This window comes from Lytechinus pictus, chromosome 1, assembly GCF_037042905.1.
Source record: "Lytechinus pictus isolate F3 Inbred chromosome 1, Lp3.0, whole genome shotgun sequence".
NCBI classification, from domain to species: Eukaryota; Metazoa; Echinodermata; class Echinoidea; order Temnopleuroida; family Toxopneustidae; genus Lytechinus; species Lytechinus pictus.
In genome coordinates, this window is record NC_087245.1 from 9895020 (window position 1) to 10024238 (window position 129219).

Genomic DNA, 129219 nt, shown 5'->3' on the forward strand with positions numbered 1-129219 from the left:
GGGTTTATATTACTGATACTTTGATATTTAATTTTAAAGCTTAAAAAACAGTACTTGGTAATTAATGTATCCTCCAAGAAATGCCATCAAACAGACATTCATAGACAAATTTACTTTTCATGTACTAACATCTCCACACACGTAACAACAATTGAGGATTTTTTTAAAGGCAGGATTTCCACCTGGGTTCAAAGTCTAAGTTGACACAAATATCCAATTGCCTTGGTACTGGATCTTTCTCAAATAGAGACTTTTTTGATGAATTAAAAAATGTAAATGTCAACCTGTTAAAGGTTACCCTAGAAAAAGTTGGTTTTGATAAAAAGCAGAAAAAAAGTGCTGGAAGTTTTTGCAGAAATCCAGAAAGAGTGTTAAGTTGTGGTAATTTGTAAAGTTTGATTTTGATACAAACATATGCAAGCAGCTACAGTATACTATATTGTGAAATATTACTTCCATAAATCTATTTTTTTCAATGGTTCATGAAAATATTTTTCTCGTAGCAGCATGTATGAATTGTGTCTGGCAATATATTGAACAGGTAAAACTATTTTTAGTTTTCTAAGAAAATGGCATTTTACAGAATTTATGTCATACGACATGGAGAAACTGTCCGTATATGACTTCATATAATATAAACTTAAAAGATCCATAACTCTAATTGTCTCTTCATTTGAGACAGTTACATACAACAGCTCTATCCCACTTTTCTTTCTTCATGTTTTTTACTCAGCGTATAGAAATGCCTCGGCAGTGATATGCGCTATACAAGCACAGTCGTATTATATAAAAACGACTTCACAGGTGGGTGAAGTTCCCCTTTAATGTACTGTCTGCTCTACCTTTGATTACATTGTACTAGACACTATAGTGTGGTAACAAAACAATTTTCAATGGTTTGAAATCATCCTGGTTCTTTTCCTCGTTTTCGAGGGATATAGAATGTATACAGGAACAACTGGATGTTAGCATATATAAGCTTCATGTGTTGAAGTGTTTTGTCTGTTGGAAAATGAATTTGATATTGCAAAAACAAAAGACCACTTATGTGATTTCCTATTACTCCTATTGATTGATGGTACTTGGCCAGGTTACGAACCAAGCAGTGAGTCTGTCATGTGAACAATGAAAAACAGTTTATCATTTGATGTATTAACATTAAAGGCAAAGCTCAAGCTTAGCACCACTGTTCAATCCCTCTTTTGAAATGATTACCGGTTAATGAATTTTGTCACTGAATTTATGGCGTTTACAATCCTTAATCAAGATTAATTTCAGAAGTAAGCAAATTTAGCATGGATTCAATGCAACATGTCAGCTAAACATTATAAGAGAAATGTATGATACCTGGGGAGGTATTCAGGGATAACTATCATAAATTTTGTCATGAATTTTGTCATTTCTTTTCGAGATGAGTGATCGCTATGATTGTCACAAATCGGTATTCTAAAGATTGTCTCTTCTCTGTCATATCTCTTAAAGTTCCCGCCCATCTTCCCACTGACAAAGGATTTCTAAGAGAGAAAAGAAAAGGAAAGTGTGTATGGCCTCACTACTTGTGGTATGAAAATTATTTTTGAAAATAGTCATGGAGGATGAGTGAAACATATACAATAATCTGATCTAAACAATAGCATTGTGTGCTCAACATATAGTCATCATGGCATCAGGATATTATCATACTTAAAGAAATCACAAAATTTATGACTGCTAGATCCTGTCATCAATTTTATCATGTCTTTTGCCTGAAATAAATTATGCGATTTTATGAATTCACATATTTTTGTGTGCGCTGTGGAGAAGAGACAAAATTTATGACAATTTTGATGACAAAAGTTATGACATCCACCAGAATACCAATCTGTCTTATCTCTAAAAAAAAGATCAAATATTGAGAAAAGTCAACGTTCAGAATACCGCTCCCATATATGAATATATTAGGCATAAGCCAGGTAAAAAGCAAATTATTGTTTTTAATTCATTGCGGTGACTAGCATGTAGCCCCACGGAGGGAGGTGATGTATTTTTTTTCATGAGGTGATCATGGAGCCACACTGAACATTATGAACTATCAAAATCTTAAATCCAAACAAAACAATGAGAGACTGTAATAATTTAATCATATAATTTTGGATTTTTTCAGGGGGGGATACTTTGCATGGATATATTCAAACATAATTCTAATTTTAGAAAATATATATATTGCAACTTCAGTTCACTGCAATTTGAAATGGCTAATAATATTCAATTTATTTGTTACTTATGAGCAGCTCTGTGAAATACAGCTAACTCAAGTCAAATCTTTTGAGACCACAAACATTTGTTTTGACTATTATTATGAGAAGAGGACAAAACATGTTGTTAAATTATGCCCTGTTGCATAAAAGTTTAATTATGGTAATTTTGCTATCCAATGGTAACTACCATGTGGAGCGTTGTGGCCCAGTGGATTAGTCTTCTGACTTTGAAACAGAGGGTCATGGGTTCGATTCCCAGCCATGGCATAATTTCCTTCAGCAAGAAATTTATCCACATTGTGCTGCACTCAACCCAGGTGAGGTGAATGGGTACCCGGCAGGATTAATTCCTTGAATGCATGAGCGCTGAAAGGCAGCTCGAGCTAAAGCCGGGGTAATAATAATAATAATGCGCCTCGGAATAGAATATTTCTAGATAGATGGCACTATATAGATGCCTATTATTATTATTACCATGGTAACGCTGACCACCAACCAATCAAAATCAAGGATTTCATACAAATTGCCATTGGATGGCAAAGTTACCATAATGGTAACTTTTATGCAACAAGACCCTGGTGGGTGTTTCATAAAACTGTTCATAAGTTACATGTACGAGCAACTTTAGAAACGACTGGTGATCATTTCTTGTGATAAATGATATACACCAAATTTTCAATCATCTTAATTTGGCACCCAAGAAGAGATCACCAGTTGTTCGTAAAGACCCTCGTAACTTACAGCCATCTTTATGAAACACCCACCTGGGGACCGTAACACAAATATTTGCAATCAAATGCTTAATACCAATGACCCATCAAGATCATTGTTGCATGCACACTCTGTTTAAAATACTGACTGGGAGCCAATCAGTGCGGTTCTTTCATATTTGCAATTCATCACAAACCTTTGTGTTATAAGACCCTGGTTTAAAAATTGCTTTGACTTATGGAAGGTCGACTTGGGCAAGATTATCTGTAGTGTACATCTGGGTCTTGAAATCAATTCATACAGCTGATTTGATCTTTCAACAGAAGAATACAGTAAAATGAATATACTAACCTATTTTTTTACAACTATTCCTGATTAAAATATTTTCATACCATTCAATTTGGATTTTGTTTACTCATGTGAATCTGATTTATGAAAGATAGTCTATGATCTATAGAATTCATTAGAATACAGTCAAATGTTCACTACACAAAAGACAAATTAAAACAAGATGAAATAATAGAGAGACACTTAACATATTTATTAGTAGTCATATAGTGTGAAATTAATTCCTGGAGTATAAATGACCAAATAGTTAAAGAAAATATGTCGCATCTGACATTTTTAAAGGGATAGTATGCCCTCCTGATATATATATAATTTGTATTTTTGTATAAAAGTATGATATATAAATCTGAAGAAAATAGATCACATCATTTTGTGAGAATATATAAAATTTGTTTTTGAGTGATACGTTGTGCAAATTTACCAACTGTTCGATGTTTATTTCAACCCAGACATGTACATCAATTTGGTCAAAATATAACAAGAGATAGGGAAGTGAGGTTCACAGCATTACCTTCAAACATAATACATCTTACTATAAAAAAGAAAGACATCTTAGTGACCAAATAAATTCCTTGATTATAACACTTCACTTCAATGACAAAAGGGGTCTTTCACATTGGTAAACTGATGTACTTCATATATTCAAATTTCTTCTGGGAAATACATTTTGTATGAGTCTTGGACACTGTTGGAGAAACCATGAAATTAAAGTTTTAAATGCATTCTTCAAAAACACATCTTTCTGGACAACACTGACTGAGTTGAAAATGAAATGAAAAATGCACTGCCAGGAAACAAACCAGCTTTTGACAGAATTACAATCACGATCATATACCGTACATACGACCAGCTACTGCTTTAATACTCAATGCACACATTACAAACAGGTCTACAAATGACTTTCTTTCAATGCACATATTTAGTAATCTACCAATTTCTTTGAAATTCTCTGGTCATCGTGATCAAAACAGTGCAGAAAAGGAAACAAGTGTGTTCAGTTGCACTTCAAGACTACAGATAGTTTCACTGTCCTCAATATATATTTCCACATTACAGTACTTGTACATTCTATCCACATCACTTTACACGTACATGTATGCAATACACCAACTAATTATGACTAACACTGTAGTTTTGATACGACTTACCATTCACAGAAAATTAACAAAGTTTAGAAACTTCAATAACAGAAGTTGGCATAGAATGAGTTGACTTGTACTAGTAGATGGGAAGTATTATGTAAATTGAAGATAGCATTGCTAATGTACATGTAGATCGTAATGGCACGATGGCATTTGAAAATGTTTACTGAATGATGTATACATGTAAAATATAAAGAATATCACTGGTTTTGGAGTCTATTTGCATTAATTACTGAAGTAAATTGAATGTACATGGAAACAGTGTAAATTACCTATTTAAAGCTAATATATTAATAAATGATGCAATATTTACTGTAGCAGGTACTATGCTAACGTTACGTTTTAAGGATTAATGAACGATGTGGTTTTGTGAAACAGCACGAAATGATGCTAAATATATGCTGGTATAGAAGGGTGATGTCTCATTTCACAGAAAAGTGCAAAGTACATGTACATCCACGTACAAGATATAAACCTTTCTTATATGCATGCACATATATTCTTTATTGATTGTGATGACTTGAACATGTTTATGATGCTGTATTCCTGTTACAATATTAATCTTAAGTTATCAATATAATACCCCAGACACTGCAGTATACAATGATGAATGATGAATTTGAAACCGATTGAAACCAGGTGCTACTTTCAATGTATCAACTGTCATATCACACTTGGAGATTGCAACAGATGGTGTACCAACATGGTGTGTATGTATTTGTATACCAGCAGAATATATCCGTCTATGGTCATAAGATGTATGCATGTAGTTTATACTTCAAAGTACTGTGAGTTTAGTACACATCAGAGAATATTAATTTACATTTAACAATGTTTAAAGAAGTACTGACGTGAAGAGTACTATACTCTCTTGTTGATTGAGATAATGTGAGACTTTTATAACAAAATTGATATTTCCATGACATTCATGGAAACTAAATTTGTAACATGCATGCTTCAAGCACAAATGACAAATTCCATGTATTTTACACAATTCTACCAGATTTACAAATGCACAATTATGAAGCTTATCCACTAGAAGAATCACATAGCTTTGTAATGTCTAATACATGACATTATTCCCCTTTGATCTTCACAAACATTGGAAAGGGCCTTGTTCATATATCACAAAAAGAAACAATTAACTTTTACCGCTGATTTGTAATGTTTAGTGCATGATTTCACATAGACTTACAATTACTATTCATGGTATAGTCAATTGTATCTTACATGTACAGAGCCAAGATTACTACAAGTTATCTAATAGAAATATCTCTCTAGCATCATATGTAACATACATACTGTACAAGACATGACAAACTTGATATCTAGAAGTATTTTATAGACATAAAGTGTACAAGAATAAAGAAAAATATGGACCTCGTTGAGATTCTATCAGACATGAAAAATAATTGAATTATAACTTGATTTAAAAAACTAGAATGTACATAAAGATTTAACTAATTTCAAACTCGTTTATAAACCTTCTCTTATGAATTACTAAGCATAAACCTTTTCCCCACAGTCCCACACATCCTTGGAAACTTCTTTTCCTACATTTCTAACACAATTTACTTTATGTCCAATTTACATAGAATAGTCTTGTAGTGTTCTCTTCCCTTCATTTATTTCACCCAATTATAAATCAACATTATAAACAAAAATAATCTGAAAATATGTCATTTATACTTTACACTTTCAAAATTCTTAAGTTATTTTCCTTTAAATTATTAGCATAATACATACAGTAAACGATGTTCAAGAAAAAAAATCTATCATATCTCTTAACTTATACAAAATGAAAATGATAAAGTTTAATAAATAGATGACAGATCAGGAATAAACATTCTAAGCCTTTTTGAGCAGTACTGTATACTTTATAAGCCTTCTTATATGATTAAAAAAAAAATGTTATAGCATGTTAATAATAAGACCAATAAGTTTTTATGCTAATCTCTCTAAACATCTTAAATTTCTCCCTCTGTTCGACTCAATAATGTAATTTTTATAAGATTGAAGGTTGAGGATGAGATCAAGGAACAAAGCCCAAAATAAATCTTTTACGATGCACATCTAACCCTAGGTACCTTGATTGGAGCTTTGAACAACCACCACATAGGGACCACTAACATACCTCATCAAACAACATGCAAATGCAATTCCAAAGATCTGAAACAAAATGATAGATATCATCATTACTTTGCTAGTATTAATTATATACACCAATAATCCCAGATCATTCTTATTTTGTATTTCTTAATGTTTATGACTTATAAAATACTATTAACATGTGAGTTTTCAAAACCAAATGAGATACAAGATTAAGTTATAAAGGTGGAGGATGAGATGAATGATTAGCCATCTTAAACCGTCTCATATTCGCCTTTAACAACCCTCATCAAACAGCAAGCAAATGCGATTCCAAAGATCTGTATTAAAATAGAATGATAGAAACCAAAATATATATAATGATGAATCAGGAAATAAACCATGATTAGTAGTACTATTCCCGTAGTCAACAAGGACCCTTCCCGAACCACTTGTATTAGTCCATATATATTGTAATGTTCAATATGAGCCCACACTAAAGTTTTCATCACTGGCAGGTTTTTATTCATTATAGCAACAGTGCTTTTCATCTTAGCAAAACAAAGGATATCATAAATATCATCTGTGGGTAATTTGTTACATCCTTCAGAAAATGGAAGCACGGAGGGTTCTTTCACAGACAACACCTAAAATCTATTAAGAGAGATCACATAAATTTCAAGAGATTCGATTGGTCTACCTCTTATTCATATTGATATAAAATATGTTAGTGAATAATACAAGGGTCCAATAGAATGAAGAAAAATATGACAGATTAAGTATGAAATAATACTTTTTACAAATACAAGTCTGTAAAAAATCCACATCTCAAAACGTATTGCACATACCGGTAATCATACTGCAAGGGTAATACTTGAAACTTGGTAACACATCCCCAAAATTAGTTAAATAAATATCACATAATCAATCAAGTGTTTCATTGCCTTTGTCAATGCTAAGCTGAACATTATACAAACCAACTTTAACATTTAAATTGAACAATGATAATAGAATGGCATATTTTCAAAACAGGATATGTACCCACCTCAATGACAGCAATGGCAATGGCTACTCCAGCTATAATTCCAATATTGCCAATCAGAAGATCTTTGAGTGCGGGGTAGCAAGCCTGAAATATCAAATAACACATCAGAAAATAAATTTCCACATCAAATGGATAATCATCCAATAGATGTGTCAGAAAAAAAAAACTTTCAACACTTTCTTGGGGAAAAATACCAAATCAGCAATAATAGAAAAATAAAAGTACATCTTATCAGCATTTGAATGCTACCTTGATGATATTTCTATGATTTAGCACTACTGAACACCATTGTTTTGAAAATATTTAGCAAAATTGCATTTGGTTCATTTGCAAAACCAACACAATGGAATTGAATTTAAACAGAAAATTGATTGTATACTAAAGGTTTTCTCAATAAGATTTTTTGTTGTTCCACATCTGCCCTTTTCAATAGCCTTTATATTCAAATTTGAAATTCTCGACTGATTTTCACATTCAGGTTCTTAATGAATTCATGCACAAATTTATGAAAACCAGTTTTTTAAGCATGATAAAAAAATTGATGCCATACATGTAGGAATCAAATAACGATTTCTCTCAAAACAAAGAATTCTCACAAAGGTCCCAAGGACCATGTTACAATTTCCTAAACCTACTCTAGACGAATTATTAAGACAATACCTAATCCATTCCATAATTAGCTACCCAGACAAAAGCCAAGGACTGAATTTCAAAATTAAATGTTACATGTAATATCTACAATGAAATAGACACGTATCACATCCACTATATTCATTATTCAACACTTGATAATCTCTTTATCTTGTTGACAACTAAATTCTCTGAATTCCTTTTGCTTACAACAGAGACCACTAGGTTCACAAAGAAAACAGGTTAATACTAGACCATATAAAGCTTACTTCTGTGTAGATATCAAAGTTAGTTGATCCTGGTACGTTGCAGTTTGAAACAGAAGGTGACTTGCAGCATGATTGGGGAACCATGTTGGGATTCGAAGCGTTATACCCCAACCAGTCAGTGTAGTTATCCGATCCACAGCATTCCAACTAATACACATACAACCATCGACACAGGGGGGAAAACAAACCATTCAAATACAAAATGAAGGAGCTGAAAGGTTTTTATTAGACTTACGTAGACATGTATTTTACGTTCTGCCACAAACGGATCGCGCGACACATCACTGTTACAGCCTTCTAGCATTGTAATACAGCATGACATAGGTACCACGTTGTAGCCAGCTGTGTCGTTAAAGCCAAACCATGAAGTATAGTTGAGTGTTCCACAGCACTCCAACTGATGGGTTAGTGAAAGCAGGTATTTGCAGAGTAGGATGGATGCGAGTATGAGGAGAGTAAATGAGATGCGAGATGTATTATGGGTTAAGAGTGAAAAGCATGAGACTATATGAGAAAATGTTAGAATTCTGGTTAATTTTCAAGGTTGCAAACCAGACCTTGACACACTATCCTGCACTATCACTGGATCATTAAAAGCTCCAGACATGCGTGTACATTCAATATTTTTTGTTTTGAAAATTTACCCTCCCTATCAATAAATGCTTTTTTTTTCTTCGCTTGTTTATTTTGTGTCTGATGCTGCATGGTCTTTCCCAAAAAGTAATTGATGAAAATGCTCAAACATGTATAAATAATGAACATACTGATAAATGTCAAGAAAATCTGTACTCTGATCCCATTCAATGTGTCAAGCTCTGTATATTCTAAATTATGCAAAATCACACAACAACAATTAGAAAATACATACAAATATTTGGTGATATAAATGAATTACGGAGAGTTTTAGAGAAAAAAGAGACATGTAGAAAGAAATATACATGATGTGGAGCAAATTTGAAATGTAATTTCTTGAATTTAGAGTAACAAGGGGCAAACTTCTGTATATTATCATCTCTGAAGATGTGTAAAAAAATGACATGTACATGTAGTCCAGGAAAAATAACTGATTTTGGGGGTCAACCGCAAACAAATTGCAATATAATTTCTTTTACCACAATGCATTTTCCTGAAGTCCCCAAAATGACATACTAAAAGTCCAGAAAAATCCCAGTAGTGGAAAGACGTCTAATTTGCATAAATCCAAAATGGCCGCCAAATTTTCAGAAAATTTGAATTTTCGTACATACATTTTGACATGAACATTTAATTGCCACAAAATTAGTGTCATATGAAAGAAAAAAAAATTCCTATAATTTGGTACTATTTATAGGGGATAAATAGATAATTTGGCTGAGATTTTTTAGTAGAAAACTGCATTTTTGTCATTTTCCCCAAAAATTGAAAATTTTGGAAATACATTATTTTATATAAATCTAAGAAAAATGGAGCAATTACCTTGAAATGTTCCAGAAAACTTTAATAATATACTATTATCATGAGGATGCAATTCTAAATTGGTGTCATTCTTTTAAACAAATTTATAAGGTATCAAAGTTGACTATTCAAATTTCACAAATGTCGCGTTTTGTATGCATTTTCGTACACTAATATGTATAACGTATCTAGTGTATACAGTACAGTAGTTAAAGATTGTATGCATTTATATACGCTTTTTAACCACTTAGTTAAGATTAGGCTTTTCTTTATCAGCTACATAAAAAGGGCTGGCACATTGACGTCTACCCCTCTCAGGCATGTCAGGGGGCTGTCAAAGTCACGCCCTCTGGCTATATCATGTTGTACAGTGTGTATCAAAATTAACGCAACCACATTACGTTCCAAATTTGTGAAAAATTTGTTAGCTTTATAGTCCAGGAAAAATGACTGATTTAGGGGGTCAACCTCAAACAAATTGCACAAGAATTTTTTTAATGCAATGCATTTCCTTGAAGTCCCCCAAATTTCATACTAAAAGTGTTTTTAAAATCCATGTAGTGGAAAGACGTCTTATTTGCATAAATCCAAAATGGCGGCCATCGCAAGAATTTTCAGTAATGATTACAAATAATAGTGCAAACACTTGTCTGATCTAGCACTTTAAAAAAATTATGATTAAAGCATTTACCTTTCACCAGTGTTATATCTTACCATAGGCTTCGTCTTAAAATTGGGATGCAAGTCAGATTTGGCCTCTGCTGACCTCTAGAGGTCAATGACCTTAAGGTCAACGACCTCAAAATATCAGAAAATTGATGTTTTGCATCATTAGCTCATGATAAATATAATAATAATGCAAACAAAATTATCATTCAATATTGACTTTCAAGGTAACCTGATATTCTAGAAAGAATTTTGTGTATTATAAATGTTGACCTTTGACCCTGGACCACTGGAAAAGGTCAATAACATTAACATATTACAATATTGATACTTAGCATCAGTGGTTTATGATAAACAGGCCTCTCGTGAAAAAATTGCAATATAATTTATTTCAGCACAATGCATTTCCATGAAGTCTCAAAAATTACATACTAAAAGTCCAAAAAAATCCATGTAGTGGAAAGACATCTAGTTTGTATAAATTCAAAATGGAGGCCATCGTGAGAATTTTTATTTTTACAAATAATAGTAAAAACACTGGTCTGATCATAGCACTTAAAAAAATAATGATAAAAGCATTTAACTTTCACCAGTGTTATATCTTACCATAGGCTTCATTTAAAAATTCCAATGCAATTCAGATTTGACCTCTCCTGACCTCTTGAGGACAATGACCTTAAGGCCAATGACTTAAAAGTATTGATGTTTTGCATCCAGAGTTCTTGATTAGCATCATGTTATATCAACTTGTGTTTGAAATTTGAGGATCTCTAAAGAAATTTGACCTTAAAATGTAAAAATATTGGTACTCGGCATCACTGGTTGATATGATAATGTTTTGAGGTAATTGACCTTTCACTTTCCTCAGCAGTCAAATGTTGAGATCTGCAAACTTTACTCAAATAATCAGTTAAAAATACCAAAACCATATCATCTGTATAGTTGTAAGTTTGTAACGCTAGGGGCACGTTTCATAAAGAGTAACTTTGCCATTATGGCAACTACCATGGCATTAGGGTTCAGCAGCCAATCAAAATCAAGGTTACCATGGTAGTTGTCATAATGACAACGTTACAACCTTTGTAACTCTTTATGAAACGGGTCCCATGTCTGTTTTGGCTAGTACATTCCTGACTGAGGTTAGAGCATTGGGAGGTTTTGAAATGATATCTGAAATGCCTCAATTATTTTTTTGCAGTTATCATCTATGTACACTACCCGAGAGACTTGCAAGTTTTCCCATCTAGATTGTAACCTGGTGTAGTTGCTCTTTAGAAGGGAGATGCAGCTTACCACGATGCTGGTTGGCACTGCACTTCTCTTCCCGTAACTTGCATAATGGTGACTCTGTCAGAGGTTGGGCAGAATTAAAAATATGTTTCCTAGATTTTAGGCTTTTTCAACTAGTTTGGCATCATAGATTTGATGGACGCTATGTCTTCGCTGAGAGCTCTGTGGTATAGCTACTGATCTGCGTATATCAGATGGGAAATACCTGACAGGACATACAGACTCTTCACATTCTTTGGCTTTAGATAGCCTGTGATAGTCCCACAAGTGTTGTCTAGAGGTAGACGTGTCCAAGACAGCACATGCATACTCTGTAGCAGAGTATTGGTGGAGGAGTTTGTCAGTTCCGGAGAAGGTTATTATGGATCCTCACTTTCCACCTTCACTCTTAATGTGACTGATAAAGGTTGACACCAAGATATATTGCATGGTCGCAGTGCTGGAATGGAATTCAAACCATAGGTTTTTTTTAGTTTCCTCATAGCATGATGATTGTGGGGATGAAACAAGCTAACCTTGGTCTTTAGGTTTGAAGACTGGACTCAAGCAAGAACACTACCCTGAGAGAGTCGGTTCTTTTGAATTCTTTACCTGCTGGTCTTCCTGTTGAGCTCCATAAAGAGATGTCTGTTTTATAGTAGAAGTTTGATAAGTTTGGTCAGATGATTATCATCAATGATTTGTATAGTTGTACGAGTAGACCACAGTATCAGATGCAGCTGCTAATTCAACAAAAATTTTCTACACCCGTTAGTTAGTTACCGGATTAAGTCGGAAGTCCTCAGTGAACTGAGTCTGGTTGAGAACCTAGCTTGTATATTATTTCCAAAGTTAAAAACCAGCCTGGTTAGGAATATGATATGTTGTTCTATAATGGGACCATTTATTTTTTAGATGAGATGCTCAAGTAGCTTGTAGAGATATCAGAAAAGGGCGATTGGCCTGTAGCTTCTAGGCACATTTGGATCTTTCCAAGGTTTGAGGAATTACTTTAGCCTTCCTCAAAATTTCTGGGAGATGGGACTGTGTAGCACATTGTTAAACAGGCTGCCATTCTTAAGTATGGAAGCTTAAGATGTTCATATAATCATCTCGTCATGTCTACATCTCTTAAGGAAAAAAGATAAGATGACGAAATCTCGGATCTCGTCTTGTCTACATCCTGCGGGAGAGATGATCATGTGACAAGATCTTGGATCTCGTCATGTATACATCCTGTAAGAGAGATGATCGATGACAAGATCTGGGATCTCGTCATGTCTACAACTCTTAGGGAAAAGGATAAGATGACAATATCTTAGATCTGATCATCTCTCCCACAGGATGTAAAAATTGCGAGATCCAAGATCTTGCCATCTGATCATCTCTCACACAGGATGTAGACATGACGAGATCTAAGATATTGTCATCTTATCCTTTTCCGTATGTAGACATGACGAGATGATTAAATGAACATCTGGGTGGCAGATCAAAATGTTTCATTTACTCAGAGTGGTGTCACCGAAGCGTGCTGCCTTTCCCTTCTTTGTTCCTTCAGTTTCAATATCCAGGTGAAGTCTCCATTGGACTGGTCCCACGGAAGATATCCACTTTGGTGTATCTTGTACTGGGTTGTTCTATTCAGCAGAAGCTGGATAGTAAACTAGTTAAGATCAATATTCTAAATAAATTGATCTTTGAAAGTTTCAGGGTTAAAGGTCACAACTTATAATACTCGCAAATTTTCTCATGTATCAAGGGACCTTATAAGTTAACAAATTATTATGATGCAAAACATAAATTTTTATGATATTCCGACGTCAATAATCCTTTAGGTCATTGCCTCTAGAGTTCAGCACAGGTCAATTCTAAATTGCATCCGATTTTTAAAATGAAACCTATGATAAAATTTAACAGTGATGAAAGTTTAACGCTTTAATCATATTCTTAGTGTTATCATCAGACCAGTGTTTGTACTACTACGATTAATCATTTTGGATTTATGCAAATTAGATGTCTTTCCACTACATGGATTTTCTGGACTTTTAGTATGTCATTTTGGTGACTTCATGGAAATGCATAGTGCTCAAATTAATTGTATTGCAACGTTTACACTAGAAGCCTGTTCATAAATCAGAGATGCTACGTGTCAATATTCTAAAATGTTAAGGTCATTGACCTTTTCCAGCTCTCCAAGGTCAAAGGTCAAGACTTATAACCCACCAAATTCTTTATAAAATATCAAGATACCTTGAAAGTCAATATTGAATCATTTTGTTTTCATTATAACCATATTTATTATGTACTAATGATGCAAAACATCAATTTTCTGATATTTAGAGGTCATTGACCTCTAGAGGTCAACGGAGGTCAAATTTGACTTGCATCTTGCTTTCAAAATGAAGTCTATGGTAAGATATAACACTGGTGAAAGTTTCATGCTTTTATCATAATTTTTGAAAGTGCTATGATCAGAACAATGTTTGTACTACTATCAATAATCATCAAAAATTCTTACGGTAGCCGCCATTTTGGATTTATGCAAATTAGACATCTTTCCACTAAATGGATTTTTCTGGACTTTTAGTATGTCATTTTGGGGACTTCATGGAAATGCATTGCGTTGAAAAAAATTCTATTGCAATTTGTTTGCGGTCAAACCTTATTTTTCCTGGACTAATGTACACTAGTGCAACATTACAAATATACAACTAGCATGTATGGCTGAAACTTCAATGATAGTTATACAGAAATTAATCTCAGGCATCAACATCCACACAAATAATGTACGTACAGTATGGGCAGTACGAAACGTATGTACATGCACGTACATGTACATATATAATTCAGAATGCTATATCATTTGGCAAATTGATTTAATGAAAAGAAAGAATACATTATCCAAAAGTTCTGTGAAAATCAATTACAAAAGCATGAAAAGTCTATTTGTTATTAGAATTATCAGATTTTCTACATGTACACACTGCCCATTTTTTTGTTTCTGAAGCACCCTTTGTACGTTGCATGTTCAGGCAAAATTTGGTGTAGAAACGATCGTTCTAAGGAAAGATATTGAAGAAAATATGCTGTTAAATTCCATTGACGCCTATGTACAAGTAAATGACAAACACACATTACTCATTTACAACAAATTATACTTTTGTAACTTGCTTCCTTTTGCCAAAGTATGGCAGTACTGTACACATATCTTTCAAAGTGCAGCATGTCTAACTCTAACCGAAAAATGATCATGGGATATGTTTATATTGCTCTCTTCCAAAAGAGTCAAATAGCTTCTTAAATGTCAAGTCCACCCAAGGAAAATGTTGATTTTAATCAATAGAGAGAAATCAAAAGAGCATAACACTGAAAATTTCATCATAATTCAATGTAAAATAAGTTATGACATTTTAAAGTTTCATTTATTTTTTAACAAAACCATTAGATGCACAACTCGGTGATATTCAAATGAGAGAGTCACTGGTGTTCCTCACTATTTCTTTTACTCTTGATTATTTGCATTGAATAATATTTCTATTTTTACAGATTAGACATAAAGATCAACTTGACTGAGCCAAAAAATGTTAAAACAATGATTATTCCACATTTCCAGGGAGGTATAAAACTTTTGTTTCACATGACAATGAGAACAAAATTACATAGACTGTATTTCATATAATACAATACAAAAGAAATACCGGTAGTGAGCAGGTGATGTCATCAGTCCCCTCATTTTCATACTGACCAGGATGTGAATATACTGTACAATGTACATGTAACTGTTTTGTGAATTTTCAGTGTTATACCCGTTTAATTTGTCTATTTTTATTCAAAATAATTTTTTGTTAAGGTGGAGTAATCCTCTTATATAACATTAACATGCAGAAAATCTGAAAATTGTAATATAGAACAAATAGTTCATTATAGCCTGGTTGCCATCTTGAAAAAAAGTGCCAATCGGTGATGATCACTTTTACTACATGTACATTACACTCTAGAAATTCAAATGAGACTTACAAAATCATAACTTTCTCATTTAAACCAATGTTGATGGAAGAACCTTTTTTTTTCTTTGCTTCTCTCTATCCCCTAATTTCATGCCCATTTGATTTATAGTGAGTTAACATGTACATAAATATTTTGTTAAAATGCATTAACAATACATGCAGTACAATGGAGCGCAGTGCATACAATTGCAGGGTGATTGTATGAACACTATTAGCAGACAGCAAAAGTACAAGGCGACTTTGAATAGGAAATATTGCACAACAATGGGGGGGGTTGTATGGTTTTGGATATTGGATAATAAGATAATTAGTTCAAATTGCCATTCCCCATTTCAGACACAACTCTGATCAGATTCCTTACATGTACCACCACCAAAAAAATATATATAAGTAATGGAACAGATGCTGAAAATATAGTAATTACAAATCACATGTACTGAATGAAAGCCTATAATGGGATTTTAAAAAATCAACAGATAATCAGGTATAAGTACATGTATGCATGCATTCATAAAGTACATGTACAGTACATGATGTGCAGTGTAAAACATATATATATTTTTTCTCTCTCTCTCTCTTTTGGGGGGAGGGGGGGGGGCTAAAATTAGTACAAATAAGTGAAAAAGCACAACAGCTTATCAAAGTGCATTACATGTATATGAAAAGGGGATAAAGGATGGCAGAAAATTAGCATGCATGGTATTAAGGTGACAGAAAAGACAGTTAGCATGATTTAATAGAGAACTTTGAGTAAAATTCGAATAAAATGGCACTTGATTAAATGAAATCATACACAATACAGGTGATAATTAGCTATTTAGAGTTTTGGGGATAGTTAAAATGGCCTATTTTATATGAATAGGTGTACTACATGTAGCTGATTGAAAGTAAAAATGATTTTAAAATAATTTTCCTCTGCTGATGTCCTGGGGCAATGTAAACCAAGATACGAAAAACAAATTATGAACAGGAACAGAATTAGAATAAAGAAATGATGTACAATGATACCAAATATTCCAGCTGTAACAGAGTGTGTACATGTACCTCCTATTGCACTTAACTAGGAATGGCATCTGAAATCATAATTTACAGTGTATACAAAATAAAATATCCAATAAAATGTCAAAAAGGAAAATGTTCAGTAACTTTTGGAGGCATGATTAACCAAATTGAGAGAGCAATAAAATAAATATACAAATTAAAATTAAATTGAAAAATAAGGAGAAAATCAAGTAAAATATATACGTATAGAGATACTGTATAAATCAAGAAAACGAATGGAGGATAAAAATACATGTAGAAAATTCAAGTTCATATCCAGAACTGTGTCACATGCATGTACATGTACATGTAGTCTATTAAATGTCTGTACTGTATTAAATACATACTGTACATGAAGGTCCATACAGTCACTGAATCCATGATATGATAGAGTACATGCATACATGTAATATGGAATTCATCTAGACTTTATGTATGGTATGTTTTGAACAAAGAAGAACTGGGTTGGTTTGTTGTCACAGAACCTCTGAGCACTTTGGTAAATAAACTCATTTCTATGTGTGACTCTTCTATTTAGATATAGCATATTGCAAGCCTCTAAAGCAAGGGCACAATGTAGAGATCAGGGAGTGGTGACAATCACAATATATGAATAGAAAATACAAAAATACAACTTGTCAAAGACCGTATTTGAGGACCGATGAGCATCTGAATTTCTTAATACAAAACATAAACATTTGGCTAAATGAAAAATGCTCTGCTTGCATTTGTGACTAGCACAGTGAATTAATTTTTAATAAAGCACTTACTGTATGCCCATGACAGGCAAATCAATATAGCAAGGTTTATAGCTAAATTTAATCCCACACAACTACAATTTCTCTTTTTCCCTTTTTATTGATTTATTTGCATCAATTGCTTTGATATCTGACTCATTCACTTTGGCGTTAATAAAGTATAGACATGGATAGTATCAATTAGAGTTGGTATGGCGAGTAGGGTGAATTGAGAAAAGACATGTTTTTTTCTGAAGCAATCTCATAAATTATGTCATAAAATATTATGAATATATTTTCATCTATCAATAATTTAAATATACATTTCCGAAAAGAAGGTACACCTTGATAAAAGGACCTTGTTAGGGTCTAGTAGAATCCTTTCAATTCCTCATATCCTGGCTTCACTCCTGACCTTTTCTACCAAGGTCATATTGTGGTCTTGTATATATCTGGGTAGATACCAAACTCTTCTATAATGGAACAAATTCATATCAGAAGTGAGAGGAAAACTTTGGACTGAGAAATGATCTGTGATGACATCCATTCATTTGTTAAATGGGCTTTTAGACTTCAATAGAGGCTTAGAAATCTACATCATCTCAATTACCGAAGGATAAGATCATTTTTAAAGTGCAAGTAAACAATGGTATCGGGTGAAAATATCAAAGAAATGGGCCTTCCTAGTTCCCACATCATGCACTAGAAAAAAAAACATGCACAGGTTTCCTTTAAGTGTCACAGACTGGTCAAATGAGTTCAGTAGTAAATATCACTAGGTCGGGTACTTACGTTTTTCTGCATGTTATCAAAGAGATCTTTCGTTGATTCACTTTCGTTATAAGTCTGTTGGAGTTCAGACATGTTGTCGTCGATCAGGTTATCAATGTCATCACGTTTAACATAGCCAGAGATACCAGCCGCCAGTTCCAAGATCAGGAGAAGAACCATGATGAATGCAAACTACAGTGTGAAATAATAAAAATAACAGTGTATCAAATTACAGCCATCATACACACGCAAGCTATCACAGTACATGTGACTAGCTGGGATCGGCTGTCATATGATATCCATACACGTACAGAATTATTGGCCAATAGATGTGTAAATCTAGGATTTTTTTTTCCTGAAAGACACAGGTACCCAAATAAATATGGATGATTCCATGGTCAGTCACATTATGCTACTGCATGTCTTTTCTATTACTTGATGCTGTCAGTTTTACAGGGGTGAGATTTCCTGTCAAGTTTATTATTTATAAGTTGTAAAATTGTGCAGAGACTCATGCTAATATTTTTTTTCATTCAGTTGGCATAATTCAATAACGGAAGGACGCAAACAAGTAAATATTTCATTAATAATCGCTAAAACTATAATAAAGGTCGAATTGAGTAATTTTTCAGTAAAGCAAGAAATCATATTTGCTATGTTTTTAAACAACCAGGGGGAGTTGCATAGAGAGTTTAACAGCAAGTCAAAAATATCAAGCACAAGTCCAGAAAGCATGCCTTTGATTGCTTAAAAATCATGTTGCTTGTGATTTTTAGAGTTGCGTTTGGTAAAATTCTTTCTGCAATGGGCTACAGGACCTTCACGCATTATACTGTACATGAGGGTAATGATGAAAACATGATTACAGTATTGAAGTCCAAGAGAAGAAATTTGATAAAATCAGGATAGTTTCCTTTGAAACAAATTTTATTAGAAGCACCAATTCGAAAAAAAAAACAATGTAATTATAACAATCAAACAACATGTGTACTAACCGTTGCCAGCATGCAGTAGTTCTCCTTGACTGCTCCGCAACATCCAAAGAATCCAGTAAGGAATATGAAGACACCAATACAGATGAGTGCTATAGGGATAGCTGTTCCTGTATTACCGGTGAAGTCTACATACTCACTGTACAAGGTCAATGTCAAACTTCCTCCGATTATGATACCAAGACCGAAGATCTGCAAAAAAAAAGTATGAGAAGAATGTTATGGTATTAAAGGGAAGTTACATGTATAATCACAACCTTCCTATTTTCACTGCAGTCACTTTCAGGATAATGCAACGATTATTATGATTAAAATTTAAAATGAGGGAAAATATACATGTACATGTAGACAGCGAGTTGCATGAAACATCTTCAGTATTTGATGCTTTATAAAAAGGGATGACAATAAAACAAAACAAAACATGGCTGACAGGCACTAAATTTCTCCATATTTTAGGTTAAGGTCATTTTTCCGCAGGCACAAGTACAGGAAGTCAAGAAGACAAGAAAATTCTGGAATAAAGGGCAAAAATGACCAATGAAGTACATGTCTGTACATGTAGGCAAGGTCAATCAAAAGGATACTTGTGGCCTTGAATGTATCTAAGCCATGATGCTGAAAATAATCAATTAGCCAAATTGGAAGAAAGTGCGGCACTACACATGCAATATACAGTACATGTCAAAAATGAGGATAGTGAAAACAAATAGTATTCACATGAGGATGATTACGACAATGATAGGCATTTCATTATATACTGCCATCTACAGTACATGTATCAAGAAATATTCTATTCCAATGAGCACAGGAAAAATGGACAAAAATAAAAGTTTGGATGAGTGTCATAGTGCCAAAAATTGATAACATAAAATATAATACTCCAGTTTACATTTAATGATTTGATATTTCTATTTTAATAGTAAATTTATTCCAAAGAAAAGGTGCTGGGGAAAAGGAAGCTAATTCAGGCTACTCATGTAGGGGTCTTTAGAAGCTCTTGTGATGATCTCAGGCTACGAGCTGGTACATATATATACAAACTAACTACACATTGTCGGGTTCAAGAAGGCTGAACTCTGTATCACCAGACTTCAAAGGGTTCATGAATATCACATGACATTGGCAGTTGGTACAAACACAGGCTTTTAACAAAAACACATGTACATATTCTACAGTATTGTATGTGAAAATCCTCTTATTATCCTTGGCAAAGATAATCTGAATGTTCTGGGTCATGCTGCATGCATGTTTATACAATTTTAAATCTATTTGCAAAAACAACAATGAAGGATTCCTTCTCTCTTTTTTTCCTTCCATTGTTTGTATTTTCAGGAAATCAATAAAGTCTGTTATCCGTTATCCATGAACAAACAACATTATCAGATGGTCAGCAGACATCAGATTGACCTTAAACAATGGTCAAGGCCTTTGAATACATGTAATGCATACAGTAAAATAACATGAGATTCCTTAAAATATTTATCAATAAAGATACCTATTTTCTGTGACTTCTAATGAGCACCTTTACTGCTTTTTTTAGAAATAGGTTATAATAATTATTATACATATTCAATTATACAGCAATCTTTATCACATACATTGATATCACTTGTACATTTTAGCTTAATAATGTCATTGAAAAATCACTGACAAAAAGCTTCATGAGATGCTCCTCTGACTGGGCAAAATATCTTCAGGTTTGATGAACAGTATACATTCGTTGTAGCAAATATGTTCATGTAGCAAACATAATTAAAAAGTAACCTTCCCAAGTCATGCTTGAATACTTGCATGCATTGTAGCACAATAAGCAGTCATGGATGGTGTACTTTTTGCTAATTACATTGCAAATTACATGTATGAATATGGGTATGGGTGTGTTGATGTGATAGCAGCCTGTTATGCACTTGAGGTCTCATATTTTATGCTAGTCACCGAACCAAACCTAAGTACCAGCACTTAAATTTAGCAGCCATATCATTTTATAGGGATTCGTCCTTGATTCCAACTGCAAAACATCTCTCATGATCATATCCATGCTACTTTACAGTACTGGTACATGTATCGATGTACATGACCTGCATAAAATCATGCGTAGTGGCTCTAAATGCAATGCTTTCTGCATGCGTTAATGCATGTACACCAATTATAAAGGCCATGAAATTTATAAACTGTCAATGGATAGGTGGACTTGCGCAAAATGGTATGGGAAATGTAGGTACTGTTGTACTGCATCCAACACCCAAGATCCAACATGTATGCACTTCACATTTTCTTCAATGTTTCGACATCCTTCTTCCCAGGAATTTGACAATTTAATATAAACCACAGTAAATGCAATCATTAAAAAATATATTCTTGGCCAGTAATCCTTGGTTCCCCTGATCATTAATACATTGTAAACAGATCATATTCATATTACACACTATTGTATACAAGATGTACAGTATGTTACAAATGAGGCCGCCATCAATTCAAGCCTAACCGCTCACGATGGTGGTCTCCTGCGTTCATTTATTACATTATATATATATGTTTACATTTATAAAAGATTAATTTATACTCACACTCTTATTTGTATTTATCATGTAATATGACTACATTGTTTATATTGTGAATTATTTTGTATATTGTAATTGTAAATATTTTTGTATTGTGTTTTTGAACGCAGAAATAAATGCAAGCAAACAAACAAACAAATCAAAATGGAATCCAGCCCAAATTGCAAGATTTGTCCCAAAAGCAAATTACTCAGTGGACATGCTATCCATAATTGGAAAAGCATGATTGGAAAGCATCCCATTTTTTTTAATTCCCAAGTCAGGAAATTTAAGAAAATGTGGCATTGATCACTGTCTTGTAATGATAAACAAGTGGAATGCCTCTGGCCGTCTCACCTGCATCACGCGATTCAATATAGCAGCAGTGCTGATTTTGAAAACTACTATAACTCGCACAAGATGTTCAGTGATACTTGGTTACTCTTATTTCCACGTTTTATGAACTAGACCAATACACTTATAGAGATATGATGGCAATTCAACAAATACCCCCAACGTGGCCAAAGTTCTTTGACCTTGATCATGTGACCTGAAACTCGCACAGGATGTTCAGTGATACTTGATTACTATTATGTCCAAGTTTTATGAACTAGACCAACACACTTTCAAATTTATGGCTGTAATTCAACAAATACCCCAATTTGGCCAAAGTTCATTGACCCTAAATGACCTTTGACCTTGATCATGTGACCTGAAACTTGCACAGGATGTTCAGTAATACTTGATTACTATTATGTCCAAGTTTCATGAATCAGATCCATAAACTTTCAAAGTTATGATGGTAATTCAACAGATACCCCCAATTCGGCCAAAGTTCATTGACCCTAAATGACCTTTGACCTTGGTCATGTGACGTGAAACTCATGCAGGATGTTCAGTGATACTTGATTAACCTTATGTATAAGTTTCATGAACTAGGTCCATATATTTTCTAAGTTATGATGACATTTCAAAAACTTAACCTTAGGTTAAGATTTTGATGTTGATTCCCCCAACATGGTCTAAGTTCATTGACCCTAAATGACCTTTGACCTTGGTCATGTGACATGAAACTCAGGCAGGATGTTCAGTAATACTTGATTAACCTTATGGCCAAGTTTCATGAACTAGGTCCATATACTTTCTAAGTTATGCTGTCATTTCAAAAACTTAACCTCAGGTTAAGATTTGGTGTTGACGCCGCCGCCGCCGTCGCCGCCGCCGCCGCCGTCGGAAAAGCGGCGCCTATAGTCTCACTCTGCTATGCAGGTGAGACAAAAAGTAATTTGGTGATTAAATAAATTCTCTATAATTATGATTCTATGATTAAGCACCTATTTTACTCTATGCATATTTAATGATCATACATGTATATCACAATATGAGCAAATGCAGCGAGGAGTAATTACTTATAAAGAAATGTGCATCTTCATCAGCCAATGTACAATCTTTTAAAATGCATGTAAACAATGGTAGGGTGAAAATGTCAAATAATTGGGGTCTTCCTACATCATATCAATCTTTTTTTTATCACCTACAATTTTCATACATGTAGCTTGATAGAATAATATGCTTTCAAGCAAGTCCAAGAACTCACATATGTTATACATGGGACATTTCAGAGGCTGCATGCAAAATAGTGTTAAAGCTGTCTTTATCTTTGGTATTAAAGGGTTAGTAATGTGAATCTTTTTTTTTGTACCTCCAAACAAGGAACTTATCCAGACATATAATTCATCACACGTGTCAAACTGAACATCACAATATATTTAACATTTTCTCTTCTTCAATTCTTTGTTTGTAATTATTCTATTTTCTATTTCTCTTACAAATGGTATAGGGGAAAGTGGGGTAAATAAGGCCACCTGTTAGTTTTTAGCTCGCGGCTCGAGAATGGTAGGGTCAAATGTATAACTGTTTTTTGTATAGTATTTGAGAGGTCCTTAGCACAGATTTTGAGCATTCAGTGTAGTAAGTCTCACAGCCCAGTGCACATGGCCAGGAGCAAAAACCCAGGAGCAAATTACGCATGCGCGGAAATTGCGTGATGATAGGACTAGATCTATAGCCCTATCACAAATTTTGCCAAATATTCATAAATTTCCGCGCATGCGTTATTTGCGTTTGCAATGTTTTAGAATCGGCAGTGAATAAATACGTGTGAGGAACCCGATACTGGCTCTAAATCACCAATTTTTAGACTAACCGTAGGATTGATATGGATTGAAATTAGAATGAAAAGTAGGAAGATTAGTGTTATATTCTTTTTAAAATCGTGTTGGTGCACGAGTTTTATATTTTTCCCCCCATAAAATCCCACCTTTGTCACTCGGAGTACCAGAGTTCACGACCTTGATGTTCGCGTAGGTGTAGCGTAGATCTAGTGTAGCGGTAGTGAAGTGGAGCCTACACGAACATCACTTGAGGTAGGATAAACGGTATGATGGGGGGCCTAAAGCTACGCACTTTGTTTACAAACGATAACTATGCCAATTTTAATATTCTAACAAATCATCTTTCACAAATTTGTGTTAAATATTGTAAAGATTCATAACCAAAAAGAAAATATCACAAAACTCACTAATACGAAAATCCCACCGTGTTTTCCGAACACCTCTTGATTTCGCCGCCCGATATACTATAGAAGGGGTCCTAAAGCTACGCACTCAATTTATCATGCAAAGAAAAAGTATTTCCTGTGCCTAAACTTCTAAATAATGTTCATATTCTTATAGGAAAATATGGAATCAAAGTGAATATAACTCCAAAATTCCAAACAGTTGCTGGTTTTCTCTGTAGCTGTATTTAGCGATTTATTGGCTTTTATAAAATAGGTGTATTATTTCAAGCATCGCGATTGGCCAATACGCGTCACATGACATCCAACTTTTTGGGTGCACTGCACTACAATACAGTGCGCAACGAAAATTGACATTGCACGCTCAAGCAAACCAATGCGGTAGAAGTCCCGGGAGAAGTCCAACAATTAGATATGAGAAGTCAATTTTCACCAACTTGCCCCACTGCCTCCTTAAACTTTTTGAAGCATGAATGAAGCAGACAAAATTAGAAGATGGACCTGGAAGCTCGACTGCTAATTCAGCATTCTTCCAGTATTTGCGGTAAGGTACATGTAAGGTAAGACTGAACTGTAACTTTTTAAGAATTTGTTTCTGTGTTGCTATTTTATAAAACAAGTAATGCACTTGCTCTGTCGTGCGTAAAAGTAAATGCAGAGAAAGCTCGGTTTCTTCAGATGGTGCACACTTGGCACTCGCCGCCAGCGGCTCGTGCACAGTGCGGCACCTATCTAAAGAAACCCCGCATACCTTTCGAGGTATGATTTGAAGGACTGTGTGGAATTGAGGTTTTTTATTCCTGGTGGGAGATTGTTCCAGTCTTTTTATTGGTAAAAAAAAAACTCCTCAAAAACAGACGGCTGCAAGCTGTCTACGACTGGTACTGGTAGTGGTATACCCAGTGGTACTTTAGTCATGGTTGTGTGTCCGGACGGGTTGTGTGTACGGACGGGTTGGGTGTCCGGACACATGATTTTTACTCTCAATTTTAAAAAGTTTACAAGCAATGTCTTTAATTCTTTTTAGCACAGAATCTAAGAAAATATTATAAAGAACAAATATTGATGGTGAAAAAAAACTATTCAACCTATATTTTTGGTTTATTCCTGAGATAAAAACAAGGCTTCATTTCTGTTAACTTTAACGTTAGTGTTACGTGTCCGGACACCCAACCCCCCACCCTAGCCAGGCGGCTTCTAGAGAGTAAAAATCATTTACTAACGTAAGGTCACTCTCATGAAGCCAGGGCTTCCGTCATATACTTTTGTGTGTACCACCAAAAAACCTGAAACTTTCGCCCCCGAGATTTCTACTTTCTTTCTAAAAGATCTAGCCCTAAATCATGTACATGGGATAAAACTTCATTTCCGACATTTCTACGCTCTCGTTGTTATTTTTGAACAAGAATTCATCAAAAAAATGAGAGAAATATTGTGTAAAGACGGAAGAGACTTGCCCGATGTTTACGCCGCCATCTTGTTTTCTATTGTTCTTCCCCAACGTTACCCGACGCACGCGTCTGTAACGTTAGCGAAGAACAATAGGAAACAAGATGGCGGCGTAAACATCGGGCAAGTCTCTTCCGTCTTTACACAATATTTCTCTCATTTTTTTGATGAATTCTTGTTCAAAAATAACAACGAGAGCGTAGAAATGTCGGAAATGAAGTTTTATCCCATGTACATGATTTAGGGCTAGATCTTTTAGAAAGAAAGTAGAAATCTCGGGGGCGAAAGTTTCAGGTTTTTTGGTGGTACACACAAAAGTATATGACGGAAGCCCTGGCTTCATGAGAGTGACCTTACGTTAGTAAATGATTTTTACTCTCTAGAACTTAGAAGCCGCCTGGCTACCCCACCCTACGTTACTTATAAACGTTAGATCTAACGTTACTTACGAAAAATATGAAGTTAAAGAAGAACATCAAATATTTGATGCATTTTGCCGATCCTTCCATTTTGACTGTTTTTCTTTTATCACTCCTTTGGCTTTAGAAGAAGAGATGGACGTCAAACTCAAACTAAGCAAAGGTGGTGCTGTACAATTCCTCAGCACAGCTCAGATGTGTATGTAGCGCCGGTGTACGTGTCGCCTGATCCTGCAGCCTATACGTCTTCCTGATCCTCTGCACGCAGATTACCTCGATACAATGCACACAGTACAATACACGTCACATCTCAGTCAACATGCACAAAATACTGTAAACAAATGATGAGGTGCCTGTTTCCTGCAAATTTAGCGCTCGAAAATCATACGCGGTTTAAAAAGATAGGTCTTTTTTTTTTATAGTGTTAATAAAAATCAGGTAATTAATTCTCCAAAGCAATATCAGAACAACTATAGATATTAATTATGAATTAAAACTGATAAAAAAAGATAGATCATTTTTGCAAGAAAATAGCAAATAAATGAAATGGCATGACGAATCACCTTATTTCTTGAACTTATTATAATTACGCATCCTGATTACCGAAACGTCATTAAACTTTTTTAGAGGATTAGCTCACAAGTTCATTCATCATCACATGGAATACTATAGTAATCACGTGCAGTTTGAGATGAATAGTCCCAATAACAATGTTTATGGGGGCCTGTTCCGGGGGTTCCGGGGTCTGTTTAAAACAATAACCAAAAATGCACTACCCGGGGTACTATTCCCTTTTTCTTCAAAAGTTGAAACAAAATATTTTTATATTTAATTATAATAGCCTTTGCGGTAGATAAAATGAGTTAGAAATGAATATTAACAATAATTTCGTTTTCATTGAAAAATATTCATGAAAATTGAATGCCCCTTGCCGATTTGTAGGCCTACTAAATTCTTCTTTTGCGGGGAGGGTGAAATCAAAAATAGGGGCCTACATATAAATCTTGAGAAAAATAATTAACAAATAATAGAAAATTTATGAGCATTTGAATTGAGATATCTAATGGTGCACATAATACGGTATTATACACAGGATGTATTACTTACTGCCACTTTTTAATTATCAAGTACGTCTATCAATAGCTAGGGTTTTTTAATGGGGTGACATATAATTCAGGGCCAGCTATAGAATATATCGAGTGGACTCCGGAGTGGACTATGGGCCTCAATCCACACGTGAATCTTGAATCATCATTGTAATTGATGATTGATATTATCGTTCAAGTGACTGTGCATGATTAACGTTCGTAATTCTAATCTAAATTAGTTCACACGTGCCTCATTATAGCCTTATTTTTCACTTGAATCATCATTCAAATTACGATTTTTTTTTTTTTTTTTACCATGTGAAAAATGTACTAGTCAAATTAGATAATGGACAAAATTGATGTTTTAGACTTTTGGTGTACGGGAGCACTGGCGGATCCAGGGAGCACAGCAGCCGGTCCGTATTTTTTTCATGGATGAAATGCACAATTTGGGCATGGGCGGAAATCCCAGGGGGGACAGGGGGGACGTGTCCCCCCTACTCAAAATAGTAGGGGGGACATAATATCAAATGTCCCCCCTACTATTTTTGGTCTTTAATGATGGTAAGAAATACATCATTCTAAATCGAAATAAAACATTTATTTTGGGACGAGACGACCTTACTTTGGCGATGATAACCTTTTTTTTGCTTGTCAAATTTCCCCGCCCCTTGACCCCATAGGCGGATCCAGGAAGCCGAAAGCCCCCCCCCCCCCTTGGCGGAGCAAAAAAAGGGAAAGAAAGAAGGAAAAAAGGAGGGAAAAGAGAGGAGAAAAGGAAGAGAAGAACGACGAGTGCATAAGATAAGGTGAGGGGAAGACTTGGAAAATAAAAAGAATCTTTCGTGCCACTATAAAAAAATTTCGCTCGATCTTCGCGCTCGCATTGCCTGTTGGGTGATTTACATATCTTGTTCAATATGGAGTTGGAATATCAAGTTTGGAACTCCAATATACAAAACGTATTTCACCTCGGAAATCGAACTTTCACTATTTTGTATAATTTACAAATTGGTTTTTAAAAAGTGCTCTGTAAAAATTTCAGTTTTATGGTCTAAATGTTAACATTTGCTGCTCGCGCTGCGCGCTCGCAAATTTTGATTGATCAGGTACCTATTATTTTCGTGTATTCCATAAAGTTTTCAAAATATCCCTTTTCAGGTCTGATTGTCAAGACGTATCAGCTAGTGCGCTGCACGCTCGCATTTTGATTGGCGAGTTATATAAATGTTTCAGTATTGATTATACAACAAACTACTTAAAATCCCCTTTTCATGACAGTTTATCAAAAAAAATTAGCTCGCGATTTGCGCTCGCATTAATGGTTAAAAATATATTAACTGATGCATCCTATTCATATAATCACAAAAGTGAAATGTTCAATTTTTATGCCATGATATCATCAGATTTCGCGCCCTCATTATATAGGCATTAATAACTATGATATTAATTTAATAATTAAATTGTCCCTTTTGTTTCATCTCGCGCTTAGCAGGAGGAATAGGAAGATAGTCATCATTTTTATATGATGACATGTCGGAGGGATGTCCCGATCCTATGTCAAAACTCAAAGTAATAATATTTTTAAGTGCGATCCATATCCACCTTACAATTTTTCTACAAAGTGCTTGAAATATAAAGCTGAAATTGACTCTTTTTTCAAATCGGAATATCAAAGTTTCATGATTTTCATGATTAAAAATGTATTTAGAATGCCTAGATTATAGGTATAAATATGAAACACGTTCGCGCATGTTTATCCAGATACTCAACTTGTTCTCTAATTTAAATCATTATCCAGTTTCAGATTACAATATCAAAATTTTTCTGCTCACGCTTTGTGCTCGCATTTTTAATGTAGGAAGACCCCATATCACTCATCCTTTTCATGATTTACAAAACATGAACAGAGTGGCCCGTTTTTAGGTCTAACTCTCGAATTTTGTTCTGCTCGCGCTTCGCGCTCGCATCATAAATCGTTTAATTATATAGCTATCCTGTTCACGATTATAAAACAGTGATTAAAAATTTCCATTCTTTCTTTAGAAAGTTAAAAAAAATTCAGCTCGCGCTTGCATTTTTTTATTGTTGAAATATGTAACGCCTTCATGGCTAAGTGCAAGCAGTACTTAACAGGTACATTTTCAACAGGTACCAGTTCAAAACGTACATAAAAATTTTCTGCTCGCGCTTTGCGCTCGCATTATTAATACTCATCCTTTTCAGGATTTACAAAAGATGAATAGAGGGTCTCGTTCAGTAAATATTATGGGACTAAATCTCGAAATTTTCCGCTCGCGCTCCGCGCTCGCATTAATTGTTTACTTATATACCTATTCTGCTTGAGTTACAAAAAGTGCTTAGAATTTCCATTCTTTAGGTGAAAATTTCAAAAAAATTCAGCTCGCGCTTCGCGCTCGCATTATTTGATTGTTAAATGCTACTTTAACAGGTATCTTTTCCATCAGTTCAATTATGCTCGCGCTTTGCGTTCGTGGTAATTATTAAGTTTGATACACATCTTTTTTAGGATAACAAACAATGCCCAGAAACAGTTCAAATTTTAGGGGAAAATACATAAAATTTCCAAAAAAAATTAGCTCGCGCTTTGCGCTCGCATCATATAAATAAGGATTATGATATTATATATCAATTAAGAATAAAGCTAAGAAATGACTAATGAGGACTACCCCGTCAAAGAAACAAACAAAAAACATCTTCGAGCTGCCGATCGGGGAAAATAGGGGGGGGCGGAAATTTGTTTCAGCCCCCCCCCCCCCCCCCCCTATTGGCGAAGGCTGGATCCGCCCCTGTGTCCCCCCTACCTTTTGGGAGAGATTTCCGCCCCTGAATTTGGGGGTAAAAACCTAATGTTTTTTTGCTTGTCAAATTTTCCTCGGGAAATCCTGGATCCGCCCCAGATTGGAATGTAGAAGATCTAGCTTTAGTAACTAACCGCCCTTTCACGCGGTAAAAAAAATCGTAATTTCAATGATGATTCCAGTGAAAAATAAGGCTAATGACGAATATTTAGCACGTGTGAAACCAAACTAGTACATGATTATAAAGATCACAAACACAAATCACAGTCACGATTACATTACAATGATGATTCAAGATTCATGAGTGAAAAGGCTCATAGTTTCATTCCGGACTCAACCCTGGCTGGCATTGAGTCCGCATGATATGATCGGCTCTATTGAGTTCGCTGATCATTGTGAGATCGCTCTGACCTGCTAGCTGTAATCAGTGGATCGAGCTATTACTGAAAAGCGTGAAAAAAAAAATATTGGCTCTAAACCATCGCGTACCGTGGGCATAGGCGGCGGAAGCGGGGGGGGGGGGGGGCAGGGGGACATGTTCCCCTTAAGTTCAGGAGGGGACGCCCCCCCCCCTAAAAAGGGGGGAAATGAAGGAAGGAAGAAAAAAGGGGGAAGAAAAGAAAGAAAGAAGAAAGAAAGAAATAGAAAAGAAGAAAGGAAGAGGAAAAAGATAACCGTGAGTAAACTGAACTGCTGAAACAAAGAAATATTAAAACGTATACAAAATGCCCCCTGGAGATATCACAATTCTGAAGCTGCCAGGGGCTTTGCTTCCTAGACCCCACCCGACCGCGGGCTTCGCGCTACACGAAAAAGAATATATCGGCATTTTCACGGTAACTGACGTTACACGGCACAATGTATACACTTTTCACTGTGTGTATGATTATCTCTAAAACAACAAATGATGGGAGTAAACTCCCATCATTTGTTGTTTTTTCTAATCATAATTTATACACAATGAAAAGTGTATAAATTGTGCCGTGTAACGTCAGTTACCATGAAAAAGCCCATATGTAAAAAAATAGATAAAATAAATAAAGGAGAAGAGAGCAAGATGCGAAGAAAAAGAAACGTGAATAAAATAAGGGGAGGGGATAATTGGAAAATGAAAAAATATCGGGTTATTACATAAAAATGAAAATTTCGCTCACACTTCGCGCTCGCGTTCGCTGTTAAGGGTCAAGTCCATCCCAGAAAATGTTGATTTGAATAATTAGATGCTGAAAATTCCATCAAAATCGGATGTAAAATAGGAAAGTTATGCCATTTTAAAGTTTCGCTTATATTTCCCATAAAGTGCATGCACAACTAAGTGACATGCAAATATCTCTTTTGTTTTTTTATTGTTTGAATTATACAAATTTTTTAAACAGATTTGGCAATAAGGACCAACTTGACTGCACCATATAGTATAAAACAATGCTATTTCCATATTTTCAAGGAAAAATTAATCGTTGTTTCACTTGACAATGAGGAGAAAATTAAAATATTTCATATGATAAAATACAAAAGAAATAGTGAGTGGATGACGACATCAGTCTTCTCATTTGTTTGCATACCGATCAGTTTTGTGAAATTAAACGAAACTTTAAAATGTCATAACTTTCTTATTTTACATCCGAATTGATGGAATTTACAATGTTATACTTGTTGAATTTTTCTCTTTTTATTAAAATCAACTATTTGTTCGGGTGGGCTTGAGATAATCTGCTCACTAGGATACCATGGAGCTTTGAATAGGCCCTATCCAATTTTAAAGTCAATATGCACAAATTGTTTTGCTCGCGATTCGAGTTTCCATTAAATTCTGTTCATGCAATACAAAAAGTACTGAATATAAAAAAAAATCTGCTTGCGCTACGCGCTGGCATTATTTGACAGGCAAATTAATGATACGGTCGTATTCTGTTCATGTATTACAGAAATCAGTAATTCAAGGGTTATCGTTTCAAGTCAGTAAATCACTTATACCTCGGTCACATTTGCTCTACGGCGAGTCGAAAACTGCCGTTTTATTCATTTTTATGCAAACCACCTATGTATAGCTGGTACAAAAAATGTTAAAACGGTTGTTTTCGACTCGCCGTACGGCCACCGTAGAGCAAATGTGACCGAAGTATTACTTTCATCTCTCTCCTCGCATCGATTGTACATGACCGTCATGTTCATCGTTCAAAAAGTGCTTAGAATCTGAGGTTAATTTGGGTCAGATTTTTTTTTAGCTCGCGCTTCGCGCTCGCATCAATTGTTTAGATAGATACATATCCTGTTCATGGTCATAATAAGTGTATTAGAATTTTAAGGTTTGGGTCGGAATATAAAAAATGTTCAGCTCGCGCTTCGCTCTCGCATAAAATATTTAGTTAGATAGCCATTCTGTTCATGATTACCAAAAGTGCTCAGAATCTCAAAATTTTAGGTCAGATTACAAAAAAAATTCAGTTCGCGCTTCGCGCTCGCATCAATTGCTTAGATAGATATCCATCCTGTTCATGGTCATAAAAGTGCTTAGAATGTCCAGTTTGGGGTTGGAATAACAACAATTTTGAGCTCGCGCTACGCGTTCGCATAAACTGTTTAGTTAGATGCTCAATCCTACTCATGATAACCAAAAGTGCTTAGAATGTAAAAAGACATAGGTCAGAGAATCAATCTTTTTTAGCTCGGGCTTCGCGCTTGCATCAGTTGTTTAGATAGATACAAATCCCGTTCACGGTAACAAAAAGTGCTTTAGAATATGAAAAACAAAATGTTCAGCTCGCGCTACGCGCTCGCATAAAATGTTTAGTTTAGATACCCATTCTGTTCATGATTATCAAAGTGCTTAGAATGTCTACATTGTAGGTCGGAATATTAAATATTTTCACATCAATTGTTTAGATAGATATACCCATCCTGTTCATGGTCACAATAGTGCTTTAATAGAATGTCCAGTTTTGTGTTGGAATATAAAAAAAAAATCCAGCTTGCGCTATGCGTTCGCATAAATGTTAGTTAGATACCCATCCTGCTTGATGACCCAAAGTGCTTAGAATGTCAAAATTTTAGGTCAGGTTATCAAAAATTTTCAGCTCGCGTTTCGCGCTCGCATAAAAGGTTTATTTTACTATCCTGTTCATCATTCATGTTCATGAGGGGGTGCATATTTTTATCGAAAAGTACATAATGGCCAACGGGGTGCAAAATCATGTAAATGCGCCAGTCTTGTTAGATATCTCATCATGTTTGTAAGAAAATTTAAGATGTACTTAAAACTACAGACCTTACACCTTAAAGGAGAATGAAACCCTTGAAACCAGCTGAATCCATATCAAAGAGAAAAATCAAAGAAACATATTGTTGAAAGTTTGAGGAAGATTGAATGAATAATAAGAAAGTTATGAGCATTTGAATATTGAGATCACTAATGCCATGTAGATCCTCCCATTGGCAATGCGACCAAGATATGTGATGTCACACACGTACAACTCCCTCATTACTTAAGTACTTATTTCACATATATTCTCACTTTTATAGAGTCTATCACAAGGTGAGGTGTTCTCTTTATGAGAGGACAAGTACAGAGGTTTCACAACATTATATCATGGATGAATCGTTTGTCATATGATTAGAATGAGCAAAAAGAGATGTTTTGGGGTATATTTTCAGTGTCCAAAAGGGGAGAGTTGTTCATCTGTGACATCATAGATCTTGGTCGCATTGCCAATGGGAGGATCCCCATAGCATTAGTGATCTCGACATTCAAATGCTCATAACTCTTCTATTGCTAGTCCTATTTGACTCAAACTTTTGTTGACCTTATTCTTTGATTTTTCTGCTTTCACAAAAGCTAACTTGCTCCAAGAGTTTCATTCTCCTTTAAACAAAAATATTATATAAAAAAACAGCTTTTAGCAGCCAACTGGGAAAATACGGGTGAAAATAATTTTTTCCGTCCCCCCCCCCTAAATTGTTATGCTTCCGCCGCCAATGACCGTGGGTCGACGGCATTGGCAGACACCATCAAAATTTTGAGTAACTAATTAAGTGGGCACGCGATGACGCGAAGCGCGCTCAATTGCTAGGTAGGCCGATACTGACCTAATTAAACGGATATGATGTATCTCACTGATCAAATAATGCGAGCGCGAAATTTAGGAAAAATTCAGACCTGAAGAAGGGGCATTCTAAAGCTCGGAAATGTTTTATAATTAGACCTTAAAGCGGGAAATCACTTTAAATAGTCCTGAAAAAGAAGCATATGTCACTACATAAAACAATAATAACTCGCGCGCAGCGCGAGCAGAACATGTCGTTCAGACCATAAAACTGACATTTTTACAGAGCACTTTAAAAAAATCAATTTGTAAATCACACGAAATAATGAAAGTTCGATTTCCGAGGTGAAATAGGTTTTGTATAATGACTTCCAAACTTGATATTTAAACTCCATATTGAACGAAATATGAAAATCACCTAACAGGCAATGCGAGCGCGAGCAAAAATTTTATATAGTGACATGAAAGACTTCCCCTCATCTTAATTTATTCACTCGTCTTCCTCCTCTTCTTTTTTCTCGTCTCTTTTCCCTCCTTTTCCCTTTTTTATTTCTTTCCCTTTTCCCTCTTTTTTGCTCCGCTCGGGGGGGGGGGGGTGGCCGGGCCCGCTCGGGCCCCCCTGGATCCGCCTATGGGTATATCTTCTTACATTAATTACATTAATAATGTGAGCTCGAAAATTTTTGATATTCTGATCTGAAACTTTATAATAATATTAAAGCACGTTTTGAATAAAAAACAAGCTGCGTATCTGAATAAACATGCGTGAGCGTGTTTAGATTTAGACCTAGAAAAGGGCATTCTAAATACATTTTTTAATGAAAGTCAATAATGCGAGCTCCAGATGAAAATATTTGATATTCCACATTATCCACAAGGTCGATGATATATTTTGAAGTTAATTCATTTAAAGGGGAAGTTTACCCTGACAAAAAGTTGACCGTGTAAAAATACCAGAAAAAAATATTGCCGAAGGTTTGAGAAAATTCCATCAAAGAAAAGAATGTTATTTGAATTTCAATTATTTGATTTGTGACGTCATATGCGAGCAGGTTTCCTACTGCTGCGACGCGTCGTATCGTAAATACAGCAATGAAATATAATTTTCTCAGAAACTTGAAAATGGTTCGATTTTATTTCATTTTGATTTGATTTAATGTTCTCTTCTGCATACATTCATATAATTAATAATAATAATATTAATAGACATTTATATTGCGCCATCTATCTAGAAATAATCTATTCCGAGGCGCATCGTTATTATTATCATTACCCCGGCTTTTGCTCGAGCTGCCTCTCACTGCTCAGTGCATTCAAGGAATTAATCCTGCCGGGCACTGGCGGCATTTTTACATTACACATTTTAACTGTGCCTCTCACGGGCCGGCTGTGCCCCCCCCCCCTTTGAGAGGCACAATTAAAATTTTTAATGTAAAAATGCCGTTAAAACACAAGTGTGCCCCCCTCCCCCTTGAAAGTGAAGAACTTTTGGCATGAATCATAGAATAAATACTAAAAATATCATTAAAAAATGACCAACTACATGTAATTATTACTGCACCATTAGAATGTCAATAGACAAATCATTTCACATTCGTTCCTAAAAAGAAAACAAAAATATGTCATTACGAATTCGTCCTCCACTGGCAGTACATCATAACAAATGAAAGACATGAATAAACACTAATGACGTTTAAATTTACAATTATTTAAAATTGAAGGAATATAAAATAATGAACATGTATTGCAATACAATAAAAATGAATTAGCTAAATAATTACTCATACGACAGAATGGAAAACTTCCCCTTTCAGTCTCACAATGGATTTTATCTTGGAAAACAACAACAAGCATTTTCACACATTTCGGCACGTAGTCAATTTTTTTCAAATTTTACTGAATAACATGAATAAGGAAAGACCTCTAGAAGCAGGCGCGTATCCCAGGGGTGGTATTCTGGAACACTGTCATAACTTTTGTCATAAATATTGTCATTTCTCTCCAAGATGTGACACCGCTATGATTGTCACAAATCGGTATTCTGAAATTGTCTTTTCCCTGTCATATCTCTCAAAGTTACCGCCCATCTTTTCAGAATACGGCCCCAGGATTTTGCAACCCGGGGGGGGGGGGGGGCGACCTTATTTTGGCGCCCCTGTGAGCTTGTGAGCCTTTGGAAAATGGCGCCCTCTCCCGTCAGGTAGTGGCCTACCGTGGGTCACGGCATGGGGGAGGGGCACCAGAAAAAAATTTGAGTTCATGAAAACATGAATTAAAGGTGGTCTTCAATTGCCCTTTTCACGTGATTATGAAATACGATTATTCAACATGCATTTAAGGCACCTTTGTTTGCCTGGCAGCAGTGGCGTAACTACATCGGCTTGCCAAGTAACAAAACAAACAAACAAAAACGGAGGAAAGGAGAAAAAGAGGAAGAAGGAAATAGAAACGTAATGGGGGAGAAGAATACATAAGAAATATGTAATATGAAATATTATTATCATATATTTAAATATATGAATTTGGCGCCTCAGGACAAACATCAAATAGGTGCTCCTGTGTCGAACATCAATTCGGCGCCCCTAAGTAAAACATAAATTCGGCGCCCCCCCCCCCCCCCAATGTCGAACATAATTCGGTGCCCCCCCCCCCCTATGTCGAACATCGATTCGGCGACCCTAGGTCGAACATCAATTCGGCGCCCCCTATATCAAACTAAAATTCGGCGCCCCCAGGTAGAACATAAAGTTTGCATAGGGGCGCCGAATTTATCTTCAACCTAGGGAGGCGACATGATAATAGTTCCACATACGCCATGTACTTAAAAGTTCATAAGGCGTCGACAGGCATATATTTTATACGACGGTTGTCTTGAGATTATTGAACAAAATGGATGTTGCATTAAACTGCGTAGTCGGGGATGTTAAGCTTCGTATTCCCTACCGCACAAATTCCTAAGATGACACCACAGATCTGAAACAAAACAAAACAATATTAATATAATGACACCTTTTTTATTATCATTATCAAATTAGACGAAGTCTTTTATTAGCTTTCCGTATCACCATGATCATTAAGCTCTTTGGTCTATTTTGGCGACAAATAAATTTATATACCCCCGACATCACCATAAACAAACGGAAATTCAATAAAGATAATCAAAAAATTAAGATTGATTTAACGAAACGAAATGAATATGCGGCGAATGTGTACACCAGTGGTCTTATTTCAAATCACATCAATGTGTAAAATACTCTTCGGCACACATTTTGTGGGTTATGATTGAAAATAGTCAAACATCGAGAAAAAAAAACTTCATAAATTAATATTTGCCTTCACATTCCGGCCATCTGTAATAATAATTACAACATCCAAATATTGAAAATTGTTTAATAAGTTGAAGCTGGGATACAATATCAGGTACTGGGCCAATAAACAAATAAACCAAATAGATATTACGTAAACAGGACGAAATACATGTGGATAAATCTTCATATTGAATTTGATCCGGGTAGAACCACTTTTGAAAGCATGACCATGATCCAAATTTGTCAGCCAGCGATTACTTACGTTAACAAAAGCAACGCCAATCGCGAGTCCTGCAATAATTTGAATTTGATCTCTCAGTAAATCTTGGACTGCGGAGTCGCAGGGCTGAAAAGGAACAAAACAGCGGTCAAATCAATCGGAAAAGTTTATTATTTTGTTTATATGATACAAAAAATTCCCATGATGGTGATATCATTGATGATAGTGATGATAAATTGTTAATGATACAGTAGTACAGTACTATAATGATAAACGTAGTAGTAGTGGTAATACTAATACTACTACTACTAATAATAATATTAATAATAATAATGACAATATAAAGAAGATTTTATTAAATTTACAACGTATAGGACTTAATTAAAATGTTTCTAATAACAAGGACCCTTGGTCGAGCAGTTCTTGTAACTGAAAGGGCTACCCTGTTAAAATAAGACCACAAATAAACAAATCAATTGCTTATTTAGTTAATCAGATTGAATTCTTACGTTTGTATGTATGTCGAAAGTAGCTGAGCCAATGATGTTACAGCCAGGAGTTTTTAATTTACAGCATGAATAAGGTACAAGTTCTGGTTGATCCTTAACCCAGCCCATCCAATCAGTGTAGTTATGAACTCCGCAACACTTTAGCTTTAATGGAAAAACACAATGAGACATTGAACAAACGATTGAACAATGATATATCAACAGAAGTTTTATGTAATAGTTTCTTCTTAGCTTTATATTCTTCTAAACAAAATAAGTACAACCTTTTCAGCATTCTATGATGGCAACATCAGGCCCAAAGAACAATCTCTACAATTTTTTTTTTATCTCATTAGCCCTTATTTTAGCGCGAGCTCATTTTTTTTTGGTAAACATAATGGAAAAGATTTATTACAGGCTGATACACCACAACAGTTTTTGAGTGAAAGATGTAAAAGTATGCAATAAAAACAACCACAAAGGGCACAGCAATCTAGCACAATGAATTAATTTGATGAAGATTGATTTATCTTGATATTAAGATGGAATGTTTTAACAAAAATAATGGGAGAGCGTCTGTATAGCATGATGAAGTCTATCAATGTTTCCATCCATAGCAACAAAGGCCCAGTCATCAACAGCTTTCATGAGAACCAATTGATTTCACACAGGATGCAGCCAAGGATGTCTTCATGGGTGAGACAAGACCTCGCGGTGATAGGAGTATTGATGCACAAAAGTATAGGCTCTGGGATGGTGAGGAAGTAAGGTTGTGAAGAATGAGAATTATCTTAATAAGTCCCTATTCAACAGCAAAAGTGCGATGCCCGGAAGAGTGGCCTTTCCTGGTGGCAGTCTACTTGGACCTGGCACGCATCTTTCTCCTCTTACGCTTCAGGCGTCGCATACGTTTCTTGCGCCACTTATCCCTCATCCTCTAATTCTAAGTATTAAAACTTCTTTTTAAGGTACTGGAAGTTTGAGGTGCTGATTATCCTTCAAAAGAAGGATCTAAACAGATTTGGGAAGCAACAACGAGCGATGCCTTGGTAAAGAGAAAGCTGATTGCTTGTCGTCGCGAGTTCAATTGTTCTTTTAATTCCAAGTACTTTATCCTGAAAGTTTAACATTTTGAGCTATATTTGTGATCAAGAAAATGATCCTGTTCTAACTAAACATACACACAAGAGCTTTAATTTTTAATTCACTGACCAGAAAAAAGGACCTGTTAAGGAGTGTTTACAATCATGAAGACGATACGTATCTAAACATCAAATAATGCGAGCGCGAAGCGTGAGCTGAAAACGTTTGATATTTCGACCTGAAAAATTGAGAATTCTAAGCGCTTTTTGTAATCATGCACATATAGGTATGTAACTAAACGAATGAAGCAAGCGCGAGCTGAATTTTTATAAGATTGAGCTAAAAACGGAGTTCTCTCAATGGACACTTCCGTCTTTTGTAACGACCGCTTCAATATCTCAGTAAGATGTTATAGGTTACTTTTGCAAAGACATGAGTTTCAGAAGTTTCAAATCGTAATATTCATAGAAATTATTTTGAAATTAACAAAAGAATTTGGGTCAATATATTTCGATGAAAAAGATATCTACCAATTTATTTTTCTACAGAAGCCGGGTCACTTGCATATACCAAGGATTCACAATAAATCCAGATCTGGCGGCGGTGAATATGCCTAGCAACCAGCTGAATATTAGATTTAGCATTAAACCTTGTAGATTTAAATATATAAAGCTAAAAGATTTAAATTTAAGTCTTCTGTGATTTTAAAGTTATTCCCTAAGATAAAAAGTAAACGAATTTTTTTACTGAAAAGTATGCACAGCCGATCTGAATTCATTTCAAATCCTTGAGATTTAGAATGTATTCTTTATGTTTCTCGTTGTGTAACCATATATATTTTCTCTGTTGGATTTGAATTCGAATTGAGAAATTTAATATACCTCCTGTTGCAAGCTATCGAAGATTTCTTGGGCCGATTCAGTTGTATTGTATTTGATCTGTATCTCATCCATGTTATCTTCGATCACTTGATCAATTTTATCACGAAGGAGATACCCAGAGATACCAGCAGCTAACTCCAGAATTAGAAGAATAACCAGAATGGAGACAAACTAGGATATCAAGCAAAATTATGATTTTCATGAAGACACGATAGAGTAACAAAAAAACAAACATATCGATTCCAATATCATTTGATTATGTAAATGAATTATTATTAAAATTAGAAAAATATTATCGACATCCAGCTATATTATCACCACTCGAAGGAGATTGGTGGTATCAACATCAAAAACTCTGAAGTCATAAGTCCGCTTTTCCTGTCTACAAAATTGGACATAACGGACATGGGTTATCAGTTATCATGTGATCTGAATTTCAGGTCATTTGATTATGGTCAAAACTATAAAGACATCTGTATAAAAAGAATTGATGAAACATATTTCTTCTTTCAAACCTAGGCCTATATAAATCCAATCATTTTCTTATTCCTTGATGCTTGATAGAAAATGGGTGAGGGATGCTCATAACCATTTTTAAGTATGTTTTACATGAAACATTGACAAAATATCATATTTGAATATTGAAATATTTTATATTCAAAATTATATGGCAGCGCAGTGGAATATGGTAGACTACCTAGATATTTCGTCATTTAAAAAGTAGGGGTTATGGTCATTACAATAGTTGCACGGCCGATGCCTATGTTTTGTCTCATTTCTTCCCTATTTTTTATCTTGCCCCTTTATTCTTTTTTTACGCTTGAGAATCATAGGGGTGTCACCCCCTGCCCCCTTCCTGGTAGAGATGCACAGCAATCTTTCGTTATTACATTTCAATGTGCATTTTTATACAGATGTTATTTCTTACAAAATATCGTGGTCCATATACATGATTAAATTCATAAATCGATAGAATCTCACCGGTTTGAGCATGCGTCGACTTTCCCTGCAATTTCCACAGAACCCTAAAATTGAGACAAGACTCGATATAATCCCAACCGTGATTAAAATCACAGGTATAGCGGTACCAGAATCATAAGTGAAGTCAATATATCCACGGTAGACATTCAAGGTGAGAATACCTACTATCAAAATACTGATGCCCAAGAGCTGTGGAAAAACAAACAAAATAAAAGAACAATATCCAACTAATTTCATGTAGAGTTTCCACTCTACTGAATAATTAATAAGTCAAGAAAGATGTCTTATTTGACAAAACAACCTAATTCATGTTCATTATCTCGTTACTTCAATAGCTAAAAAAATCATTTATTTTTTATCAATGAATTTTTATTTGCATTTCAAATAAATGTCTATCATCACAAATATTTCCAATGTCTACGACTGTTGACATTTTCACATTGAACTAGAAATCAATGAATAAGAAATAATAAACATGATGCTTATTTGTCATGTGTGTTAAAAATGTATACATTAATTTTTAGCAACAATCATTACCGTTTAGCACCCTGAAATATTAGGGGAAATGAAAGAAAAAAATAGATTCCACATTTTTAATCAAAGTTTGTACTTTTCTGAGGGAAATAAGCTGTTACCATGGCAACGGGCCAATTGGAACTATTTTGATGACCTTAAATATTTTTTAATTTCATTTATATTTGATTTAAGATGAAAATTAATATTGGGTAATCTATAATCATGTTTATCTACCATTTACAGGGGAAAACATGTATCAATCCGTTTCTATGGCGACGGTCAAAGACAACAATCAGATTCGTATTCAGTACCCTAAAAACAGGGGAATAGGGAACAAACACGCAAAATATGATTCTATAGATTTTGGGGGAATTCCCTACTTGCCGCCTGTGATATTATGCGTTGGATGATAATCGCATAATGTCATTTCCTGCGACAGTATTATGCGTCGCTATACGACATTCTTGGTTGTAACAATGCCTACAACACGTACAAAGCCATGTAGCACCAAGGGAGCACCACCAGTTTAGGCTCGCTGTCCAGCATTACTTACTAAAAATACCACATTGTAGAAACACATCAAATACTGACACGCCCTACTCCTGAACGATTTCATTTTTGAAAGCCCGATCCAAAAGGCTAGATCCTTTTTCACAATTCCTGTTGCGGATAGAATGCTTTCTCTCAAGCAGACTGCCTTGAGCTTGCTCATGTCTTTCAGCTCATCAGTCGCGATGTGAATCATGTTTGCTTTCTCTCTTTATAGGCTTGGGTCGAGATATCGAAATACATATTTTCCTATGCAAATACGAAGCATCGTTCTTTTTTTTTTCTTATTTCAATGGGTGTTCTGTGCATTCTCGTACCATGCATGGTCGCTTTCATAAACCCACATTTCTTGATCATCAGATCAATCTACCATTCCCTCTTTGTCGGTCACCATTCCAGGGTCCACCATTGCAAACGGGTCGCTGAACGGTTTTGAAAGCAGGGGAGGCTGATCGAGGCACCCCCCCCCCCCCATAGTTGCGTACGAGAGAGAAAGGGGTAGAAACGTTTTGTCTTCAAGAATCTAAATTTAGAAATTACGCCAAACATGTATAAATATTGATTTTCGTGGCTTGATAAAGGGGCGCTGATTTTACTCAGATTTTCCCTTTTCGACGGGAAAAGTTTTGTTTTTTTACTATGATCTTTAATATTGACGCTTATTGCGTGAACACCACCATAAAATTGTTGGACCACTTCCGCTGATCGGCAAATTTTATTTTCATCAAATTTGGTTCTTGCCTGTGCCGGGATATTCAACAACAAAAAAGAATAGAAAAGAGAAAGGTTCCATTTTCTTTCTTTCTTTCTTCTATGGAACATGAAGTTCGCGAAATTGAAAGCCAAGATATTTGGGCCTAAGTTACCCCCCCCCCTGAAATTCCTCTTGATTTCTCCATTAAAATTCATGTAGATTTCATTGACTTTTTTCGTTTGACGCCGCTGATAATGGGATTATGGGTCTACTGTCGAAAATTGAACATTTTCTGATTGTTCTGTTCTATATGATTTTTCATTTGTTGTCATGATATTGAGATTTGAGAACCATTAATTTCATTGATTTTGAAACAAAAAAAGAAGCAAATTTGCAACATGAGCTCGAGATTGCATCTGTTGGATTTATTAATGTTTTGTTTTATTTATTCACCATCGTCTTGTGATATAATTATAGTCAGGATGAAGATTTGTATTTAGGGGAATACTGCTAGTTTCTCATACATACACCGTTTTCATGTATCTTGTTGCTCTATTGCGGGCTCTATTGTTCGTTCTTGAGACCAGATCATTTTGAACACGATATCGCCACACAAAAACCCGAACACGAATTAATGGTATTATGACAGTCGGGATTCAAAGAATGACATCCTAACCTTGATATACTACTTTTTTTTGCCTGGTGATTGTGGTCGAATCAGTGAATTGGTCATTTTGTGTTTCTGCACGTATCAGGGTATCCTCTTTTGATCACAATTATTCTTGACCTCGTCACTTTATATTCTGTGGGGTATCATCATCAACATCAAAAATGAAAAAAAAAAAAAACCGACAAAATTACATACAAAGGTGTCAAGATGCTGAATAAGCACATGTTTCGCTATATTTCTTTATTCTTGACCAGCTCTCACTTCCTTTTTGATATTGTTGTTGCATGCACGTTAATCCCATCCGTTATTCATCTTCAATTACTCCTCCCATTCCCGACACTATCTTTCTCCCCCACCCTCTCTTTCTCACATCCTCAATACAAGCGCACGCATTTACCTCATCTCCTCCTAACTCCAACTCTCTCCTTCATATTTCACCCCCCCCCCCCAAAAAAAAAAAAAGAAGAGAGAGAAAAAAATGAATTTCCTTAATGTATTTCATCATTTCCTTCCTTTATTATTCATTAGCCAGGAATATCCTGCTAAGACCACAAGACAATGCAACCAAACAACTCATGATTTAATTTCATCAAATTATTGCACTGACTAATATGGTTTATATGAGGTATTGTACAGCCTATTTATTTTTTAAGCCTCAATTGACATTGATAACTTTAAGCATAAGTGATGTATTTGTCCAGAAATTACTGTTGATATTTATTATCTCTGCATGTGAATGGTTGATAGTTGAAATTATCATCTGCATTCATAGAAATAACAATTTGTATTTTGCCCCCATCAGGTCTTCAAAAAGTTTGACAGTCTGTTACAGGATATGATAATGTTAGTTTACACACAAAAGAGAAAATCAAGATGCAACTTTGAGAAGTGAAATACACTTCATTGTATAGCATGACTCATTCAATTACATATTTTCACATACATGTACTTTATATTTTATTGATGAATACAATATCCTCAGTTGTTGAAGCATAAAAGTAATAAAGATAGGATTGGAATTAGTACATATACATCTTTATTTCAGAGTAATTATTTGAGCAATCAAAAGTCTAAATATAGCATATGAATCTTCCAATAAAAATATTCACATTAAATATTTTCTGTTTGATTTATACACATTGATATTCAATATTATATATGATCAAAGGAATTTTAGAAATAAAAACCACATGTTTAAGGAGTAAGAGATATCCCGAATTACCCCCTCCCTTACACATCTAATTTTTGGAATGCAGACAGTTCTTTGCCCCTCCCCCATTTCTTGAGTCTGAATTATTGACACAGACCATACTATAACAATACATGAATCAAGCATACACGCCAAATTGTTAATAGAGAATTTGGGGGAAATATGTGTACTATTATATGGGACTGATCACAAATAAAAGAGGTATATATTTATTTAGCAAGACTGAAAAGGGATATCATTCAGAAGTGATAAGAAAATCTGTTTTTAAGTTAATATATTCAGGGGCATCATCAGGGTATTTTTATTGTTTGGGGGGGGGGGGGAGGCAAGATGAACAAGGTAACATCCCCCATCTGGGCATTACTGAGTAACATAACCTAGCCATATCTTTCTTCACTCTTCCACTTTTCTTTGTTTTGCTACTTCAAAACCCACGTAACACTACCATGAATATAATTGGGTGTTCTGCTGAACTAAATTGGCTACACTCACTATGTCTGGGGATGATAGTAAAATGTCAGAAATTGTTAAATAAACCCCCCCCCCAAAAAAAAAAAAAGACGGTTATTCATGTATCTCAGATTACCTAGTTAAAGGGATTAAATTGACAGTGCTTAGCTATAACAATTATAATCCAAAGTCACTTCTAAAAAAAAGGAGTACATTCACTTATCTGATCTTAATGTTCATATTTAATGAGAAATTCAACCTTGGTAGAGAGGTTAACTTGTAAAATTTTGAATGAAATAAAACCTTACATAACCTTACATAAGAAAGACAAAAAGTAATACATTTGTATAAATGATAATAATCAAACTAATTGACACTAAATTGAATCACCGGGTATTAATTGCCCGTATTTTATTACACCAAAATATGGTTTAAATCTGTAGCTTAATGGTTGGCTAACAAATGTGACGATTCTGTCAATCCTGATGTAAATTATCTTGGTCTCATGCTTTCATTCTAGGACAGTTGTTTCTTAGTTCAACAATGATTAGGGGGTTGTTTCTTCAAAAACATTATTGAGTACTGGATAAACCATGGACAATGCCTTCTAATAAAATATGTAGATATGTGTTGTACATTAAACTTACAGAGAATTTACTGCCTTTTCAAATGATATCATATGTGCTCTGGTATTTATCCTACCTTCATCAATTTCATGTATTAAAATTAATGTGAAACAGTCCCGAGTGCCCCTTTTGACATTCAATTTCAGTTACAAATGATTTTTCTTTTTCAAATTGCTTCATGCTGAAGTAAGCACAGACCTTTTACAACATCAACAATTTTCCTTTCATATTCCTTCAATGACCCATAGCTATTATAGACATAAGATTTATAACAATCTTGTATAGCGCATATCATCGAACATCTCTACGTGCTTCCAAACAGGCCTTGGATATTGCTATGCTTAATAATAAATATCATGAAGTGATGAATACAACTTTGCCTTAATTTAAGGATAAAAAATATGGATAAACATTTTGGGGGAAAAAATATCACCTTTTGACTAATCCCTTTAAGTTTTCTTGTAATCTGGCAATATCATCATCAAGCTTTGATAAGCCTACCTGAAACTGAGCCTCATACTGTGATGCTATTGATGATATAGTTGACTCGGATACAACTGACCCTACCTCAGCGGCATTGAATATTCTACCAAGGTCTCTCTCCGAGTGTTCATTTCTCCTATTCAACCTTGAATCACTTCTCAATGTAGATGGTGAGGATTGCTTATCATACCCTGTCCTCCCTAAGCTATCAGAAATATGTGCATTTCCACCATGTGGTACATGCTGTCTCGCTGACTTTGTTGCTGGCGACACCTCCTTTTCTACCCAGTCAGGTATGCCGCCACCACTACTAGTTCTATGGCGCGAGGTGTGGAATAGATAGGGCTTCCGATTGCCAATTCGGGGATCAGCAATGCTCATATACGCTGTCCCATCACGGTCTAATGTGTCATCCACAAGGGTAGAGTCTAAATCATCATATCTCCCATCCGCTCCAAATTTATCATCCATTTGAGATGGATTAAGTTTTTCTGAACCTCCAGTGAAGACAAAATTATGATCCAAAGAGCCTTGATGATCAGGGACCTGCCAATCTCCTGTGGGTAAAGCATGAGGAGAAGAGCGTTGATGATCAGAGATCCTCCAATCTGACATGTGTAATGCATTAGGAGAAGAATGCTTGGTGGTATGATCTTCTTGCGATGATGACGACAAGGAATAAGATGACAAAGAATCATGCGGTGACCTTTGACATTGTCTCAATGCTGTTTGGAGACCATCAAGTGAACCATTTCTAAATTGAAATAGAAATTATGGGAAAAGGAATGGCAATTATTTAGAATTACACATAGAAGAGATGAAAAGAGAGACACACAATACAGTAAAATGCATTAAAAAATTATATAGATTACTCAGTATATATTACTGTATCAAATCCATGTACATTCCAAATCAAATGGCATGGACTATATTTTTCAATACAGTGAGTGTGCTACAAATTGGAAAGAGGAGTATAAATTCCTTAATGACCTTCTTTTAGTCCAAGGCTTGAAGCCTTAAACATAGTTCAGCAAATATACTTTTACTAATTTTGTTTGAGAGTACAAAGTACACTGAGTTTGTAGACACTAAGACACTATAAAGGTTCATAAACACAATTTTTTCAACCCCTTTGTGTGATGACTATTAGACATAAGAAAATGTTTATTAGACTACAATTAATTATGGTGATGTTATCAACTTTCTACATGAGTTCTTGTAACTTCATTTATTTACAAGAATGTCACCCATGTATTCAATCTGCTTGTACCTTAAAACGATTTGATAGGATTTGATCAGGATATCATTTTACAATTTCTCTGAGACTTAGCTAAAGGCTGAATCCACCAAGATTCCAATAGGAAGAAGTACAGTAGATTGTTCAAATGATCAAATAACACCAATTACATAACAGCTGCATTACAAATAATGAAATTACAACACTTTCAAGTCTGATTTTGATATTACTGTGCACAAGCACGTATTCAAGTTTTGAGGGTCATGAGCTGACTGCATGCAACATCATTAACAAATATTACAAAAACCCAATATAGTTTTTTTTTACTTTAATTACTTCTTTTTTTTTTAATGTTTTTATTGAAGAAATCAAAACAAATCACAAACAATCACAAGCAATCAAAACATTTACAAAATATTGTATCATTAAACAAAACAAAACAAAAAAGGAGGAAATAAAAGAAATAAAAAGGCAGCCTTTTTATATCCAATCTTACATCAGCTCTAATCACTTATGATTAACATGTAGGATTTTATAGATAAAAGAAATCAAAATGGAGCAGTCACACCTGTCCCAATATCAAAAGTGTCATTGTAGAGAAGCTCGATATAATATAAAATAAATTAATCTGTGATATAACCTCTGCAAACGAGGGCAAAAGTTGCATGATAATAAGACAAAACCATACACTCTTCAAATGTTGAGTAAAAGAGAGAGACAAAAAAAAATTATATTAAAAAAAAAAAAACATTAGCGGGTAAAAGGGAGGCATGCAAGTCTGCTGGGAAAAATTTAACACAAAACTTAAATTTCACATAAAAATATGCACATTCCAAACCCAATAAAACATGCACAGCTCTAGTGCTGTAAGGCAAAGCTGTGAAAGGTCCGGACGATCGCCGAAACGGCGATCGTCCGATCCGATCACAGCCTCCCCGTCGATCCATTCTCTCGTTATGATTGCGTAGTGATCTTTACTTTACTTCTTTAGAAAAGGATACCTTTTAGTTCTCTATGATATATTGGAAAGCATTATTAAAGAGGTATTCAACCCCAAAGGAACAAGAGAAATGAGACAAGTAGAAAGGTGAACATTTTAATAATATTCGACTAACAATAAGAAAGTTACACAATTTGAAAAGTTGTCAAAATTTGTATTACCTATGGAGATAAAATGTCACTTTTTTATAGTTTTACTTCAAATCATTTTTTTAATTAGGACATAAGGCAATATGCTACCTGTATAATATTCTGATTACTGCCTATAAAGAGGAATTGGTACTTAAGAGTAAACCACAAATGCCTGTCAACTAAGTACATGCATGGCCTATGGGAAAGTCATCCATACCAGTTACCCAGTTTCCAATTTGGAATTAAGTTTGTCTTACGGATCTTAAAGTCCCACTGCACCTACGGATGCAGAGAGGATGTCAAACGGATAAGAATCTTGCCATCCATTGGGAACGTTATGTGTTTTTTGTGTACTCTTTGCATACGTGTTTCATACGCTCTATATCCATCAAGCATCCATCCACTATAATTTCATTGTTTGCCCATTTTGTCCATTGTCTGGAGCGGATGGAGCCACCCCAAAATTTTGCTTGTCCGCTGTATCCGTTATGAATATGTTTTGTGTCCGTCGGCCAGTGGGACCAGGGGCCCGTTTCATAAAGGACTTGCAACTGTTGTAACTTTGCCATTATGGCAACTACCATGGTAACCTTGATTTTGAATGACTGCTGAGCCTGTTACCATGGTAGTTGCTATAATGGCAAAGTTATAACAGTTGCTAGTCCTTTATAAAAAGGGCCCCAGGCCTTTACTGGTTATCTGATTTCTTTCAAACTTTCTTCATTCTGTTTTACTAATTTTTCTCCTCTTCCACAAAATGTTATAACCAAAGTTGGTAATACAAGTTATACACCTATGTACCATGATAAGGAGATCTAGAAAATTTGTACAACCTATACATTGAAAATCAAACAATGAAATCAATACTTGCAAAATACTTGAGGTAGATAAAATTAAATCATAACTAAGATGACTAAAACTTTATTTTGGCAAGCTACTTGATTTGACAATAAAAATGAAGCATGTGATTGTAATGCCTTTGGTCTATGTTTCACTTTCCTTTCAGAAATCTTTCTTTCTCTCTCTCCCCATCATTCCGCCTTTCTCTCTCCCCCTCTTTCTCTCCCTCCCCACACCTCTCTTTAATAATCAATACATAGGGGAAGGCGGGGTAAGTTGAGCATAGGGGCAAGTTGAGCCACCACCCCCAGGCTAAGAATGAATGAGTCAGACATTGTGGTGGTGTCATGCATTGATGACCCATTACATAACCCTTGACCCCACCACATTGTTTTCAACTTTGAAACAAAAAGTACTTTTTTAGAGGGAAAAATACAAATTTCAGCCAAAAAAGTAAAAAAGGGTGTGAAATTGATCAGTGCTTTTTACCCACACACGTTTTAAAATATAATAAAGAAATAAGAACAATATTGTTAGTCCAGGTATGGATTCTCATTCTTGTCATAAGTCTTTTACATGATGGATGCATAAGAAATGTGTGGATGTGAAAATATCGCATTAAGTTTGGACTGGGGTAATTTGTGCCAGCCAACATGGGGCAAGTTGAGCCATGGTAATTCTTATGTTAATGTATAATAAAAAAAAAAAACCTTAAAAAAGCCATTGATATGCAGGCAGAACAGAGCAAATTCACATGACAGTTCTTTTACTTTTAGAGGATGTAATAATTATAGAGAATTAGCAAAAAGACTTTAAATAAAAATTGACATGCCGGTTCTTCCCGCATACATTTATTTACATAGTTTTTGTGGCTCAACTTACCCCAGAAGGTGGCACAACTTACCCCACAGATGGGGTAAGTTGAGCCATTTGACATCGTTTTTTTCAAAGGTCACAAAGACTTTCAGTGTGGGGGTAGAAAATTATATACAGTGCGTCCCAGAAAAAACGAAACCGAGATTTAGCGATGATTTATCATAACTTAATCACAAATAAAATAGACAAATGACCTACCAATGTAAAGCTTAGAATCTCCTCTTTCATCTGATATTAATTAGATTATTTCTCCTTCACGCATGAGTGAGCAAAAACAATTTGAAGAGGGGATACCAAAAAGTCATTTGGCGGGTTGTATCTAGCTTTCAAAAGGAAAACCACATTTTTAAAAAGTTCAATATCTGCTCTTTAATTTGATACCTCAATTACAGAAAATGGTCAAGAAATAACAAAGTTCTGGTTATTTGAAATAAGGCTTGAATTTTAATAATTTCATAAAATGAAGAGGTTTTACAGGCTAGCGTTCAAACTCACTCGACACTCCGTTTTGTTTGCGATCAGCCATGCATTAAGTCTTTTGTTAACCATGCGATAGCTTCTGTGGGAAACCGGTGAAAACAGTTTATTTAATGAAATTATGGAAATTCAAGCCTTATTTCAAATAACCAGAACTTTGTTATTTCTTGACCATTTTCTGTAATTGAGGTATCAAATTAAAGAGCAGATATTGAACTTTTAAGACATGTGATTTTCTTTTTGAAATTCATATACACCCCGCCAAATGAGTTTTTGGTATCCTTCCTTCAAATTGTTTTTGCTCACTCATGCGTGAATGAGGAATAATCTAAGTAATATCAGATGAAAGAGGAGATTCTAAGCTTTACATTGGTAGGTCATTTGTCTATTTTATTTTTCATTAAGTTATGATAAATCATCGCTAAATCTCGGTTTCGTTTTTTCTGGGACTCACTGTATAGGTGAAAAATATTTCTGAAGAATCAAACTTAAAGGCAAGGTACTTAATTCTTCAATATTATTAGTCATATCAATTCTAACATGCAAAATGCAAAAAGTGTCACAACTTACCCCGCCTTCCCCTACTCATCCACAAGAAATTATGACATAAATATAAAAGAAAATAATTATGCTTATGATTCTCTGCATACTATCAGAACAGCTGAATGTTTCAGGGTCATATGCAGAAAAAAAATCACTCAAAATATGCTAAAATCTCCCCCCCCCCTTTGCATGTAAAAACCCTCTCTTTTCATCAAGAGGTAGTAAAGATAGAAATCTATTCATTAATCTGATTATGTTAGAGTGTACTTGAAAGTCTATTCCTTAACCTTCAATTGTAATGCGATAAGTGTTTGCTCGGGCTTGGACCAATTATCTACCAGTATCAAATCCACCTGAAATCTATGGTTGAGCAAACACAATTAAACATGAAATGAGAGTGCAGTATAGGGCTATTGGCGTGTATACTGGACTCCAGTTTGACTGACACCATGGTCTACTGGGCTACAATTAATATATGGGTAACTATTAGTGTCAAATGTTTGTTTATATACTGAATGTGTCTTGCGAAAGTACTGGGATCATCCCCATGTCTCTATGGTGAAGAAAACTATTTCATATATAATTTCCGGATGGTTTTTAATGCTTAGAGTGCCAAATAGGATTATTTACCACTCGTCAGATGGAACACCCTATCGAAAAATGCTGTTTTTCATTGGGGTCCATACACACAAATATACAATCATGGACTTACTATTAGGTCCATGATACAATCAAACATGATGATAACAAAAGCACAAAATCATGAATAATAAAATATTGGTAAAACAAACACAAACAACAGATATGGACGTTTGTGTCACATTTGACCATAGAGCCAGTAAACCACAACTTTAAACATTGGTTTAAGTTTAACCGGAGTTAAGAATACAGGCCTTTATAATGAAGATGACAGAACTGCAAAAATTTGCAGTTTCATGGTATCATATGTACACATACATGTTCAGTCATTCTAAATGTATCTGAAAGTATAACTCTTTAAAGAGCGATCACTTGACTAGATATCACTATCATGGGGAGAGGGATAATACCAGCATAATAATATATTTCATTTATCATTGAAGATTTCCCTACAGGATATACACATATACTACATCTTTCAGCTGGTAGAAATGCAACCCATATGGCCAAGAAGCTCAATGCAAGAGGGATGTTTTCAATACCCTCCACAGCTTTCAAGCACATATAATCACATGGTACTTTATCAATGCTTAACTTACAGGCACTTATAGGAGATAATAAGAAAAACATTGGAAAAATATTATTATTAAGTCCATCCTGACATAAAAACATCTACTAGTTTCACTATACTTTCCCCATAGTCTGGTATATCTGTATACTCTTGTCGATTTTAATACACAACTGCAGCTGGCAAACATGTCATTGACCATATGAAAAATACTATGTAAACAATAAAGAAGCAGACATACAATAACCTTTATAGAATTTCCATAGACTGGAAAAAAAATCAGTATAATTTAACACTGATATGATAGGTAATGCACATCCTTTTGGCAAGATTTAACCAATGCGGTGATGTCTTTTATACAGATCAAAACTGGGAATTTGAGTGCAAATTTAAGTCTCACTTAATTTTTTGTGAAACACCCCTCCCCCTGCATCAATGAGAGCTTATAAGATTAAACATAAAAATGATTTATGGCTACACATATCAAGTAATACATTTAAAGCATGTGATACATCACACAATATTTAGTAATTGTGCAATAAGTTATCCCGTGCATTTCAGATTTATTGAGAAACATTTTACTTCCTTTTGAAAAAAAAAAAAAATCAAAGACTCCATTGGTATCAAAATGTTATAAACTACAAAGCAAGACAATGCAAATTTTATGCATTTTCACAAGTTGCCAAAAAAAAAAGGAAAAGGAAGTACCAGTAACCAGCATTGCTCTCATTGTATTACATACAATGAATTTATTCAGGCCTATATGTATAAAAGCACATTATTTTCTAAGCCCATTAATTTGATTTTTTTTAAAGCAAAATTTCACTTTCACTTGATGGAATCTATGCGTTATAAAAAGCATACCTGTTTGAAGTGATGGATGACTGATGATTCTCCAACCAATTCTCAAGTCTAGATTCCTTGCTCTCACCAGGAAGAGATGATTTCAATGATTTACCAGGTGCCACACTCGATATAATACCTTGCATATTCCTGAAAGAAATAATTATCATCTTTACAGAGTAATTGAGCAGTGCATGATTTTGCCTGCACAGTATCAGAACATACTGCACAATTATGAATAATGATCCTTAAAAGATGGTAATAATCATAATGGATGTCTTTATTTCATGGGTTAAAGGAATATTCCACTTGTAAGGGCCATTATTGCCCTCATCTATGCTTCATGCAATATGCGCCCGAACTAGCTGAATATTTCTGGTATTCAGTTCTGAGCCAGCCAATTTGATATGTATATATATTTAAGGACGTTCCACAGTTATGTTTGTGCGCATTATGATCTGCGCATAGTTTACACTCTGCGCGCTGACGTCACAATGGATGAACAGGTGATTAATTAGCTGCGGGTATGAGCTGATTTTTCTCATCTTCTGCACTTTAACTGCAGATCCGATACCTTATTTCATGAAGCTAAAAAATTGAATTATTCCATGGACCATTAAAAAAAAAATTCTCTACAATTTCAAAATACTTTACTCTGCAGTGCTGCCAAGAATCACGAATATTACCCCGAGTTTGAATAAATGGTAGAGTGGTTTTGATTTTTTCTTCACATAGATACAAGGGATTCGGCGCATTTTTGGTGTTTTAAAAAGCACATTTGCTCTAATAAAAATGCTGATAGTTTAAAAACAAGCACATGAACCCCTATTTTTTAATGTTTGTACCTCTTAGGTATACCCTCCTCTACAACTCTGCAAATTTTGGTGAAAATGACATGGATTTTAAATAAAGTGCAGCATTTGTTGTACGTTTGTAGTTTGTGGCTGAAATTTTACATTTTTTAGATTGGGATTTTGTTATCTTTTACGCCATTTTAAAGAACTGACAGTGCTGTTAAACTTAAAATTGCAAACAAATAGCACTTTAAATAGATTCTCTATTCTAACGATACAATTACTAACTCTCTCGCGAAATTTGATGACTTTTTCATGTATTTTGACTGAGTAATACAGGTTTAAACTCATTGTAGTAAACTTGGGCGGTCTAAAAATGCCAAATTCTTTTGAATGCGCAATTCTAAAGAACATTCATTTAGGTGAACTTTGAAGCTCTATAGCAAAAAATCAAGCACATGGACCTATGTTAATTTTTGCATATTTCGAATATTAAGGTTCTTAATTATCTATGTGCAAAGTTTGGTGAAAATGACATGGATTTCACTTTAACTGTGGAACGTCCTTAAATACTTGATATTACATGCTAATTATATAATGCTGAAAATTATTATTTGCATCAATGGGAAGTTAAACATTTAAAATAAATACAATATATCTCACTCTGACATGGCCTTTAATTAAATGCATTCTGAAACTAAAGGTTGGGTTACTGTTACAGGAAATGGGCATGTAAGAAAGTAGTGGAACCACTTGACACTAATAACAGGAAAAAGAAAGTATCTATAAGCAAGGAAAATGATTGTAAATACACATTTTGCAAAAGGGCAAAAACAATTTTTTTTCATTTTATTGTACAGGAACAAACTTTCAGCCCAAATACCAGTAGCTGTCATATTCCTGTCTCAGATGACTATAAAAAATACAGAAAATATTTGAAATATTTTTTTTTCCTTTTTTGTGTGTGGGGGGGGGGGGGGCAGCATTTTATCTCAACATAAGAAACATTTATATCATATTGGATGGCTTAGAATGGAATACCTGAAATATTCCAAGAGTTTGGGCAAATATTCCACGAATCGCAGATGAGTGGAATATTGGCCCTAACGAGTGGAATATTTCTGGTATTCCATGAAAGAAAGCCATCCAATATAATTATAATCATCTATCCCACCCCTAGCACTCAAAAAGAGGGATAAATTTGATTAAACAAGTCATATCACTTATGGCATCGTCACTTCATAAGTTCAAATTTGGTTGTTACATGCGACTTGCATGTAGTTCATTATAACGTCATTGAGTGTTGTTGTTGTGCTGTGCACCGCATTGATTTCATCGTACGCGTTGCATATTACACGCATTCGCGCATGCGCCCTATAATACTGTTGAATATGCTCTCACATTCATTAGCAAATTTTGTACAGGAGCCTACGGGATAATCTTTGGATTTTGGTTATTCTAGGGATACGCTCTGATACTGCACAGGCAATTAATGCAGACCAAAATACATGTTTTTAATGTATGGCTAAAACACTCTATATAGATAATAGATTTTATCATATTGTATAAAACATGTCATTCTCACATTTTTATCTATAAACAGGGGGGGGGGGGTTTCACAGAGCTGTCTTTTTTTAAACTTATGCATGACTTTAAGAATGACAGAAATCCAGAAAGTTGGATTGGGTATTGTGCTTGCATGACCTCATGTTGGAATATTCAGATATTTCCTGTCAACCACAATTTCTAGCAATATTTTTTCCATCTATTAAGGTATGTCGCAATCCCCGCATCGCGGCAGCGAAATTTCTGTCACTGTGTGTGCGAGATGGACGGGGAATCCCCTGTAAATGGAGCTTTCTCAGTGGTTAAATGTACTTCTAATACATCGGATACTAGTTTTTGAGAATGTTGAAAACTTCCTCTTCAATTTGGTATCTGATTTATATTGAGACAATTTATGCTTGCGATAAGTCGACGAAGACAAAGTGAAGTGAAAGTTCAACCCGTTCAAATTCCATGACCGGGGTATTGGACCGAGATAAAAGGTATATAGGATGATTATTTATCTTTTAATTAGTGCTCATGTGAAATCTTATCGAAATTTGACGATTCCAACTATCATTTTTTGAAGCGACATTGGTGCATGTCATGGATTGGCAGTAACTCTTGTATGGTCACTACGGCTACGCTGTACCCGAATGCTACGTACTAATACATGAACTTGCACTATGCTGTGAGTGGCGATCGAACGATCTTGTTATGTCATTAATTATGTATCAACAGTCTTTCCCAAAATAATCTATAAAGACAGACAAATGTATTTGGTAGCAGATATTTCACTCTACTTATGGTAAAAATTTCAGATGGATTTCTTTATCCTGAAGAAAGTTATGACCATTTTCATTCTTCAATAGCGTGTTCTTGATCACAGTTTTTGGTCGTCTACATAGGAAATGAATACGGTGTCAAATATGCAAATTTTTTAGTATAAAATTAGCATAACTTCCTTAATCTAAAACATTTAGGGATGAGTAAGGTATCAAATTAAAGGTTTTTGCAAGCTCTATTCAATGAGATAAGTTTCAAGATGTTTCCATGATTTTTATTTTTTTTGTAACATACCTACATCTATACTCTTCTAACAAAAATGGGGCACAATTTACATTCAATCAAATACTTAACAAAAGTAAATAAATATTTTGAACTCTGACACTGACAAGTCATATCCTAAGCCCAGATACGAGAGTTTGGCGTTGAAACTTGAATTGTCAGGAGCATAGGAAAAGACACATTGTGCCTGTTTCATTGTAACTGTTATCACGTTGCCATTATTACAGCTATTCCACTATTATGACTGCCATGGATTGCCATTGGCTGCTGAGCCCTGTTACCATGGTAGTTGCCATAATGGCAAAGTTAAAATAGTTTAACTCTTTATGGAACAGGCCCCTTGTCTATGGGAGATATTGTATTCTCTTTGACTTCAAAATGGCTCATCTTGGACATATCCTGGGCATAGCATAATAATCATCATGGATCCTATTATAATGTAGATATATAGCTTCCTATGGGCAATGACATGATATAAAGAGCAAACTCATACTTGACACACTACACAGATCTTCAACCCAAAGATGCTGTACCTTGTCATCTGTTGCAGTCTCTTGATCTCTGAATCTCTCTGCTTCACACTCTGTCTTAAAATATCTTTCTCTTTCTCAACAGCCTCAGCCCTAAGATTCTCAGATTCCAGTTGAGATTTTAGCTTAGTGATCTCTTGACGCACTGTGCTTGTTTCCAGAGTCCAACTTTTTCTCTTCTCCTTTAGATCATTGTCCTAAATATGGAAAAAATAATTTTAATCTCATTTTTATCTTTTACTTTGAGCAAGCAAACATGTCATCAGGATTGGAAACTGCAGAAAGAGTTATAATCACACTGCAACATTTTCCACTGTCTGATTGAATAAAAAGTATATATTTCTAAGATGCTAGCATTAATGAGCTCCTACCCCAAAAGTATCATACTGCCCTCTCTTGGCAATTTGTGGATAGTCAAGGGTAACTGGTACCATTCTCTTTACATCATAACAAATAGTCTCAGTCTTCATGTTTTAATCTTTAAAAGATATCAATTTTATCAAGTTTTTAATTAGATGGTATAACATTTATCAAAAATACTACTGGTAATTGATTTTTTTCTTCAATTAAGTGTTCAACATACTATTATCAATCAATTAATCACATGTTCAGTGACCTTAATTAAAGTCTACTTTAATTGCCTCTTGAACAATCCTGAATTTTCCATATCAGTATTTCATATAATTTCTCACATTTTGAATGTACTCTTTTTTTTAATCAAGACTGATATAAATGCACACTGAAATATAAATTTAAATTGAAATAATATTCAGTTGCTACACATTCTGCAACAAACAATACACATCTACAGTCATTTAATGCACACATTTATAATGAAATAACCAAGGGAAAATTGGAGAGTTGTAGTATTTTACCATTTTCTTGAAGACATCTTGCATATTGTGTTTATCAGTAGTGAGAGTATCCACAGAAGCTCTTAACTCAGTAATATCTCTAGCCTGTCTCTCTGTCTCACTTTGCAGTTCTTCTACTTGCTTCTGAAGGTTTACATTCAAAGACTGCAGAGTTAATGCTGTCAATGAAAAAAAATCAGAACTTATAATACAATTTAATGTCACTATAATAATAATAACAATTAATAGCTGGATTTATATAGTGCTTTTTGCCTGAGGATACAAAGCTCTTGCTATTTATCATCCCGGCTTTAGCTCGAGCTACCATCACCTGCGCTCAGTGCATGCAAGGAATTAATCCTGGCAGGTACCCATTCACCTCACCTAGGTCAAGTGCAGCACAGAATGGATAAATTTCTTGCTGAAGGAAAACACGCCATGGCTAGGATTCGAGAGAAGACCTTTTATCTATCATATTTACAGGAAAATCACTTTCTTGTTTTCATATTAAGATAATCTTCCAAGGTGTATCCTCTATAAATACCATCTCTTTATCCCAGAAAGTAACACCAATTCATCATGTCATAGGGGAGACTTTCCTTTCGGAATAAGAGTTATATCAGCCATGAGTGTTAGTGCTACTTTCAAACTAGATGGGGACCAAGCGAGATGTGAATATGAATATAATGAGCTTAGCAACTCCCTGAGGAGTAGAGATGGTACATACATTGTATTAGGGTAAACTAGAGTCCAAAGATTGGGGCGATAGTCAGTAGCGCTAAGATTATCATCATTGCTGTAAATTTAACTTGTTTGAGATACAATGATTCATTATCCTATCAGCATCAAAGGACTCCATAAAAGATTAGTAGTATTTTGTTAATACCGCTGTAATGGACCATCCTCCATATTTCATATGATTTATATAATTTGTTAAATTTGATCATGTATATATTTTATTCTTTTTATATGTAAATAAATACAAACATACAAAGAAACATTTAATTTTCTTGTTATCACAGGGATTAATTGACTATGGGAACAGAGTGGTCCCTGTACAAGATCAATGAGAATTAGAAAATTCTGTATTCAATGGTTAATTAAAATCTTGATAATACCATTTTTTGCCTTGACTCATCGCAGACACTATTTTTATACTTTGTGAGAGAGCACACAGTGAAACCCATCTATAAACATCACAATAATGGGAAAGAAAAGTGACCATTATAAGCAGGTGCTAGATATTATTAAAAAGAAAAAAGACATTGGTTCTTTTGGGGCAAATGATCTTTACAAAAAAGGTGGTCATTAAGCAGATTTGAATGTACAAGAGGTTAAGACAATGAATTAAAATTTAAATTTTTACAATATGCATGTATTTGATTGACAATACAAGAAGCAACATTGCTAACCTTCTAAACTGACTCCTGATTGGCTGCTTTCCTTTGTTTGTACTTGAAGTTGGATCTGTCTAAGTTGCTGATTGGCTATTCTAAGTCTTCTCCTAAGCTGACTATTCTCACTTCTGATTGGTTGAAGGGCAAGACTAATCTCTGTTTGTAGATCTCTATTAAGACTGGTGAATGGTAACGTCTCAATCACTTCCTCAAGCTCTGATAGAAGCTCTTGAGTTTGTACATCACCTACAGAGATGACAACAAAATGAAAGAAAGATTTACACTTACAAGTACAAATTATAACTACTTCAGCTTTATTCAATCTCTATTTCAATAACAATAATATAATGTAAAGACTGATGGAACATCAATTTGGTACCATTCTACACATGCTTATAAATACGATTTTAATTTTACAGAGTACCGGGAAGGAGAATGTAATGTATAAACAAGTGTCCTGCCTAGGGTCAAAACTAGAGCAATGTTTTGGTATTTACAGTCAAAGTTTGAATGCAGTCCATTATTAAAGATATTAGACCATTCTACACATTCCAGTCAATATTGAATCTTTTAAATCCATTGCTCAACACTTTATAAAATCTCCATTTGAAAAAAAAAAAGGATGGCGAGTCTGTGATCATTCACAGATATCAACAAATGTTACTTTATAAATTGCATCGGTATCAGGTTATCTTCTACCTGAAAACTCCCTTGCGTATGGCTTCCCGAAGAGACAGCTTCTTTCTAGAAAACTCTCTTGAAAGGACCTTTTTCCAAATGTTAACTCCCCTGAGGGACTTTGTTTTTTTATTTTAGTGTTATTGTTGAATGATGAGAATGAATCTAATGAAATTATATTAAAAGCTACAAAGTATTAACCTACACCAGAGAGAATGAAATACACATTATCTCACCAATTTTCATGTTTGCACAATGAAGCTCCTTAGTAATGTACCTCAGTGTTCGTACCTGATCCCATAATGCATTGCTACCTTTAGAACCTGTCAGAACAGCAGGAGGTCGAGTGCTCAAGGGCGGAGTCTGTACACCAACATCACCTTTTGCTTGAGGACTTTTACGAGATGCATGACGAGGCTTGAAGTTACCTTAGAATAAATGAAATAATCCAACAGATATTCCATTTATCTTAGCTTATGAGCAGCTAGTAATAGGCTGTTGCAAGAAATTTATGCTCAATTCCACACCAAGGGTAAGTCCCAAAACGAGTATAAGTCATTGATTAAAAGTGCAGTTAACTTTGCAGTTGATTTGCGTTCAATTGCAACTCACTTTTTTTGCACAGCCCAATTACACTTGATTTGCATTTGAATGCAAGACTCTTGAAATGCCCCTTAAGAGTATGAATAGAAATGAAAGAAATACTTTTATTCCAGTTTAAAAGTGCACCCATCTTGTGATGTATATGTTTTAGGATAAGTATTTTATGCACAGCCCAATTACACTTGATTTGCAATTAAATGCAAGACTTTTAAAATGCCCCTAAAGAGTATGAATAGAAATGAAAGAAATACTTTTATTCCAGTTTAAAAATGCACCCATCTTTTGATGTATATGTTTTAGGATAAGTATTTTTACAGATAATTGGTGCTATACAAATGCTGTTCATCATCAAGTATATATTGGCCTATCTTTGTGAAAAGGAATTCTAAGGTTAAGAAATAATGTTATTCCATCTCACAATTACTATCGATTCCTGACTAGCTGCCTTCAAGAAAAAAAAACACAAATTGATGTTAGAGGAAAATGCATTCAGAGGAGCATTTCATGAACTATTTTGCTATATGAATATCTTATATAGATATCTTTTGTTTCCTTTTAATTTTAAGTTAACATGATGATATGAACCATGTACAGTTCCATTTCATAAAGACTTGTTATAGTAACAAATGCATAATTTCTAAAACAAATTTACAATCAGCCAATCAGATAGAAGGATTTCAGTAGCTTTTAACTGTTATTGTGAATTTATTTTTGTAACAAGTTTTATGAAACGGGTCCCAGATTTTTGTATGAATTTATGTTTAAGAAGTAGAAATGTGTGAAATGGAAGAAATTAAATATTTGAATAAATGAATGAATAAGCTACTGAAATTCTTGTATTTGATTGGCTCTGAGCAAATTTGTCAGTAAAAGCCACTAACATGGTGCTTCATAAAACACTCGCTGGTCTTTTTGAAATCCATGATAAAACCATTCATACCATACCTGTCTTCCTGTCCACCACAGTATCCATTGGATCTTCAGCAGTCTCAGGTGAAATTCTTTGCATCTGTGTCACAACAGATCCAGGGCTCTGATTAGTGGCCTGCTGATCACATGACTGGCCAGAATCCCTGACTGGCTCAAGCTGCTCGGCTCCATTTAGAAGATCTGTATCATGCATTCCTACATCACTATCTTCTAGATGAGTCCCATGGTTTGCGGACCTTGATGTATGATAGACTTGACTATGCTTGGGAAAGTTCTTGTTCATTGATATAGTATCTTGAATCTTCCTCTCTTGGTCTCTTGCATCATAATCCACACCCCTCCTGTGAAAATCCTTTGATTCTTGCCCCGCTTGTTGCTGTGTATGGCTGGTATCATTCTGGGTCATTGCATTTCCTGAGGGGTGTGAAAGCTGAGCTTGTGGGGTTTGGATCTGGCTTTCATTCATTCTCTGGAGTTTGCCCACCAAGTCTCGCAAGATAGATTGAGTTGTCTGCACTGTTCCAAGCCCATGGCTGACTGGACCATGCCACACTCCATGATCAAGCTTTGAGTCAAGACTTCTGGAAGATTGTGTGCCTGGAGCCATTCTAGAGTTATTCCATGTACATGTAGATGCACCTGGCTGACCAGTTGTAACATAACCTTGATTATGCTGATCTTGTGTATTTGGATGCTGCTGATGCTGCTGTTGGTGGATCAGGTGTTGATGATGAACAACCTGTGTTTCTAGATTGTCTTCATTCCCAGGAGTACTTTCTGCACGGTCTATATCTATACAACTCACCCATGGTTGAGCATTAGGGTCTAGGTAATTCCCAGTACTCATGTCACCAGTTTGTCCATTAGTTTCTTCAGGAAACTGCTGTTCTTGTCTTACTTGCCTAGGCTGCAAAGTACTTTCAGTCTTTGGAGCTCCTGCATAACGATGTGGTCTCTCATCCAACGTGGCTTCCATAGGTCTTTCCTTTTGTCCAGGATGCTGTTTTATAGGGTTTCTGATTGCTTCTGCCTTTACTCTTGTCTTTCTGATAACATTTTCATTCAGTACCTTGGGTGTTACATCATATGTTTCAATGAATCTTCCTTGGCCGTCCATTCCCTGTAAGCGTTGCTTTGATAACGGAAAGTTCTCCTTTCCTGGAGAAACCCTTGCAGGGATCCTTAAATGAAATTTATCTACTACCTCTGTCTTTTCTTGGTGTATATCTTTAGATTGCATTCTATCTCTATATGGCTTCTTTCTTTCTCCATTGCTCAATTTTGTCTGTTTATGATTTGGTGTTGAAGAGATAAGCTTCTGATTGAAGGACCTCCTTCCTGTCTGTTTCTTGTCTTTGAGAGAACCTGCACAAGAAAAAAATACACACAGTCAATACTTTGTAGGCTGAAGGTGGAGCGTCGTGGCCCAGTGGATTAGTCTCCAGGCTTTGAAACAGAGGGTCGTGGGTTCGAATTCCAGCCATGGCGTAATTTGCTTCAGCAAGAAATTCATCCACAGTGAGCTGCACTCGACCCAGGTGAGATAAATGGGTACCTACCGGCAGGAAGAAATCCCTCAAAAAGCTGTGTGCACCTGAATAGGTAGCCTAGCTTAGCCGGTGTAATAAAAATAGCAGGGCCCGCTGGGAAAACAGTTTCATAACTGAAGTGGCTACCCTGGGTAAATATACCCCGTTATTATTATTAAAGGACACTTCTTTTTCATTACTTTTTTTTTTTTTTTTGTCTTCAAGTTGAATTGTCAATGTCGAAGCTTTTTATAATTAATTCTAGCAGATTTATCACATAGCAGAAATAAGTTCACAAACATCTGCAGTGTCTCTACAGTCTACTTTGCATGTACATGTAGCAAGTAAATATAGTCAAAATAATATTTTGGTTAATATGTAATACATTTAAAAAATATGTACCTGTTATATATGGTGTTGTAACAATTAAAACCATGAAGGTCTTTTCCTGTATTTCTTAATTCATTTTTATTCCCTTACTTCATCATAACCTCCTGTATGCAAGAGGGCAACAGTTATTAAATACACTTTCAAAAGTTTTCAAAAAGTCTGTTAGTTATACCATATTACATAATGAACTACAATTTTTTTTTTCAAATAGGAAAAAAAAACAAAGTTCCACAAACCTCAAACAAAATAAATTTGATTTTACAAGATAAACCAAATTTAAAGGTAAATTCCAGTTCTGGGAACGATCTCAAAATGACTTTTTACAGAATCTAATATAATGACCACCCAAGTGTCTGTTTGTATGAATAAAAAATATGTGCCAAAGGATTCTGGAAGAAATTGTGTAATTGCTGAGAAATAAGCAAAATAAGCGCGGATTCGGTCACTTCCGTCGGGTCTTTATTCCAGCAATAATAATACACTGTCCCACGTGCGCCTATCTGTGTTGGCAATCTTCAGTGTGATCGTATTTCAGCTTAGATTTTATGATTTCACAAAGTTCAGTTTATGTAACTGTACCAGATCTAGATCCACAATGATAAAGTCATACTTAACCTTGGTTTTACAGACTTTCTCACGAAATTAGTGTTTTACTGCAAATACTGTAATTTAGCTTTAACCCTTTTTTCAAACATTATTTAGTCTTATCATTAATTCTCACCAGACTGAGTAGATTTCTTCTGGGTGGAAGGTGCCTTTGATTTAGTCTTTGCAACAGGACCTTTCTGCTTTGTTGTCAATTTATCATGCTGATTTCTGTGTGACATGCCTCCTTGCTTGACCTTTACACCTCTTTCTAGTTTTGTAGGGATGCTTTCTGGAATAAGAAATGACCATTCTAACATTAGTACAAAAATGTTGACAGAATGATTGTTTTATGCACATTAATTGATTCCCATTTCATAATGAATTCAAGTTTGATATTTGCAATATGTGTACATAAATCATAACCTCCCTATTCTGATAATATATAGAAGAAGTGTTATTTCATGTAGTAATCACAAATAAACTTTGAAAATAAAGAGAAACATATGAGAAAAGAAACTTAATCTTATCCCCATTATTCATGTCATCATTTTTATTCATCATCATCATTAGCATAATAATAATCCTTCTTGATCTTGACCTTGTTCATCTTTTCATCTTCCTAATGGCCTTGAGCATTTTTATCAAATGAAATTGGTGCTTCACAAATATGACAATTATTATCTGTCATGGAAATTTATTATCAATACTGTTACTATCAATCTTATTATAACTTTTATTACTTTTATCATAATCATTGATTATTATCAGCAAAGTTTTTATATCATTATCTTTCCTCAGCTAAGCTTCTGAAAGATAGGTGAGAGCGATCTCCAAATTGCCTGTAAGATATGAATAATCTGTCCCATCAGCATGTGTAGTAATTTGTTTCTATCCATACATTATTCATCATCCAATCATAGCTTCCTGTACAAGCTGCCAAAGGGATTACTACATAAAGTGTCAATAGCCTTCACAAAACTTAAAATATGTTTTTAAATACATTTTTTTTTTTTTTTTATAGTTAAACAAACAATCCAAATACATAACTGAATCAAACCAGTTCTATATACATGAAAACATTCCTCCTTAGATCTACTGTATAAGAATCCCTCATCCTAACATACCTGATCCGTCACTCTCCATCATATTAGCAAGGAGAGCAGCACACCTATCTAACCCTCTATGAGTACTCATCACTTGATCATCAGTATCAGTTGAGTATAAAGAATAGCCTGACTGGATTGATGATGGGCTCACAGGTCTCTGGGATTTAATCCTAAGAAAGAAAAAATATAGAAACACTTTATTTGATAAATGGTATTTACTATAAGATTCAATTTGCAGCCAAAGGCTGAATTACATGAATTTGTACAAAGTAAAAGTTTCAATATACATATACAAAAAGATAATTGAAAATGTATATTAATAATGTATAATATAGGGAAGGGGAATTCAGAGAGAAATGTATACAAAAGTAGTAATGTCCGAAAGAATGGGAGATTAGGAGTAGACTGAAGTTATATACAGTATAATAACATTTTTAAATAGTGAACATTTTATCCTAAACAGTGGTGCTAAAAACTTAGTGAACCCAACCAGAAAATGAACATATTTCAAGTGTTCAAGTTCTGCCATGTTATAGATATTTAATTGTGAAGTCAGGTGATAAAACATTACATTCAATAAAATTGATTTCTCTGGGCTCGCCGAACATAGTGTTGTTGTCTCCATTCAACACTCAGGATGAAGGAATGCATATTCTGGTGGGGTTCACTAACATTTTAGCACAGAGATGGGTTAGTGGCTACTGGCTAGGGCGAACCCAATCTGATTAGCAGTCAGATAAACAGATTTTCCACCCCACCAATTACATTCCTTGGTTGAGTCAAGATGAGTTTTGAACAATAAGCCGCCATGCCTCAACTGGATCAAAGCAAATGCTTAGATACAGTACATGTATGGAAAAATTATACAAATGTGAGAAATTATACATGTACAACAGCTTTGTCAACTTTTAATATTTAAATAAGAAATGAATGAAGAGAACAATGGTAGGCGTAGCTTAAATCAAGGTTCCCCAGAGCTACTTAGCCTCTGGAAACTTTGGTGAGGCAAAAAAAATCAGAGCAGGTTTTCCCTAGCCTCTTACCCGTCTCTGTTGTCTAGTGGTTAAGGCACCAGCGTTGTAAGCTGGGGGCCCAGGTTCGGTTCCAGGCAGAGACATTGTTTCGGCCTCACCAATTGACCAATATAAGTAATGATACCGTATAAGGAAATAAAAATATATTGTATGGATAAGTTTACCTAGTTTTCTCTGCACTGCATTTTTTATTCAGCTGCTTCATTTGCATTTCCTGTTGATTAAAAATAAAAAAATAAAAGGTATACATACATGTTTGATTATTATCATTTTCTTCGACAATTCTCTTTATAAGAGACTCAAAGCCTAAAATCAATAATTTTGTGATGCAATGAACATATTATATACATGATTTAATTGCTTGCTTCACCTTCTTTGCAAAGTTTTATAGTAATAATAATAGAACAGTTCTTGTAAAAGCACATTATAATATCGCGTCTGTAAAGTTGTGTAATATCGCGTCTGTAACGTTGGCGAAGAACAATAAGAAACAATATGGCGGCGTAAACATCAAGCAAGTTTCCCCCGTCTTTTCATATTTTTCTCGTTTTTTTAATGAATTCTTGTTTAAAAATGAAATCAATATCGTAGAGATGTCAGAAATGAAGTTTTATCCCATTTACATGATTTAGGGCTAGATCTTTTAAGGAAAGTAGAAATCTCGGGAGGGGGGGTGGGGCAAAAGTTTCAGTTGTTATCGCGGTACATGCACATGAATGAGATGCAATCCCTGGCTCCGTGGAGAGTACCGGTAAGCCTACACTAGATTTTAATTCGTCATTAGGACGAATTAGGTGATCTGTCTCTGATCTCATGATCACGAATACAATCACCATGTTTATTGAGATCAATATGATCATCACGATGAAAACTGAACTTTTCTTACGACAAAAGAAGATGTCAAACTCTTGAAGAGGGAAATAAGAAGATTTGTGAAATAGGTGTAGGCGATACACATGGTACATGTTATATTTAAAGGGATTTTAATATCTGTTATTGCGCAATATTTCATTTTATATACCTTGTAATGGTCATAAAGGACCATTTGTGAAATGTTGAAAAGAAACAAAAAAGGAAAAAAAATGTCATGTTCACCCTTGGGCTCGAACCGTCTGATGCCTTACCAATTGAGCTACACTATTCCCCATAGAGATTACACGTAAGCAAATTTGAGAATTACAATTCCAATTTTGCAAGTGAAATACGGGCATGATCTGATCAAAAAATTGAGGGAACACTTCCGAAAGCTTAGAATCTCAGCTACGACATACTAAAAGCTCAGGGAAAACTGACAAGAAAAAATGGAGATATGGCTCACGAAATAGAGGAATGTCGAATCTAGTTTTGAGAAAAAGTCATGTCCCATAGAGATTACACGCAAAATGAGTAAAAATGACATGCCTTTATTATTTGCATTTTTTCAGGATGATCTGTTTATTAAAATGAAAAATAAAGGCAATAACTCAGAAAGAGTAAGACCTAAGCTACATCATATCGAAAATTGGGCGAAAATTGACCAATATTCACGGAGTTAAATCCTAATTTGCATAATTATTATGACGTCATAACAAGGAAAATATATATTTTGACTTCCGACGCAATTTTGATGACGTTATGATATAATTGAGGGACAATGCTGACATGAAATCAAATCTACAACTCATATTCTATCGATATATAGGAAACAAAATTGGGGCTCAACGGACTATTTAAAGAGCTACAGTGAATTTTCAATAGGCATGTTTTTGCCCATATATGGCCTATAGTGAGAGCTCGCGCGCGCACGTGCTGCAAACTTTAACAGGTGTTAATTTCGTTGTTAATGATTGTAGAAGGTTGATCAAGGTATCAAATTGCTCAAAATTATATTATCAATGCAATGATATAAAGAAAACAGTGTTTCTGCGTTGCGTTGAAGGCGTTACGCGCACGCAAAGTTTTGAAATGCTTTAAATGACCTGAAACGTACCCCACTTTGGTCTAAAAGTGATTTTGAGCATTTTAAAATTTTGACGCGCACGTACGCGCGCGTCTTGACCTTCAGGTGACCTTTGATGACATGACCTGATGACCCTTGACCTGAAGTTAATGTGATAAAAATATTGTTAATTTTTTATAATTGATAATGGAGATATGATTGATAATGTGATTTTACAAAATGGCGTCTAGATGACGTCATCATGACCTGATGACCTTGAAAAGCTTATTTTGGCGTTTCCATGACAGATGCTATTGATGACATGAAATGCAATGAAATTGACATTGTCAAATTTGAGATATCTTGGCGACAAATATGTAGCCATTAAAAATAAAGAAAATTAAAGAAAAATTTTGACGAAATTAATAGGTGATCTGTCAAAGACAGACCACCTAAAAAGAAAATTCATACGAAATCAATAGTTGATCCGTCGATTGACAGATCACCTAATTAGTAGAATGATTTTTACTCTCCAGGAGCCTCCTGGCTAGGCACTCTTATATTGCCCCCCCCCCACAAAAAAAAAAAAAAAAAAAAACAGTACACACTACACACAACATTAATTCACGAGAGCCATTTCTCAATTTTGGATAGCCATTTTTTAAGATACCATCTGGAGCCATTTTCATAATTTACAAAATAGAAAATATCACCTATATCAGTTAGATATAAATCTGGCCATTTCTGAAAAGTTACTGGCCCGACAGCAATTTTTACTGGTCTGGGACCGTCGGACCAGTGCCAGTGTCGCGCGTAGACCAAAAGCTTCGGTCTCTGTTATGTTGGTTGTTCAGCTGAACTCCGTTGGCTTCACTCACCAAATACAGAGACCGAAGTTCTAGCGCGATCTGTACAGGGGACTCAATGGCCATATGTTTATGTGTATTAAGTTCGGATAAAACAGGGCAGTGAAGTTGCGCGACAGCCGAGGTAAGTCACTGTTTTTGTTCCTTTTTACTTGATTTTCCCCGTTTTTTGGCAATTAATGCCAAGAGGGAATATTAATTTGCATTTTGGTCGCATTAATTTTCAAATGTTTGATTCATTAAAGACAAAAATTGAAGAGCCCAGACGGGGGGATTTTGCATTGCAAGTCCCCTAATGGTGGCTGCACGATAGCGAGCCGTCTGTGTATGAGGAGAAATTAAAAAAAAATTAAAATGTTAAAAAACTCCTCGAAACAGACGGCTGTCAGCTGGCTATGTCGCGCGCTGCCATTGACCTATTGACCTTGAAATCAATAGGCTTCCTGTGATTCATGCTAGTATCATACACACCAAATTATATGAGCCTAGGTTAAGTTAAACTAAAGTTATTGTATTTACAAGGACCACTAGGCCACTCACACGTATTGCGAGGTATTAAGATGAAAACATGTCAGTGTGACCAGTACTAACCTCGCATGTTGTGTGAGTGAGTGTGACCTTGACCTTTGAATCTCAAAATCGATAGGCTTCCTGGGATCCATGCTAGTATCATACACACCAAATTATATGAGCCTAGGTTAAGTTAAACTGTAGTTATCGTGTTTACAAGGACTACAGAAGGTATTGCGACCCCATATTCTACCCCATTTTGGAGAGTACCCTCTGCCTAGAGTCCTGGGCTCCGGCCCGCTTCGCGGGCCGGAGCTCGTTGGGTTAAGTGGAAGTGGAACACCCAAGTTTTTCAATCATGTATTTAGCCTACTTCTACTTTTTTTTATAGAGACAATTTTTACAGTAACAGAGAATTCAGATTAATTAATTGGTCTGTTGATAAACCAAAAAAAATAAATATTTCTGTATAAATTTTAATACCTACTTTATTTTGGCTTGACTTTGATTTTGCTGTTTGTCTTTGATCGCTTGAATTGGATTTGCCGGTAAATATTATTCTGTTAATGTTTATAGAGGGCGCAGTATAAATATGAAGACGTGACGTGTGTATGATGAAGGAGGTGGAGGACTGGTGCCGTGGCCGAGTAGCTCGCCTGGCTATACGCATGGGCAGAAATCCCAGGGGGGACAGGGGTGACGTGTCCCCCCTACCATTTTGGAAAGGGGGGACATAATATCAAATGTCCCCCTTACTATTTGTGTCTTTTATTATGGAAAAAAAATACATTTTTCAAAATCGAAATTATGCACACGTATCCTCGAATTTCGAAATATATATAAACAGATAGTTTTTGTTAAGAACTTGTATAGGAAAAGAAAAGGCATACCGGCCCGACTATTCTCGAAGTCGCATCTAGTCCTATATGCCAGACAAAGAGTGATGACATCGATGGCCATTGTCAATTTCATAACTAATAAAAATGACGAAAAAAGAAAATCGCCTCTGGATACTTATAAGCGCATAGATGGTAGACGTGAATGTCCCATACCCCGTAAAAACATTCCTTTGTTAAACCAATTCATTTCCCCTTTATTCCAAATTTACTTGGAATTTAAGAATATTTTCATTGTTCGCGTACTCAGTAAAAAGAATGGTTTTCATGAGTTATGATTAATCATTCGCAGTGAATTTTTAACTATGTTTAATCCCTCAAAATTTGTTTTTAAATACTCTATTAACGAGACTTGGGGACTTTTATATTCCATTTTTACACAAAATTCCTGCCGTGGGAGGGGTCATCATAGGTAGGTCAAGGGGGCGAAGCGGCGGCCCACCCCCTATTGGAGGCGCAAAATAGGAAGGTGAGGAGAAAAATAAGAAGAAAGATAGGACGAGGAAGAAAATTAAATGATGGAAGGAGAGGGGAATAATTGGAAAAAAAGAAAACTTTCAGGTCATTGTATAAAAATTAAACAAAATCGATCGCACTTTGCATTAATACACAGCCATCTATTTATTTCAAAACGTGCTTAAAACCTTTTCACTTTTTAGATCGAAATATATAAAATCAAATCATTTATTTAGGAAGATATCCATCTTTTTCATGATATGTAGGTTTAAATCTAAATAAAATTTAATTCGCGCTTTGCGCTCGCATTGTTTGAGATAAAATGCTTGTTCTTTAATTCAAAAGTGCTTGAAAGATCCAGTTTTCAGATCTGAGCGCTTCGCGCTCGCATCAGCAATACGGTTGAGTCAGATACTATCCTCTTTATTGCTATAAAGTGAAAAGAAGATTACTTTTTTGGTCAGAAAAAAAATGAGGACACGCTTCGCGCTCACATTAATTAAAATTTAGTTAGATTGCTAACCTGTCCTTGATTTTAAAATATGCTAATAATACCAATTTTAAAATGACAATATCTTCAGCACACACTTCGCGCTCGAATCTAATATTGTTTAGTAAGATTCCTATCCTGTTCATGATTTGAAAAAATGTTACGATCGATTGTCCAGTTTTTAGGTTGGAAAATACAAAATTTTCAGCTCGCGCTTCGCGCCCACATTAATTGTTTAGATTCCTATCCTGTTCATAATGTTTTTTTTAAGTACTAACAATGTCCAGTATTTAGGTTGTAAAATAAAAAAACTTTCACCTCTTGCTTCGCGCTCGCATTAATTGTTGAGATTCCTATTCTGTTCATAATTTTTATTAAAGTACTAAGAATGCCTATATAGTATTTAGGTTGGAAAATCAAAAACTTTCAGCTCGCGCTTCGCGCTCACATTAATTGATTAGATTCCTATCCTGTTCATATTCTTTTTAAGGTGCTATGAATGTCCAGTTTTTAGGTTAGAAAATAAAAAAACTTTCAGCTCGCGCTCCGCGCTCGCATTTATTGTTTAGATTCCTATTCTGTTCATTATTAAGTGCTAAGAATGTCCGAATGTCCAGTCTTTAGGTTGGAAAATTAAAAAGTTTCAGCTCGCGCTTCACACTCGCATTAATTGTTTAGATTCCTATTCTGTTCATGATTTGAAATTTTTTTACGAATGTCTATTTTTTAGGTAATTCCTATCCTGTTCATGATTTGTAAAAGTGTTACGAATGTCTAGTTTTTAGGTTGGAAAATAAAAAACTTTCAGCTCGCGCTTCGCGCTGACATTAATGGTTTAGGTAGGTTCGAATCTAGTTCATGATCACAAAAAAAATGTTCAGAATGTTCAATTTCCAGGTCACAATTTATGAAATATCAACATATTTGGGCTCGCGCTTCGCGCTGGCATTATTTATTGAGGCCTTTCATCTTTAGTTAGGAATACCTCCCCTCTTTGAAATATGTATATATATATATAATGTGTGTGTGAGGGTGTACGTGTGTGTGTTTGAGTTAGTAATTCTGTAGAACGTACCTAAAAACGGAAAACTCAATTATGTCCCCCCCTACCTTCAAGGAGAGATTTCCGCCCATGGCTATACGTACATGAAAAAGTCTGGGGTTCGATCCCCGGCCGCGGCAGCTATGCCCGTGAGCAAGGCATTTCATCTACAATGCTCTTTTATCCTGCTTTCAAATAAATTGAAATGCTATATGCATTATTGGTAACTAGGTGTGAACTTGTTTTAATAAAATATGAAGACTCGTCTACCCAGGCCAGCACTGATGGGGGGGGGGGATAGAAAATCATCCACATTTTCCCCCTAAAAACTAAAAAACTATTCAAAAAAATATATATCTAAAAAAAAAATTTCCTTTAAGGGTAGTCCTAAGTACTGGGGTACAGATTTTAAAAAAATTGTCGACCACGAAAAAAAGAAAGAAATGGAAAGGAAACCGTGACGGTGTATTTTTCTAGATGTCGAAATCTATCCCAACTCCGAGCACGAAAAGCGCGAGCTGAATTTTCATACATATACTGACCAGACAGAGAAACTTTTCAAGCACATCATGCATCTATTCTACCTAAATAAATGCGAACGCGAAGTGTGACCCCATTATTTTCTTATAAAATAGTGTGACCTGGGGGGCGTTTCATCAATATTTTCGTCCGACAAGTTGTCAGATCTGACAACTTTCCTGGATTCTGATTGGTTGAGAAGCACTGTTACTATAGTAACTGTCGGATAAAACAGGACTTGGATAAAACGTCCGACACGTCCTTTCATGAAACACTCAGTGGCGTAACAGGCGGGGGGGGGGGGGCAGGGGGGGGCAAGCTGCCCCCCCTGGCGGATTTCACCGGGAAAATAAAAAAAAAACGGGAAAAAGAAAAAAAAGGGAGGGAGAAAGAAAGGGAAAGGGGGAGGAAAGGGGAAAAGGAAAGGAGGAAAGGGAAAGGGGAAAAGAAAACGAAGATTTTTTTTTTTAAATGGAAAAGGAAAAAAAGCGGGAAAATGTACGAAAGAAGAACATTTGACAAAGAACAAATCATTCCGTAATAGGCTTATGTAATGCAGTAGCTTGATGGGAAATAAATTAAAATATAACAAAATGACAAACAATAGCGGGAAACGAAGGAAGAATGGAATTAGTCAAAAGCTAAATTAGAAAACAAACAAAAGGGACAAGAAAAAAAAAATAATAACACGACCGGGCTGCCGAAGATTGAAAATAAAGAGCGGGAAGAAAGATGAACTGCACGCAACATTGTGCTATAAGCTTGCTAAATTTTATGCAAAGCAGTAGGGGCTCTTCATCTATAACCATCAAATGGCTCTATAACGCCCCCGTTCAATCACGGGCGTACAGGCGCGGGGAGGGGGGGGGGTCTTGGTTCCACACCCAAGAGGAAATAGAATAAATTATACAGGAGACAACGTGTAATAAAATGAATGGAAACAATGAAATGTGTTATTTGCTGTCAGCATTGCTGAATATAATGGAAAAATCTATCACATAATTAGAATTCAATTTCAATAGGCAATGTTCGAGCTCGCTTTGCACGCTGGCGACTTTTAACAAATTCAATTCAATTTACTCACATCCATTAAAAAGGTACAATATACAATATTATATGAACAATAAAAAACAATACATAAAAAATCAATATAATGACAAATAGAAAGAGTAGAACCAACATGCAGTGGATGTAGGATGTAAACTTTCCCACAATGCTATGTTTTACCACCTCAAATATTTGGTTCATTACGCAACTGGGTTGAATAAATGTGTTGTGTAAAAGCTATATTCTGTATATATTCGCGATTTGATTAAAATAGCGGCAATCTGCGAGGTTTGAGTGGCTTTGATATCAAAAAGTTCCGGGGGGCTCCGCCCCGGACCCCAACCGCACAGCACTGCCAGATATGAGTATGGAAGGGTTAAGCCATTGGCCCCTAAAAGTTCTACAAACAAGAACAAAAAAGAAGGAGGAAAGAAAAGCAAAGGAAAAGTGTAGGATATCATTTTATTTACTGAATATAATTTCAAAAATATCTCAAAGGTAGATTCTCATGAAAAAGGTGATTTTTTCTCGCTCGCTTCGCTCGCTCGGGACTTATATTAAGCAGCTTTTTAGCACATGTGTCATACTGCACCCCTCGTTTTTTTACTCTTCACGCTACTGCCGCAAAGAATCCTGTTCACAGTGGCGTTCAGACCACAAAAAAAGGAATGGAAGAGAGAAGAGTGAAATATATTATTTTCTGGATATCGATCATTTCAAAATCTATCACAAAAATTGGATTTTTATGTATCAAAAAGGTAAAAAAATTTGCTCGCTCGCTCGCAACTTAAAAAAAAAAAATTCTGCCCTATACGCAATATCTGGCCCTCTCAAAATAGTCGCCTCATTACACCATTACGCCTGTTCATACCATGATATGACCGGGACATTTTTGGCTCTTGCCCCCCTGTTACGCCGCTGGAAACGCTCCCCTGATCTCTCGCCTGAATCCTCACACCACCCTAAATCAGGGGCCGCGGAAGTGGGGGGGGGGGCGGCCCCTGCTAATTTATCAAAATAGTGCAGGTGATTTTTTTTTTAATCTTCATTTTACTTCATTTTCTATGAATTTTCGTTAATTTCTCTTTTTTTCTCTTGCTCTAAAATGAAATACTTCACGAGAATAAGGAAGTGTTTTGGCCACTCGTTCCTTTCCTTTCTCATGTAAGTATTCTACCAAATAATATCATTTTTTTCCTTCAAATTAGACTAAATAAAGATACTGTTTTTCTACATAATAGACATATGAGAGAGTGTATGGCCAGCGCGTGCCGTATAAGAAGTTGTATGATTGATTGATTGATTGATTGATTTTATTTGTCAGGTAACTATTAACAAGTACAAGAAAATATGAACAGAAGTGTATACCTTGACATGATTGCCCATGAAAGCCGAGATGGCTTATTTCCAATGGGGTCCTTACATCTGTAATTGAAGACAATGTACATCTATGAAAAAAACACCTATAGAAATCTACAAACTACATCAATTAAGTCTAGACCACTAAATTAACACGATGAATTGTAAAACTTAATATATAAAAAGACAAAAACAAATAAATTTGTCATGAAAAACATTTACGCAGTCAACAAAATATGATTAAAATAATTGTAAAACAGGTTGAGTTAACGATCATTATTTCTAAGTTACATATGAAAATTATACTACTAATCAGTTTTTAAGTAGCGCTAAATGCATCGTAACTAATACAAGATTCATGAATCGTAAAACCTAAGATATGAAAAGGTACGAATAAGTTAGACATCAAACTTTCACGCAAACAACAAAAGATGATAAACAATGTAAAACAAGTTGATTAAATAAATCATAACTAAATAGATTATATATAAGACTACACGATACACATGAAATTAGAAAGAATATTTAACATTACAGAGTGGGGACATTTTTTAAGTGTTGTTTCAATACTCTTTTAAATTGTGTAAAAGTCTTGACCGATTTAACATGATTAGGGAGGGAATTCCAAAAAGGTATACCTTTATAATAAAATGTGTTGCCAATTTAACCTTTTCTCATAGGTACCACAAAGTTAAACAGGCTATTTCTTGTTTCGTGCCCGTGAATATTAGATGACCGTGTAAATTTTTTTGATATGTAATGATATTCGTTTGAATAGAAAATGTTATGAACATGGTGAAGTATAAGTTGTTGCGACCTCAAGTCTATGCGAAGAAGGCCAGCTTTTTCGATTTCATTCTTCCCAACATGTGTTCTTGGGTGTAAGCAAGTAATAAATCTAACAATCTTATTTTGAATAATTATAAACTTTTTTTGATCAACCTTTCCAAGACTGCAGTACCATGCTGCATTAGCATAATCAAATAAACACTGTATTAATGAAAAGCTTAAAATGCGTCTGGATTTCGTATTCATGCAATTTTGGTACCGGGCATTAGCTTTTTTGACAATAGAGTCAACCATAGATGTACATGAGAGATCACTATTTAATATCTGGCCTAAATACTTCACGGAATTCTGTCTCTTAATTAATTGATTGTTATAGTATATATTGAAATCATCTGTATGCTTATAGACTTACCCCGCGAACAAAACAAAATACTTTCAGTCTTACCAACATGTAAGCTAAGCTTATTATCTGTCATCCATTTAACACAATTTGATAATTCTAAGCTAAGTTTTTCACCGATCAGCTTAGGACTTGTATCAGAATAGAGTAAAACGCTGTCGTCTGCATATAAAAGTAATTTACTTTCATTAACACAAATACACATATCATTGATATATAGCACATAAAAAGAATGGGACCTAATATGCTCCCCTGTGGAACTCCACACTTTATAGGCATAGAATATGAAAGTACATTTTGCATGGATACCACTTGACGGCGATTGGTCAAGTAAGACCTAAACCAATTTAAGCATGCTGAATTCAAACCCATCACTTCTAATTTCTTTAAGAGTATTTCATTATTAACCGTATCGAATGCTTTTCGTAAGTCAAGAAGAACCATCCCAACATAACGGCCTTCGGAAATTTCATTCCTAACAAAATCCAACAAGTGAATTAAACATGTTTCAGTAGAATAACCATTCCTAAAACCAGACTGAAATTCATAAATGATTTTGTATTCTTTAAAGTATTTCTCAATTTGAGAATACACGCATTTCTCCAAAATTTTCGACACTATGGTTAACACACTAATAATATGTCTATAATTCCCAACATGGGTTTTGTCTTTCTTTTTGTGTAGTGGTGTGACTTTAGCGATTTTCATTTCATCGGGGAAGGTACAAGTTGAAATAGATAGGTTATAGTTAAAGGCATAAAGACGTTTTTTGCACCATCCTTTAAAAATCTAGCAGGAACCAAGTCAAGTCCGGTACTTTTTGATATTTTCAACTTGGATAATTCATCAAATACAAACTTTTCTGTGACAGGAGAAAAATTAAAACAGCCTCTTTGTATACCTTTATTGTCGTATAGTTTTTTTTAATTAGGACTGTCGGCCCCAAACTCACTTCTGTCCGTAATGGGGAGCTCACAAGCTAATTTATCGGCCACTGTTGTGAAATAATTGTTAAATTCGTTGGCTATCTTCAGATTATCATAATTCCCCTTTAATATTAATAACACTTTTCTGAATATTTTTTTTTCTTTCTTTCTAATCATGGTTATTGTGTTAATACTTTGCAAGATCGTATTATTAGAAAGTCAAAAAGGGGCCTAAGCTTTCGATCCTAGCAGAATCTTTGTCGGAGGCAAAATGACAAACATATAAAGTGGAAAAACCATAATATAGACCACAAACAAGCTACAGCAACACTAGAAACAAGGAGACAAAAGGGGCATTAGTGAGTAGAGAAGACCAATCAGGTTAGTGAAGGGGATGAAAGATTGTATTATCTCACAAACGTTAATTCGAGATTTTCTTTTTAGACCATTTTAATGTATGAAGGCTATCGGCGTTTTAAATTTAAATTTCACATATTTGTCAGTAAATGGAAGACCCCCAACCCCCTAAAAAACAGCGTGGATGAAGCTGTTATTTTGGTCCATTATTGTACTCATTTTTATAGGCATCGTCTCCCCCATCCCCCCCCCCCCTTCTCTTTCTCCCCCTCTCTCTCTCTCCCCCTCCCTCTCTCTCTCTCTCTCTCCCTCACTCTTTCATTATCTGACAATACACTCTCTTTTCTATCCCCTTTTCCTTCCCCTAATGACTTTCTCTCTCCCTAGTATTTCCAATTCTCTCCAACTTCATCTCACCTAGCTCCCTGTTCCACCACATCCAGGTTAATCGTCTCGCCTAGCGTAATAACCAAGTAACCATTGTCTCTCGAGACGAAAATGATCATTAACCCAATTTCCATTTACTTCTCATAAAACAGCTTAATTTCTTCATTTTCACGCACGTGATTGAAATAGGTTCAGACAGTGATATATGCAATAAAATCACTTTTGGTGTTATTGGCTCAGTTATTTCATTTTTGTACCCGTTCTCCTATCTTTGGAAAGCAAAATTAAAAAAGTTGAGTGATATCTATTTCATACACAACTGTCTGATTTTTTTTGGTCTTTTCAAATCTCGTATATAGATTTTTAAGGTGATTTTATTTTCGAGCACAATTCAATGTTTTACTGTTTAAATACATATTTCCGTACTATTGAATTCACCTGACATGTATAAAATAATGTAGCTATTTGAGGTTTGTAGTTATTTTTGTGGTATTTACGACTTAGAGGTGATTCGGCACGGATGTTACAAAAAAAGTGTACTAATTTTCCAAACTGAATATTCCCTCTAATTATCGATTTGCATTATATTCTAGAAACGTACTTTATTTAAGTGAAAACATTGTTTGTAGGCCTACATACAACACACAATTTTACGTAAAATCTTGTTTAGTCATTTTTTTTTGTACAGATGTCAGGTTAACCAACTTCTTTTGGGGATATTATTTTCAAGTTTATCTTCAAATCTCCCTGTTTCGGATATTGCAGTTAATGTTTTTTTTTTCTAACAACGAAATTGTCTTTAAATCAAATTGTCTTTAAATCAAGTGGCGATATATATTTTTTTCTAACAACGAAATTGTCTTTAAATCAAATTGTCTTTAAATCAAGTGGCGATATATTTTCACGAGCGCGAGGAAGGGATTCTGTGTTCCACACCCCAAAGAAGATTCAATGAATATTCGATGCGAGGGCCTTACAGACGGCGTAAGCAGAAAAAATGAAATAAAACTACCGCAATCGCTTTGGACGATAAGGTATAGTACACTCTCCGAGGTCGAACAAATTCTCTGAAATTACTTAAATTATTCATCATTCACGCATGAGTAAGCAAAAACAATTTGAAGAAAGGATACCAAAACTCATTTGGCGGGGGGTATCCGAATTTCTAAAAGAAAATCACATGCCTAAAAAGTTCAATATCTGCTATTTCATTTGATACCTTAATCACAGAAAATGGTCAAGAAGTAAAAAAGTTCTGTTCCCTCGAAACAATGCTTGTATTTCCATAATTTCATTGAATAAAAGCGTTTTCATCGGTTTCCCACAGAAGCTACGGCTGATCGTCAACTATAAACGGAGTGTCGAGTGAGTTTGGACGCTAGCCTGTAAAACCTCTTCATTTTATGAAATTGTTGAAATTCAAGCCTTATTTCACATAACCAGAACTTTGTTATATCTTGACCATTTTCTGTAATTGAGGTATCAAAATAAGGAGCAGATATTGAACATTTAAAAACTGTGGTTTTCTTTTTGAAACCCAGATACAGCCCGCCAAGTGACTTTTCGGTATCCACTCTTAAAATTGTTTTTGCTCACTGATGCGTGAATGAGAAATAATCTAAGTAATTTAACATGAAAGAGGAGATTCTAAGCTATAAAATGCTAGGTCATTTGTCTATTGTATTTGTGATTAAGTTATGATAAATCATCGATAAATCTCGGTTTCGTTTTTTGTGGGACACACTGTATAATGCACTTTTTGTAAAGATGAACAGAAAGCGTACCTCTCTAGTACCAAATAATGAAAACTTGAATCGCGAGAAGATGTTAAAATCTCCGTTTTCATCTTGAGCAGATTGTTTCACTGAACAGGTAATACGAGCGGGAAGTGCAAGCGAATTTTCTATTTTGTGTATTTAATGACCTATTCTTTTTATTTATAAATTTCCTCTCTTTTTTTCTTTCTTTCTCCTACGTATTCAGGTGCATTTGGCACTCTTTCACATTATTCATAATAACACGATATTACCGTGATTGCATAAGAAGGGATTTAATTGCATAAATTCCAATGGCTTCGTCGTCGGCGATTGAGATTTTGAAAACAAAAATGACAACAACAAAAACATTTAAAAAGGTTCTCGACCAAACATGAAGGTCATATTGGTTAAATTTCTAGTTTTTATCATAATTATGATTTCCAGGGATGCCAGCCCGCCTAGACAATAGTCTTGGGGTGCTGCAGGAGCCCCCAGCACCAGCCCCCCCTATGGGTTGGTTTATTTTTAATTCGTCTAATGCAAATTCGTCCAATTGCCAACTCGTCTACTACCATTTGGTCTATCAGTTCGTCTACTCACCACGCGGTCTACTTTCATTCAGTCTTATGCCATTCCGTCTAATAACCAGTTGGTCCAATAGCCATTTAGTCCATGTACCATTTGGTCTAATTAAAGTAAAGTGTTAATTGTGCAAAATGAATGAAAAGAAAATGGGAACTAGACCAACCGGTCATTAGACGAAATGGTGATTAGACGAAGTAATGACTAGAACAAATGGTTATTGGACCAAATGGTTGTTAGACGAAATGTTGATGGACGGAATGGCATCAGACTAAATGAAGGTAGACCATGTGGTGAGTGGACGAGTTGGCAGTGGACAAATTGGCAATTTACCTATGGTTTAATGGGAAACCACCGATTAGAAATTAGAAATTTTGAAATTTGGCGAGACACTTTTTTATCTCGCAAAGTCGACATAAGGTTAGGTCAAATAGCGAGATAAGTTATCGTCCAGCTAGTCGACAGGCGATTAAACGTATGCCGGCATTTATAAAGTTTCTTGTGTCGACTTGTCGAGATAACTTATCTCGCCAAGTTGACATACATCTTTTCCGTATGTCGACTCGGCGAGATATTGTCTTGCCATCTATTATGTCTATACAAGTCGGTGGCACTTTTTAGGCTTCTGCATGGTATGGATAAACTTGATGAAAGTAGAAATTTGAGTAAAAAAATGTACAGAGAAGTAATTGGAGAGTTATACAACAGTGACATAACACATGTTGGTCACATTACAAATGGGAGGATGTCCACATCATTAGTGACGTTATCATAAATTATGCTCATAAATTATTTATTAAATTTACCCTCAAATTTTGATTATTTCTTTGATTTCTCCGTTTTTCTTTTTTAATAAAGTTACTATTTCACTTTCTCTTTTAGTTTCAATTTAGTTTATTTATGATTTGAATAAGCAACATAACGAAATTAGTGTTCTCTTTCATTTCAAATATTGTTCCTTAGTTTAGACGTACAAATACTGCAAACCCCTGAAAGGAAAATATTCTGGTGCATTTTACTTATGTATTGTCTAGATTTTGATATTTCTTCATTGAACCCTTTCCCTTTCTCTTGTATTAGGTTTTGTGAGTATAGTTCCGTATAAGAATTTCATAAACCTAAAAGGGAGCGAAATTATGCGATTCTGAGAGGCACTCGTTCAAATCGACCAAGCTCTTCATTTTGTTGCCTCTAAAAAAATAACATTCAAAGATACTTTCACTTCCCAATTGGGAGATCCTCTGAATTTATTATTTTTTCTATATTACATCACTTTTCTTCCCTCAAATTGTCTTTATTGCAGGTTCCCCCGCCCCTGTTACTATATGCAGCTGGGTATTACGACTTGCGACAGAAACAAAATTTATCGGTCAGATACAAAAGAAAATGTGAACCTCTTTGATCTTTACTTGTAAAGACTCCCCTTTTCTTTTGGCATTTTGAATAATATCTATGTTTCACGGGCGTAAATCCGTGGGGGGGGGGGGGGTGAGGGATACACCCCCCACACACGCACTTTTCGGAGAGAGGGGATGGCATGTACGGTTACACTTCGTAATCCCGAAGATTCCTTATTCCGAAGGTTCGTGATTCCGAAACACGTAAATTGTCTATACCTCGATGTTTGTTAATCCGAAAACGAAATAAGGTTCGTTGTTCCGAAAACGAGAAAAGGTTCGTTGTTCCGAAGGTTCGTTAATCCGAAAACGAAATAAGGTTCTTTATTCCGAAGGTTCGTTAATCCAAACACGAAATAAGGTTCTTTATTCCGAAAGTTCGTTAATCCGAAAAATGAAATAATCGGTGGCGAAGCCGGGAAACCCGGAAGGGTAAGCGTGGTGGAGGGGGGGGGGGGGGACCATTGCTATTCAATTGTCATGAGGATGGGGAGGCAAAAGGAAGGTCGGCGGAGCAAAGTAGAGTAAAGTAGAGCAAAGCCTTCTTACGTTTACCTTACTAAAAATAAATGATAACAATAACGAATAAATAGGATTTTCTAGTCTAACATGTATACTTTAAAAAGGGTATTTTATTTCGAATAACGGCACATTTCATTTTGGAAAAAAAACAAGGGAATTTCCCATTTTGCAAAAAAAAAAAGTATTTCGTTCCTACGGGGATTTTTTTTTGTTTGGGGTGCAAGTGCCCCCCTGTCCCCCCCCCCCCCCCGCGCTTTCACCACTCCTATGGGATGGGGCTGATCTATCGTTACCAGGGGAATTTACGTGCGCAGAATTCTCTCAAAGGGATGATCACACACTCTTAAAACAAATCAGTCAAATTGACTAGACCAGTAGTCAGCTGGGTGCAACTGATATGTCTTGTCACATATCTGACATATATTCTAGTCAGAAATATATGTTCTAGGAAAATACGACTAGAAAATAGACAAAAATAACTATGTTCTAGTAAAATACGACTAGAAAATAGTCAAATATGACTAGAATTACAGTTGCACCCAGCTGACCCTATTAACTAGTCATTTTTGACTGATTTGTTTTTAGAGTGCAGGCTTATGATGCTAGTTCATGTTTTTCTCTCATTGCTAGACCTGCAAATATTTATTTTATTATTCATTTTATTTATCCGGTTTAAACATATACATAAATGTAGCATGATGCAAAGGTACAAGAACCAAACTGAACATGTTTACAGTATAATTTCATCTTACAAAAAAGACTATACTGAATATCAAACAAATGAAATATAAATGCATTCAAAGAGAAAAGTACAATTAACAAAAAAAAAGTATAAGAGCAGAATAATTAATATCATAGAAATAATCAAATAAAATATCGCTAAGGGCGTGTTGATGTATTTTGAAATTGTTTTGTCAAAGTTCAAAATGTCCACTAAACTAAAAGATCCATTCTTAAATGTTTACCACTTATAAGCCTTTAAAAAATCGCTTTGGGCGGGGGGTGTGATTGTTTGGACCAGAATAGGGGTGATTAAGACCTCAAACACCCCTTTTTGACTGGGGCGGGACAAAAAAGTCATCCGCAGCCAAGGCGGAGCCATGCTCTTCGGAATGAGGAGAAGGGGCACACTTATTTCACATTAAATGTGTATGCATATAATATACACATTTAATTATACAGATGTGGATCGAGCTTTTGCCAATAAGGGGGAGGGGTTCATTCACATTTTCCCCAAACGGCTGCTCAAAGCTGATTTTCATTTTTTTTTTCTTTGAAGGGGTAGTCCGAACAGTGACTTCTTAGCTTTATTCTTATAAACAAGATAATTGTATCTCATAATCCCTGATTGAATATTGCGATCACGAGAAGCGAGCTAAATTTTATAGAAATTTGGGTATTTTGTCCTAAAAATTGAACATTCTGAGCAATGTTTGTGATTATGAACAAGACGCGTATATGGAACTAATTAATACTTCGAGCGCGAAGTGCGAGCTGAAATTTTGGATTTGGATTAACTGTCATAAAGAGGGATTTTCAATAGTTTGTTAGAATTCATATAGAAGTAGGCCTATACATACTAATGAAAATGCGAGCACGCAGTGCCAGCTGATAAGATTTTAAGATCAGACCTGATAAGGAATATTTTGAGAACTTAATGGAATACATGAATAGAAATAAGTACTTCAAACGAACCTTATTTCATTTTCGGATTAACAAACCTTCGGATAAATGAACCTCATTTCGTTTTCGGACTAACGAACCTTCGGATTAACGAACCTCATTTCGTTTTCGGACTACTAACCTTCGGAATTACAAATCTTATTTCGTTTTCGGACTAACGAACCTCCGGAATTACGAGCCTTATTTCGTTTTCGGACTAACGAACCTTCGGAATTACGAACCTTATTTTGTTTTCGGACTAACGAACCTTCGAAATTACTAACCTTCGGAATAACGAACCTTCGGAATATTCGAACCTTCGTAATAACGAAGCGTCGGAATTACGAATGTATGCGGGCATGTACAATCATCCCCCACAACTTTTCAAGATAGAAAAAAAAAGTTTAATCATCAAATGTTTAATACTACTGTTAGTGTGTGGATTTAGCTTTAGATGCTTTCAAAGTGCTTAAATTGGCCTAATTTTGCATTCTAAACTTTCAAAATTTCTCGCACGGTCGCTCTGCTCCCGCGCTCAATCGATTCTTATACAAGAATTTGGCCGTGACAAATCTCTGCGTTATGGCAAAAACAAAGGTTATAATTTATCCACTGTATCATGGGAGTTTAGTTATAATAAGTCCATTATAAATATGTGATTCCAATGACCCTTAAATATGATTATAACTTATTATAACGAATAAAAATATCATTTAAATACACTCTCGTGAATATGGGGCGGGGGTCATATGGTATCTTTCTTGAAGCGGGGAATTTCGTTTTAAAAATATTTGGCCTACCGTATTCTTCAAAATTAATTAAGTGTACGATGAGTCACTGATACCATTGATAAAATCAATGCCGTTAACAATCTTTGCTCAAAATATCGAATGTTGCATCATCTCCCAATATAATCTTAAAGATTATTCAAAATCTTTCCTTTTCATATACAATTTCATTGTGATATTACCAGTTGTTTTTTTAAGTTTATATTGTGGCCTGTGATGGCCTATGATAATTTCATATGGCAATCTTATTCCCGATAATCATGATCCTATTTTTCAAGTTCATTCTCATCTCACTCTAACCAGTGAGCAATTAAGTTTTCGTTGAACAAAACTCGACTATTTAATCCCTATTTGCTCTTTTTTTAATATTTCTTGTTCACATTCTTCTAAAGTTTACGTTGACGGATAATACCCTTATCATCGTCATTTTAAACGACTGAAGCAACGTTTTTTTATAAGGCTCGCTAACTACGCTCACCCAGGCGCGTAGCCAGGGGGGGGGGGGGTGGGGGCGGTCGCCCCCCCCAAAACGTCCCCAAAAAGAAAAAAAAAAGGGGGAAAAAAGAGAGGAGAAAAGGAAAAGGGAAGGGAGGAAAGGGAAGAAAGGTAGCTTTGTGTTTTTTTTTTTTTTATTCTTAATTTTTTTTCTCAAAATAGAAACTCCTTCACTCTTGCTCTAAATTTATATATGAATTTTGCTTCCGTGCTGTGCGCGGTTAAATGACGATACTGAAGTTCTCCATTGTTTCCCAACCCTGTTTTCCCACCTCAGCTATATGTGTTTCTTGCCAGTTAAAGTTCAAATGTATACATTAGGGCATATGGAATTAGAGTAAGGTTAGGCCGAAGTATATGAAATTATCTTTTTTTTTTAATTGATCGCGCAACTTCTGGTCGGGTCGGCTCCGGGCGGATAAAATCTTTATATCAATTTCTGCCGTCACCTCCATAAAGTCAACTTCTCCCGCTTTTCAGCTCATAATTTTGGGGCAAACAGGTTCCTAATTTTAAAAGAGGAAGGTATAAAATTCGTGTCGTATTAAATAAAAAAGTACAATATTTTTATCAAAGTCTATTAAACTTCATGTCAATTCCCTGCACATTCATCTCCTGTCCTGTTTTGCGCCCTCAGTTTGAAATTTTGAATGACACTTAAGTTTCTTTATAATTCAAAATGAAGCGCTTCAGGATAAGTCAAAGAAATTAGGCATCCTGTTTTATATAATTTAAATAAATCACAGAAGTTTCAACCCTTTTCGCACTATTTTCCTTGTAATGAAGTTCAATAATCTTAGAAAATCAATTGAATTAGAGCCGATGAGGTATGAGAGATATCTGCATTTGATGAAACGTCCGCTCTTTAAAATTCCAGAGTTTCATTGCTCTGCGCGGGGAGGAATATCTTCCTCCCGGCATATACACTTCTTCTCCTCTGTTTTGCGACTTAAAGATATGCACTGTCGCTAAATTGTTTGTAATCAAATCTGATCTTTCCAAGGGAAGTATTCAATATATCATTGAGAATACCCTTTCTCTGGACCCTTTTCATGGCAAAAAAAAATGATAAAACGCTTCAGCTTCCGCGCTTTGCGCGGGGTTATTATTATATTACTTTTCTCCATTGTATTCCTTTTTTGTGCGTTCACAATCACTTTTGAAAACAAGGTTCATGAAAAAACAAGGTTCATAATCACAATATAGTCAACTGAATTGGAGCTGATATAGGTACTAGAATCAAGAGAGACGGCTCCTTTTCATTTTAATTTATGAAACACCAAAAGCTTCGCGAGGGAGGGGGAAACTCCCCCTCCCTGCACCCACCCCCTAGGGAGCGCGCTTCGCGCGCTCTGTAAGTGTTGGCACGCTTCGTGTGCATTTACCGCCCCCTCCAAAATGAAATCCTGGCTACGCGGTTGCGCTCACCGCCGCATCTCCCACATCTCCCATATTGAAAGACAATTTGGTTACCATTCTGTCTTCCAACTACGGAAAATTTGCTCGCTCGCTCGCATTGAGTCCAGTAGTTTGCGCCACAACACATCCATAACACCTCATTAAAGGACAGGTCCACCCCAACAAACAATTATTAATTTGAATAAGATGAGTAACATCCAACAAGCGTAACACTGAAAATTTCATCAAAATCAGATGTAAAATAAGAAAGTTATGACATTTTAAATTTTCGCTTTAATTTCACAAAACAGTTATTATGCACATCCTGATCGGTATGCAAATGAGGAGACTGATGACGTCATCCACTCACTATTTCTTTTGTTTTTTATTACATGAAATATTCTAATTTTCTCCTCATTGTCAAGTGAAACAACGATTAATTCCTCCCTGAGCATGTGGAATTAGCATCGTTTAATCAGTACTATATGGTTCAGTCAAGTTGGTCCTTATTATCAAATCTGTAAAAAATGAAATATTGTATATTTCAAACAATAAAAAACAAAAGAAATCGTGAGTGAGGGACATCATCGACTGTCTCATTTGCATGCCACTGAAACGTGCTTATCATTGTTTTGTGAAAAATAAGCGAAACTTTAAAATGTCACAACTTTCTTATTTTACATCCTATTTTGATGAAATTTTCAGTGTTATGCTAGTTTGATTTTTCTCTATCTATTTAAATCAACATTTTCTGGGGTGGACTTGACCTTTAAAGACGATTTTGGTCATTATGTCTTTCAACAATTGAAAATGCTCGCTCGCATTTGGATATTAAGTGTATTTTAATCACACAACAAATTCATTACAATTATAACCATTGGGAAAAAAATAGTGAGAGATCTTTAACTAAAAGATTAAAGGATTATGTACACGGTTACATAGCCCTATATGGGTGTGGGGTGTCCCCCAAATTTTTAGGTCAGTATATATCCCCCCGAATGCTCAGACCGGATTTGCCCCACTGCTATGCATACCGTACGTGTCTTTTAAAGTCTATTTTGCTCAGAATGATAAATTGGGCTTAGTGCAAAGAACTCTTCAGTGACTGATATGTATCGTCGAAGTCCCCGAAATAATGAAAAGCGCTTACGTGTGATAAAAAGTTTTGGATTCAAACATTGGAGAAATGGGGGTATTTGTCTGTATACATATAGCAAGTGTATTCCTTTATGGTCGGTTGAAGCATTTTATTTCATTCAAATCCTCAAAATCACCAAGAAATTGATTAAATTGATATGAATTTTAAGGCCGAGTTTGTAACAGCATTAATTTCTCCTGAAAAAAAAAAAATATTGGATAAACTCTACCAACTCCCTATGCCAAGTTATCTCTCCCGAAACTGACCAATGAATGAGGCCCGTGAGCGAAGAATACGAGGTTTTCGTGAGAACTAGGTCAGTAGGTCATTTTGTTATTTGTGTCTGGCCTGAGCTCCGCGACAGTGTTGTGTGTGTGCTCCATGAGTTTTTCACACACAATTCTCAAGCTAACGGAGCTCGTACTCGATTCGAGCTGGGCCTACTCATCGCTTGAGCTCCTCCTGCTCGCTCGCGCCGCTCGTGTGCTGTGATTCCTAGAGCTAGCTAAGCGAGAGGCAGAGACTTTCTGATGTTCCATTCATTCGCGAAGCCTACCTCCTGAGTAAGAATCGTGTTTCGTATTGCATGTCGGCAATTAATTAATTCGGAGAAGAAAAGTGTTTCCTTAGAAAGTGCCTGTATCATCATAATTCAACAGGTAAGAATTTGTAAATAATTCTCCGCTGATTTTTTTTTAGTTCACAACTGTATCTGTTTTTGTCAACAAAGCACCAGACGAAGCCTTTGTTACAGCGTAGCGCTTAGCAGGGTCGAGCTACGGGCAGCGGTGGGCAGGCGGACCACGAACAATGACCTATTTCTACCAAGCCCTTTGTTCTCACCGGTGACTTCTTTTCTGCATTTGGCACTTTGTCGCACGTCAAACAAGGGATAACGAAGTGCTTTCACCTTTTACCAGAGTTCACGTTTGTTTTGCATTCGTCTGTTATTCTAAATGGGTTTAAGCTGAGTCAAAATTACTGTGAATGTAGCTAGCCGGTAGTATATATATATATACTACAGTCTATAATGTTTCACCCCAAAATTCCCAGGAGAGAAGTTGTTATAAAATGAAAACAGTGCATGAGCTAGAGTAATAAAAGAGAAACAATAAAAATAGATCAATAAAAAAAAAATCTAATAATTTTGAATGGGATTTTCCATCATTTTGTCTAACTTGACAGGCCTATCAGATTTGCCTGAATGTTCAAAATTTTCCAGAAAAGAGTATTTATTAACATATCAGATAAGACAGTGTCTAATGTTAGATCTACTCTAACTCTGTCATGTTTTTCATAATTTTTAGTCATTCTATAACAAGTAGATTCTTACTAAATATATTGTACAATAATTATAATATTTTAGTTATGATGATGATGATGATCTTATTCCTGGTACTGCAGTCAACCTCCACAAGAAGGATATGATTGCTGCAGGCATGTGTGGCTAGTGTTTGAATTAATAATTTGCTCCCCGCATGAAATTAGACATTTGAATTTTGCTTTGATGCTTTGATGGTGATGGTGATTATGAAGAGGATGATGATAAATATGATGATGGTGAATGGCGGTGATAATGATGATGATGAAGAACATGATGGTGATGATGATGAAGCTAATGATTAATAAGGTGATCATGATGATGTAAAAGCAGCATATGATTTTCTTGGTGCATGTATTGCATAAAAGTTTGCTCCACATTTAAAAAAAATGTCTGCTACACTAAATTTCTTTTGTGTTTAAATTTTCACTTAGGACTGAACATAGTTATAAAAGGCTTTTTCCTTACAACCAGAAATGCCAATCAACTCTTAAGAAAAAATTATTCCCTGAAAGGTAATAGGCTAATTATAATATAACTGGTAATAGTAATACAAGTCACATCAATTAGATGAACATAGGTGGCATTATAATTATTATTTACATTATTACATAAAATACAAATGAAACTATAAATGAAATGGATGTGGAGGGGAAAATTTGAAGACTTAAGAGTAGACAAAAAGAGAAGAGGGGTATAAAGGAAATGAAATTCCACAAAAATGATTATCATAATCAGGAGAGATAGATTGCAAAATAAATCTATTCTTATACTGTATATCTGAAGTCAAAGAAACCTTGTTCAAAATGAAGTGACAATGTAAAGTAAGCTATGTTTGCATTACCATATCTACAGGGTATGGAGTTCTCTTCAAGAGTTATAAAAAAATGAAATAAATACTTTCTGTATACTTGTCGTTCACCTGTTGATTAACCATGTGAATTTCAACTTCCAGAATTTAGCATATAAAAATGATGGTACACTCTTGTAAGATTGAGCTTCACATATCATTTTGTCAGCTGTGTCTACTGTGACACCAGTATTTAAGTCTAGAATTACTCCCACCCCCGTAATGTTCCCTTTCATACTGTATCATTATTTATTAGCCTTATATTCCATAGCCAATGTTAAAAAGGTTTTTCTTTGTGTTTTTCTTTGTGTCTTTAATTCCATGCTCAATTTTATAGTATTACTATGATTGTTAAATGTACATGTACTACGTCACATCAATGAAGCTGTTGCCCTACAGTATCTATATAAAACTACAGAAGAGGTAGAATATGACATTTTAAATATTCTGGTGATTCTAGATCTCATTTTCATAATAAACTTGCTCTGTCTTCATATTCTACACCACTGGTGAATCATATAATTGCACCTTTGGTAACACTTCTCGCACAAGGTAAATGTAAGCTGTAAGATCACTGTATATTCATGTAGCAGTTAACGCCCTTTTAGCCATAAGGAAAGAAATCTGTGTAACTGTGAGTAAGATAAGTCATTGTGCAATAAAGACTCATGTGCGGGCAGCGGAGAAAGAAGAGTTGCTGGTGATAAGTACTTTAGGAAGTTTGGTGTTTATATCAGAGTATGACTTGAAGGAGGTCAGAAGAATCAGGTGTACTCATTAAGTACTTCCCAGTTGGCACAGTCAAGGCAATTGTTTTATCATGATTAATCCCAATTGATGATGGTATTAGTTAATGCATTGAATACTGAGCTTTATAATGATTTGTTTATTGAATCTCATAGAAGATAGAAAATTCAGGATTTAGAGAGTTAAATGCTGGTGTACCAGATGAATTGAAATCCTTATGGATTTAATTAAATTGTTCTGTTTTAACTTTCGATAATACACTACCACTTTCAAACTTCATTACAGTGTACTGTATACATAAAGTAAGATTGCTTGTCATATCAACATGTAATGTTTACATTGTGTCTTTTGTGATATTATTTAATTGCCAGGAAAATGCTAAAAGTTAAACTAAAAAAAATAATTCCCTAACCATCACTTTGTATATTTTATTCAGGTGTGTTACAACATGGTGTGGTGTATTTAAATGTGAACTGTGAATTATATTTATCCTCAATATAGGCCTATTCATACTTTTTTTTTACTAGAAGAAAATCCAAATGAATAAATGAGCATAGCTAAACAATTATTGGTGGGTATTACATTTTTATTTTTCTGAGAACTGCTCTTCTCCAAAATGAACAATTCATGTACTATTGCATCTGTACATGAAATGACTGACATTGATGCACCTGAATGTTGGGGATAACTTTGAACTTTATGCACTTTACATGTAGCTAGACACCTCTGTAAAGAGCTGATAATAGATCCTAGTTAACGCCCTGCTGTGTATTTTCCTAGTATTGAAGGGATACTCTTGGATAAACTTCCATTGTGAAAGGAGTTTTCCCACTGAGGAAAGTAGAAAAAACAACTATAAGAGGTGAATGTTTTTAGGTTATTGCTCCAAAATATTTGACCTTTCTCATCAGCTTTTCATTGTTCATCTTTTTCCATTCTGTAAAAATTATGAGGAGATGCCATACAATATCCAGTGATCATACTCATTATACACTCTTTTTATAATAAAAAATTTGTTACTTAACCTGATGATGTAACTTTGAAAGTAAAGGAAAATTTTGAGCATGATTTTAAAAATGTCCAAGTCTAGATGAAATTTTGATGGATAACACTACTGTATAATTCCTTTAAAAAAATAATGAAACCAACAAAACGTGCATGCTGTGTGTAGATAGATTACAAACAGCAATGTTCTGGATATTGTTACCAATGAGAGAACAAAGCTGTTGGAAGGATCAATTGTTGATGATTGCTATCCTTAGATGAAATTTGTTTTTAAGCATTGGATGAGATACTTCCCATGGATATATCAATTTGAGACACTCACATTGGTCATTTGAAACTGACCCACTGTCTGTCACTCACATTCTTAATAACAAAACAATTAATAAAAACAAAGAAGCAAAGAAAGCAAGAAAGCAAAGAAAAGTGAAACAACTGTTACAATTTTGGCAGTAACATGGAGTGATATCATTTTCATGTCTTGGCTAAAATATTTCACTATTTTAACATATATTTCCTGTAAATATTACAGTATCAAACTTTTAGGTGTCTGTAATGTTTAAAACTATACACTTTATATGTTAATACCATTTCAGATTTTATAATGAACATTGTATACTCAAATCTAAACATGTAAACCTAGATGGCTATTAGATTGAAACACACATATCAAGTCAAGTAAGGAAAATCTGTCTTGAGAATTGTAATTTTTTGCAACACCTTAAAAAAGTAATTATGCAATGTTTAATGTACAATATCTCCCCCAAAAGTCCAAGAATAAATGCAGACAAGTTAAATCACTGTATGCAATACATACACCCAGAAAGATAGTAAAACCTCGTGTAGTTCACTAAAAAGTTCACAAAAGTCTGTTTAAACTTAAATTTAAAGAAAACAAAAAAATACTTCATTCAATTTGTAAGGTAAATACTCAATCCATTTTATAACATGTATAAGAGAGCATTGTAATTGTAATCATCAGTTTTAAAAGCATTGTTCAGTGTCCCTTTCTTGACAAAAGTTCATATTCTTTCTAGGTTGTTTTGATATGATTTATTCTTATGGAAGGGTACATGTATGGATTCCTACATTTACTTCAATTTCTTGCTGTCCATATTAAACACTACATGTATGCCAAATCTACTTCAGCTTTCTATTTTAACTTCAATGGAACTTCATTTTACCTGTCATACTAATGGAGCAAGCAGTGAAAAGCATAATGTTATCTGATTTAAAATAAATGTTAATACTACTGTAAATCTGTAATGAAGCTTTGTTTGACTGATTTTGAATCATATAATTGGAGAGTATCATTTTGGTCAATTTTGTTCATTTTCTGTCACATTCTTGTTATGATATCCTTGCAGATCTATGTAGTTGTCAGTCAAGTATTAAGGCTTCCAAGGCATTGCTAGAAGATTGAAATACCAGACAAACTGCAGACAGCTATCACTATGGCAACGATGGAAGGCCTTCTGCCTGGACCATCATCATCATCTTCATCTTCGTCATCTCTAGGAGCTAAGCGCAAGCTACCGGTCGAGTGGGAGCTTCGAGATAGAACAGAGCCAGGAGCATTAGGTAAGTAGGAAATATGATTTTTATTAACCACTTGACCAAGCAATTCTCTATTTTCCATGTTTGTTCAGGGACCAGCCTTTTCTAGAAGGTGCAACAGATTAACAGATAATTTTGATTAGGCGTGATAATCGAGAAGTAAGCAATTTATCAATTTATAAAACATGAAGACAATATAGGTTTTATTTTTTCCCCTCCTGCTTCTAAGGGTTAAAAAATAACTGAAATAAGTTGATATTGACTACATACCAATACCGGTCTAAGAATTATATAATGTGTATACATATAGGGTAATTCAATTTGGTGCTTTGCAGTTTAATTAAAGGTGAATGAAACTTGTAGAACAAGTTAGCTTGTATAAAAACAGATAAATCAAAGAATAAGATCAATGGAAGTTTGAGAACAATTGGCAAACAATAAGAAAGTTATTAACATTTGAATGTCAAAATCATTAATAGTGTGTTATCTAATATGGATGGACTCAATAAAACTGACATTTCAAGTAAAATATGAAGGAAAGTAATTGAGGAGTTCTTCAAATGTGACCACACATGTTGGTTGCATTGCGAATGCAGGTCTGATCTCCACATCATTAGTGATCTCAATCATTACTTTATTATATTTTTCAATTTTTCTCAAACTTTCATGTTTTGTTTCTTTGATTTTCTGTTTCCACACAAGCTATTAATTGTTCCCGGTGTTTCATTCTTCTTTAACTGAACCCATTACATTTATGCAGCATCGCATGATTCATTGGAACAAACCATGTATTGATGAAATTATTTGATAACAACTATAAAAAAAACACAGATATCAAGAGCATTCTAAAATATCGATATTGTTTGATGGTTAACAAATTTTATGACCTAAAATGGCTTGAACTAGATTACCAAAGAGACTACGAATCTCCAAGGACATTTCTGGGGTAATTTTTGTGATAGATGTATTTCGATCTAACAACAAGGTATAACGACTCCTGTGAGAATCTTGTGAGTATTAAATGCTATCAGAGGATATCCGTAGTCATTTTTTATTATCACTTGAGAAGAGAAATCAATACAGTAGATATCATCGGCTATTACATATCCTGGTGAAGCTACATTTACTTTGTGAAAGGCAAGATTTTGTCTTTAGATTTTTTTAGAGTTGAAAATTTTCAGCTTTTAATAAATTTTCTTAGTTAATTTTTGGTTAGTTACAAAATTAGGGGTAACTATTACTATTCAATTCAATGTCTCAAGTTATTTTCAAATCATTAAAAAAATTACATATATTTACAACACATAAAATCAAATGCATTTCAAATCATTGAAAATATACATATATATATATATATATATATATAACCTAAAGGCATTCCATAATTCATTCATGTACAATAAAGTAGATGAGGAAAAGGGGGGAGCTATCATTTGTAATTTTTTTTTCAATATGGGTCTGGTGCGTAATATTCTTTTCTGATGTAATAATATCCTCAATTATGAAAACCTGCAGTAACTGATAATGAAAACAGCTATACAACCTATCATCCATTGCTATCTTGTTGAAAATAAAAACCCACTTTAGGGATGCTTTTGAGCACAGAGTGATGAATAGTGTCTTTCATCCATTGCTAGTTTTTGGTTTTTGAAAAATCCATGACTGCGCCTCATCAGAAGTATGTCACGCTTTCAAGAGTTGTTGGAAACCTTGAGGCTTTCTCCTCCAAACTATATCATGGCAAGCAGACAAAGGGGCACCAGATCCTCTCTTTTATTTTTTCTACATGATGGAGGATGAAATAGAATATTGGATGATCTGTGACGCGTCCGGGCATTTCTTTGCGTCACCACCATGGCACGTTTTTGCTTGGATGTAACCCCCTTGGGTGTCTCATGTCAAGCGATGAACATTCTTTAGAATGCGTAATGAACCTGATCGCAATGTGACCCAAATAGGTAAAGGTACTTCACCTTCACAGGTATACCTACAAGATATCACATAATCTTGATACTAGTACAACCCTTCTTGACGTCTTATATCCCTCATCAAAACACCTCACATGAAAGAATACCCTAGAGAGAGAAGCTAGAATTATACAGGTAATTACTGGCTGGATTCGACATAAGAAATCAAATCAATTGTAAATCTATTCAGTATATGCATAGTAAACAGTGTAAATATAATGGTAGTGCATTATTTGTGCTTAAAAGCCAAGTGTACCCCAACACCAAATTGATTTGATGAAATATGATATATTTAATCAAACAAGTGCAATATGAAATTCACCTATCTTGGATAAGAAAATTGCCACATGTTAAAGTTTTGCATATTTCTCATAAAATTTTGGATTGTATTGATACCAACATTTCTATATGTACACTGTAAAAAATGAAGTGCTATTTTAGCACTTTAAGTGCTCGTATAGTGACTGCACTACGAGTGCTGATTTTCTAGTTTAAATTTGAACTAAAACATCAGCACTCGTAGTGCAGTCACTATATACAAGCACTGTACATGTAAGCGCTAAATTAGCACTTCATTTTTACAGTGTAATAACTTTTTTAATCATACAATTTTGATGAAATTTCATTTTTACACTCATTTTGTTTCTTCCCCTTTTCTTTGATTTTGAGATGGACTACATTGTAGGCTTTTGAAGGAAACTCATTAAACCAGAATCTGTGCACATTTGAAAAAACCAAGGGGTTTAAAGCCAAACTTGAGTAGTCACAGGGAACAATATAATCTTGAGAGAAAATCTTTGAAATCAAGACTAATTGTTACATCACAGATCTAGCCAGGACTGACATTTTAAGATGTAATTGAACACCATGAAATAATGAAATCCAGGCTGAAAATTAATAATATGCTGAAAATCAGCAAAATGGCTTATGTTGGTAATAAAAAGGACCTGTCTACGTATGTAAAGCCTTTCCCCATTCTCTAAGTACTATAGAAATTATCTTTTTTTTTACCAAAATCATTTGGCAAATAATGTCCATTTTGCTAACATTTTGTGGTCATTTTGTGGCTGGAATTTATCTCTAAAAACCATGGTTTTACATCAGATTTATGATTGAGAAAATTTAATTACCCGTCCCTTACATTACTTTACTTCATTGTTTTACTCCCTCTGAACTTAGTATAATACTTAATTATTTACTAAGGAACTAACGTTGTGAAGCACATCAATATTACTCTTGTGACAGACATTATATTTTGATGGTGTAATCTGCTGCTCTTGGGTTTTAAAGAGACAAGACATTGATGATCATGAATAAAAGCTTGGATGGATGAAGCAGATTGATACATGTATATTATGCTGTCAGCACTCATTACGAGTTCCTGCTCAATCATTATAGCGGAGTTATGCATGTTTTCACCAACTTCCCCTTACATTTCAAAAATAACATTCCACATTTTCTTTCATAATTCTATTCAAACATGCAGTCTACACATTACTGATACTACATTTATTCATATTACCTTAGAACTCTAAATATTGCCATGACTACCCCTTTTTTCATGGTTTCTATTGTCCACCTAATATGCAGAATAGTATCAAATATTTTTTCTTTTAATTTGAAAAGTGTCATAAAACGTTTCATGCAAAGATTCAGTGTGAAAACAGAAAAGATCATTTTTTAAAACTAAACTACAATTTCAAGACATACTTACATGTATGCATATTGTTACAATATTGTAGGCCGATCTGATTTAGAAATTTGACAATATTGAACATGTAGAATATCACTATTAATGAACCTAGATACATACATTTCTCAGCTTACAACTTGTAATTTCAACTCGTTTTGCATAATATGAACGTATATCCTAGACACATAGTGGCCTTTGTTGAAAAGAATGACCTTATCTTATTTCAGAGTAATCATACAGTAGCCTAGTTTTATGGCTTAATATTTGTTGCAGTTTTCAAGTCAATATGAATAATAGCAATCTTCTTTATATCCGTTCCATAAATGCTCTTGATATTATATCTTATATAATATGGAAATATGGAGTGCACTTCTCGAGGCTCGAGATGAAATGGGTTTACCTCATGCTTATCTCTGTATTAGTTTCATACATCAACAGTTTGTAAAGAAATAGTCACTTGACACAATTAGTTTCTTGCCTATCAGAACACATCACTTAACATCCTAGATGTTACAAGGTGATGACGAAAATTGGAATAATTGACTGCCAACTATTCATTTCCTTGTAATTTTCCCCAGTCTTATTGATGGCACAGTATTTATTTGACTTACAAATGGTGCACTCTTTTTCTCTTGCCCCCTGGCTGTGGAGATAGCATCTTGCATCGACTGCCCTGAATGAAATACATCGCTCTCGTGACTCAACAAGATAGCGAGATGGTGGAGGGGTAGATTGGGAAGGAGGAGACAGAGAGAGAGAAGGAGATGTATATAGAGCAAGCGATTGTGCATCCGCAAGGCAGGAATATCTCATTGTTTGTAGGTCAATGATATTGTTTTGAATTAGGTCATAATTCTTGATGTTTCTCTTGCGTCTTGTAGCCCCAAGCTCTTTAGGAATGATGTCAAATCCGTACAGAGTAAAGGATGTATATTTAGAAGCGATCAGAGTTTAAGTTTCCAAACTAAGCTGCGTAGCGATGCTTCGGGATCGATAGAGATAACCTTAATTAATCTCAAGATGTTATCAGTAGATTAGAATCTTGTTGCTGAATAATGGAAGGGGTGCTTCTTCTGAGTACAGGATGGATCAATATTGTTACATTTATGTTATTCTGATTGCAACAATATTCTTGAAATGAATATAACACGAAGGTCTCCTTGCAACCTGGCCTATACCTTTCACATTTACCTGTCATCTGAAGTCAACTATTCAATGCAGCTGCATTATTCATGTCTAATTTCTACAAAAATTAAATCGGACTGAGTTGGCTCTGATAGGCTGCCATCTTTGTTTATCTTGTAACATGAAGCTTATTTATACCACGCCACCACGGTCACATTTGCTCTACGGCCGCCGTATGGCGAGTCGAAAACAGTCGTTTTAACATTTTTTGTACCTGCTACATAATATAGACATGATACATGTAGATGGTTTGAATAACAATTAATAAAACGGCTGTTTTCGACTCGCCGTACGGCCGCCGAAGAGCAAATGTGACCGAGGTATTAGGATAGTGATAATGCATCATTATTGAAGCCATAACCCTTTCATGATAATTTTCATTATCAAACAGACCCCAAAAAATACAAGGGGGCTAATACCAAATCACTCCCCCCAAAACACACACTATAAAACCAATAAAGAGCCTCATTAAAAATAGCCCCCATTTGGATAAAAAACATATATTTTTTTTAAATCTAGAAGTCATCAATATCAGAAAGAAATCAAGATCACCTCTCTGTGCAAGTTCAAATATGACCACTTACTAGTTATTTGGATATTTCTTGCAAAAATATATGTTTTGCCAGGATATACTTTGCAGTGAGTGGATAAGTCTTCATTTTCAAATTAAATCATTGTTTGATGATTGCAATCATTTTTCTCCTGCATGCATGACATGTATTCCTTTGCTTCAGCAAGACAGGTGTGCTAAGACAACAAAACCTTTGGAATGTTTGAGTGAAAAATATAATGGTCCCTTTTACCTGTGTTTTGCACGATTCATGTTTTGTTTGCTCCAAACTAAAGCCATGAATAAAATGCCTTGTCAACAGAATTATGTGATTGATTAACAGTTCTTAAAAACTGCTAGTGAAAATATGTTTTTCATCCATTTACAACTTCATAGGAAGGATTCAGAAGTGTTTACACATTTGTGCCTATGACGACAGACAGGTGTGAAATAACGAAGAAAAGGATATTGAAATAGGAATGAAATACATTAAAAAGTGTCAATTCCCCCACTCCCTCCACCATTTATTGCCCCTGAAATGGGCCATTCATATTATAAAACCATAATTCAAATATCAGCCCAAACACTGATTATTTGTTCCAGATAACTACTTTTTAAGACATTTTGAGTTAATAAATGGATAATGAAAATGCTTTTAATATTTTCATACAAATTTATGACACATTCAATGATACAGATGATAACCGAAATCAGTTCTGACTTTTTTGCACTTTTCCATAGACTCTGAAATAAAAGCGGGTTTATAAAAAAATCATCTTTATTATGTTACTTCTATTTCTTTTTCCTTTTATGTTTTGTTTGTAATTTGTTTTGTTTCATGTTTGAATTTGTTTAATTTCATCACAAGTCTGCTATTTATAAATTATTGGTAAATCAGCAATCCAGCATACAGTTCTGCCTAGGAGTTACCACCATTGGTTTGGCAGTCTGTTGTCTGTCCATTGCAGATTGTATGGATCAAATTACATGCTTCCTCAGCTTTTTCCCAACATTCATGAGAATTGGTACAAACACACATTTCGCATCGAATAAAGACAGTGCAATACTTATTTTGTTACTAAAACTAGATTTTAGTTTTAAAAAGTACCATGTTTTATAGGTGAATGACCGTGCTATATCTGATCCAAGCTGTACTGTGAACATTTTCATTTGTTTATCTATTTGCATCGTCAATCGATTGTTATAGGTCAATAACACTAAGTTAGATTTTGATCAGTCAATACAGACAATTATTCAAACAATCCTCAAACAAACAGGTTTTATAAATACAGGCAACTAAACATGTGTCCTCAACTCATTATTGTGAAAAGGTTACTTATGCTGAGTGTGCCAAAGTAAAAATGAATAGATATTCAGGCTAATACAACAGTCTAGATATTTTTTTATTGAAACTTTTCTATTGATTGAGCTGTTTGTAAAAATTATTGCTACTTTTTTTTTTTTTACTTTTGCAACATTTGATACTGTGCCCCCCCCCGGGGGGGGGGGGGGGGGGAGTAATTGCTCTGTTTTGGGGAAATTAGAACCCCCTTTTCACTCTCTGTGCCTTATGATTCAATTCCTGGATCTGATTATATGTGCTAATATTGTCAGTGTTTATGTCAGGTTTTTTTTTTCTTTTCTTTTCCTGCTCTTAACAATTTTTGAGGAACATTTTTGTCCAGTTTGACCCTTTTGACATGAATGGATTATTTTTGGTCAGTTTTCATTTTGTTTGTCACCCAATGAATGTTTTTTCTAAAGGTCTTTTTTTTTCGAGCATACATGTACATGTAGAACATTCTCTGCATTATAAGCAGTGCCTCATGTTGTATGTTGCTATGAAAGTTTGTAATGTTATGATTGCCACGACAACCATCAGGAAAACATCAGTATCAATCCCCAGTCCCCATGAACAAGTCAGATTGTCTGTTTTCTCAGAAAGTAAGCAAGTTAAGGAAAGTTCCTGGCAACAAACTTCTGGTCTTATCGATACAAACGACCCAAATGTATGATTAAATGACTGAAATAATTCATGTACTCTTTACATGCATGGTACAGGAGAATTACTTTGGTAAAAGAATTTATTTCCTGTGGTCTGTGCATTTCTTGCTGTATCTTAAAGAGATATTTCACAATAAAAAAAAAAAAAAAAAACAAGCCTGCTTTTAATAATGAAAGCTTAAATATTTCTCTTTGAAAAGTGTAATGTAATATGTGCGTCAGCAGGTTGAGCTGCTTCAAGAAAATGTAGATTTTATTTCAAATGTCTTAAACCTGTAGGTTAGCATTACAGCTTCAGTACACTGCATGTAGGTCTACATGTACTTTTTAAAATCAATATTTTAACCTAAACCCTCTTCATGTTTATAATCCTTGCAAAAGTAAATTAAAAATATCTTCTATTTAAGAAAGATGAACTCTAGTAATCAGTTTAAGAGAGCACTGTTCTTTTTAAGAGGGTTACTGACCAACAATATTCTTTTTGTCCAAAAATAATTCAATTTTGCAATCAAGAGTTGGGCAAAGAGTTCATCTGCAAGTATCCAAGTTAATGTACTTTGCTTTACTCAAGAGTTCAATTTCAGACAAGCAAGGTAAATGGAAATAGAGAGATGAAACTTAATTGTGCATGGGAATTTTTGGAAGTACATTGTATTTGTTATGAACTTTATAAACTACTTCTAGTTCTCGGTTTAACGACATCCTCTTTCTGTCTTTGCTATAGACATGAAGCCTAACTTCTTTTTTGTCGATGAAATAGATACATGTAACTAGGGTATTGTGTCTTGCTTCTTCGCATCTACTACCATTGTTATAGTTTTCTTTTTCGCTTTAGAAGCCCCAACAAATTTGGATGTTTCATCATACAAAAAACCCCATCCTGTGTGTACCAGGAGAGCTGTCAAATGAATCTAGATTGGTTGTCTTTTGATTAATTCCTTTCATTAAAGTAGGAAATATTTGGGTGTTGTTGAAAGTTGATTTGAAATTATCATTCGTTCTGTGGTGTATTATACAATGATTACCCTACTTCTACGTTGAAATAGGACAAGTTGATTTATGGCTTTTTATTGGAGCGTAAAGGGTGGTTAGCCGTAATCATAACCGCAGATCCGTAGGATGATTATTTGCAATATGTTTATTTTCTTTATATGCAGTAGCAAGTGTCATCTATGAGACGTATTTCACAAGGTAGTTCTTTTTCATGATAGGTCATTTTAACACAAACAAAGTATAATAAAAGATGCAATGTCAAAATGATTCATTAGAAGTTCTCCACATTTTGTTATTCTCTGATATAATTTTTGTGGCTCAATATTAATCATACTTTTGATCATCATTTAAAAAAATTAATAGTTCTTCCCATGGATCAGAAACTTATTGCAAAGACCCACTTAAAACACACAGAGATTTATTTCAATTTTAAAACTTTTGTTTATTAAAAAAAGAGAGAAAAATATTCAGCAATGGCATGTGAAGATGTTCAAAAAATGGTGTTTGTATTTGAATTTTGCACTTCATTTTATGTTCTCAATAGTTCAGGAATTAGTGTTTACTTTTAGTGAACAAATTTGGAACATAATTATCTTGTTGTACATAGCACTTTTTGGGGTATTATAATTTGATAAAAAAAATTAATGACACTTTATTGATCAACTTATTCTATTATATCAGTATTTTTGTTTCATTTTGTTTATTCACTAGCATGTACTTTTTCACTAATTCGTTTATTTTTTATTCATTTTCATTCATTTGTTTATTGTTTATTTATTTGTTAATTCTTCTTATTTTTGTGTGTAGGTAATATATTTCTTGCTTTATGATTTAGGAATGTTGAGATCAGTCCAATACATTTTTATATCAAAACAAGATGCTTCTATTTTGTATAACCTGATTGTGTAACTTCATACACATTAAAGTTTCTGTTGAAAGTTCCTTAAAAAGATCTATATTACATTCATTATACCCAGAAGACTATAAGGTACAATGTCCACCAAATATCTCTTGATATCTCCTTACTTGAGTATGTTAAGTAAACCGATTGCTAAGTAATTTTGTCAGTTTCAAATATTCTGATTGCTGTGATGTCAGCATTAAATTTCTACCAATCAGGAATTCTCTTAATGTAATTACAGAATGATCAAAGCTTTTATGTACCTTTGTAGAAGATGAAGAACATGAATACGATCTAGTTTTTGGCAATTGCATGTAGATGTACAGTAATAATAAGCATGGGTGTGGGACCGACCTTTCTTTACATGTAGGTGGTTTCAAACTGCCTCGATCACAAGAATCCCCATTTACAATAACTTTTTCAGGCTAAAAAATACCTTATGATTATGCACGCATTTACATCGCTCTGAAACATACCCTTCAGGGATAGTTCTTGAGGTTACGAGCATGCGCAGTATGGTCTGATAAGCAGGCAAGGCGCAAGTTTTAAATTCGCTAGCTCAGCAGTCACCCGCAGCACCCGCGCCCAACTACGCTTGGCTAAGAAAGTTCCCGTAATTTGCTTTCACACTGCCAAAATACTTGCAAACCTTGGAACCCCCCCCCCCCCCCGAAAGTTCTTGTAATGTTGACAAGTACCTACTATTTAGCGGGTATTTTCATTTGGGGATATTACTCTTTGCTTTCACACTGCCAAAATTATCTGGAATTTTCTGATCGGGGTATCAGGGCAAATTTCCTGATCAAAAAATACCTAGAATTGATGAACTTAATTCGAGGCGGTCTGAAACCACCTTTTGTTGATAGAAACCTGTAGGTTATCCACCTCTATTTCAATCCAAGGTCACGTTCTTTACTATCAATAATACAAACAGAATGAGATCTTCTGCCATCGTCATATACCCTTTGATGTTACAGACCTTCCGACAAAATATCGTTAACCCTGCATCTTCACAAATTGCAGAGATTCCAATGATCACCTCTATTTTAACCCAAATGTTTCCACCCATATCATCTAAATGTTTTATTTTATTTTTAAGGATTTTAAAGGGGATGTCAGGTCAGGCTGGGTGTCAGGCTGTATGAAAGATTCATTAAAGACTGAAAAACAAAAGAGTGTGTGTATAGTGGTCATTATTAAAATTACATTATTGTTGCATTGTAGATACATGTCCAATTTTGTATGTTTGATTATCTGTCTAAAGTACTTTAATGTAGGGGTCCTAAACTTGTATCAACATTTATCGATTTTTCTTAGAAAACAAAGAAATGTTAGGACTACTGTATATTAACTGAGTTAATTGTTATTCTTGATGTGGTGGACTGCACTCCAACATCTTCAGCAGAAATCAAAATAGCTCCAAATAGACATGAAATGATTTTCAGTCTGTAGGCCTACTTGTTGATGGCCAGAAGACATGAACATGGCATGCATATCTTCATGTAAGATTAATTAACTCTTATCAGCAGATTGAAAAAAATAAAGACATACAGAGCGTAATAATTTTCCAGGAATTCTACTTGAAATTGTATCATATTTCAATTAATGGTTTGAAAAATGCAAGATTAATACGTGTTTGATTTCCTGTTATAATTGATTTCTCTTGGAAATGAAACATAAAAACCTGAAACTGAATGTACAGTGGTAATTACCCTGACAACATTAAAGCTGATTGAACCATAAACGAAGACAATCAGATATGTCTTCCTTTAAACAATTTCTGGGCCCTGTAACACAAAGGTTAGCAATTCATTGTTCATTTGTAAGAGGAATTCTGATTGGTTGCTAGTCAGTCTACTGAGCAAATTGCGATATTCTTGATCTATAGGTCATTTCATTTAGCGATTAATCGCTAACGTTTATGTTACAGGGCCCAGGTCAAAAACTATGAATTTAGAGGGGTTGAGTTCTTAAAGTTGCAACAATAACAGCAACAAAGAGAAGGTCTATCTTATACTTCATGGGCTATAATGCCTCTTCCTTCACAACATATTTTTCAAATCAAATTTTGAATTTTCCATGTGCTTCAAAGCAACACTTTCTCTATTGTGCCAATGGGTTTTAAACATCCAGAATGACATTGCTTGGATATTTTGATTGTTTCAGATTCAGATTTATTTCCAACAGAAATGACATAAATATTGATACAAATCATTTTCATACATTTATAACAAATATTTATGATACAAATTATTGTCATTATAATTATATTAAAAAACATCAATGATAATTAACATATATAAAGATATATACAAAATATGGTGCATGTTGTAGACAAATTATAATATATTATTTAAATAGAAAAAAGATATCTGTGGAAATGGGAGATTCACTCAATATATCCATGATTGTAAAATCATAATAATTTTGAACGAATATTTAAACCCATCCTAAGAAGAATTTCAGTAGATAGGAACACATTTTGAGATCGACGCATTTTCTGACATTTATGTGATTGAATTTAATTTTTCATACCATTAGTAGAACAATATCTATCAAATCAAGGAAATGAGTGAAATTCAGTGAGATTATATATGTGATGGTCTATATTCTATAGTTCAGATATCGGCAAAATGTTTGTTGATGAATTAAAAATAAAATCAATATTTGTCTCTTAAGACAATTTGAATTATGATAATTGAGTATCGAACTAGCTTAATCTTTTATTTGGTAACTCTCTTCTTTATTATGTGTGGAAGAATGCTGTTTTCAAGTTGACTGAATCCAAAAATAACGGGAAATTTCTGATATTGTGGTATTTAATGAATCATATAAGTTGAAATACCACAGATCGGTTCACTGGTAATTTTTTTTTTCAACTTCCACTAGAAGTTTAACTATAGGAGTGTTGAATCCCTTGTACATGTGTATGCTACAAGTCAATCATGGATTTAATGGGTACATATTAAATATTATACACAAAGTGATGAGTCGTTAAGTGGATATTAGCGTCATCGTGACTTTGCTCTTCGAATAGCGACAACCTGATCCTCGTGTATTGGGCATTTAATTGTTCTTGCTGGGTTAACGACATATTTTTATTATGTCAAAATATAGGTCATAATGACAGTGAAAATAGGTCAGCATAATGCCTGCTTTGTCTTCCTGGTGATGTGACCCAATTAGTATTCTCATCGTAATCTCTTGTTTCCTATCGCACTCTGCGTGCTAGTTCAGCCCGATAAACTCATTCACAGTAAACTTTCTCTCAGATACAGGTACAAAATATTAAAAGTGATTGTAACAGGAAGTTTGTTACAGTGAATGTTAGACACTGAATTTGGGAGGAGATTACTTTCTTCTTAACTGATTGTTTCTTGACAAAAAGTAATTATCATCTCTGAAAATTGCCAACCAAAAGTACATATTTTATATTTTATTTTATCTATATCTATCTTGTGTAAGCGATGGAGTTTTCCAGAATTACTGGGTGTTAGGAGGGGAAGCTTTAAATCATATTATGTATTACTTGCATTTTGAACTCCTTTGTTGCTATTGTATTCAATCAGTTATTACAATATGAATTACAGGAACTCTGATCATAATTGGAATCTATTGCCCTATATAGTAATCAGACCAACTCCGTCCTGAGTGACAGATATGGGATTGTGAGATCAATCACCTTTATTATATATTATTAATCACCCTTAATAGGCATTAACAATTGATCAAAAGATGACTTTATTTTGGTTGAATTAGACATATGGTTATATCTTTTTCTTGTTATTTTGATAAATAGCATGCTCTGCGAGTCAGACCCTCTTGACTTAATAAAAAAAATATTTATGCATATAGACATCTTTTTGAGCTTTTCCACTTGAATGGAGATAAAAATGATGTGTAATTTAGCAGAAGCAGCAAACTGTACGCTCTGACCATTTCATTTAAGCCATTCCCTACTTTGACCAATTACAGGTGGAAAGTTGTACTGCAGGACAGTTTGAAATACCAAATTGCAATTAAAACTATCTTGGGTTTTATCGTTGTAAGCTTTCTACTTCTCAAAGCTATGTAATTCCTGAACTAGAATTTACAATTCTTTTTATTTTTATTTTAAAAAGTAGGATCGAGTCATGTCAGATTCTTTCAGGATTCCGATGGTATCTTACCAGTCAGAATCCGGTATTCCAGTAGATGTGTGTTGGGAACTTGAACAAATAAAAAAAGTCAAAGGTCATGGATTTTTATATTGCCAACGGCTATTTCTATAGTAACAAGTATTGAATAACATTTACTTTCAAATTGTAATAAATATCAAAGGGCAATTTCATGCTGACATTTTGATTTCAATAAATATAGAAAAGTAAGTACGCATATTTCATCTTAATTTTTTACTGAGCTTAATGCATTGAATCATATTGTGACGTCACCTCCTAAAGCCGTACAACGGTACATTTTGGATGTTACTTCATGTGTGCAACGGTACGAATGTTTGACATTCAGTCTCCCATTTGCTCGCGTACAACAAGCTAAGTAGGCGTTGTACAATTTTATTTTGTTACACCACAAATGAACAGCTGCCCCATTCATTATGTAATATATATTTCATTAAAGCTCATTTCCTAGTGGTTTATCATAACTGAAATATTTTTTCTCATAGAAGCCTTGTAAACAGATCCGGTTGTTGATATAATGAATGCATCAGTAGAATCATTTCCAATTTCTAAAATGACGTTTTTATGGAATTTTAAATTACATCACATGATGATGATGATGATGATGGGTTCTTGTATAGCGCCGGTATCCGCCTCAGCTGGGCGCTCATGGCGCTTGCTCAAAAATAGGAAATATCTCACAAATTCACAATACATACATGTATGAGGGAGCTGCTTGCATATATGACATAATAAATTTAGAATATCAATGTCTCTGTTATTCTGTGACATATTTAAAACCTTTGTGTTTCTGTTATTTTTTTTATGTTATTATTAATTACCTCAAACTTGGTGTTAGGGGTGCTGTGTGCAATTTACAATGTAGGCCTACATTATGACATATAAATGAATATTTATAAAAGGTAAGAAAATAAAGTAGTACCGCAGAACGAATAAATAAATCTAACATGTTTTTCGTGCAGTTTTGATAGCATCTAACTAGTAATTTCCTTAAATGTGATTATTAAAGAGACTTTCTTGTTGAAAAATTCCATAAAATATAAATTATGAAAATGGAATACATATGTTTTTATTTGCCTTGGGCAGTTCTAACACGTGTAAAATCCTAGTATATTCTGAGCATTATTTTGTGATTGAATATCAATATCTCTGTTTGCATGAATTTATTATGCATTTAAAACGGTTATGATATACTTCAAGGTCTAACATCTGTTAGTTGATTGACAGACCCCTTTTTAACCAATTACATGATATAGCATTCAATTGGTATTTGTCTGTAACCTATTTATAACAAAGGCTAGGTAATGTCACATTACGTACAGCTTTTTGAGCAACTAGAGCAGACAAAATAGATTGAACTAGGGCAAGCACAACATATCATCTCCAGAATGGGATACAAATGGGCAATTGACACATTTAACAGTTCCCCTTTCTATCCCTTTAGAACAATTTCAGTATCTTTTTCATCAACATTCTGGTAAAGAGGGCAAGAGAATCAATGAGAGAAGACAAGGAGGAGTGGTGTGCTCCTTGTTTGGAGGGTTCTATATGGGATGAGGAGGGAGACTCTGATTGATTTCAACACAACATGGATGAAAAAAAGAAGGTCTTCCAAAACAAGAGCCTTTTATGAATGTTCCAGATTCTAGAATAAGATTTGCAAACAAAGAGAAATGCAGATCTTTGAGGAAGGAATGATGTTGTGCACACTGCGCAAGTCAGTCAAGAATGCGATTGCCGTTGAAAAACATACAAGACCCAGTTCAATTTGGCAACGGTAATGAAAATAAGAGCGAAAGCCTGAAATTGGCGGCGGGGCCCTGGCTGGAAAGAGGTTAACAAGCGGCTCTCGCACCGTCTCAAGCCTGATTTCACTAGGATGAATCGAAAGTGGGTCATGGAAAAATGCGACCCAGTTAATAATACAGACAGCCAAGCGCCCCGACCCAAATACGCCACTCTGCGACCCACATATCTCTGAGACAAGAACAGAACACGAAAGCATGTCTCCTTTGCCTACAAGGAGGAGGAGAGAGAGTAAACAAAAGAGGGTTGGTTCTACATTGTAAGGTGGTCTCAATCTCACTGGTATCCATATCACATGTGTCTGCTCAATGCAATCAACATCTTTGTGATAAATGCTGGTGTGGATGCAACCTATTTGAAGGGATCGCTTTCTCAATGCGTGCGCCATCGATGATGGAACCACTTAGCATGCATCAAAAACAAAAACTTGATTGAAATCAGATCCATGATGCAAATTGCCTTTTTCATTTACCTCCCAACCTAAATTAATTTCCCATGTAATATTATACTAAGAAAGCAAACATGATGTAAACGACTCACATTTGATGTGCATAAATGTATAATTCTTCCTCTTTGTCATTAAAAATATTCCCATTTTATTAAATTCTTGAAAATCAAGATGATATACCTGTATATACAATGGGAATCATTGCTGGATGTGTTATAATCATTTTATCCAGGATTATATACAGTATTGTTAAGTCATCTAAGAATTTACCCCAGTACTTATTTGATTCCAGAAGGAACATTATTTGGTTTCAATCAACATAGTACAATGAGTAAAAACTGTGGTCTCAATATTTTTTTTATTATGTTAATATGTAATTATACGTTTTAAAATATCATTAATTTATTCTTTGATGACTCTTGCAACGAGACTCATTCAAGATGTATACATGTAAGCAATGTCATTATGAAACTGATCACTTTGCTGTTTTTGGAGTCTTGAAGTTGAAAGGAACATCAGAAATGAACGATGAAATGAGAATCATCGCTTGAAATCCTGACAATTGTGACAGTTGAAGAGGTTCACATTGCATGCTCTATATAAAGAGGAGTGATGTGAGAGTTGTATTACTTGAAGAGGAGAACCCTTAGTTTTGTAATGATAGTCTATTGACGATCCTTGCTTGCTCTATTTACTCTTGTCATATCTTACTGAAGACTGTTATCATATATTTCTATACCTCTTATCAGTAGTGGTGATTTTATAGGCCTAAACGTTGTGGCTTAAAATATAGTTGATAAATCACTAGACTCTAGTGTAGAAAATTCAAATCCCATCCCATTTTACAAGACATTACTCTACATTTGCCACTCTCCACCCAGGTTGGACGTAGACAATAACTTGTCCTCACAGAAGTTCTAAGCAAGCTGCTAGCTGGCTGATAGCTACATGTATATAGGGACTAGCAAGTGGATAGCTTAATAAGCGAGTAATAGTGATTTAAGCGATCTTTTAGCATAGCTTGCAGCACACTTAAATACCTGTAGGGAAGGAATGTAATGTCTCAGTCTCATGGATGTTATGACTGCTATTATTAAAATAAAACAATATTATTGTTGAAGGGGATCCAGAACAATCTTTCTTTATGATTATCCTGGTCATCGGATGCTGGCTTGTCTGCATATTATACCATCCCTCATTTCACAAACTGACAGAAATTTTGAAAAAGATATGTTTTTTATTTTGAAATTTTTTAATGATAGCATAGTATCATACCATAAAAATGAATTATATTTTTACAGATTTCTTCAGTTAAATGTATGCAGAAGATCTGTTTGAGTGGGCAACACAGATGGCAAATTTGTGAGATTTTTGGTCCATGTAGGGGATGGGGGGGGGGGGGGTAGTGGGGAATAGATGACCCTCTCCCATAGACTTCTGTACATAATTTTAAAAAATCAAGGGGGTGGGGGTTGCCCCCCCCCCCCATCGCTGCCAGTGGTGGACAATGTATGTCATTTTAAGACAAATTAAATGTTTCAGAATGTGCGACATTGAAAACATTCAGTATCAAGAGCTTCCAAGCTCAAATGGTTAAGGATATTATTTTTGGTTTCCAAACATGAACTTGTTATTTGGCATCCATAGACATGATATAGCTTAAAGAGCAGATTTTGTTGCAGACACTGCTTTTTAGTATTGGACCTTTGCCAAATGAATGCCCTGTACACTAATTAATAATTATATAATTATCTGAAAGACTTGTACAATGAAGGCAATAGTCAAAGGAAGAGGACAGACAGACAAACAAACAAACAAACAAAGAAACTTTAGAATTATGGACTGAGGTATAGTGCCAAGTATAAATAGGGTGATCGGAGTTGACATTTACAACATTACAATATTTTGAAGACATCTGAGCATAGATGACACTCAAATATAGATATGTATTCAACCCATCTCGATATAGGTTAGGTAGATAGAACGGGAATAGGATGTATGTGTGTGGTCGTCTGTGTGGTTTAAGCTGACCTATTTTCTTGAAATGAATATCTTGGCTTCTTGGTTTCCGTCATCTTGAATACTGCTTCTTGAAAAAGAGAGGATCTTGTCTATATTTAGATATCTTGGGAATCATAGCCTACCTTTTAGAACCTTCAATGCAATTACCAATATTTGTATCTGTCATCTTTCTTCAATACTTTAGTATAGATCTGTATATTTATTTCCCCTCTCTCTGAAATACAACTACACTGGTGGATCCAGGAGGGGCAAAGCCAGCCCGTGCCCCCCCCCCCCTCTTTCGAGAGGCACAATTAAAATTTTTAATGTAAAATGTTAAAATAGAAGTGTGCCCCCCCCCCTTTTGAAAGTGAAGACTTTTTTTTTTGCTTGTCAAACCTTTTCATGGACGAAATGTCCTTCATTTTTGGTTAAAAACCTTCCTGTTTTTTCTCGTCAAATTTTTCCTCGGAAAATGTGCCTCCTTTTGGAAAATCCTGGATCCGCCCCTGTATAACTATCATATTTTCTATTCCAGTCTTAGTTAGGTCTGCCTTTGTCAGTGAACATCTGACAGGTGTGGATCTGGGAGAGGGGGGGGGGGGGGTGGATGGTGGGGGTGCACCCTTTAAAATTGGAATATATGCTGCTGCATTTTGTAGATTGCCTTTATTGTGCACCCCCAAAATGAGCAAGGACCCTTTTTTTTTTTTTTTTTGCTTGTCATATTTTTCAGGATATGAAATGTCCTTCATTTTGTGATTGATGACTTTTTTTAACGGGGGGGGGGGGGGGGGGCTTGTCATTTTTTCGGACAAAGTCGGATCAACGCCTGTCTGAATATCTGGTTTTTTTTTTTAAAGAGGGGAACCATATTTTTTTTCGATCATCTTCTCTCCCTCTCTCTCCATCATTCCATTTTTTTCATTTCTTTATGTGAATATCTCCCTTTGTCTCTTTCCTCCCCATCCTTCCCCAGCTTCTCTGTACATTATAGTTCTTTTCTTGTAAATATATTTATCTTTTCTTTCTTCCACAGTTAATAATTATTATTAACTGTGAAAGAAAGAAAAGAATATTTGTTGTACAGTCTGAAAAACAAGAGAAACTATCACTGGACGAAATTGAAGTATCATTTTAAAACTGCTGAATTTCATTTTTTCCTGCATCTTGTTTCCTGTGTCTGTTCTTTAAACACAGATTGCCCTAATTACAATTCTAATGAAACAAAAATTAGAGCACCATTTGATTTTATGAACATGTTATCCAATGCATTTAATTAGCCACTGTTTGTCTCGCTCTATTTCTTCCATTCTTTCTGTTTTTGATGAGATAGTTACATAGTATAATTTCAACTTTGTTACAATTCATAAATTGTCCATGCCTCAGGTGCACAATGACTTTCCTCTCCCAGCCAACGAAAACAAAAGGAGAAACGCTACTGAAATTAAATTAGGAAAATTACGTGCAGACCACAAAATGGGTAAAAGTAGGCCAGACCTAAATAAGGTAGATTTGCTCCACGAAAGGGCAGAATGGCAATCTGGGAAGGGGGAAAATACGTGAAATTAGAACATTCCATTTAACATGATTGAGTGATTTCTGATTGCTCATATGGTTGGCTGGTGAAGGAAGATAAGGAGTGATTTAATAAGCACTACTCAAAAAATGGAGACATGATTTTGAGAAGGCTGGCCAATTTTAGAGGTTCTCACGATGTCATTGTCATTACTTTTTCTATGAAAGAGCTGTCCAACTACAGATCTGTCAGAAAATGGCCAGTTGTGAATAAATTGTAGCAATATTTCCTAAAAGTAAACAATGTTTGACAACAACAGATGTCTTTATATATGCAAATATCTTAGGCTGTCACTGTCAGTGTGTATTTTGCTAAACCATATGAAAATTCCAGTCTGCACACCTTTTTTAAATATAAAGTTAGCCCAACAACAAATGAATTATGGAATTAATGATTTCTTTATTTATGAATGATAATATATGCCTGATTATTTCTGGTTAGTAAAACAAACCACACAATTAATATCAAACAGTGCCTAATGTTCATGAGCAATAGGAAACATTGGAAAAAATGAATGATTAGATTCAAAAGAGTTTTTTTTAGTGACCAATAAAATGAAACTTTGACGATGCATTTTGTTTAATTATCTATTTATTTATTTTTCCTTTCTAGATTTTGATAAAGACATGAACATCTTGTGTCAGGTATGTGGAGATAAAGCATCGGGGTTTCACTATGGAGTTCATTCATGCGAAGGATGTAAGGTGAGATCATGAAGTAATTCTAAGCATTGCCATTTTAATGATTTCAAGAAAAAAGTTAACCCCAAATTGCTTTTTGAATAGGTACTGTAGGTGATGAGTGTCCATGAGCGTTTGAGATATAATTCTGCAAACAAACCCCCAAAAGGAGAGGGTCAACTTTGTAAGAAACTCAATAACCCATTTTCTTTGTTCCAATGTACATGTAAATGATAGTTTATGAAAAGGTGATAATCATGCTCATACCCGCTTGGATATGGTTTTCTTTCCCTGGTGGTCTAGTTATATTTTTCTGGTGTTTCTATTAAGATTTATCTTGCTACCTTAATCTCAGTTATATATATATACCTTGCCCTTTTAGTAATGTATGAGGTGACCATTCTTGTGCTATTACAAAGAAACAAGTTTTATTGTAACAACTTTTGAGTTAACAAGTCAGAAGCAAAAATTGGATATGACATCATATTTTGTGCTGATTTTTTTTATGGAATGAAAATTGGGGCATGAAAACAAAATTATTACCGATTAACCAGGTTTCTTAGTTTTCATTGTTTACCCAGGAAATAAAAACTGGGTCAACGGCCCACTTTTTAACGCAAGAATGTTTCCTCTCCACGCTAGCTCTTGGCCCTTCACCCCACCCCCTTGATATAATCTGCCCCGCCCCCCTTGGCGTTGGTGGCGTCCATCCAAGAAGACTATCATTCCATCTGATTGTGCTATATTAATACTTCATGCACATCCTGCTTGTTATTGTATCATATAAACAGTACAATAGATGATAAGCAACTTCTTATACGAAGATATGTTTGTTATTAAAGACCATCTATACCTTTGGTAATAATAAGGTGAACTATAACATTTAGCTATTTATCATTCTGTGATCATTCGCAACCTTTCAAAAAGTGACAATTTATCAGTTTTCATTGTGGATTTTGTGAAAAGTTGAATTTCAAATCAGATTTAGTGCCCTCTCTCTGTACTATTTGTCACTTTTAAAGTAAACTCCCTCAGAATATATATATATATATATATATATATATATATATATATATAGGTAACGCTCTGTTTCAGTTAAAACATTGAGCACTTTCCCTGAACTTGATACATTTCAATTTAATTTGTATATATATATATATATATGTATTTGCTTATTTATATATTTATTTATTCACGTTTTCTTTAAAAGACAGGGTTGTCCCATTCAAGCCAAATGGCCTGCTTTACATAAAATATAAGTTGGAAATGAGAACTGTATCTTGAAATTTTTGCCTCAGTTCATAACTATACTTCAGAAGTGGTTCCTAATGTATTCTGTATATTTTTTCCTAGATGGTGTTCATTTTCCTATTTAGAGAGTATTATATTCTGAAATTTCCTAAAATAAAAGACCATGATTAGACTTAGAGAATGACGGAATTGTTAATAACTATATTTTACTTTACTTGGGGTACACATTTTGTGGATTGTGCTGCTTTGTAAATTCATAGACTGTTAGTGCCTTTGGAGATCTTAAACCTGGACATTGCAGCTCAAAGGCTTGGGGCATTTTCCACTTCTTCATATCATTTTATTGTAGCTTTGTTACTGCACCTGTTGTAAATATTAATTGCATCACATTTGATGTATAGCCCTATTCCCCCTTCTCTAATTTATTCAGTGAGTATTAAATGTTGCAAGGCATTGAGTATACACTTACAGTTAAAACCCCAATAAAAATGTGATAGAAATGATCACTTGAAAGATTTTTTTTTCATTGCTAGCACATCTCATCCAACACATGTTACTTGTTTGACTCAGTGGGTGCAACCACAGGGGGGGGGGTGGAGCTATCCCTGCTCCTATGATTTTTCAAGTAGTGAAAAAAGGAGAAGAGGGGGGATATAAAAGAGGGATAAAAGGATGAAAAAAGAGTACATTACAAAAAATTAGATGTTTGGGCGTTTAACTCTGTAATACCCATATGATTAAGTGGAGAACAAATATGACATTACCTTGTCATCTTGCTCCCTCCCCCCACCCACCCAATCAAAAAGAATCCTTGTATGAATCCCCTGTAACCCATGGCTTGACCAGAAGGGAACTGAGTTTACATCCATGGCTTGACATAGAAATTGTTCTCATTATCATCCTGAAACTGGTTTACTGGAAACTGGTTCAGGAAACCAGTTTGGAAGATCGCTTTGCTAGCGTTCCCATTTGATCACCAAAAAGTGGTTTTCAAAAGAACTTCTTGTAAAGCGGTCTTGTTGCTATGGGAATGCTCTCAGTAGAGGGACATGTTTCAAGAGAAATTTGAATCAGCAGCATATACATTCTACACACAGTGTGTGGAACATGCTCTTAATGTGCGAAGATTGCTTCCTGAAGAATGGTTGTGTCCTTAGCTAAAACCAGTTTAACGAGGCAAAGCGATCTTGAAATTTGCATCGTTAGGTCGTTTTCCGATTGCTTCCAAGACGGTTTCGAGCGTTCTTAAAACACGTTAAACTAGTTTCTACTAAACTATAGTTCTAGAAAAATTGTTTTAGGATGGTAATAAGAATGGGGTCATCGGTAATTTAATTGACTTGGCAATAATGAAAATTTATAAATAGTTGTACTTTTCTTTTTTCTCTATCTTTATGCGTGAAATTATTATTTTTGTTCCTGCTCAGAAGTATTACCAACTTAAATTATCCAGTAACACCATTTTCTTCTTATTACCCTACCATCACTTTACTTTAGAAGTGTACTTCTATTACCTTTTATATCACTTGGGCTGTTTCATAAAGCTGCCTGTTACTAAAGATGCAAATGACTTTATGATGAAGGGAATATGTAGTTATGATTTTTATCGAATTCTCAATCATCTAAATTGGCATTAGCTAAAGTTGAAATATGATCGTTGTAGATTAAAATATTGTTGCTAATGGTAATATCATGCATTGAATTAATTATGCATTGCGTTATCTGTCAAAAATTTAGAATTAGGGTTATAGGAAATTCAGTTGCACTATTTCATTTTCAACAACACGCCATGGAAACACTAAAAAATTATATTTTGATAGGGGGCGTCCCTCACAGATCCTTGTAATGGGGGGTCTAAGGAATTGACCATCATTTGTAAAATATTGGGTCTTGGGAACTTCACTGTATGATCTATTGGGTAGAGTGAAAAAATCTTAATCTATATTATTTCACCCCAGTAACCCTCGCTTTTGTGCTGTATTGTTAGTACATATGTGGCTGGTGTGCAACTAGCGTAGGCCAGCTCTGTGGATGCCACCGAGTAACCAGCTAGCCTGATTTAGGTGCTCCCCCACTTGCAAATGGATATCTTTCATAAAGGGGTCTTCGGAGCAGGGTTTAGCAGCCTCTGTGAGCAAATCTTAGTATATATAGAGAACAGAAATGGAGGTCTGAAATAGGAGGTCGTCAAAGTGCCAGGTCCACGTAACTCAACATGCGTGAAACCTATACACCAACATCATAAAATAACCAGTACACAAATGAAAGGATGTGGTACAACTTGCCTACAAAATAGGCCTGTATGAAAATGGTCATTTTAAGATGCAAAGAGCAGGCAAAGAGCCTTGGTATATTGCTATTAGCTGAATACAATATTTATTGTAGAAGAAATCTTCACCTCCCCTTCTTTCCACTCCTGCCACCCTGCTGTTTTGATAATGGTTATCCCAATTCCCTTTTATTGAACAACTAACAAGTATTTTCACACACTGTTTCTACCATTTATTACCATCTATACCACAATTATCAATCTTCACCATACTAATATTAATATGGCCCAAATACAGCGCAGCTACTATAATTGCATATGCTCTACTGTGCCTTGATACTTGGTATCATATTATTACCCCGGCTGTAACTGAGCTGCCATATAGGCACTATAGCATTCAAGGAATAAATCCTATTGGGTAACCATTCACCTCACCTGGGTCGAGTGCAGCACAATATGAGTAAATTTCGAGCTGAAGGAAAAAACGCCATGGCTTGGAATCGAACCCATGTCCCTCTGCTTGAAAGTTGAGTGTCGTAACCGCTAGACCATACATATATGTCACCTGTGTGTCACTGTATCTATTTCTTTTTCCCAAATTCATCCTCTTCCGTTCTCACTAGAATTGTGTTTTGCTCCCCTTGCCAATACCAACTTCAATTATTTTTCTACCACGCTTGCTACATTCTGCTACCCATCTTGTCCTTTTCTCTACCACCACTATTCACTTGCTACCACAAACCTTCCTTAGTTTTGAGCCCAGCTGGCAAGCTGAGCACCACGCCAAGATTAAAGAGCCACGATCAACATACTTGCGTGACATACTTGACCCAGGAGAATTAAACCCCTCACATGAGAGAATCAACTACGCAACATGAACGATTGAAAGAGAATAAGAAGTAGAAAGAAAAAAAAATGTCCATGTGCTGGTTGCATCCATCGCTCGCCACAGATCTCCTCTTTAAAAAAAGTAAGGGAGTAGAAGGAAATAATATCTAGGTTACTATTATCGGAAATGATTTGAATGTCAGATCTTTTTGAGAAAATAAAACTGGGATATCTAGGTCATGAACTAGTTCAGCGACAACATGCCATGTTATCTTTTTTTATTCTCTCTCATTCAATCTCCCCCCCCCCTTCTCTTGACTCCTCTTGCAAACTGGGGTTGGTAGTCATTGTATGCTTGAGTGCCATTCTTGAATGGACTAAATTGAAAGTGCTTAATAGCCACAATTTTTGCTCTATTTTTTTCTGTGAGAGGGAATTGAATAATCACGTAATGTTTTGTCCCTGCTCTATTTTTTCAAATTGGTTGTATTATCCACTTAGTCATACTTTGCTATTAACCCTCTTATTCTATCTGATAGATGAAAATGAGTTTGGTCATGCGCTTCAGTATATAACATTGCTTTCTTTAAAGAATCATGCCCCAGCTTTCTCTTTTGTTTCTCTTGGTACATTATTATCCAGAGTATCCTGTCATTTCTGGTGCATTGTGGGGGTTTTGATAGCTTTATTTGCTGTATATTCTCTTTACTTTGAAATGACATTTAACCTATTTCTTTTGCACATTAACTTTCAATTTTATGTCTAGTGATAATTAAATCATAAAGGATATTTGTCACTGGAATGACAAAGAGTCGTATGCTGTTATCCTTTTGTTCTTTTATTCAGAATTTGATTGTCAATAGAAAAATATGGAAGAATTTGGTCACATTTAAAAGGAAAAGGTTGATAGAATTATTAAAATTGGTTTTTTCTACAAGCAGCTTCCCTGTAGTATTTTCCAATTAATATGAAACAATTCTTTTGCTAAATAATGATAAAGAACAGGAAATAATCATTATTAATCCAGAATTTTAAATATCCATAGTATTGTTATTTTTTTGGTGGAAATTAGTGTAACATAGATTTCTGATTCTGGTACATGAACTTCAGATTGCAAATATGTAGACTTTGGTGTCGATGGATCCATCTTTAGGTTTTGGTGTCAATCATTTTCAGAGTGATGCTCTTGGGTGCACAGTCTGGTGTATATCTTTTATTTGCGAAGGTGTTAATATCATTCCCAGAATGCAAATTGGTGTAGATCTGGGTGTAGCTAATCATGTCTCTGGAATGCAAATGAGTGTAGATTTGAGCAAGCTGGGACGTCATCATGCTTCCCTGGTCATTTAGGTTAATGGTTCTATGAATGTTTGAAATGAGCTCACGTGAACTAGTTCATCTGTAGTGGTGGTCGACTCAACAGTGTTACAATAAACCGCAGTAGTGGCTTGATAGATGGATGGGCTGTGGATAAAGGCAATGTGTAAAAGGAGTGCATCCATTGTCTCACATAAATTTGGAACAGAGATACAAAAGAAGAGACCAACAGAGAAAGATCCGATGTTTAATCTGTTGAAAGTTCAAATAGAATGATTGATATACAGTCAATTCAATGAAAGTGTTTGGTATTCGAAACAAATACTGTTCTTTTCTTAGAATGGCAAAGTTTGGCGGCCATTTTTTGTAATGCATTTTATTCTGAGGTACCTTCCATCAATTAGCAAAGATATGGAAACCCACAAGAAATTATAGTAATGGTAGATAAGACATAATAATTTGAATTTGAAAAAAAAGGAACAGGTGTAATAGCATGAACATTAGGGATAAGAAATACCATACAAAAGTTTTAAATATATAACCATAATAATAATAATAATAATAATGATGATGATGATAATGATAATAATGATAATAATAATAATAATGATAATAATGATAATGATAATGATAATAATAATGATAATAATAATAATCAATAATAATAATAATAATGATGATGATAATAATAATAGGCATTTATATAGCGCCATCTATCTAGAAATATTCTATTCCGAGGCACGTTGTAATTATTATTATTACCCATACATATACATGTAGGCCTACTAATTACAATCTAGGTTTTTGTGCAGTTAAGTTTTGCTTTTTTTTATTTGGTTTTATTGACCCTGGGTAACCCCATCATTGGACTAAGCACTTTTTTCTTGGGGATTCAGAAGATTTAGGTCTAGGCCTAAATGAGATGGGAGATGCTATTTCATCTTTTTTTGCTAAGTGCAGGAACTCTAGATTCTCAATTTTCATCTACTGGATAAAATCAGTTAAATATGGCTTTAATTGTAGTCCATAGTCTATATATGAATTATGTACAGTATGAAGAAATTTTGACAACAAACTTTAAACCCAGTATAGAATGACTGTCTCATGATTGGGAGGTTGTTGGTTTTTACCCCCCCCCCCTCCCCTGCCAAGTCAGACCAAAAAACATTAAAGAAATTATACTTTCAGCCTTGCTTGACATATTAGAAATGGGAAGGGATATTTGTCAGCTAACAGCTGAAGTGACTACCCTGGGCAAATTAGAGTTATTATTGATATTATTATTATTATTATTTGTTATTACTCAATGGACCAGATTTAATTGGATGGATTCTTGTTCTCTTTTGATGAAATTTCGGAAACAAGAACTAAACAAGAAGCAATTAGCAAGTTTATATTTTTTTGTTCAAGGAAATAGAAAGTCATTAATAACAAAAACTGACACTAGCTACTGAAACTGAAAGGTAATTTAAGCATGAATAGAAACATTTGTTTTGTTATAAAGTAGTATTTTTCCCCAAAAAAATGAAAGAAGTAAAGTAACTGACTTCATGTGACATTTGAACCCTCTCCATTGTTTTCATCAAAAAACACACAAGATATTAAAGATAGATGTAAACATCTGTTTATGATAAAAACAAACAAAGCACTTCAATAGTCATGTTTACTTCTGTACTCGAAAATTTAAGGTTTTGAAGCCTGCTGTCAGAAAAAAATGAAATAGCGATTATTATTAAAAATTATAATTGTGTGAAACATGCTTTCTCAAATAAGATTGGGAGATTGTTGGTTTTGACACCCCCAGCCAAGTCGGACCAAAAAACGTTAAAGAAATGATACCTTCAGCCTTGCTTGACATATCAGAAAGGGGGGGGGGGAGGGATATTTGTATAAGTTCAGCTAAGAGCTAAAATGACTACCCTGGGCAAATTAGAGTTATTACTAATATTATTATTATTTGTTATTACTCCATGGACCAGATTTAATTGGATGGATTCTTGTTCTCTTTTGAAGAAATTTTGGAACTAAGTACTTAATAACAAGAAGCAATTAGCAAGTTTATATGTTTTGTTCAAAGAAATAGAAAGTCATTAATAACAAAAACTGACACTAGCTACTGAAACTGAAAGGTAATTTAAGCATGAATAGAAACATTTGTTTTGTTATAAAGTAGTATTATTGCCCCAAAAATTGAAAGAAGTAAAGTAACTGACTTCATGTGACATTCGAACCCTCTCCATTGTTTTCATCAAAGACACAAGATCTTAAAGATAGATGTAAACATCTATTTTGTTTATGAGAAAAAACAACATAGCACTTGAAAAGTCATGTTTACTTTCGTACTTGAAAATTTGAGGTTTTGAAGCCTGTTGTCAGAAAAAAAATGAAATACCGATTTTTATATTATAAACAATTTTAATTGTGTGAAACATGCTCTGTCAAATAAGATATTTAAGAGTAAATTGATGATCAAAAAGTAAAAAAAATGACCTGGGCTTTTTTCCTTTTTTTATTATGAAACCACTTTTCAGGCATGGAATGGGCTGAAAATTTTAAGATTATTATTTTCTTATATAGCCTGTTATTAGTATGTACAATAAATCTTTTGAAAAACTTATACAATAAAAAGTCACATTGCAGTGTGAAATTAAGGAAATGTGTGTTTTGATAAAATTTTGATTGATATGATGTTGATTTAGGCAGGTGCTCTTCTTTTGTTCACCTTGATCAATTCCTTGATGTTCTAGAGTGCATTATTAGCAGTGGTGTAGGCCCATATACACAATTAGGGAAGGGATCACATGCCCGAGTGCCAATTTTATTGCCCAGGAAAAAATACAAAAAAGGCAAAAGTAAGAAGAAAAAAATTGAAGTTGGAAAAATGGAAACTTATGGTATCATCAAAGGGGGAGGGGGTGGTCAATATCAGCTCTTGCCCAGATCTCACTGACCATTTTTGTTTGATCACTGTTACTTTGGAGAAAAAAAAATGTCCAATCTGATGATAGAAAGTTTGACATGACATGGATTGAGCCCGGGATTGAGATGCCCAGAAAGAAAGTCGACTATTGCAGTCTTTCTTTTGATAACTATTGGCTATTTTTTACTGACATGTAAGATTTTTTCACCACCTGAACCCCAGACCACAGACCTGTAGACTGTTTTTTAGATTATGATATTATATTTCTGTTTGACCTTTTATTGATGACCAGTATACTCATTTAGATTTCGTACAGGAATTGTCATTGCCTTTTGAAATGCACCCTTTTCATTGTTTCGTAAGTTTTGAATGACTTTTTAATTTTTTTGACAGATCAAAAATTGATGAGATTATATGTCTTCGAAAACCACGTTTCCAGGGCTGAAAGGGTTTTGATTGAAGTTTGAACCACAGACCTAAGTGGTTCTCGTAGGTTATGATTAAACACCCATAAGGACAGTAATCATTCGCATGAACAAAGCAGCCCCATTCTTAATTAGGGGAAGTTCATTCTGATGAAAAGTGTGCTTTAAAAATAGCAGAAAAAAATAATAATAAAAAACATTGGTGAAGGTTTGAGGAAAATACATGTAAGATTGAAAGTTATTAGAATTTCAAATTTTTATAAGCCTTCAAAAACGAGCAGCCGCCCCATATGTAATATGATATAAAATGCATGAATTCAATTTTGAATGGTTCATGATGACTTTTTAAAATTTTCCTTTTTAGTATGTGTATAATGATTTGTATATTGATATACTGAAGGTATGGCAGTGTATCCTATTGCCGGACACCTTTATTTCAGTGCTTTAAAAATGACAACTACAGTGTAGAGGAAATACAATCAAGAAAAATTTGCACTTGCTATTCCAAATATTATGAAAATTATTAATATGATAAAATTATTTTATATTTACCAACCATTTTCTTTGCATCGCACTTGCCGCATACCCCTCCACGAAAAACAATTATTTTTGTGCGCGACAAATTACATCATGATTCCGGACGCGCGCCGGACGGGTAAAGACAGGGTAAAGATATCCTTGATTATAATGATGTAAGAATAAATTTCTGTGATTTTTTTCTTATATCATATCATGAATACATTCTAACTTTTTGTTTGCTTTTTTTATATCGAATCTGAGCAGATGTTGGTAATAAATTCGTGTTTGATAACTTAAATTATTTTTTGGTTAGCTGCATGTTTCATGGCACTTTCCAGTGCTCGTTCGTATCGTGACGCTCATCAAGTTCTATCGATGCGCAGCCGATCGTCGACGGCTCTACTAGCTACTCACGGTAAACCTCGCGCACGGTACCTTGAGAACTAGCCGTCGACGACCACCCACAATACACCTCACCTCATCATTCGATCGAAGGAGCCGACGAGATTGAAATTTGGCAAATCAGGCCCATATTTCCGTTAGAAAATATATCAATTCATTCAATTGTTAATGCAAAACTATGTTATATGATATTTTAAGCATTTTCTGTCATTTTAGAGATAAATAAGGTAGAAATTTGATTTTTTCGCCTTGTTTTTGCAATCTTGTTCTATGTATTGATCTGTGAAAATGAATTGCGGAAGTCTTACGGTACGAAATTGTTTTCGAACGCATTTATATGCGCGTCCGGAATCACAATAGTGTCCGGTAATACAATACGTGACTTTACACTAAAAACGTTTTGATTATCTGAGAAAACGATATTTCATTAATTTTTTTACCAAAATAATGATATGTAGGAAAGCTGCTAGTATGATTATGATGTCACAAATCAAGTAATCAAAATTCTAATAACTTTTTTATTCTTTGTTGTATTTTCCTCAAACCTTTGACACCGTTTCTTTTATTATTTTTTGCTATTTGTATGATAAACTTTTTGTCAGGGTGAACTTCCCCTTTAAACAAGAAAGGTTAGCCAGTGGTCAAATCTTACAAGCCAGTCAGCCAGACCAGGTAGGTTGACCAAGACATTACCTTGACCCAATGATTGGGCTAAGAATAGCATGCTAACCTAGTAGAAGGCATGTCCACTAGACATCCAGACATTAAGAGGTATACTTAGTCTACACAATCAGACACTTTAAAAATATTTCAAGACTCTGTGTGGACAGACACAAGTGATTTGTTTTCTTTATCATTGTAGGTCTATATAAATGATAAATCCATTTTGATATATCAAGACGTCGTATTTGGTTAATATAGAAAATTCAGCAAACATAAAAATTAAAATTTCGTTAAAATGGGATGTAAAATATTAAAAGTAATGAATAAAAAAAAAAATCGCTTATTCTCTACAATAAGTTAGGATAAATGCATAACCTGGCCTGTATTCAACTGTGTGAACCAATGATGTCACACTCTTTCTTATTTTCTTTTGTATTTTATTTCAATTTTTATAGCTTTGGGGAAAAAGAAATTCTTCAACAAACAAGTGATAGCTTAACAACAATGGCCCGAATTCACAAAGGTGGTTTTGAAAACCATTGGTTGAAGTGTCCAATGCTGATGCGCGCTTTTGTCACAGTGCGCCAAATTGACGCCTGTTGCCATGGTTAAGAACGCTATTTTATTCATGAGTCCACTGTTTTGAATTAATGAGTCCACTCTTCAAAATAGTGGACTCATGAATAAAATAGCGTATCTAACCATGGCAACAGGCGTCAATGTATATCATATACAAACAATATATTTATATCTGCCCATGATGTGTATAATATCACTGTTTTGTGAAAGTAATCCAAAATTTAAAATGTCATCACAATCACACTATTATTTTACATCCATGCAGTTTTTATGAAAATTTCAGTGTAATGCCTGTTTGATTTTTCTCTCAATTTTATATTCAATTCAACATTTTTTTGGAAGGATGGACTGGATGTTAAACATGCATTAAAATTTAAATTTAAAAGGTCTAAATTTGTTCACTTTTCATTACTGCACATATTTTGGCTAAAAGATTTCCATTTTCCAGTTTACATTGCAAATAATTTATTTTTCCTCTCTGTTAATATTATTAGGTTGTTGTTTGTAGACTTTGGTTTCTAACTCTGGTACTGGTAGATCACACAACAACTATAACAAAAGGCTATATATTACCATTGTTTATTGCATAATTTTAGTCAACAACACCAGTTGATATTTCAAATCATCTTTGCAAGAGAAAAGGTCATTTATGAAGACAGATGTGTTTAAAACTTAAGTGATTTGTTATTTTTCAGGAAGCTTCAAACAACTTTGGAGATGCATTGATTTTTTTTTGCTCTATTTCAAAAAGGTTCAGCCCTTCACCAACCTTTAGCCCAGTAGCCAATGCTTATTTAGAAAAAAAAAACACATCAACAGAATTCACCAGAATATGGCCTTTTTTTCATGTCAGAGAGAATCTCCCCATGGACCTTTGCTCTCCCCAAGGAACGAATTATTTTTTTCTTCAAAATTTCAAAGAGATATTTTGATGATTGTTTTTATGTGGATTCTTTGTGGAATTTAGAATTTGTATGACATGTCCGAGGGTCGTAACCAGCTGCTTGCCACAAATCGACACAATGACATGAAATGAAATCTCAAATTATTTTGCATAAAAGTTCCCGAATTATTTTTTCCCACAGGAGGTAATTTAGCTTACAATCACTCACAATTGAAATATAGAAATGAAAGCATAAAACCATGTTGCTTAGCGTTCATCGGCCTTGACCCAACACACAGCTGGTCAGTTTGGATGGACTAAGTACACGCATATTTTGAATATAGAAAGTGTTAGAAATTAGAGTGCCGTCCAATATGAAGAATTTCATGAACCTTGACCCATGATTTTTTTTATTCATCACTGAGATATATAATTTTGATTCATCTTTTAATTAATTCATATTTATGTAGGGCCTATATGGCATTTATGAAGTCCTGTATAGGCATATGATTACAAAATGATGTGGGCCTATCGTATGTGTTTATTGAACAGGGTTGCTTGTGGCTGATTCTAACATGGTAAGCTAAATTTGTCCCATGAAAGTGAATGAAAGGCTTACTATTCCATTTCAATTTCCTGATTAGACTATCCTTGACCCAAAGACTTGTTGTGGTCAGTAGGTCATAGGGGGGCAAGCTGACCAAGGAGTGACCAAAACAATATCCCTCTCATTCATGTCCTCTCATGCAGGCTGTTTTGTAATTATCTCTACCATTACTCTGTTATTTCAACCACTTTTCATTATTTCTTTTGCATCAAAAAGGTCAATTTTCTCTCAAAAACATCTCTGAGAAATTGAGAAAATAGAGGTAATTTTTTTTCTTTTAAAAAGAGCTTCCTACTTTTGAAATGCAACCATCCAGCTATTAATATTTTACATGGAATATCGGATCAGGATTGCTTTGTTCTGTTTTGGCTGTGGTTTGGACAAGAATTTCTTTAAAATAACGTTGTCCTAAATGTACAAGGCTGAAGCAATAATTTCTACCCCCTTTTGAAATCTACCTTGGGTATCAGTGTGGGTAAAGATAATATCTTTTATTGATTAAGGGTCTATTTGGGGATTATTCCTTTCGAAGCAAAATTGTTTGACCCTTCTCAGTGAAAATGTACAAGAATATTAAAAAATAACATTTAGAAAACATTGAAAATTATTTTTGTGAACAAGTATTTTAGATCAGCATGAGACCTGCTTATAATTTTTCAATTAAAGTATGGAGTATTTCATGGTGTTTTGTCAGATAACTAATGTTAACCTCATTTTAGTGATATGATTTGGGTAATTAATCATGATTTACTGTCGTAATGGGCCTGTCTTCTTAAACCAGTTCTATTTTGGCTGAATTAGCTGCGTAATCTCAGGGTGCAGAAGTTTCAAAGGAAATAGAATTTTACGAGAGAAGTGTAAGTAGAACAGCTCTTATATTGTGAAATGTTTTTGGCTCTCCCCCCAGCAGATTAGCATTTGCTTAAGCTCATAAAAGTTTGATATAAACATAACCCCTGTGACTGCATCTCTGACACCGTTCTCATTACGCTTTGTAAAACTGGTTTACTGGAAACCGGCTCAGGAAACAAGTTAGGAAGATCGCTTTGATCCCACTTGATCACATGAAAGTGGTTTACAAAATCACTTCACGTAAAGCGATCTTGTTGCTATGGAAACGCTCTCAGTGGGGTGACACGTTTCGCGCGAAATTTGAAACCGCAGCGTAGGCATTCTACACCTGTCGTGTGGAGAAGCGCGCTCAACATGTGCGAAGATCTCTCCACGAAGAACAGTTGTGTCCTCACTTGCTCTAAAACCAGTTTATCGAGGCGAAGCGATCTTGAAAACTACATCGCGAGGTGGTTTTCCGAACTGCTTTGGAAGATCGCTTCCAAGACCGCTTCGACTGATCTCACTACGCTTTAAACTAGTGTCCTCTAAACTAGTTTTAGGAACGTAGTGAGAATGGTGTCTTACTCTGTATGTTCCCAAACTCTTTCTTCCTTCTAACAAGAAATGTACCATATAACCTTCATGTTCTAATGGACAGAAATATGTGGACCTACAAATAAAAATGGAATACCTTTGAAAATTCATCACCAGTATAGGATAAATTTTCTGTTTCTTCAACTCATTTTAATTTAATTTTTGTTTAACCATTATGTATTCAATGAAAGTTTGGCTTGCTTCATGTATAATTGTAATTAAAAGTATCCTTTGCAATCTCATCCATAAACCCTGCCCTTATGCACAAATGGCAATTCCTCCATTATTTTACATGATTACTTTCCATAGAACTGCTCATTGAGTTTACCTCCAGACCCTGTCTTCATGGAGGAAAGTGTGTGGAACAGATGTGTAGAAAATTGTGATAACAACATCTTACCAAAATGATATAGTAATTATCATCATTATGCTGACAAGTGACAAATGTTATGGTCAATAACCACTTCCTCAACAATCCTCTTCTCCTTTGCTTGTTTTTCATCTCCATTGGGTTTCTTCCACAGAACTGTATAGCTCAACCTAACAGACCTTGCCCCTATAGAGGAAAGTGTCTGATGCAAAGAATTAATACAATGGTGGTAATTTACCATCTAAACCAAATGATAACCAACATTGCTGTAATGGTCAATAATCTACCTCTTACATCTCCATTACTTTTTTTTCTGCATAGGGTTTCTTCCGCAGAACTGTACAACACAATCTTACCTACAGACCTTGCCCTAATGGAGGAAAATGTGTGATTCAACGTAAGAATAGAAACCAATGTCAGTCTTGTAGACTAAGGAAGTGCATTCTCATGGGCATGTCCAAAAATGGTACGTAAAATATGTAACTGTTATGCATTTGACATTCTGAATTGTAGTTATGACTTTGTCAATAGTACTTTAAAATATATTTCTTTTCAATTCATGAACATGTAGAGTCGTATTTCACTTTACTTCCGGTTCAAGCCTTTATTCGATATAGCCTTTGAACATATATGTTTTACTGATTTCTTTTAACAAGTTTACTGAAACTTGGTCTGCACTCCCATTTGAATAGCATTTGTGTATATATGCACTGATAATGGGAATTCTATTAGCTACCAATGCTGTTGGTGTTATCTCCCAAAGGTATTTTTAATCATCTTAATTTTGGAGATTAAATCTTTTGTTTTTAGACACCCAGTTACAGTAAAATATATATATGTTTTTTATAATACTTTTTATCTTTTGTAAATTGTTCTGTGTCATGCGGTTTAAAAATATCTTGTTTTCTTCCAGCTG

At 34.8% G+C, this 129219-nt stretch overlaps 4 protein-coding genes across 9 annotated transcripts in view; 1 reads left to right on the plus strand and 3 right to left on the minus strand.

Annotated features, from left to right (window-relative positions):
• Positions 1-3465: 3465 nt before the first annotated feature.
• On the minus strand, positions 3466-27085 carry LOC129257103 (CD63 antigen-like). 5 transcript variants are annotated; one of them, XR_010292722.1, is made up of 6 exons: positions 26404-26708; positions 19391-19579; positions 18417-18587; positions 8471-8867; positions 7572-7655; positions 3466-6867 (listed from the first exon to the last, which is right to left on the minus strand). XR_010292722.1 is itself a non-coding variant. In XM_054895383.2 (6 exons), the coding sequence occupies exons 1-6, from the start codon at positions 26461-26463 to the stop codon at positions 6802-6804; spliced, it is 717 nt and encodes a 238-aa protein (XP_054751358.1). In that variant the 5' UTR covers positions 26464-27085; the 3' UTR covers positions 3466-6801. The 5 variants fall into 5 exon arrangements, 4 of the variants coding, with proteins under 4 accessions (XP_054751358.1, XP_054751351.2, XP_054751343.1 ...); XM_054895383.2 differs by having other exon boundaries at positions 8471-8617; positions 26404-27085; XM_054895376.2 differs by having other exon boundaries at positions 8706-8867; positions 26404-27071.
• Positions 27086-37112: 10027 nt separating this feature from the next.
• LOC129257379 (CD63 antigen-like) lies at positions 37113-42610 on the minus strand. Its single transcript, XM_054895725.2, has 6 exons — positions 42354-42610; positions 41285-41473; positions 40304-40474; positions 38361-38504; positions 37894-37977; positions 37113-37296 (listed from the first exon to the last, which is right to left on the minus strand). The coding sequence occupies exons 1-6, from the start codon at positions 42543-42545 to the stop codon at positions 37225-37227; spliced, it is 852 nt and encodes a 283-aa protein (XP_054751700.2). The 5' UTR covers positions 42546-42610; the 3' UTR covers positions 37113-37224.
• A 2628-nt stretch (positions 42611-45238) lies between these two features.
• Positions 45239-70577, minus strand: LOC129257134 (uncharacterized). Of its 2 annotated transcripts, XR_010292723.1 has the most exons (12): positions 70464-70577; positions 66847-66896; positions 65667-65818; positions 64676-64831; positions 62051-63400; positions 60739-60930; positions 59840-60070; positions 58449-58606; positions 57577-57770; positions 53658-53786; positions 45957-47236; positions 45239-45875 (listed from the first exon to the last, which is right to left on the minus strand). XR_010292723.1 is itself a non-coding variant. In XM_064095705.1 (11 exons), the coding sequence occupies exons 2-11, from the start codon at positions 66891-66893 to the stop codon at positions 46429-46431; spliced, it is 3417 nt and encodes a 1138-aa protein (XP_063951775.1). In that variant the 5' UTR covers positions 66894-66896; positions 70464-70567; the 3' UTR covers positions 45239-46428. The 2 variants fall into 2 exon arrangements, 1 of the variants encoding a protein (XP_063951775.1); XM_064095705.1 differs by having other exon boundaries at positions 45239-47236; positions 70464-70567.
• A 53798-nt stretch (positions 70578-124375) lies between these two features.
• The window catches only part of LOC129254950 (uncharacterized), a 16018-nt gene continuing 11174 nt past the window's right edge, over positions 124376-129219 (plus strand). The window contains exons 1-3 of the mRNA XM_064095712.1: positions 124376-124445; positions 128625-128769; positions 129217-129219. The exon at positions 129217-129219 is cut by the window's right edge and continues 1259 nt beyond it. Coding sequence (XP_063951782.1) covers positions 128751-128769; positions 129217-129219 — 22 coding nt within the window. The 5' untranslated portion in view covers positions 124376-124445; positions 128625-128750. The remainder of the gene's footprint in view (positions 124446-128624; positions 128770-129216) is intronic.

Coding starts and splice junctions, on each gene's coding strand:
- LOC129257134 (XM_064095705.1), bottom strand. CDS start 66,893: ATGCAAATGAAGCAGCTGAATAAAAAATGCAGTGCAGAGAAAACTAG. Junction 60,931..62,050: donor TGTGGTGGACAGGAAGACAG/GTATGGTATGAA, acceptor ATTTATTCTAAG/GTAACTTCAAGCCTCGTCAT. Junction 47,237..53,657: donor TCATCCATCACTTCAAACAG/GTATGCTTTTTA, acceptor ATTTCAATTTAG/AAATGGTTCACTTGATGGTC.
- LOC129257103 (XM_054895360.2), bottom strand. CDS start 26,463: ATGGAAGGATCGGCAAAATGCATCAAATATTTGATGTTCTTCTTTAAC. Junction 8,868..18,416: donor TTGATAACATGCAGAAAAAC/GTAAGTACCCGA, acceptor CTAACCCATCAG/TTGGAGTGCTGTGGAACACT. Junction 7,656..8,705: donor AACGTAAAATACATGTCTAC/GTAAGTCTAATA, acceptor TTGATATTTCAG/GCTTGCTACCCCGCACTCAA.
- LOC129257379 (XM_054895725.2), bottom strand. CDS start 42,545: ATGATTCACATCGCGACTGATGAGCTGAAAGACATGAGCAAGCTCAAG. Junction 41,474..42,353: donor TCTACAATGTGGTATTTTTA/GTAAGTAATGCT, acceptor GTTTTTCCACAG/CTCTTGGGCATCAGTATTTT. Junction 37,297..37,893: donor TTGGCGTTGCTTTTGTTAAC/GTAAGTAATCGC, acceptor GTTTTGTTTCAG/ATCTGTGGTGTCATCTTAGG.